This window comes from Schistocerca piceifrons, chromosome 6 (assembly GCF_021461385.2).
Source record: "Schistocerca piceifrons isolate TAMUIC-IGC-003096 chromosome 6, iqSchPice1.1, whole genome shotgun sequence".
NCBI lineage: Eukaryota > Metazoa > Arthropoda > Insecta > Orthoptera > Acrididae > Schistocerca > Schistocerca piceifrons.
In genome coordinates, this window is record NC_060143.1 from 107,591,324 (window position 1) to 107,735,502 (window position 144,179).

The window sequence follows — 144,179 nt, forward strand, 5'->3', positions numbered from 1 at the left end:
CTTTCTTATGTATGGCGGTATATCAGAAGTTTTGTTTTCTATTTTTTTTTTTTTTCATTCCAGTGGCTGTAAATCTTAGCTGCTGACAACTAGTGAAACAAGAGTTTCGTAATATGAAAATAATAATGAAATTTCTTTTCTTATGTTACCGCAAACCTACAAAATTAGGTTTCTTTGTAAGCTGTTGAGCTCTCTGGTCGCCAATGCCCTGTTTAACGAGACACTCTGTTTCAGAATTCTGTCACAATAGTTGCTGCAGAAATGAGTTTGTGCAAATTATGCTGTGTTTTGGGAAAAGAAGTACAATTAAACCTGTCTAAAAGAGAAATGTGGCCGTCACTCATAAATGGTGATGTTTCTTCGAATGAGAAAAGGTTAACAATTTACACAAAGATAAATCGCCTATTCTGTTGGAATTGTGGTTGAATGCCGGTAATCCATCTTTTTTTTTTAACACTGTGGGACTGGAATGGAAATTTACCAAATGATTTTATTCCTTTTCTTCATCTGAGCAGTATTAAAATAATGATGAGTGAACCCTTCAGGCGCAATGACACGCACGTGGCAGACGCTGGTTACACACCTACGGCTTGTCAAACTGACAATGTGTGATTCGCAAATAAAGCAGTTGTTATTGCGGAAACTAAACAAATGATACATGATACGACACAATGGTGAGTGTTTCGTCATCAGCTGAAACTAATGCGCGCGACAGGAAGGTGGAAGCTAGCCGAATGTGCTTTGTGAGACGAAGAGTTCACATCGTTCATAAAACGTTTTTATGTAAGCAGATGTGCCTCTTTCAGCAATGCATTTCAACAAATTATATGTATCAAATTACCACACCCTTCCTGGATACTCATACTTTCGGAATAATACCGACCACTACTTCATTTGTGTAGCCTGTTGTATAATTGGCTTATTAATGCTGACAGTGATTATGCAACCACTGAAATTCTTTCTCTCGTTACGACGGGACGATTAAAACATCGTTATTAATGAGGACTTCTCGACTGTTTCTAGCTTGCAGTGGAAATGTGATGTCCACATGTACTTAGTAAAATGTCTCTTATTACATGCATATCCAAATAATAATAGTGAAACTTATGCACTCCATATCTTGGACGTTTTTACTAGGAACACAAAGGGGTCATACCCGTGGAAATATGCATCGTAGAGATACGTCAGCATAACAGGCAGCAAGTACATAACCTTGTTTTATTTCCAAGCCTTGCGTCCAGATCACATAATTTTATAAAATTCCTTACTTCTTTATTCACTACTATTCGTGTGTGGCGAATCAGACCAAATATCCCATATTTTTTCGATGTGAAATTCTAGATCGTCCTCCGTACAGCCCCGATCTTGCACCCAGTGATTACCATCTGTTCCTGCACTTGAAGAAACATCTAGGCGGTCAGCGGCTTCAAGACGATGACGAAGTCAAAACAGTGGTGATGCAGTGGTTAACGAGTCGGACGGCAGACTTGTATGAGGAGGGTATTCAAAAACTGGTACAACGTTATGATAAGTGCGTCAATATTGGCGGAAATTATGAAGAGAAGTAGATAAAGGTACAGGCTTTCATGTAAAAATAAAATTATTGAGATATCTTAGCACGTCTTTTTTAAAATTCAAAACGGTACTTACTTAAAAAATACGCCTCGTATATCCAGTGGCTAATGGTTCATCAGCTATTGAGCCGCGCGGGATTAGCCGAGCGGTCTAAGGCGCTGCAGTCATGGACTGTGCGGCTGGTCCCGCGGAGGTTCGAGTTCTCCCTTGGGCATTGGTGTGTGTCTTTGTCCTTAGGATAATTTAGGTTAAGTAGTGTTTAAGCTTAGGGACTGATGACCTTAGCAGTTAAGTCCAATAAGATTCGACACACATCCTTCTCATCAGCTATTGAGCTGTGCATTCTTCTTGACAAAATAATAAACAGAACAAAAGGGTATACAGATATATGTAACTGAAAACTGTTACGCTCTAACGAAAATAGATGCAGCACTTAAACGGCGAAAAACGAAGCACTGCTCAGTCACAATGAAGTTCAATATACCGTAAGGCTGTATTTTTTGGTTGGGCAATACTTCCCCTGCCCATATGCGCCATGCCGAAGTGAGCATGTGGCAGGAGTGCCTTCAAACTGCCCCGCACAATATTCCCACAGTGCTCGCCTGAAGCATTGTAACATAAGTGAATAAATTTCATGTTTATTTTCATATTAGAAAACACTTGTTTCACTAGCTTAAGGAAATAGTCACTGGAATGAAAAAAAAGAAGAAAAGGAAGTACGGCTTCTGATATATTGCCATAGGTAAGAAAGTTCAGTGTGTTTATGAAGTGGCAAAGTGCTCTCCTCCTTCTGTGCCATCAGTCGTCAAAATCTCGCTTCGATGTCTCGAGCAGTTTAGGGAATATGAGGGATGTTGTGAATATTTCATTTCCGCGGGCGTGAGATCGGGAGTGAAAGCGCTACATAGGATCCATTTTCTCGGGACAGGAGACAGATTGAGACCTCCTCCCAGAGTCTAAACCCAAATTCAATACGTTAGCTAAATTCCATACACAGCAACATATAGTGTAATACGCACCAAACGCATTTCATTGCAAACTTTTCGAATTTTGCGTAGTGTCTTACTAAAATCTGCATATCACAATAAGTATGACCATTAGCGAGATGATGGACACTTCGCCACGAAGCTGACATATAACGCTACAAGTAAGGCCAAAAACAAATATTTTCAATGAATAGTTTCTGTAAAACTGTTTGAGAAAGATTACAGGGTGCGTGCATTTCGGTTCTGTCTGCGCAGATCGTTGCCAGTCGGCGCGTTTGTAGTATGTGGACGCGTCGCAATATGCGCAGCGCCAGTGCAAATATGTGCGGAACGTGGGTATCGTGCTGTAGTGTCTTGTCACGTCATACGTGCTGCACGCGTCTCAATTTACAATTAGCTTTACGGAATGACTGGTTCCTGGACTCCCCCTTTAATATGTCCGTCCACTGGGCCGTGCTGTTCTAGGCGCTACAGTCTGGAGCCGAGCGGCCGCTACGGTCTCAGGTTCGAATCCAGCGTCGGGCATGCATGTGTGTGATGTCCTTAGTTTAGTTAGGTTTAATTAGTTCTAAGTTCTAGGCGACTGATGACCTCCGAAGTTAAGTCGCATACTGCTCAGAGCCATTTGAACCATTTTGAACCGTCCGCTGCAAGTAAGCACGGACTTTCCACTGGACGGATACGCAATTGGAATCGTGTGTTGTACCGAGGTGTCGCAGTGGGATGGTTCCTGTGTTTTGGATCACTGGTGCTTATTTCGCGGATCACGCCTATCCCTACTTGAAGACTTTTCTGCGAGGTGACAAGACCACATGCTGCAGTTCGTTTTGGCGAGCTCTCCCTGCCTTGGTTGCCTCACTTGGCAGCCTATGTCGTCCATGATTGACTTCGGCCTCATGCAAAAAGCGTGGTGAGCTCCATATCTGGCGGGCGTTATTATGTAGCGGCTGGCGAGGCAAGCTTTTGGTGTGTGCCCATTAGGCGTCGATTCTTGTTCTTGCCTGAGCATTCTACTGACCGTGATCTGGCCGATGCATTAAAGATATGCCAGCATCCTGAATGTCATTAGCGTCTAATGTTCATTTGACTGTAATTCCTGCTTTATGCTGTTCGTGCGTGCTTGTGTAAACTTAAATTCAGTATACAAATGGCTCTGAAAGCTATGGGACTTAACATCTGAGGTCATCAGTCCCCTAGAACTTAGAACTACTTAAACCTAACTAGCCTAAGGACATCTCACACATCCATGCCAGAGGCAGGATTGAAGCCTGCGACCGTAACGGTCGCGCGGTTTCAGACTGAAGCGCCTAGAACCGCTCAGCCACAACGTAATACACTACACTATTTAAGTATACTTGTGTTCTATTTCCATGGTGTTTTGTGGGTGGCCTGTGCGGTCTTTTATTTGCTGTCTAATTTGCGTTCTGAGTGTACGTTCTAGAATACATCCTGATGCTGTGCTGTTTTCACGAAAGCAGGCAATAACACCTTTTCGTAATTTTGCAAGTTTGTAGCCTATTGTAACAGCGGGTTCTGTATATTTACAGCAAGTCAGGATTTTCTTTTATTCTCATTTGCTCTATTGGTGTGTTTATTATTTTTCTAATCTAAAAGTCAGCTTCACTAGATTGAAGTATTTCCTTTGGTAAGTATTTGTGGCCTGAAAACGACCTCAGTTGCGTGCTCACGTGGTGCTATTGTGTTTAAGGGGTCTGCGTGCGGGTTTTCTTTCGCTTACTATGTAAATCTAATTTGTAATCTGTATGTTCTATTATCTGTTCTGAATCTAGCAAACTGAACCTCGTAAATGTAAAGCTCTTGTTAATAATTGAAAAGTTTAATTTCGGTCACAGCACTCTCCTCTTTCCGCTTCACAGACCAGCGTAACATATTTTTCTTTAAAATGTTTTATTAACATCTTGATCCGTCTGCTTCACTGACCTGTACAAAAGATTCTATTCTAGCAACTTCGGATTAATGGTGGCACTGTCTGCTTCTCTGATGTGTATATTTTGTCGTTCTTTTCAAATGTTGCTCGTTAACGGTTTCATTGATGTGTTTTGATAAGTTTTGAAGGTACTGAGGGTCTGATTCATTTATGAATTATGTTGCAGTTATGGTTTCACGGTCTGCTTCACAGGCGTGTACAACTCTTTACATGCCAGCTATAAGTTAGTGTTTATTGCGGGAACTAATATCTACCATACGTTAAAATTTTATGCGTTTTTTATCTACGTTAAATTCTTGCACGTTTATCAGAATCTAAAGATATCTTTTCAGTTTGCTGAGCCTTGAAATCAAAAGTTTGCCACTTGTGGCGAATGAGTTTTACTTATTATGTAACGTATAAGACAGGCTTGTGTGGTAAATAAATAATAATTTTTTAAAATTATTTTATTTACATTCAACACCTTACTTCTCCCAGATCCTAGATTCATATCAGTTCAATAAAAAACCGCTTTCTCTCAATTAAGTGCAAGATATATACTCAAATAATTATCTGTTTGCTAAATAAACCATTAGATGTCAATTAGTCAAGGCGACAAGCTGATTTAGTCAATAGTATTTACAACAACTATGCAGAGCAGAGCTGTGAGGATGAGTAATCTGTTTGAACAGCAGTTTGTAGAAATGGCTTGTTTCAGTATCAACGACGTCAGGAATACCAGGCTAGAAAAATAATTCATCGATGATTAATATAAAAGTATACTGCAGTATATAAAACTTCCATTGGAATTCAATAGGAGGTGTGGGAAATGTAGAACTGAAACATGGGTGTGACAAGGAGATTTCATATGACTGAAACTTTTCTCAGCACTATTTAATAGACTTTTCAGATCGTTGAGAAAAGAATATATGTTCTTGGACTACAACTGAATTGTCATCGTTATGCTAAAGCTGTTGTGTTGAGCTGTCTGCCCTAGTGCGAATAAACTTCAACAAGCAATAATGTAAGAAGACAGATTTTGAAAGTAGGCCGAATGTAAAATAAAACGCAATTAAAACATTTCGTATTGTAAAGTGTTGAACACAAAACGATAGAAATCAACAATGATGTTTTAGATTAAGTTGACCAGTTTTATGCAGTTAGATTAGTCTAAGTATATGGAAACAAGGCTGGGAGTTTTTAAGAAGCAAGGGGACTCTTTCTCAACTTACGAGACTTGTACAACGTTGACACAGATGAATGGTAAGATACAAAAAAAGCGGACATCGGAAATAATATTGCTGAAATACACAAAGGAGTTAGATGAGGTTGACCCCTTCCTCCCACTGTTTTTAATATACACATCTTGGTGACGTAACGAATCTTTGACACAGACTTTTTTTTAAATTAAAAATGTGGCTATTATTACTCTGATATTGTTGGCGACCACCTAGTTGTTAGTCAGAATTTAAATACGAAACTGTTTTTAATTTAAGTCAAACTGTCAGAAAATAAAATCTGAACTTCTCCATTGCGGAGACAAAATCAGGACTTTTTTTATGACACCAGACTAATGGAGTTAAGATCGAAATTAACAACCAGTCCACAGAGCAATTTAATACACTGAGATACTTTGGATGCAGTATTGCATGTGGGGCAAATAATGAAATACAAAATAAGTTAGATATGTTTATCTACTTCTGTGGAACTGTAATTAGAACGTTGGAAAAGAAAGTCTACAAAGATAATCTGCGTAAACTGGGCCCTTACGAAGAGAGATTAATAGAGTATAAAGCGTCTGAAATGAACTTCCTTAGTTACGTGGCTAGATAAACTTCAATGCATCCCGCAGGAAATGATGAGATTCGAGATGTACTGGATATACAGAACATATCTGACACTTTACAACAATCAAATAAAATCCAAACAACAAATAAACAGTGTGACAGATGCAAGAATCACTAAAACAATAAATGGAAACCAAGAGGAAAAGATCTTTACGAGCAACAATGAAGAGATGCCCTGATCACTTTTGAAGGAGATGGAACGGACCAAAACGCCTCAACCCGTAATGTAGATAATGATGGGGATGATAACTGTAGACAACACAACAGCTATCCATAGAAAGTAATCCTTTCATAGTATTCCCAAAACCAATCTAAGACCAGGAAGACGACGTTCAAAACGTTGATTGTGTAATATCGGAAAATAAAGCAAGAGGGATAGAAGAACCTGAACATAAAAGATAGAAATGTCTAGAGACTATTGAAGGCTTTTTTCCGGATTCGTGACTCTCGTTAACACAATGAAATATTCATTTCATCCCTTTCCAGCATTTAGCTTATTAGGTAACTGCAATGCTGTTTTAACGACGATTGTAGTCAACTAGAATAGATCAGGAAGGGAGACAATGCAATACCGTTGCCATGACAAGGGCAATGTTGCTGGAATATTTGCCACGATACTCAGAAGTATGCACTGTATTACAGGCAGTGTTGAGTGTAGCAGTTCGACTGTGATTTTAAAGATCACCTCTAGATAAGAAACGATACAGGACAGAACGATAATAGTTGGAATAATGATCACTAAAAAGAAACAAACTCTCAAGCTGTACGTCACTCAACAATAATTACGCTTCATTAAACCGATAGATCGTTGTTCCTAATTCGCCTGTGCGTAGTTAATGATACGTTCTATTAATATGCAGTCCATAGTTAGCGTCTATCTAATGACACCATGTTCGGCTCGAAATTTGGACGTAATTGGGTAATTAGTGGTTTAAAAAATATTCATCGTTTATTACTAATGATGAACAGTTTCAGCGTGTGTGATTACTTAATTTGGTCGTTCTCATCGCGAATGAAATTCAGTTTTGGCGATATTATGTAGCTCTAAAATCTATTGCTAATTTTTCAGAAATTCTATGGAACTATTTATTATCCATCGTCACTAATACACATGTTGGCTGATTACTGATTTCGACTGGTACTAGAAATGATCTATTCTAACAAGAAAAATGAAAAAAAGATAGTAACACCCTCAAGGAAAATGTCATTTACACTACTGGCCATTAAAATTGCTACACCACGAAGACGAAATGCTACAGACGCGAAATTTAACCGACAGGAAGAAGATGCTGTGATATGCAAATGATTAGCTTTTCAGAGCATTCACACATGGTTGGCGCCGGTGGCGACACCTACAACGTGCTGACATGAGGAAAGTTTCCAACCGATTTCTCATGCACAAACAGCAGTTGACCGGCGTTGCCTGATGAAACGTTGTTGTGATGCCTCGTGTAAGGAGGAGAAATGCGTACCATTACGTTTCCGACTTCGATTAAGGTCGGATTGCAGTCTATCGCGATTGCGGTTTATCGTATCGCGACAATGACGTTCGCGTTGGTCAAGATCCAATAACTGTCAGCGGAATATGGTATCGGTGGGTTCAGGAGGGTAACACGGAACGCCGTGCTGGATCCCAACGGCCTCGTATCACTAGCAGTCGAGATGACAGGCATCTTATCCGCATGGCTGTAACGAATCGTACAACCACGTCTCGATCCCTGAGGCAACTGATGGGGACGTTTGTAAGACAACAACCATCTGCACAAACAGTTCGACGACGTTTCCAGCAGCGTAGACTATCAGCTCGGAGACCAGGGCTGCGGTTACCCTTGACGCTGCATCACAGACAGGAGCGCCTGCGATAGTGTACGATAGTGTACTGAACCCACCGATTCCATATTCTGTTAACAGTCATTGGATCTCGAGCAACGCGAGCAGCAATGTCGCGATACGATAACCCGCAATCGCGATAGGCTACAATCCGACCTTTATCCAAGTCGGAAACGTGATGGTACGCATTTCTCCTCCTTACACGAGGCATCACAACAACGTTTCACCAGGCAACGCCGGTCAACTGCTGTTTGTGTATGAGAAATCGGTTGGAAACTTTCCTCATGTCAGCACGTTGTAGGTGCCGCCACCGGCGCCAACGTTATGTGAATGCTCTGAAAAGCTAATCATTTGCATATCACAGCATCTTCTTCCTGTCGGTTAAATTTCGCGTCTGTAGCACGTCATCTTCGTGGTGTACCAATTTTAATGGCCAGTAGTGTACCATCTCGACGTATTAAGGGGTGAACATATTTGTTTACAGTTACAATCATTAAGAAAAATATTAAATAGTTGCAATTTCAATTCTAAATTTCCACACTAGGCTTGGGGTCTCGTCAGATAATAATAAAGTCTTTCATTTTCTTCTTTCAACTGTGAGATGGGTTTTTTGCTTTTGTCCTCGCTGTTCCTATTGTGGAAGACCAAGTCTTGGTATTAACTTCACTTTCTAAGTGCAATGTCTTTGCTGATTACATCCCACAAATGTCTCAGTATTACGACATCTAGAAATATGCAGTTCATATAATTTGTTACATTCTGAAATTCATTTCCTGAGCATTTTTTCTCATTTCAACTAAGCAGTTCTCACATCACATTAAAATACCAATCCATATATAAATCTTGACCTATTTTTCACTCCAGTGTGCACTGTAGTTCATGGACACGGTTCGTCGCAGACCAGCTGAGATATTCACATAGTCCCTGATTATTTCTCTTTCCCCTTCTTTTCAAAACAAATTCACGATAACAAGTGGAAAATACCAGTGAGCTACACAAATGTCCGTAGTTCCTCCCCCTAATTATTCCGTTTTCTCTCCCATCTACTATTATAACCTACTCCCTTTTCGGAAAGGTCCTTTACAATTTCATTTGAAAAATTCGTTTCTTAATTTTATCTTGAATTTTCAATATATTGAGCACATCAGATTGTCAGTTGGGCACATTAACCTGTGCAATAATAGTTGGTGTGTGTTTATTGTCTATCCTGAGAAGATTAATGAACCATGATTCGGCATTTTGCTGGTGTTGATCAAATGGTTGAAATGGCTCTAAGCACTATGAGACTTAATATCAGAGGTCATCAATCCCCTAGACTTAGAACTACTTTAACCTAACTAACCTAAGGACATCACACACATCCGTGCCCGAGGCAGGATTCGAACCTGCGACCGTAGTAGCTGCGCGGTTCCAGACTGAAGCGCCTAGAACTGCTCGGCCACAGCGGCCGGCGGTGTTGATCACCGGTGATTCTTCAGCTGTGCTGCGGATTTCGTCTCAACTACAACAGAGTGCTGCAAATGTCTATCCACTCCTTCATCTTATGTATTCTTACTAATCCAACTTATTCTGATTTATTTAAAAACTCCTACAATTTCGGATACCGAATTAACGAGTCAGTAACAAAAAATCAACAGTTGGGGAGACCTTGCAACCAAGAGTAGCAATGTCTGGAATGCCATAATAGGAGTTGATCTTCACTTATGTGTCACATCAAATCAAATTTACATGCTTCTGACGCTTAAAGTAGCTTACAAGGCAGACCACATCCTATATCTATAATGACGCAGCTGTTATGAACCGAAACACAAGGCATTCCTTCGGCCTATAGGGACTAGTACGAAGAACGCGTTACGGATTTCGTGGACGTTATAGATACCGAAATGCATCTTATATGAATTTTTTTCAGTCAACAATAGACGTCTTGCATGGAGAAAACGTCTACCTACTGGATTTGTTCTGAGCTAATCGACTCATATTACGTAAAAATTGTACTCTGTTATACAGTAAAGCTCATTGAAATGACTAAAACAGTTTCGGCTTTGGGTAACGGTGACAATGGTTTTGGGGAACTCTCACGATCACCATCATAATTGCCCCCTATGAAAAAAAAACCTGTCCGTTATGCATAGTAGCCATATACATAAGTTTTTAGGACGCAGTTGCGACCAATATTAGCACATAAGTAAGTGGTTTTGTAGGAAGACAATACCCCAGCGTCATCACTAAATACTGGTACTGCAAAAGTGGGCGAGAAGGTATTCAAAACAATTCCTCGCCTACGCGAAGTTTTTCTAATGGCTTCGGAGGGTGAAATAATTGTTTAACGGAGATATTATCTCTGCTTCAGTTGAGTGTCAAGCAGTGTTGAAAACAGGTTTCTATTCTATGACAATTGTACGTTGTGTTTCAGTGTCTTTGCATTATATGTCTATGATCGATAGATGAAGTAACGGGAAGCAGCTTATGTTAGAGAACAAATGATTGTTGCCTCTTCCCGGCGGTAACTCCTGCTAGAGACCAAATGTTCGTTGCCTCTTCCTGGCAGTTATGCTCCTGAGAGGTGGCAGAGTGTAGGCATTCTGCGGCGTGCATATGTCTTGGGTGTTACCTATCGTACAGTTATCTTCTCCGTATGAAATGGGGTATGCCTGGCCAATGAAAAGTTCCTGATTTGATTTTAAAACATTTTTCTCTGCTTATAGACAGATATTCTTAAGGTTTCCTTGTTGAAAATCACTGTCAACTTATTGGCGTATGGAGTATGCAGAACATCTGGTAAGTAGAACACCTCTACGTCAGCGAAATCTCGTCACCCCAGCGCCTAAAAATGCTGAAGGCTGCCTGGTGTCGCCGAAAAGTTGCATTGAAGATGGCGTCTCTACCAAAAGTTGTGGTTCATGACGTAAACTATCAGGCGCAGACGTTTGATGCAAAGACTTTGAAACAGACTTTATAACTATCTTTTAGCGATATACGGACTGAGTTCAGTGCAAATTATGAAGAGTAATAAGTATTGTGACTAAAATTGATTCACCTAACGAGGATATCTTCGGTTATGTCATAGTTTTTGTAACTATAAAAACTCTTTTGTAAATCATCATAATTAATGAAACGCATCGTAAAAAGAAATTAAATCAATACTATGCTTATGTCCGGCAAATTTCATTTGTTGCTCTTTTTTGTAGGCTCTTACAAACATAATCTAATGGATCAAATTACATTTTTTTCATTCAATAGAGAGACTCACAGTAATTAAATCGGTATCTTATTGTTCCTATGGCGTGAGTAAGTATACAAGCAGTAAGATTCTTATACTACTGTAACGTATATTGTCATTAGCAGACATTAGCAGTTTAAAATCTGGGTATGCCATACACAAAGATTGACCTATCCTTTATGGTTTCGTTGGGTCCCTTTTATGCTACATGTCATTTTCATTGATTAGTATGATTTCAACTAGGACTATCGCTTTAATGGTACTGAAATAGGAAATGAAGCTGAGTAAGTATGCTGTGTTGGAGACGCATTCGGTTAGTAACACTGTCATGAAATCGAAATAAAACTAAGGGAACTAAACTGTAGACGTAAATTTCATCTCAGTTAAGTTGAAATATCTATTGCTCCAATACTGCATTCCCATCAACCGTGCTTACTGACATAAATGCACCATTAGCAAAAGCGTGGCGTAAAATACTGCGTCGTAGAACTTTTTCCCCTTAGTCACGTGTAAAAAAAAAGAACTCTGCGAATGAGAATTGCGGCCTAAAGCTCTCTTCGCTGCCCGCGCTCCACGTTCGCTGCGTGATCACACATTATAGCAGCATAAAACCGGTTGCCCCCAATTCCGCTGCGCTGTATTTCATGCGACGGGTTAACTCGGACTAAAATTTAAGGGGAATTACCAAACAATGCTCCGGGGAAGGCGGTAGTACTTACGACAAGCGCTGCTTTCATTCTGTTCCTAATCCCGGCAGTTTCCACTGGACACAAAGAGGGCAGGAATTACAAATTGTTCTAGCCAAAACCTGCATTTTATCTCTTCCCTGACGTACTAATTATTCTGTAATGAGCACAAATCTAGGTATAATGCTTTGCCTTCCAGTAATAATTAATATCGTAGTGGCTACCTACAGGAATCACAGATTCCCTGTCTCCTGATATTCCGGCTTTTGAGCAATACATACGGTGCGTCACAATTTTCATTTCTTTCAGACTTCGATTTTGTGTTATAGAACAGGGCCAAGCTAACATCGTGCTATTTATTTACGGGTCTGTAAACTGTGTGAACTCATAATGATTTTTTTTTGCAGTTTTAAAAACGCAAAATCATACCTGTGTTAAGAACTCTTCCTGGTTTAGTCTCTGATGAAGGGATTTAATTGTATTCACGGGAAGTCATCTGATTACTGAAACACAACTCGTACGATTTCTGTCTTAGTTTTAAATATACACAATCATGTACAAGGATTGCCATAAATTGACTTCCACGAAATGCCAACAATTGTTATTAATACTGCTGTTATTACTATTATTATTCTTATTATTAATATCACTATTTACGGTACCCAAACTGCTGTAGCTCATTCTATTATCATTTTCAGAAAGGTAGCATTGAGATATTTCATGTTGTTCCGATCCAGTTTTTTTTTTCGTAGTTAGTATATTTTCTCTGTTACCAATCTACATACGCAAGAGGAAATTTCCTTGCTCACTGACTCAATAGCGCCCGGACCTAATCGCTAAGTACAGAAACTTGAAATTTGGTGACCGTGTTGATCTTACACTGTAGGTATCTTTTAAGAAGGTTTTTTTCGAAATTACACCCCTAAGCGGCTGAAATAGAGGATGATAGGTTGTTTGAAAACATGTTGCTATTAAGGCAATTTAGACGGATTGCTACTAGCATAGGTTGGTGGTCGCTACCGGTATCTCCTCCTCTTTTATTCCTCATGTCTAGGAGTGATTTTCTTAGCCAAGTCCCACTAATTGCAAAGTGTTCTCTATCTGGTTCCCCATTTTGCCTTCTGGTGAATCCCACGACACATTGTTACAATGTTAATGGGGGTTGAACACGCCGCATAAGTCTATGAGACGTTCTCCATTGTCATTTCTGGTGCCCAATACATGCTGCCCTAAAATCTGCTGCATCCTAGAGTTCTCATTCAAAATTTTTGCATTAAAATCACCCATCAGCAGGAGGAAATCTCCTTTTCGACACTTTTGCAGCGTTTTTTGGAGTTTTCTACTGTATAAAACTTGTCTTTCTCCCCATCAATCAGGCATTTCTATTGGTGCATTTCCTTGTACTATGGTCACTCTTCCATCCCCCGTAGCAAAGCAAGCGACTATGATTCTCTGTGTAATTGAGTGTCACTCTATCAAAGACTGCTTTGTTCTCCCGTCTAGTATTAATGCCACTCCTTCGCTGAGGCTGTATCGTTCCATTTCTTGTACCGCTTCCTTTTGTTTCCCTGTTTGCCACATTGTTCTCACGTTCCAAAACCATATTCGTGTCACCTTCCTCATTGACGGGATTGCCATCTTTAAATCCGTCTGAATGTTGTTATTCTCTGTCCCAGTTTCTATGAGATCGTGTTGTCATGTTCAAGGGGTTATCGGCCCTGACGCCCTAGATCGATAGGAAGGCTGCCGTCTTGACTCCAATCTATCTCATAAGAGTTTTCTGTCTGGGTTTTCTCCCGTAGCCTTTGAGGATCCTCTCTCTCTCTGCAACGCAGCAGCTACAGGTTTTGGTCCGCCCTGGGTATTTTATTTCCCCGTACTCACCGCATGTATTGAGCGTTCCTCTATCCGCCACCTGGGGAAGCGCCCGCGGGGGACCAGTAACTCCTCACGGGAACATTGCCTTAATAGCAACTATTTTTAAACAGGTGTCGTGGGTTTCACGAGACGGCAGAGTAGAAAACCAGATAGACCGCTTTGAAGTTAGCAGGACCTGGCGAAGATCATTCCTTGACGTGAGGAATAAAAGAAGAGCCGATATCGGTTGCAACCACCACCTTATCTAAAGTAGCTGCACACAAGAGACATTTAGGGCAGAAAGAGATTAGGTTTAATTTTGGAAATATGGGCAATACAAAAGTCCGACAGCAGTTCGGATCCAACTGAGAAATCGTTTTGAAATGCATATCATGGGAATCGAAGAGAACAACATTTAGTGTCAATGGGATGCAGTGAAAACTACCTAAGCACAGACTGTTGAAGAATTTCTTGGAACAAAGGTCCACAGTAGACAAGAAAGGATCTCTGACCATACTTCGGATGCAATATAGCAGAGGAGAAAGACAAAACACAGAGTAAATTTCACACAGTCAAGGGAAGTAAAAGAAGAAATCCAACAGGAACTTTGCATATTAAGTAGGATGGAGAAAAGGGGTTTCAGGAAAGATAAGAGAACATCCATCAATAGTCTCACAGCTTAGGTGGAGGCAGCAGTTAAAAGAGGCTACAGCAAGACCCTGTATATCATCACAAGCAAACTGTCAAATAATAAATTTGGGGATGGTATGTCAATCAAGGAAGACCACTCACAAATTGAGAAGACCAAGTGGAGATGTGGAAACAACATTTTGAGAACGTTGTGAATAACGAAACTGCAGACGAGACTGTAACTCAGCTGAAAGTGGTCGTGGAAGGACTTCTGTAAGATATATCATCTAACGTAGAACCACCATCCGAAGAAGAAATCGCTAAGGCAGCCCAACAAATAAAAAATGGAAAATCTCCAGGCGTGCACATCACTCCAGTCACCTACAGTAAATCCCTCTCCAACCGCAGGATTTTTGTATCCACTGCTAAGTGTCGTATGGATGAATGAAAAAGTACCGAATGATTGGAACAGAGGCTTTTCATCAAGCTCTCCAACGAAGGAGACCTATTGGTTTGTGATAATTAGACAGGCATCACCCTGCTGTCAATCCCAAGCAAGAGCCTCTCGTGAATAATCCTAAATCGGATAAAAGCATATGTAGACAATATTCAGGGAAAGTCGCCCCTACGTTGACCAGATAAACATCTTGAGAATAATAGCTGAATATTCATATGAATATCAATCGCCGCTTTACATGCTAAGGCCTTCGATAATGTAATCAGAACAAAAATATGGAGCTCATTGCAAACTTTTGGAAATCCCAAGAAAATAATTGCTCCTGACAAGTGCATGTGTTAAAACTACACGTGCCAGGTTCAGCATCAAGGTCTGCCTTCAGATCCAATATCAGTCAAAACAAAAGTTAAGAACGGCAGCATACTCTCACCGATACTATTTAACGTAGTACTGAATTATGTAATGACACAAACAATGGATAAAGTGAGAGGAATAAAATGGAGCAATGGAACACGCCTGTCAGACCTAGATTTTGGTGAAAACCTTTGCCTTCTATACCGCAGCCTCAACGATATGCAAAAGGAAGTAGAAGATCTGAAACTTGCGGTGAAAAAAGTCGGTACCTTGTAAGTAGGATTACACCATATGGTGGTGCAACAGAGGACATTAACTGCCGCGTCAACAAAGCAAAAGGGGCGTTGACAACTCTCAGCTCTATCTGGAGGTCAATGGAAATAACATTGAGGACCAAATTGCGGATATTAGAAAGTATGTAAAACCTGTGCTTCTATATGGATGTGAAACATGGAAACTGACGACGCAGTTAATCCATAAGCTGCAGACATCGGACAACAGATGTCTGACGATCATCATGGGGATATGGAGGTCTAACAAATGGCTTCTCTAACGAAACACTCTCCGGAAAGAACCGACCAGTAGCCAGTTGAGCTGAAAATAAGAAGCAGGAAGTGGCAATGGTTAGGACATACACTTAGGAGATCAAATTAACACATTGCGAAGGAAGCAATTTATAGAATCCCTGAGGGAGCCGAGGCACACAAAATGACGTGGAGGCGTGAAGCAGAAGATCAGCAGCAAGGAATAGGATGAGCAGAAGTGACAATACTTGCAGAAGACAGAAGAAAAGGGCCATCCATTGTTGCTGCCCTATGCTCCACGCAAGGAATTAATAATAAAATTAAAAATAGGACAATTCTTTAGCTAGAACTATGAAAACTGTTTCTCGGGCAGAAGTTAAAAGAATCTTGTTTCAGCAGTTTTGGAAATTCAATCCTTAAGTTCGGGTAACAGTGAGTGGAAGTTATTCTACATAAATTGTTAAAGAAGTACTGGTGCTTTTTTTAAAGCTCCATTTACCTAAATTAGTATTTGATTTTTCGGTTAGCGAAAAATACGTGTTTGCTTTTTTTTTTTTTTTTAATGAACCCCTATGGGGATAAGAAATCCTATCAAAATATTTTGGTATGGAGCATTTTTAAAGAATCATTGAAAATTTGTATCAGGCTTCTATGTTGGATATAAAAAAAATTCTGGTACATGTTTCAGTGTTTTTTGAAACTCAGTGCCTAAGCTGGTGCAGTAGGAGATGCAAATATTGATGAAAATCTTTTGTCGTATTAAACTTTTAAGTTAAACCTATGAGAATTGGTGTCTAAGTTCTTGGTTACGAATAAAGAAATAAATGTTAGTGGGTGAAAGTTTCTATGGAAATGTCGCCACAGGAACTCTAAAACCACGTAAAACGTCCGACTCTAGGTACCAGAATAGCTTTTTGATCAGAAATACATTCGGAAAAGACCATGTGTCTATGGCGTTAAGTAGCTTCTATAGTTGGGAAGGTGCTGCATCTGTGAACTGAATCAGAGAAAGCTATCCAGCAGTCACCACAACAAATTGGCTTTGTTATAATTGCTTTGGAAAAGAGATGGATCTTTAGTTTTTACAGTAGGTCTAATGTATGTTTATAATACACTTTTTGTTGTAATTACTACAGAATCTATTGATCACGATGACAAAATAGGAACCACGTTTTAATGCTACTCCGTCTACAGGAATATCTGTTTAAAATCACTGTTTATTGATTGTTGTTTTATATACGAATAATGTGCGTAAGAATATACAAATTCAATTAAATGTTTTAAAAATGTGCAAATCTCATACCAAGAACTGTTTTATTAAATCTGACGGACAGCTGAGCACTGCTGGAATTTGGCTTGTGACTTGGGGGAAATAATCAATATTCTTCATAGTTTCGTAATACGATTGCTCAGACTCTGTTTGAATAATATTCATCTGGATTGTGTTATCCACTCGAATGATCCCAATAGCAAATTTCTGATTTCTGAAATACGAGATGATGAGTAGTTTCGCTACCGACAGAGGGAGGGTTTAGACAAATTTCTGAATTCCAGGGAAAGGCTGTCGGTGTCCATTAAAACCCGGTATCTTTGGAATAAAGCATCACAATGACGTTAATAAACAACTACATCTTTCAATGGTAAATTTTTTCGCACTACGTAACGATATCCACGACATTCTTAAACGTATTTTATGCAAAAGTCCGTTTCTGGTTGCTGGTTGTTCTTTATACATATAATCCAAGTACTTTCTACTCCTTGCCAAACATGGCGTATAGATCCTCAGAAGTTAAGCGGAGTTAGAACGGAAATTTTTTTTCACATTTTCGGATTTTTATCTAATTATAGAATTTGCAATTTTCTGAATAAAATGATATATATACTCACATGGGAAGTATTTTATTTTATTTTTTAAATATAATTTACATCTGTTGAAAATGTTAAAATTTGTACGTGCATTTCATCAAGACCTAGCGAAATCAATAATTTCTTATGTAGAAAGCTGTGGATTGCTGTGTTATAAAGGTTAGGTTACGTGTTTGTATTGGCCATATCCAGAAGACGATGAGCACCAGGTCGAGGAAGTTAAAACGAAGTTTGAGAGACAAGACACTTTCTGATGTTAAAACCATAAGAGTCAGGCTGACAGACAAAATAATTGATGAACTACAACAGTGTTATGGGATGGCCATTAGAAATAATACTGAGGATCTGTTGAAAATGAAGCAGGCAGTATGGGCTACCTTCTCCCACAGACTGTCAACTGATCAAAAACCAGTACACCATCTTTGCCCTCCTGGACCTGATTCATGGTGCGATTACCGCAATGCCCAGTACTCAAACAGTTCACACAGCCATAAACATTCCACCCCAGAAGTAGTCATGGGTATCATAAAACCTATGTACAGAGACCTGGCAAATCCTGAATTACTGAAGAAATGTCTGCATGGTCAGACTCAAAATCCTAATGAGTCGTTCAATAGTCGTATATAGACTCTCTTACCAAAAAATGTTTTTGTTGGAATGAAGACACTAAAGTGGGGGGACAGTAATTCTGTTATTGCTTTCAATGTTGGCAACATTGGTAGAGTTAAAGTCCTACAGCATATGGGAATCAATCCTGGAGCAAACTGCATCAGAGAACTTGAACGGGTGGACAAGGTTCGCGTTGATAAAGCGGAGTATGCAACACAGTTAGCCACTAAGGAGTCCAGATAGAAGAAAAGAAGAAAAAACTTGTAAAAGATCAAGAGGCTGACACACAGTGTGGTGCAGGGTTCTTCTGGGTGACTAAAAAAAAAATTAAGCAAATTTTAAGTGAGTTACAGTCTTTTGAAACTTTAGAGGCCAATCCTAAAAATTTTTATTTTCTGTTGCATTTTTCTCTAAATTTCAGAAACCACTTCGAGTAGAGTATTAAAATTTTCATGGAGTAATAACATACATACGCTGAGTCTGCTGAACTAAATGAGGAACATAATGTTATGTATAATTAAAATTATTTAGCATAACGTACAAAAAAAGTAAACAAAATATTAACCGTGTAATTAAAAAATTGTATTTCCGAAAGCAGTGCCTGAAGTGCAATTATTGTAGTTCAGTAGACTCAGAACATACAGTTTAATGCCCTGTAAAAGTTTCATGTCAATTGCTACAGTGGTTCCTGAAATACAGGGAGGCCAAGTCACTAAATTTAACTTTGTTGGGATAGGGCCTTCCAACTTCCCTTAATACGAAAAAAATTACTCTGTAGTTGAAAGGCTTTAATTATGTAAAGGAAAATTGATTTCTTTTTGCGGGACATCACAGTCTACGGATATTAAAGCAAGAATATAACCGTTTCCTTGCAGAGTGCTAGGCTCAGGTAGGTACGTCATTCAACTCTGCTTCCGAATACGGACCTTCGATAGTCATAAACGCAGAAATGGGTGTTTTTCACAGTCACAGAAAAGTAAAGATGAGAAATCACAAGCCATGCAACTTTGGAAAGGCCTGATAATAAGTGTACCTAACCTCAAAACAACTAACAGGTAACAGGATAAGCACACTTCTTCATAATATAGTCACATGTGGTTTTTAGAATGCGTACTAGGAAGTGCAGAACTGTTCACGTATTTAAATATAAGCCACGGGTGCTTCGTTTCAATAGTTTTTCAGTCTCCTAAGACACAACGTTTCGTAGCCGTTCTGTGCTTCACTGAGTATATTTTCAGTTTGTTGATAAGATCCGTTCTGCTAGATTGTAGAGCACTGGTGTCCACAATACTCTATAAGTGCCATTTGAACTTAACTGTCTGATCGCTAATGTAGTCAATTTTTCTGAGTAGGGCGTTAAAGTGACTTTTCCACCCATTTTCGCAAAATTGTTTGAATGCATATTGGCAATTTGCTTCACTAAATGTTATTTCCGCGCCATGTCGTTTCGTTTTATTATTATGTGTAAATATTTCAGAGATGTGACTAAGTTTATAACAATATCGTTAACGATCTCGTATTTATTTATTTGTTCGTCCATGGATCACCTAAAACTGGCGAAGAATTTTTCAAATTGTTAAATAAAAACATCTAGCTCAAACATACATACATCTTCTACATACTAATAGTACATGTAAAAACTTTGACTGTCTGTTTGAACACGCTTTTTTCCAAAACCACAAGACGAAAATTCAGGCGTTTCCACAGCTAACTTGAGCGTGGATTGAGGAAATATGTAGGCTCCACCACATCAGAATCAGATCATGGATAAAAAAGTTCGTAATTTAAAGTTTTGTCTAAACCGGTCGGGTCTGTCTGTTTGAGCATGCTAATCTTCGAAACTACTAGACGAATTTTCAGAGGATTTTCATAGCTAACTTCAGCGTATCATGGGGCAGCATACGAGGCGTGATCAAAATGTATCGGGAATTTTTGTTTTTCTTATTTGTTCATCAACATCAACTTGGTCCCCTACAAAGTAATCCTATTCAGATATAATACACTATGCCAGAGCTTTTTCCAATCTTGGAAGCACTTCTGGAACAATCTTTCCATTATGGTGTTCAGCTCCTTGAGCGATTCTGTTTTTATCTCATCAGTGGTGACAAAATGACGTCCTTTCATGGTTGTCATCAGCCTCAGTCACAGAAAAAAATTGGAGAGGGCCATGTCCAGCGAATACGGTGGCACAGGTAACATAACGGTTTTGTTTTCGCCATAAAATCACGAACATGCATTGAGGTGGGATCGGGAGCATTGTCGTCATGCAGTTTCCACAAGTGGTTTTGTTACAGTTCGGTCATTTTCTTTGGATTGTTTCACGAAAATGATGCATAGCGTCTAGGTAGTTCTCCTTACAAACCGTACGACCATAAAGCAGGAAAACATGATGCACTGTAATCGAAGTATGATCGAACGTGTCGAGTTTTTTGCGGTCTTGGCTTTTCAGGCAGTTTCCATTGGGATAATGTGGCCTTGGGTTCAACGTCATACCCGTATACCCGGTTATCATTATTTTTTTCAACCTTCTTTATAAATACTGGACTGCTGTCGACTTCATTCAGCGATTCCGGGGAGGTATTTATGCGACGTCGTTTACGGTGGAGGTCCAACAATTTCGGAACAAACTTTGCTGCTACGCATTTCATGTCAAAAACATCCGACAAATTGCTTGACATGAGCGAAAGGATATGCTGACATCATCACCAACCTCTCTGATGGCGATCCAATGATTTTCCAGAACGCCGGCCCATGTGGCCGAGCGGTTCTAGGCGCTTTAGCCTGGAACCGCGTGGCTGCTACGGTCGCAGGTTCGAATCCTGCCTCGGGCATGGATGTGTGTGATGTCCTTAGGTTAGTTAGGTTTAAGTTGTTCTAAGTTCTAGGGGACAGATGACCACAGATGTTAAGTCCCATAGTGCTCAGAGCCATTCTAACCATTTGATGAAGGCAGCACGATGCTATCAGAGTTGTTTATTGGTCCTCTTACACAAACGTAGTGCCTGCAGGTACTGTCATCTGACAGAGGATAAGTGTTAAATTCTCGATCTAGGCACGACAGTGTAGACTCGCTGCTCTTCCTCAGAGAAGTGACCACGGGTGGTTAGAATTAGGTGGGCCAGTGGCCACCCTAGTGGCAGATAATATGTAATGAGGGTGGCGAACCGTGAATTGGTGCTACTCACATGTGGCTGGCAGGATTTTAGTTTGTACCTCAGCCCATGAGGCAAAAGTAGAATCTCGAGCAGGCAGCCTCGTGGAGACAGCAGCAGAGTGAAGGCTACCTGAGGGTCAGGTCAACGTTTAGCGGTCATTGGTTCGCAGCCTGGCTGTGGTGATGGTAGCTGTATCAGAGGAGCATCCGTGACCCCATAGTATGGACTGTCACACAGCGGTCCTTGATGCTTAGCGTGCTCGGCTAGCCTGTGAATATATATGTACAAGGTCAATGTGCTTCCAGATGCAGAAAACAAGCACTACTGCATACTTGACTGGCGTCAGAATTTCCTTAAGGATAGCCACTGCCTGGAGAAGTGAATCGCTATTGAGGACACTGCCGTTATGCCGAAAAGGTATTTTGGCTGCCTGTGACTATCACTCTTGTTTCTTGTTGTTACCTTAATATCATGCTGTACTCCAGTTCTACGATTTTATCTCTACTACTGGTGTTTACTGACATGTATTTATACACGTTTAAGAGACACTGCTATTGATTACACCATGTGAATATTCGGCCAATTTTACTGTCAGAGTATCGTTACTTAAAGATAAAACTATGCTTTACACGGCTGTGTCGTCAACGAACGATATGTCCTTGTTGCTCGCACTCCAGCTTAGGATCACCACATCGAAAATAATCGCGATCCTGTTCCTTAGGATTGTTTCGACATTAGCTTCGTATTTTGTCATCTAGGTTAATATGCTGTTCATAGGTGCCACTCAAGTATTCATGAAGATATTCCATATGCTTGAATTTTATTACCATTCACCCTTCCATTATGACATTGAACACCTTCCACTACAACAACAATTGGTAATTTTTTGACATTTGATTGCCATCATAGCTCCCGAGAGATAATATTTATGATACTATGAGCTGAATTTCATGGAAGTAATGCTTCCAAAACACATTTTTATTGCTAATTAAAAGTTCATTATTCACAGTGCACCTCTAAATTAAATATTTCCACCTGTAAATTGTCAGTATTGCTTATTAAAATTGCCACAACTCACTTATTGGCAACGATGAAGTATATTATAAGCTAGTACTCATAGATTAACTTAGTTCGGTCTTTGTACTATGTATTAATACCACTAATTCGAATGTCAGCTACTGAAGGTAGCAGCTATTGGTGTTGCTCTCCATGTTACAGAAAAACTAAAATGTTGTCCGTTGTCATAGCAAAATTATAAAATGTTGTCCGCTATGCTACAGAAGAACTACTCGTATACTAGTTGGCCCATGTTATAGCAAAACCATAACATATAGCTGCCATATTATGGCAAAGGAATAACAAGTCGCCCTTCATGACGCAGCCTAACTGTAAGAAAGTTGCCACATGTTACAGCATTTTGCAGTGCAACCCTTTTTCAATGTTACCATTTTAGATGTTTTTGGGTGGTCAGTTAACATGGTAACTTCTGTTACCCAGCACCCGCAATATGGTGGCCGAAATAGGGTCTCAGGTACTTTTGAATGGGATAATGATGGTAAGTTGAAATGGTGACTCTCATTACTACACACGTGCATTTATCTCAACTCAATTCAAGCATGACAAGCAAGGAGACTGTGTCATTATGAATGTGCATATATCGGTGAGTCTAATGATGACACCAACCAGGCAAGCGGAGACTTTTTCTGGCAGACACCTCATTGTAACAATTTTCCACGTTGCAGGAAAACTGTGACAAGTTGCCCCATGTTACAGAAAAGTTGTCACAAGTTGCTCTCCGTGTTACAGCAAAACGGTGACAAGTTGCCTCTCAGTTTACAGCGGAACTTTGACATGCTTCACTCAAAGTTACAGCAAAACTAAAACAATCTGTCACTATCCTTCCCCCTCCATATTACATGTGGATGATGGATATCATTGGGTGTAATGATGATCAACTGACACACTGACGCCGGCCGTGGTGCCGAGCGGTTCTAGGCGCTACAGTCTTGAACTGCGCGACCGCAATGGTCGCAGGTTCAAATCCTGCCTTGGACATGGATGTCTGTGATGTCCTTAGGTTAGTTAGGTTTAAGTAGTTCTAAGTTCTAGGGGACTGATGACCTTAGAAGTTAAGTCCCATGGTGCTCAGAGCCATTTTACACAACGACTGCTGTTACTCCAGTCATGGTGACTATCATTATTCTGAACATATGGGTAGGACCAAAACTGAGGAACAAACATCCTAGGTCATGTTATGTGTCGGTATATGAAATTACAAAATAAAAATAATAACAGAAAATATACAATGTTTATGGACCCGAAAAATGTCAGTCCATAAGTTTAAGTAAACAAGAATCAGTTAAATTTTTCAATGAAACCCTCGATAGAATACTAGGAGTGACCCATGAGGAAACTCTTCAGTTTCAATTTGAAAGCGCGTGGATTATTGCTAAGGATTTTAAATTTGAGTGGTAGCTTATTAAAAATGGATGCAGCAGTATACTGCACACCTTTCTGCACAAGAGTTATGGAAGTCCGATACAAACACAGGTTTTATTTCCGCCAAGTATTAAATGAGTGAAAGCTGCTTATTCTTCGGAATAAGCTAATATTGTTATCAAGAAATGATAGTAAGGAGTATATATATATATATATATATATATATATATATATATATATATATATATATATATATACAGGCCAATGTCAAAACACCGAGACTCACGATCAGGGTTCGACACGAGGTTCGTGAACTCACACCACTTATTGCCCTAACAGTCCAACCGTCCGTTTGTGAGCCAAAAATATCCTTTTAGAATGTGAAGCGTTAACCCAAACTATAATACCATACGATATAAGCGTATGAAAATAAGCAAAGTAGACTAATTCTCGTGTCGAACGATCACTTACTTCAGATACCGTTCGAATAGCAAAAATGACAGCATTACGTCTTTGAACAAGATCGTGAACGTGGCTTTACAAGACAGTTTATGATCTCTTCGAATGCCTAGAAATTTCAACAGTTCAGTTTCACTAATCATATACCCATTCTGTGAAGTTAAAACGTAAGGTTTTGTTGATTGTTGAACTGTGTGTTAGAAGCTATAAAAAGTAAGTCTTACTGTGATTTAGTGTTAGTTTATTTTCTGCAAGCTGTGAACTTGTCATGAACTGCACTATTTAAATCCGAGCCAATGTTGCACACAACATCATTTACTACCAAGCTAGTGTCATCAGTAAACAGAAATATTTGAGAGTTATCTGTAATACTAGAGGGCATATCATTTGTGTAATTAAGGACCAGAAGTGGCCCCAACACTGATCCCTGCAGAACTCCCCACTTAACTGTACCCCATTCAGACTCCACATCACAGCCATTCTTAACACTGTGAATAATGATGTTCTGCTGTCTGTTGCTAAAGCAAGAGGTCAACCAATTGTGAGCTACTCCTCATATTCTGTAATGGTCCTACTTCTGGAGCAATATTTTGTGATCAACACAATCAAACACCTTAGTTAAATCAAACAATGTTACTAGTGTTCGAAACTTTTTGTTTAACCCATCCAGTACCTCACAGAGAAAAGAGAATATAGCATTTCCAGTTCTTAAACGACTGCTCAAGCTGCACTGTACAATTGATAGTAAATTGTGTGATATTAAGTGTTCAATTATCCTTACATACACAGCCTTTTCAATAACTTTAGCAAACACTGTTGGCAAAGAAATAGGTATAAAATTTTCTACATTATCCTTGTCTCCCTTTTCACAAGGTGGCTTTTCTACTGAGTACTTTAATCATTAAGGAAACTGACCATTCCTAAAGGAAAAATTACAAATACGGCTAAATACAGGGTTAACATATGCAGCACAGTACTTTAATATTCTGCTAGCCACGCCATCATATCCATGAGAGCCCTTAGTCTTCAGTGATATTATTATTGACTCAATCTCCCTTGTCTGTATCACAGAGGAGTATTTCAGACATCAATCTTGGAAACGCATTTGCCAAGAAAGTTTTATGATTTACGGTAGAAACTAAATTTTTATTTAACTCACCAGCAATGCTCAGGAAATGATTGTTAAATACTGTACATATATCTGATTTATCAGTAACAGAAATATTTTTACTGCAAACTGACTTTATATCGTCGACATGGTGCTGCTGACCAGACACTTCCTTCACAAATGACCATATGTTTTTAATTTTATCCTGTGAATTAGCTATTCTATTTGCATACCACATACTCTTTGCCTTCCTAATAACATTTTTAAGCACCTAACAATACTGTTTGCAATGGGCTACTGTAGCTTGATTGTGACTACTTCTAACATTTTGATATAATTCCCAGTTTGTTGTACAGGATATCCTTATCCCACTAGTCAGCCACCTGGGCTACCTATTACTGTTAGTACCCCGTTTAGAACATTCTAATGGCAAGCAACTCTCAAAGAGCATGAGAAATGTGTTATGCTTATCATCTATGTTATCGGCACTATAAACATCCTGCCACTCTTATTCCTTGACAGGTTTCAAAACCTCTCTATTGCTGTTGGATTAACTTTATTAAATGTGACATTTGTCTGAGTACAAAAGCCTTTTAGTGGTAAAATTTGTGCTTCATGGTCTGAAAGGCCATTCACCCTTTTACTCACAGAATGCCGATCTAGTAATGATGAATGAACAAAAATATTGTCTATGGCTGTGCCACTGTTCCCCTGCACCATATTTAGAAAAAAAAACAGTCTGCATAGATTATACGAGTTTAGGGGATTGTTAACATCGTTTTTCTTGCACCATCATATACCAAATTTGTATTAAAGTCGCCACATATAACTAATTTCTGGTACTTCCTGTAAAATGAATCAGTAACACTCTCTAGCTTGAGCAGAATTGCTGTGAGGTCAGAGTTAGGGGACCTATAAACAACAACAATTTCAAGTTTAGTTTCACTAAATTCAACTTCCCCTGCATAACATTCATGTTGACAGTGTGCGTGCCATAATCGACAGTAACTGTGAGCCACCACATCTCATACAGTATTATAACACTAGAAAGTGACAGTGTATATACCATAATCTATAGTATCTTAAAACTGTATTGTAACACCAATGAATGGCAGTGGGTATATACTGTGGGCGTCGGCAACTGAGGGTGTCAGCTAATGGGTCGTCAGCTACTCGTAGTGTCAGCTACTACGAAGTAAACTGCTGAGGGGAGGGGGGAGGTATCTGTCAGATACTAGGGTCGTTCTTTATGCTTTATGCTACAAAAAAAAAAAAAAGTCTAACAAGTTGCCAGATGTAAAAGTGAAACTGTAACAACTTGCACTCCGTATTAAGCAAAACGAAACAGCTTGAGACGAAACTGTAATGAGTTGTTCCAAAACTGTAGCCAAATGCTCAAAAACTGTGATGAATTAGATTCAAACTGTAACAAGTATTTTTTATGCTGTGCGTCTCACATATTTTGAGAATAGATACAATTTTATTTTCATGCAAAGTTTGAATTTTCATTACGGATTTTCTTTGCTCATGTTGCGTAGTATGTAGACATTTTCATATTAAGAAATCCTGCTTGTGTAGTACTAAAACGTGCAGTTTAATTCCTACATCACAAAAAAGATTTCATCAAAACACCATCTTCCTTCTATCCTTAAAGGCCCTCCGTTCTGTTCGTTTGTTTGTAACTGTGTTGTATACTTTTACATTCTGTATTTTTATTATATTTTTGTATTATTGAACAGTTGGTCTGTAAAGGTTTTAGAGAAGCAAGGTACCGTAGTTCCACAAGGGGAATATCTCAGCATTCATAAATAGTGCTTTTTGTACATAAACTTGAGTAGGACTGAAACATTTGTAATGAAATTGCCTATCGGAATCATTGATCATATTTGTTTGGTGTAAAGCATGATGCTTTTAACTTCTTTTTCCACAAACTGATGGTTGGTAAAATGAAATAGTACGAAAAAAGCTCTCTAAAGCATCAGGTGACAAAACCCTCTAAGCATTTCAGACCTGGGCATACCATTGTAACATTCGAAAATCATCATAGAATAATTTAAGAAATAGAAATATTTAATTTGAGAGTTAACTGTAGCTTACAGCAAGTGTAAGCTTGAAAACGGAATCCACTGTACTCTTCAAGTAGCTGACAGTAAGGCTGTCCATTCGTTTGTGTGCTTGCCTAAGTAGCTTAATATGTTAACTTGGCCAGGTAACATCGTCTCATTTAAACCTAATATGAAATGTTTTTAGCAATAGGTGTTTTGTAACTATCCAGACATGAAAAAAACATTGCTGCACTCAGTTTTAGAGATCACAGTCTTCTTTTATGCACCAGTTTGATGGATGTGTGTGTGTGTCTGTGTGTGTGTGTGTGTGTGTGTGTGTGTGTGGAAAAATAGAGACACCTGATGTAGACAGTATATTCTTTTGTGCTGCTGACGTTGTATCCATGCATATCCGAATGAGCTCTGCGTCGTAAAGTAGAATAACACAGAAACTGCAGTATCGTATTTATCCATCGACAATGGGCGAGCGACTTATAAGTAAATGTTGCCCTTGTACAGGAATATAAATAATGGACGTACGAGTGCAGGTTGTAGACACATGGTAGACAACATGGAAGTTCGGGTCTGGCCTTGAGTCGTGCTCGGACAACCAAATGGTAAGGCGACCTCTCGCTATAAGTGGGAAATCCAGGTTCGAGTCCCAGTCAGGCACAGATTTCCACTATCGTCATTCCTTTATACAACTGATATTTGCCCGTACTCACAACTGCTGCTACTAGCAGCTGTGGTCGCCATATTGGCTCTTTCTTCTGAAACTCATGCATCATAATTCGGAATAACACATGATTGTACTTTGAGTGGTCAAACAGTGCAGTTTATCTGTTAAGCAACGTTTCTGAGTGGGTGGGGTCCACTGTTACCGAGCACACAAACCGTGTGAAAACACAGCATTTCAGGCCTTTCGTTCTGAACTTGTTTAAGGTTCCACAATAAATTTCCGAATTCCTAGTAGTGCTTCTCTGTTTAAAATGAAATAGGAGTGTTCCTTTTGCATCCCAAAAAACAGTTGTCATCAACACTGTGAGTCTTCAGATGCGAATATTACATGTTGACAAAGATCATGAATAAGGAGGCTTGACCCCTTCGCATGAGTTAAATACAGTTCCTAATTATATGTTCATTCTTTGTTATGCTTGTCGTTATTTATTTTATTCCATTGCTGCTTCCAGTGTCAGAACATTTCCACTGCACAAGTTTAAGATGTTGAATTAAATACCGGTAATTATAAATATAACAATTTAACAGAAGATATACTTCATTTGATAGATGAAAGGAGGAAGTACAAAAATGTTCCGAGAAACTCACGAATAAGGAAATACAAATCGCTGAGGAATGAAATAAATAGGAAGTTCAGGGAAGGTAAGACGAAACGGCTGAGTGATAGGTGCGAAGCAATCGAAAAAGTAATGATTGTCGGAAGAATGGAGTCACCATGCAGGAAAGTCAAAGCAACCTTCGGTGACATTAAAAGCAAGGGTGGTAACATTAAGAGTGCAACGGGGATTCCACCGCTAAATGCAGAGAAGAGAGAGGATAGGTGGAAAGTATACACTGAAAGCCTCTATTATGAGGAAAATTTGCATGAGGTGATAGAAGAGGAAACAGGAGTCGATTTAGAAGAGTTGGGGGATACAGTATTACAATGAGGATTTAAAAGAACTTTGGAGGACTTAATATGAAATAAGGCAGAAGGGATGGATAATATTCCTTCAGAATTTCTAAAATCATTGGGGGAGGTGGCAACAGAATGACTATTCACGTTGGTGTGTAGATTGTATGACTCTGGCGACATACCATCCGACTTTCGGAAAAATATCACCCACACAATTCCGAAGATTGCAAGGGCTGACAAGTGCGAGAATTATTTCGCAATCAGCTTAACAGCTCATGGATCCAAGTTGCTGACAAGAATAACACCGAGACGAACGGAAAAAAATGAGGATGTGCTAGATGACGATCAGTTTGGCTTTATAAAAGGCAAAGGCACGAGAGAGGCAATTCTGACGTTCCGGTTGATAATTGAAGCAAGACTAAAGAAAAATCAAGACACGTTCATAGGATTTATCGACATGGAAAAAGCCTTCGACAGTAGTGCAAGATGTTCGAAATTCTGAGAAAAATGGGGGTAAGCTATAGAGAGAGACGGATTGTATAAAATGTGTACAAGAGCGAAGATGGAATAATAAGAGTGGACGACTAAGATCGAAGTACTCGGATTAAAAAGGGTGTTACAGAGGGATGCAGTCTTTCCGCTCTAAAAATGGTTCAAATGGCTCTGAGCACTATGGGACTTAACAGCTGTGGTCATCAGTCCCCTAGAACTTAGAACTACTTAAACCTAACTAACCTAAGGACATCACACACATCCATGCCCGAGGCAGGATTCGAACCTGCGACCGTAGCAGTCGCGCGGTTCCGGACTGCGCGCCTAGAACCGCGAGACCACCGCGGCCGGCTTTTCCGCTCTACTGTCCACTCTGTACGTAGAAGAAGCAATGATGGAAATAAAAGAAAGGTTCAGGAGTGGAATTAAAATTCAGTGTGAAAGGATATCAGTGATATGATTCGCTGATGACATTGCTATCCTGAGTAAAAGTGAAGAAGAATTACATGATCTGCTGAAGGGAATGAACAATCTAATGAGTACAGAATATGGACTGAGAGTAAATCGAAGAAAGACGAAAGTAACGAGAAGTAGCAGAAATGAGAACAGCGTGCTACTTAGCATGAAGTTAAAAAATTCAGCTATCTAAGTGGTAAAATAACCAGTGACGGATGGTGCAAGGAGGACATCAAAAGCAGACTAGCATTGCCAAAAAGGATATTCCTGGCCAAGAGAAGTTTACTAGTATCATATATAGGCTTTAATTTGAGGAAGAAATTTCTTAGAACTTACGTCTGGATTACAGCGTTGTATGGTAGTGAAACATGGACTGTGGGAGAACCGGAACAGAAGAGAATGGAAGCATTTGAGATGTGGTGCTGCATACGAATGTTGAAAATTAGGTGGACTGATAAGGTAAGGAATGAGGAGGTTTTGTAAATAATCGGTTAGGAAAGAAACATGTGGAAAACACTGGTGAGGAGAAGGGACAGGATGATAGGACATCTGTTAAGTCGTGAGGGAATGTCATCCATGGGACTAGAGGGAACTGCAGAGGGCAAAATCTGTAGAGGAAGATCGGGATTGGAATACATCCGGCAAATAATTTAGGACGTAGGTTGCAATTTCTACTCTGAGTTGAAGAGGTTGGCACAGGAGATTAATTCGTGGCGGGCCGCATCAAACTAGTCAAAGACTGACCAAAAATAAAATAAAAATATAAAAATGGCAGCATCGGAATATACATTGTTACGATCATGACTACCATACATCTGTCAACTGTCGTTTTGAAACTCTTGAGGATCGGGCTCATATATACACTGACGGAAAAAACTCGCAACAGCAAAGAACAATTAACGTAGTGTAATGAAATTTGGTGAATACATTTGTCTAGGTGACATATTTGAGTGATAAACATTACATATTCACAGCTTAATATAAATGCGAGTTAAACCATTGCAAATGTGAAATGCTGGTACATTAATAACCGGTGTAACCGACAGAATGTTGAACGCAAGCATGCAAACGTACATGTGTTGTGTTGCACAGGTGTCGGATGTCAGTCTATGAGATGTCTGTTCCAGTTCACCGGTCAATAGAAGGACGGTTAATGCTGATTGTGGATGTCTCCGGAGTCTACGTCTGATACTGTCCCATATCGGCAAGACTGAAGCTAGATCTGGTGATCTAGCAGGCCAAGACAACATGTCGACACACTGTAGAGCATATTAGGTTATAACAGCAGTATGTCGACGAACGTTAACATGTTGGAAAACACCCACTGGAATGTTGTTGATGAGTGATGGCATGTACGTGGAACCACCAGATTGACGTACAGTCACTATGCGTTAGATAACGACGAGAGAGCTCCTGCTGTCATACGAAATCATGCACCAGACCCAAACTTCAGGTGTAGGTCCAGTGTGTCCAGTATGAGGACAGACTGGATGAAGCCCTCAACTCGCCTCCTTCTAACCAACACACGGTCATCACTGGCACCGAGGCAGAACCAGCTTTTATCAGAAAACACAGCAGACCTCCACTCTGCCCTGCAATGAGCTCTCGCTTGACATTACTGAAGTCGTAAATGGCAGTGGTTTGGGGCAATGGGAAAGCACGCTGCTGGGCGTCTGGCTTGGAGCTGACGTTGAAGGAACCGATTTTTAACAGTTCGTTGTGTCACTGCGGTGCAAGCTGCTACGCTGATTGATGCTGCAGATGCAGTGCGATGCGTCAGAGCCATACGCCGAGCACGATGGTCTTCCGTTTCGGTAGTGCCAGGTGGCCGTCCACAGTCAGGTCTTCTTGTGATCGTACATTCTCGTGACCACCGCTTCCAGCAGTCATGTACAGTCTGTACATTTCTGTCTAGTCTTTCTGCAGTATCACAGGAGAACCATCCAGCTACTCCTAACCCTATTACGTGACCTTGTTCAAACTCAGTGAGATGTTGCTAATGGCGTCTTTGTTGCCTTTAGCGCATTCTTTTATAACGTCAGCTCACCTCGTCCAATCTTGAAGGTAACTAACACTGACGATCGATACAGCGTAAAGTTAAAGCAAATCTGATTTGCATGCTCATAGTGGCGCTACTAGCGCCACTCTTATGCGACTGGCGCATATTTTGAATGTAGAAGCACCCCTCCCAACTTTCGTTTCATGTTGCACAACTCCTTCTCAATGTTGCGACATCTTTCCGTCAGTGTACATTCAGTGTACGTCAGTGGACGCTATTTTTGAAGAACGTATTGGAATTTATGAAGATGAAACTTTACGTACCAAAAATTTTATTTCATCCATAGCTCTCTCTGGCAGACGTGAAGAATAAGGAATACCGTATTCAGTTACATATTTTATTGTTTTTGGATTAGAAATGTATAGGCCACGGAATAAATAGTGCAGAGCTCATCGTCCAGAGTACTTCAAACGATTGTTTAAGGCTTGGTTTGGTTTTGTGATCGGTGAAACTAACAAAAAGAACGTCTTATGTTTGCCACTGTATGGCTCATCAATCTTTCATGACCTCTTATGCCTGTCCCCCCCCCCCCCCCCGCCTCACGCAATTAAGTTGAAAGCAACAATACGGATTTATGCATATCATGTAGTGTCCCTCTTGAGTTAACCCACCCCTGTTGTGTGGACGAAACTTCTCGTGTCTTCCAGGGGTTTCTATTTTTTTTAAAGCTATTTCACTCTGCGGCGTATGCTCACTTACAGAGAGCCACGTTAATCGTGAAACTGTTGGCTGTGTCTAGGACCTACTTCATTATATCGTTGTCCCCATAGCTACTTGGTGAAACTGGAGCTGCGTAGCCTGTCTTCAGTCGTATCCGAATTATTGAGGTGAGAATTGTCTAGGAAAAGCATGGGCCTGGGTTCGAATACTGGTCTGCTTCTCGGTTTTCATATACCAGTTAGAACGATTTACTCTTACACTCCATCGCTATTTACATGTCGCTCACCCACTGAAGTAAATATCAGTTCGCAGCCCGTACGTCGATTCGACTTGTTGTATGTATCCAGCAACTCTGACGTGTCACTTACATCAGATGATGTGGCTAGAGGTCTCGAAAAGGTCATGGTGCGATAAAATGAAAACCATTTAATTGTAGCCTGATGCAGCTTTTCTCCGTAATTAAGCATACGACTGTAAAAAAATGTTCAAATGTGTGTGAAATCTTATGGGACTTAACTGCTATGGTCATCAGTCCCTAAACTTACACACTACTTAACCTAAATTATCGTAAGGACGAACACACACACCCATGCCTGAGGTGGGACTGGAACCTCCGCAGGGACGAGCCGCAGAGTTCTTGACTGCAGCGCCTTAGACCGCTCGGCTAATCCAGCGCGGCTCATACGACTGCATTTCCTGTAGCATCATCAACGGTGGAAAGGCTTAATATGGATGGAGCTCAATAAGTAGCGCGACACGTTTTTTTTTTTTTTCCTTAAAGCAGGCTCGTTTTATTCAGGATTCCTATACGCCATATTTTTCCCACTCTTTGGGCTACAAAACCCTATTTTTCCACATTCTCTCCGTTCAAAGAGACGGCCTTAAGCTATTTTCCTGGGAGGGCCTGTACACCCCCAAGGTACCACTCTACTGGTCGACGTCACAGCCAACGTCTTGTTGCATCACCAACCTCCCCTTCGTCCACGCACTGCCTCCTGTGGAGAGCATCATTGATTGGAGCAAACAAATGGAATTCGGATGGTGCGAGATCCAGGCTGTAGGGTAGATGAGGAAGAACAGTACATTGAAATTCCGTGAGCTCCTCTCGAGTGCCTTGAGTTGTCACGGAGAAGCAGAAGTTCGTTTGTATTTTTGTGGCGACGAACCGGCTGGAGTCGTCCCAGCATTACGGGAGTCACAGCTGCGTGCGGCCGGCCGTCATGCGGGAGATCGAACAGGTTTGGGCGGCCTTGTCGCGGTGATGACGGACGCCTCGCCCATCGACTCACCGTGCATTGGTTTATTGCCAGGTCTGCGTAGAAATTCTGCAAGCGCTTATGAATATTTACGACGAGCTTTTCTTCGACCAAAATAAGCTCAATGATATCTCTCTGATTTGTATGAACTTCCTTTGCAGACTGCATTCAGAAGGCTACGTATAGCGCTTCTACCTGTCGGAACTTCATGAAACTATAGGAGTTGAGGCGGGAATATTCCACTATGCACCACAACAAATTCTGCGGTTTTCTACCGAAATTGGCTGATAAGACGATGTGCTGCGTTACTTATCGAACACTTCTAGCACAAGCGTAATCTTTTCCCTGTGGCAATATTTTGAAAATAGCAAGTTTATATTAACGTACTTCCCGAAATCTGAACTGCTACTAAGCACGGACGGTTCTTAAATTAAAATAGCACTGAGAAAAGTTAAGAGTGAATGAAACAAAAACAGACATGCACGCACTAGATACCAGTGGAACAACTATTGGAGTAACAGCTTCGAGTCAGTATATGGGGAGTGTCGTCAGCTCTCCTGCTACGATAAAACTACGGTGTGCTTGAAGTCAGCTCTACAAAGCCATTACTCACATCCCACAAGAACTCCGCCTCGCCTGCATTATACTCCAGCCACAAGAAGTGGTGCAATAAATTACCGTTAAGATGTATTAGACACTGTAACCGTCAGCCATACATCACCTTTACACTGCGTAGCGACATAAGAAAAGGCGATACAGGCGCTATTCGTCAGACTTACCAGCCACCAGCCTTAGATCTTTACAGAAGCATGACGTAACATTCGTGAATTCATTTCTTAATGTCCATATACGAGCATATATAAATGGACGGACACGCGGCTAGAAACGTATGCCACTTTAAAAAGAAACGCAAAATCTCCGACATTGGCAACGGCTTTTCAAACGCTCCAGTCTTAGCTCGGATTCCAGTGCGAGGTAATTTCAATAGTTTCCACAAAGTGACTCTGTCGCGAAACGTGGCAGTGAATCCGAAGAGATTCTGGTCTATGTAAAGTGTACCAGTGATGAGACACACAATCAGTACGTGATGTGCCAGGGCTATGGTAACGTTAACGAGGACAGCTTCCCCTAGAGCGGAGATATCAAATGCGGTTTTCCGAAATTCATTTACGAAAACAGGTGCACTAAATATTTCACAATTCAAATGAAGAGTAGCCGCCAACATGAGTAATTTGGGAATAGGTATCCTCGGTGTAGTGTACCAAGCTGAGTAAATTAACTAACGCGTCCTTCGGTCCAGACTTTATACCAACTATGTTCATATCGGAATACGCTCATGGAATAATTTCAAGTTTAGCAGTCAAGCGCTGTCTGATCATCCCTATCCGGACAGCCATGTGTAACGTGTAAATCAGCGCCATATTTAACGAGAGAGTAAGGTATTTTCTCAATAAAACCTATACGGTATCGGGGATATTAGGTGTAGTTTTTTCGGATGCAGACGCTGAACTCTGTTTTACAAATTATAAGTTTGTATAAGATGATGGTAATACTCGGAACAACATTATACACTGAAGAGACAAATAATCTGGTACACCTGCCTAATATTGTGTAGTACCCCAACGAGCACGCAGAGGTACCGCAACACAACGTGGCGTGGACTCGCATAATGTTTGAAGTAGTGATGGAGGGAATTAACACCATGAGTCCTGCCGGGCTGTCCATAAATCCGTAAGTGTACGAAGTTGTGGAGATCTCTGTAAATAACACGTTGCAAGTCATCCCGGATACGCTCAACAATTTTAATGTCTTGGCAGTTTGATGGTCAGTGGAAGTTCTTAAACTCATAAGAGTGTTCCTGGAGCCACTCTGTAGCAATTCTGGATGTGTGGGATGTCGCATTGTCCTGCTAGAATTGCCCAAATCCGTCGGAACTCTCAATGCACATGAATGGATGCAGATGACCAGACAGGATGCACACGCACGTGTCACTTGTCAGAGTCGTATCTAGATGTAACAGGTGTCCCATATCGCTTCTACTGCAGACGCTCCACATCATTATAGAGCCACCACCAGCTTGAACAGCCCCTGCTGACACGTACACGTCCATCCGCTCGATACAATTTGAAACGAGACTGTCGGCCGGTGTGGCCGAGGGGTTCTAGGAACGTTAGTCTGGAACCGCGCGACCGCTACAGTCGCAGGTTCGAACCCTACCTCGGGCATGGATGTGTGTGATATCGTAAGGTTAGTTAGGTTTAAATAGTTCTAAGTTCTACGTAGGGGACTGATGACCTCAGATGTTAAATCCCATTGTGCTAAGAGCCATTTGAACCATTTTTTGGAACGAGACTATCCGTCCAGGCAACATTTTCCCAGGCAACAACAGTCCAATGCCGGCGTTGATGGGCTCAGGCGAGGCGTAAAGCTTTTTGTCGTACACTCATCAAGGGTACACGAGTGGGCCTTTGGCTCCGAAATCCCACATGGATGTCGTTTATTTGAATGGTTCGCACAGTGACACTTGTTGATGGCTCAGCATTGAAATCTGCAGCAATTTGCGGAAGGCTTGCACTTCTGTCAGAGTGAACGATTCTCTTCAGGATATTTTCCCGTCCGTAGCGATGTCGAAGACTTGATGTTTTACCGGATTACTGATACTCACGGTACACTCGTGAAATCGTCGTACGGGAAAATCTCCACTTCATTGCTACCTCGGAGAAGCTGTGACTCATCGTTCGTGCGCCGACTATAAAACCACGTTCAACTCACTTAAATCTTGATAATCTGCCACTGTAACAGCAGTAACCGATCGAACAACAGCGCCGGACACTTGTCTCATAGAGGTATTGCCGAACTCACTGCCGTATTCTGCATGTTTACATACCTGCGTATTTGAATACGCATGCCTGTATCAGTTTCTTTGGCGCTTCAGAGTATAAGGAAAAACATTAAGCAGTGTAGATGTTTAGTCTTGTCCACTACTGTCCTCTAGCAGATGAAAATTAGAACTACGAACCCGACTGAACCCGCTTCAGACTATCTGTCAGTGTGTACGCACGAGTCATTCTTCCGATACACAGGCTCTAGACAGGAGAGGGTCACTAATTTTAAGGAAATTATATTTATTTTAGCTCAAATAAGAACATTAACAGGTTCGATTAAAAGACGATGAGCTAAGCAGACTCAATTTTTCTCTAGAGAAAGTTATAGGAATAATTTGTTGATAACGATAATCCTATTGTTGCTCTGGGAGATACATTTAAATCTGCACTGATCGTAATTCCAGATAATTTCGAGAAATGTAACTGTGGTTTGATGAATTTACAGTGCAGATTTTCAAATACAAATCATTTCGCGTCTGAGATGGCTTTAAGAAATACAACGGCATTCACATTGTGTTGTCATGAGGGGAAATGTTAATTTTCCGTCATTAACACAAAACTTATTTTTCAACGCAATGTATCAAAGAGTCCATTCAAATTATCGAACAATTAAAGGTAAATCAAAGCATTATTTGAAGAATACATGCAACTGTCACGGATCTGTTCAGCGGCTAAAACATAAGAGACTTCAAGATACGTGACATTTGCCTTTATAGATCAGGTTCACTGACGCAACTCGTCGAGTCAGGCTATACTGGTATAAATAAAAGTGTCAACGTCCTTTTTTTTCAGGATCGTTAATCTTCTTTGAAAGATCTTGACCGATTGCTTTGAACTTTTGACATAGCGTTGCATTTTAATACAGGCGTGTTTCTATGTACCTAATTCTATAATACTTAATGTGTAATACAGGTACATTTAACTTCTTGAGATTTTTATAACAATGTTTCTTATCATTAAATTTAATTGAATTTATGTATTACATATATTTAAAAATAGGTAAATAAAACACGTACTATACCAATCTATCTTTGTGTCAAAATTTCAGAGCAATCAACCACAGACTTTGAAGATTTGTGATTAGGAACATATTCATTCTCTACGTAAGAACAAGAGTAGATGTTAGTTTCCACAAAACTTCAAAATTCGGAAAGTTCTTTGCTGATGGCTTTCAAATTTTGACACATTACATTCGAATACTCACGTCTTTGTATATACCTGCTGCAACGTCATCTAGTACATATGTAATAAAGGGGAAAGTGTTATAAAAATGTAAATGTTGGTTTGTTCAAAATCGTTAATCTCCAAAAGTTCTTGACCTATTGCTTAGAAATTTTGACACAACGTTGTATTCTAATATGGGTGCATTTATAGGTATCTAATTTTTTTGTATATAAGAAAATTTTGTTATCAAAAATCTCAAAATTTGCCTTCCCTATTTACTTCTGATTTTTGCACGTTACGGTAATAAATGTTTAGACGTATATAAACTATATATATTTTATATATAAATAAAATATCCACCAGTGAAACGTTGTTAAGCAACACTATAGTTTCCTTTATAGCTTTTTGGTTTATGTTTAGAATGCTACTACAGAATCTGAATTTACAATAACAGTAAGCATGGCTCAAGGTTAGGGGGAGGAGGAAGGGAAAATGAACAGAGAGGTGAGAGGAAACGGACATAGAAAACGAGAAGCAGGAGGTGGAGAGAGAGAGAGAGAGAGTGAGAGAGAGGGGTGAGAAAAAATGGCAGAGAAAGGGGTAGAAGGTAATGGGATGGGAGAGAGGGAGTGAGAGGGGCAGCAGGAGATAAGAGAGCTGGAGGAGAAGATGGATAGTGAGATGGGGAGGGGGAGATGGACAGAGGAAGGGGGAGAAGGAGATAATGGCGTTATCCAATTCCCATACATATTACAAACGAGTGCTTTCTCATTCCTATCTTTTTCATTTAGACAGACTGAGCCACTGAAAAGTATCGCCAGTTGGTTTATAAACAGCTGAACTTTCTTATAACAACATCGGTTACAAGGGCAACTCCGTTATAATGTCGCGATTTCCGTGGTACAGCCATATTCCTTGTATGATACTTCTCGTCCTTACGTAATACGACAAATATTTATGCATGCACCTTGAATGTAATTTCATTTTCAGCCTCAGTTAGCAACAAGATTTCCTAGGAGTCAATGTACTTTGGAAGGAGTACTGTTGTTGTAATATGGCAACCTTGCACATTCTTCTCTCTGCCCTTCCGTCAACAACCGGAGTAATATAGCCTCCTCACCTCATTGTTACCGTTGCTCATTGATACTACAATATCGGTGATAGTCACAGAATTCATCAAGAGTACACCCGATGTCAGTTCTACAAAAATTTGTTATGAAGTGCACACATTTTAGAACAGCATTTTCAGTAAAACAAAAGTTTTAACTGGGTACGAAAAAGTGAAAGTGATATATGAAATCGAGAATGGAACTAAATAATTTGACGTGTGACATCAATTCCGCCTCATAAATTCCTCTGCCCAAATTATTAGGAAAAATAAGGATAAAATTGTTACTTTATGTGAACAAAATGATCTAAAGTCAAGCAGTTACGAAAAGCTAAACGGAGCGACGTAGATGAATTGCCGCTTAAATGGTTTAGCAACAAGAATAATCGATGTCCCTATTAGTGGACCTCTTGTTATGGTGAAAGTAGAAGAATTTGCCAAGAAATTAATATATGAGGAATTAGTGTGAGTGGCTGGATTGACAGATTCAGGGAATGTCACAGCATCACTTTTGGAAAAGTGAGCGGTGAAGCCAAGAATATGAATACTAAAACAATACAACAGTGCCTCATTACCACGTGGCCTACAATTTGTGAAGGATATGCAGACCGTGACATCTTTAACGCAGACGAGACTGCCACTTTTTGGAAAATATTACCTGCTAAAACTCTGAAACTCAAGGACGAAAAATGTGATGGTGGTACGTTATGTAAAGAACGAATAATAGTTATGGTTTGTGCTAAGGCAGATGGAACTGAGAAGAAAAAATTACTCGTGACAGGTAACTCAACAAATACTGGGTGTTTTAAGCGTGTAAGAAATCTGCCAGTGTACTAAAATGCAAATAAAAGTCCTGGATGACCTCCGAACTCTTTTGAACCTGAAATAAAACGTTGGGCTCATGAGCTTAGAAATCAGAAAAAGAAGATACTGGTTCTTGTTGTCAAGTGTCCAGCACAACCTGCACTCTCTGGTCTGGAGAATATTAAGCTTGTTTTTCTTCCTACAAATACGACAAACTTGTTGTAGCCAATGGACCAAGGAGTAATTAGGAGTCTGAAATGTCACTATCGTAAGCTCATATTACTGGAAAGCATATAATTCATTGAGAAAAGAGCAGGATTATTTTATTACACTGATGAATGTGATCGGATGCATTACCAAAGTTTTGAGCTAGGTCACAGCCCAAACCATCAAAAACTGTTTCCCTCATGTGGCAATCACAATTGAAGGAGCTAATGCCGCCGAAACTGTGGACACCTTCGGTGACACTGATGATCTGCCGCTATCTGCATTGCTGGCATGAATTAACCACGATATTCTCAGTCAGCACGACGATGAAATGTATGCAACAATAGATGATCACCTTGTTGCAACCAAAGCACAAACTGAAGACGAAGTTGCGAATGAAGCGAAGAATCAAGAACACAGTGACCATGAAGTCAGCGTGGGAGATGAAGGAGAGGAGGGTAAGAAAGACATTAAGTGCGTAGCCCTGCTTTGAGTGACGCTCTAGAAGTCATTAGAATCATGAACATGTTCTATGAAGCTAGAGGAAGTAGTGAAATTGAAACTGAAATTATGAACATAGAACATGTTGTTGGGAGTTTGCGTTGGGAAAATAGTAAAATGTCTGATTACCTCACTCCTAAGTAAAAAAAATTTGGTGAGTACACAAAATACTGTTGTACATACAGTATTCATGTAAGCGTAAGAGTGAGTACTGTATGTAAAACGCAAGGCTAAGTAAATTTGCCACGGAAATAAACTGAAATACGAATCTAGGTTACAACGACACTCCTTTTTAAAAGCGCAATTTTACTGGTCCTTTGAATGTTGTTATAGCCAGGTTCCGCTGTATTTGTTTGGGCTACAGTTACAGTCATTAAAAATCCAGTCGCCTGTTAGTAGGAACGAGTTCTGCGACATTTTATACTAAAACTCTAAGACACTTCGTCGTTGTAAGCCATTCAGCCAACATACGGCACGCCAAAGGGGAAGGGACGAAACTAAAACGGGATGCCTAAAATGTAACGTTTACTCTTATCTCCCTTTAGCTGCTGACGTCAAACTATAAATAAATATTAAGAAAGTTTTAATTTAGTGTGCAGCGAGATATGAAGGTAGAGTTGACAGCTGCTAAACAGAATTTTCCACTTAATTACACACTCACACCGAAATGAAATTGAAAAGCCCGTACGCAGCACACTGAATGTCGCCACTCGGAGCAGTGGCTTTCGATCACCTAACAGCGCCCGCGAACAAAGCCACTTCAGAAAGCCATTCGGATTACGGCAATATAAGCCACGTAGTCCCGCTTACATTAAAGCAAACACTGCTTTTCAGCCCAAAAGCTTCTTTTGCGTTGGCGTCAACTATTTTGCCAGACTTGAAAAAAGAAAACTCGTATGCTGGAAATTAAAAACTTTTCATATCGGGAGCTCTTTGTGCAGGCCGAGCAGTAACAAGTGAAGCCTCTGTCATTCCGGACGTGGGGGCGGCCGACGCCGTACAAAGAGGTGATTTGGGCCGCTCCCGGGAGACGGCGGCCCCAGTGGTATGCGGCAACAAAACTAGGTCACCGACTCTGCACTGTCCTAGAACACAGGAACAAGACCCAGACGTCACATCGGAAATAAAATGAAGACTATTAAACGGATCAGGATATAAGCACCATTTTTCCATACAAAGCTTTTTCAGGGCTGTTTTTTGTGTTCTCGGTATTCTGTTGCACGTCCCTATTGCGCAACTTTCATATGCCATGCTTCCAGGACATCTTTATTTAGTCTGGATGCTTTGAAGAGGTGTCACACAAGTCTTTGCTGAGTGGACACAGCTTTCTGAACTGCGACAGAAATTTTGCAGTTCAGGCACTGACAACCATAAGGGCCGAAAACACAGACACGAAGTTTCGAGAAAAATAGATGTTTGCCGTGGCGGCACGCAAGTATTCATTCTGGTTGTTCACAAACTTTTAAATTCAGATAAATACAGACGATAGGCAAAACAATGCGAACACTGCGAGTAAAGGGATGGTTTTGTATGACGGTCAACAACAGAGGTAAGGCACGTGTCGCGCTGGACTGTTCTGTAGGGACTAGGCATCAGTGCAGGTTGTTTACGAGTTGGGTGCTCGTAGTATTTGCATTCAGAGGCTGAGGTCGACCTGCAATGGAAGACCTAACAGAGTTCCAAAGAGGGCAGATTCGGGGGGGGGGGGGGGGGGGGCAATTAGCTGGTGCTTCAGCAACCAAGACAGCCAACTCATTGAAGGTTTCAACAGCAACTGATTCTACAGACATGACAGCCTACACATAATATTGAAGGAGATCATCGTGTAAACGTAGTTGTGGGCGCAAGTCAAAACTAAATGACAGAGCTCGTCGTACGCTAGCAGGAATTGTGTCAAAACAACACAAAACTACGGCGGGTAAAGTGATTGCAGAGCTCAATAGCCATCTTCGAAACCCCGTATCTATCGACACTGTCCACCGAGAACTCCATAAAGCGAATATTCATGGACGAATTGCTATACCGAAACCTTTAGTGACGACAACCAACACAAAGGAGCGTAAAACATGGTGTAAATACTGGACGGCTGATCAGTGGAAACACGTCATATGGCCCGACGAGTCAATGTTTTCATTATTTGCAACATCGGGCCGGGAATACGTATGGAGAACGGTAAAAGAAGCCTACAATCCGGATTGCTTGATTCCAACGGTTAAGCATGGATTTGGAAGTTTGATGGTGTGGCCAGCCATATCATGGTATCCTGCTGGTCCGATCATCACTCTCAAAGGCCGTGTTACAGCCAACGATTATGTGAATATCTTAGGTGATCAAGTGCACCCCAGGATTCAAATGCTGTTCAACAACAATGACGCCATATTTCAGGACGATAATGCAACCATTCACACAGCCAGGGCAGTACAATCGTGGTGCGAGGACCATGCAACTGAACTGTAGCCTCTTCGGTGGCCGGTACAGTCCCGGACTTGAACGTCATCGAACCCTTGTGGGCAGAATTGGAGCGGACACCAGAGCAGAATTCCGCCTCCGTCGTCACTATAAGAGTTAGAAGAGGTTCTGATCGAATAGCGGCATAACATTCCATTGGAGACCAAGCAATCATTAAATGTGAGTTTTCCAAGAAGAATTGCAGCTGTATTACAGGCAAATGGGGGTGCAACCGCTTATTAATAAATCGTTCCCAAGTAAGTATAGATGTTCACATTATTTTGCCCATCCCTCTATGAGAGAACAAATTTAACAGCATCTGCAGTAGAACAGTTATGCTTACCAACATTTTTACACGGATTCAGCCGCTGTCAATAATAATAATAATGGTCAACCCGTGGAGGCCCGGGAAAAAAATAGGCCTCCGGTATGTTCTGCCAGTCGTAAAAGGCGACGAGAAGAACAAACCACTAATAGGGCTAACACCCCTTTTAGTAAGATTAGTTGGTTCAGAACAGAACTAATGAAGCCTCGGACAAGTCGGGTCGGGGACGACGCTTGAACCCTATGCCCGTCCACGATGGTAACGACAATGCTAGCCACACAGAAAATGATTTAAATCCAAATAGAGGTCTTTTGCAGGACATGCTTCCTGCAACCACCCTAGAAGGAAAACAAAGACAGAGGATGAGATGGTCTGATGAAGTTAACTGACACCTCATGTTCTGTTATTACCAAGCAACAAACTTAGGAACCAACACAACTGGATACAGATCACAAGTATAAACAACATTTATTATAAGATACCCAGAATTAAAATTTTTAACACAACAACGACTAGCTGATCAGATCCGTTTAATAATCAAAAATAACAGGATACCCCAGTCAGAATTAGAAAACATCAAACAACTAGTACAACAAATACTGGAACAAAATAATGTACCGTCAGAAGAAGAAGAAGAAAATACAGTAATGGACTCAAACATCCCAGAACAAACAAACCGAGAACAACACGCATCAATTAAGCAATCAGAGGAAAACGCTATCTTAAGACAGCCACTAGAACAAGCACAAATAGAACACGAAGTGACACACACGTTAGATATTGAAGAAAAATTTCAGCTGACATATATAGAACACAAAGACACAAATACAGACATTAGACCATTGTTGCATAGACCGCCAAATAAACCAAAAGTCGAAACAACAATAACAGCTATCAACACAATCATACACAACAAAATAAATGAAAATACAACTATGGAAGAGTTACAACTACTGGTTTATATAGCAGCACTCACTACACTAAATATACACACAAGGTAGAGATCAGAACCAACCAACACACAGAAGAAACCCACAAAACCAGCATGGCAACACAGGCTACAGATCAGAATAGAAAAACTTAGAAAAGACATCGGACAGCTATCACAATTTATAAGAAATGAAATATCACACAAAAAACGAATAAGGTTAGGTAAAATCGCATAACAAGAAGCGATAGAGCAATTAGATGAAAAGAAGCAAAAATTACAAGCATTTGCCAAACGACTTAGAAGATACAAAAAAATTGAAAATAGAAGGAAACAAAACCAAACATTCAACACAAACCAAAAGAGATTTTACCAGACAACAGATAACACACACATTAAAATAGACAATCCACCAAACACAACAGACATGGAACACTTCTGAAGCAACATATGGTCAAACCCGGTACAACATAACAGACATGCATGGTGAATACAAGCAGAAACAGACACATACAAGATGATACCACAAATGCCTGGAGTGGTAATTTTGCAGCATGAAGTCACCCAGCAATTAATTCTACACACAATTGGAAAGCCCCTGGAAAAGATAAAATAGCAAATTTCTGGCTAAAGAAGTTCGCCTCAACACATTCACATCTAACTAAATTATTTAACAGTTACATTGCAGACCCATACACATTCCCTGATACACTTACACATGGAATAACCTATCTGAAACCTAAAGATCAAGGAGACACAGCAAACCCAGCTAAATATCGCCCCATAACATGCCTACCACCAATCTACAAAATATTTACTTCGATCATTACACAGAAGTTAATGACACATACAACACAGAACAAAATTATAAAGGAGCACGAGGATGTAAAGAGCAACTGATAATAGATGCAGAAGTGACATATCAAGCTAAAACTAAACAAAGGTCGCTACACTACGCATACATTGTTTACCAAAATGCTTTTGACAGTGTACCCCATTCATAGTTACTACAAATATTTGAAATATACGAAATAGATCCTAAATTGATACAGTTCCTAAACATAGTAATGAAAAATTGGAAAACCACACTTAATATCCAAACAAATTCAAATAATATCACATCACAGCCAATACAGATTAAGCGTGGAATATACCAAGGAGACTCATTAAGTCCTTTCTGGTTCTGCCTTGCTCTGAACCCACTATCCAACGTGCTAAACAACACAAATTATGGATACAATATTACTGGAACATACGAACACAAAATCACACATTTGCTATACATGGATGATCTAAAACTACTGGCAGCAACAAATCAACAACTCAACCAATTACGAAAGATAACAGTAGTATTCAGCAATGACATAAATATGGCTTTTGGAACAGACAAATGTGAGAAAAATAGCATAGTTAAGGGAAAACACACTAAACAGGAAGATTACATATTGGATAACCACAGCGACTGCATAGAAGCGATGAAAAAAATGCCTGTAAATATCTAGGATACAGACAATAAATAGGAATAGATAATACAAATATTAAAGAAGAACTAAAAGAAAAATATAGACAAAGACTAACAAAAATACTGAAAACAGAATTGACAGCAAGAAACAAGACAAAAGCTATAAATACTTATGCTACACCAATATTGACGTACTCATTTGGAATAGTGAAATGGAATAACACAGACCTAGAAGCTCTCAATACACTTACACGATCACAATGCCACAAATATAGAATACATCACATACATTCAGCAACAGAAAGATTCACATTAAGCAGAAAGGAATGAGGAAGGGGATTTATCGACATAAAAACCCTACATTATGGACAGGTAGACAATTTAAGAAAATTCTTTCTAGAACGAGCAGAAACCAGCAAAATACGCAAAGCAATCACTCATATAAATACATCGGCTACACCACTGCGATTTCATAACCACTCCTACAACCCTTTAGATCACATAACATCAACAGATACGAAGAAAGTAAATTGGAAAAAGAAAACACTACATGGCAAGCACCCGTATTATCTAACACAGCCACACATCGATCAAGACGCTTCCGACATATGGCTAACAAAAGGCAATATATACAGTGAGATGGAAGGATTAATGATTGCAATACAGGATCAAACAATAAACACCAGATATTACAGCAAGATCCCAACACCACAACAATTAAAGGCAGACTTTGCAAACAACAAATAGAGACAGTAGATCACATCACAAGTGGATGTACAATACTAGCAAATACAGAATACACTAGAAGACATGACAATGTAGCAAAAATAATACATCAACAACTTGCCATACAACATAAACTAATAAAACAACATGTTCCCACATACAAGTATGCACCACAAAATCTACTGGAGAATGATGAATACAAATTATACTGGAACAGAACCATTATAACAGATAAAACAACACCACATAACAAACCTGACATCATACTCACCAATAAAAAGAAGAAATCAACACAACTAATCGAAATATCCATACCCAATACAACAAATACACAGAAGAAAACAGGAGAAAAATTTGAAAAATACATCCAACTGGCTGAGGAAGTCAAGGACATGTGGCATCAGGATAAAGTTGACATTATACCAATTATACTATCAACTACAGGAGTCATACCACACAATATCCACCAGAACATCAACGCAATACAGCTACATCCAAACTTATATATACAACTACAGAAATCTGTAATTATTGATACATGTTCAATTACACGAAAGTTCCTAAATGCAATGTAACATATACTGTACAGTTAAAAGGAAGTGACGCTTGATCAAGGTCCGTGTCACTTTCCATTTTTGACCAGACATAACGTCTGAGAAAAGAAAGAATAGTAATAATAATGATACGCATAACTTGCCTGAAAAAGAAGGACTGGTTTTCGTGGAATTTTGTTGTGTTGTAGATAATTAAATGCAGTTTATGGCAAGAACGAAATAATGTTTAAACTTTCACTGTTCTCTGTTTCGCATTTTGGTGTAAGTGAGACTTTCCGTGCTTTTTTATTTTTTCGGGCAAATGTACTGGATACCTGATTCATGTATTGGTTAACCGTACTACGGTTGTTAAAAGTTCTCATGTAGTCACGCTTGTTTGATTTCGTCACTTTCTCAGATAACGGATCTGGTCTGGGTTGCCCTGCTTCCCTTGTGGCTAACTTTTCCTGGTAATTTTCTTTTCTGTTAGCTCTTAACTCAGGTTCAACAGAGTTAATATTGACACTACACAGGAAAACCCATTCCCGCACAGAAAAAACCAACATCAAACACAAACTACCGTTTGCGGAAATTATTAAATGCAACTAGTTCTATGTACCAATAAGGTCACTTGAGTAGAAGACAAATGAGGCGCTGACAGCCATATGGGCCAGAAGCACTACTACACTCCTGGAAATTAAAATAAGAACACCGTGAATTCATTGTCCCAGGAAGGGGAAACTTTATTGACACATTCCTGGGGTCAGATACATCACATGATCACACTGACAGAACCACAGGCACATAGACACAGGCAACAGAGCATGCACAATGTCGGCACTAGTACAGTGTATATACACCTTTCGCAGCAATGCAGGCTGCTATTCTCCCATGGAGACGATCGTAGAGATGCTGGATGTAGTCCTGTGGAACGGCTTGCCATGCCATTTCCACCTGGCGCCTCAGTTGGACCAGCGTTCGTGCTGGACGTGCAGACCGCGTGAGACGACGCTTCATCCAGTCCCAAACATGCTCAATAGGGGACAGATCCGGAGATCTTGCTGGCCAGGGTAGTTGACTTACACCTTCTAGAGCACGTTGGGTGGCACGGGATACATGCGGATGTGCATTGTCCTGTTGGAACAGTAAGTTCCCTTGCCGGTCTAGGAATGATAGAACGATGGGTTCGATGACGGTTTGGATGTACCGTGCACTATTCAGTGTCCCCTCGACGATCACCAGTGGTGGTGTACGGCCAGTGTAGGAGATCGCTCCCCACACCATGATGCCGGGTGTTGGCCCTGTGTGCCTCGGTCGTATGCAGTCCTGATTGTGGCGCTCACCTGCACGGCGCCAAACACGCATACGACCATCATTGGCACCAAGGCAGAAGCGACTCTCATCGCTGAAGACGACACGTCTCCATTCGTCCCTCCATTCACGCCTGTCGCGACACCACTGGAGGCGGGCTGCACGATGTTGGGGCGTGAGCGGAAGACGGCCTAACGGTGTGCGGGACCGTAGCCCAGCTTCATGGAGACGGTTGCGAATGGTCCTCGCCGATACCCGAGGAGCAACAGTGTCCCTAATTTGCTGGGAAGTGGCGGTGCGGTCCCCTACGGCACTGCATAGGATCCTACGGTCTTGGCGTGCATCCGTGCGTCGCTGCGGTCCGGTCTCAGGTCGACGGGCACGTGCACCTTCCGCCGACCACTGGCGACAACATCGATGTACTGTGGAGACCTCACGTCCCACGTGTTGAGCAATTCGGCGGTACGTCCACCCGGCCTCCCGCATGCCCACTATACGCCCTCGCTCAAAGTCCGTCAACTGCACATACGGTTCACGTCCACGCTGTCGCGGCATGCTACCAGTGTTAAAGACTGCGATGGAGCTCCGTATGCCTCGGAAAACTGGCTGACACTGACGGCGGCGGTGCACAAATGCTGCGCAGCTAGCGCCATTCGACGGCCAACACCGCGGTTCCTGGTGTGTCCGCTGTGCCGTGCGTGTGATCATTGCTTGTACAGCCCTCTCGCAGTGTCCGGAGCAAGTATGGTGGGTCTGACACACCGGTGTCAATGTGTTCTTTTTTCCATTTCCAGGAGTGTATCTTCGACCTACCCCTCCCCCCCTCTATTTAAGAGATCAGAGAAACCAGTGAGACAGCCGGCGGAGGTGACCGAGCGGTTCTAGGCGCTACAGTTGGGAACCGCTCGACCGCTGCGGTCGCGGGTTCGAATCCTGCCTCGGGAGTGTGTATTTCTGATGTCCTTAGGTTAGTTAGGTTTAAGTAGTTCTAAGTTCTAGGGGACTGATGGCCTCAGAAGTTAAGTCCCATAGTGCTCTGAGCCATTTGATCCAGTGAGGCAGCATTACGTGAATGTTCAGATATACGTACAGTGTGAGCCTACAGTACAGATAAACGTGACTCATCATAAGATCAACAGATGTCACAAGCATAAATGCTACAGTTTCATAATCGACGATGATGTGCTTTATGGTTCTCAGCGCCTAAAATGAATTGCTGTATGATAAAATCCAAAACTTAATGTACTGTATCTTATTCATAACCACAAAAATAGGTTTTCCTATCAGTATACTTATAACATATGCTGATGTCCGATCTAATTGTACTGTATAGTGATTGGATTGGCATAGCTGTTGAGTACACTGTCGTCTAGAAATAGTTATGCCAAGCGAAGGTGGATAAAAGTCTGCTACAGTGTGCTAACACCTGCTGCCACTGACGTAAACCTGCAGTTGAGTGGTATGGACTAATAGTACATGCTGTGAACCGTATCTGTTGTTTATCAAATCCAAGTGAAGCTGTGCTCGGGACCCTGAAACCAAGTTTCATTGAGTCTAGAGGAGCAATGTGTCCTAGCGCATTAGATTTAGTGCCGTGTGTTTGAGATTACTGCATCTACATTACGTTTGACAGCATTCGAAGAAAAAGAAACAATAAATTCGCAATCTACCGAAAATTAGGGTGTTCAAGCGCTCGTGTGGTCTTACACAGCCGCCGCCATTGAATGTTCGTGAAAATCAGACTTGCAGACAAACCAATAGCCTCATAGGGTTGACTCGGTTTTTAAGTCTCAATGTCCTATATTTCCTATGAAAAATAATGTATTCACTTCAAGCAATGAAATATTAATTAACATTTAGAATTATACAATGGAAAATCCACAACGGAATGTAACAATATTATGAAAAGGTAAGTTGCCATTCACGATTTAGCGGAGATGCTGATTCGTACACACACGACTATGTGTGTGTGTGTGTGTGTGTGTGTGTGTGTGTGTGTGTGTGTGGTCTATTCTTGACGAAGGCCTTACGGGCCGAATGGTTTATTTATTCGCGACAGTCTTTTTGTTGTTCCTATCTGCGACTCAGCATCTCCGCCATATGGTGAGTGGCAACTTTCCTTATTATAGTATTGTTACATTTACAATTATATTTATTTTTGACTTGAATTTACTAGATTTATTTAAATAATCTAGTGACATAGTGTTTTTTTACCATTGTAAACTTGTAATGAACGTGTAACTAGTGTCAGAAGATAAACAGTAGATATTAAATACGCAACACACACTGTTATCACATATTCCAATACTTCATCATCCTCGGTATCGCCATATTCATTAAGCACACTCTATGGCTTTAGATTCAGATAAAACAGCCAATATGCTTCCCATTACGAAGTACTACTACTACGTTCATGATGCTGATGCTAAATTATGCTCCCAACGGTATATAACAAATGAGCAGTGCAAAGCAACAAAATTATGGTTTTTCGGTTTTGGAGCAAAAAAAATGAAGATCCGAGAAATCGGTGAGACTGCTTTACATCAATGTTCATATTACAGTGTGCGTCTACAGATATAGATAAAGCTGGTTCACCGTAACATCAACAGATGTCAGAAGCCTACACATCTGCTAGAATCTCAAAATCCATGATGTGCGATTTAGCCGCTTCCGATTCTCATCATCTAAATTATAGGAAACCGCAGGAAGGTAAGCGAGAACAGAGTTCCTCAAGATTTACTCAAACCTCTTTGGTCAGCTACAGCTGTGGACACGTCCCGTATAATTTCAGTGCAAACAAACGACCCCTTTGACTTTAAAGATGACGCTGGAACGATATTGTCGACACAGGCGTGTAGGATTTACAAATGCAGTATGATCAAATTGTCTCGTACTTGTCCATACCAATTAGCTCTTAAAAATTTTCACTTTGAAACAAAAGAACGGAAAAATGTCAGTGTATTAAAAAGAGGAAAAGTCATAGCAAATGGAAGCCATGCCGTACTTCATCTGGAAGGCCAGTCACGTTTATCAATTGCAACACAAAAAGTCCTATTGCCGAGGTTGCCATTTCTTCCTCAATAGCAGCGGGAACTGACAATAAGGTTTGCAACATCTGATCACAGTAATCGTTTAAGTAACAGAAGTCAAAGCTGAGACAGTTTTCTTTTTTAAATTAATTTAATTATACTCTTAAAAAACGTGAAAAAATGAGAAAGAATTTGCTTTATTCAGTTCTACAATACAAAATATTGCTGCTGTATTTCTGTGCTTGTATTGTCACAAATAAACCCATCGCCTCTCTATTAAAGACACTTGGAATAATTACGTTCTTATTGGCACGTATAACTAGTCAGTTTCCTGGAGCGGCACTTTGAACTCTCTAAAACGTTCTTCACTAATTATCAGTTTTTCCATTATTTGTCTTTGACGTGACGAGGTAAACAGCATAATCCCCTGGTACCAAAACAACTTATCATTCCGTTGAAAATAAGTTAAGTAAAAAAATACAAATATTGTTTCTGGATTCTCCGGACAAATGTAAAGTTTAGCACTTAAAATCTTTTCCATTTCCACTCTTAAGTATGGGGAGTATCTTTAAGATGTGACATTATCGGGGCTCCACCTGGCTCACGTCGGTAAGTTCTCCACGATATTTCAGCAATCGCGATATTTCGGCAAGCAGTCATGGCACGTTCAGGTTGTCCGCGATGATTAGACAGTTAAGGCCACTGCTACGCTCAGGTCATTGTTCTATACGTTGGCCTTTACCCTTTCCATCTTTCTCTCCTTTCGCAGCGCTTGATTACATTACATGCAGTACTAATAAGTATATTTTTCAATGATATCGATGTCAGATCATTTACAAACAGAGTGATAATTATTGAACTATATGATATAAAACTGCAATAACTTCTTAACGGTTTGCGTTAGGACGTTCAAACTGCATGGTTGGCCGCCGGGCATAATGGGAATTAGTATGCGCATGCGGTTTGGTTTATCGACGAAGCCCACTTTCATTCGGATGGGATCGTCAGTACAGAAATTTGGTGCATTTGGATGACTGAGAATCCGCATTTCGCGGTCGTGATCTCTTTTCACCCTTAACGGGTGACTATGGGGTGTGCAATGACCAGTTACGATATCATCGGTGCGACAATCCTTGATGGCCCGGTGATTACCTAACGGTACGTGAAGGATTTGGGAGATGATTTCATCCCCATTATCCAAAGTGACCCTGATTTCGACACGATGTGGTTCATGCGAGACGGAGCTAGACGCCATCGGAGCAGGAGGGTGTTTGATGCCCTGGAGGAGTACTTTCGTGACCGAAATCTTGCTGTGGGTTACCCATAGACCACCGGCAAGAGTCTCGATTGGCCACCGTATTTTCCTGATCTGAACACATGCGTCTCCTTTTTGTGCGTCTATATTAAAGACAACATGTATAGCAGTAACCGCAAAAACATTGCTGAGCTGAAAACAGTCTCTCAGAAATCGTCGACATGATCGATGTTCTGACAATTTATCTGGTCATGCAGAATTTCGCTGTTCATCTGCACCACATCAATGCCAATGACGGCAGGAATATCAAACAAGTCATAACCTAAATCAGAATACCTGTGGCGACGTTTAAGTGTTGAATTAAGTGTGTGCACGCCGTAATTTTTAAGTAATTTACAGATTTTTCCCATATAGTTCAATAATTGTCACCCTGCACGACAATGAACATCGACCTCTGTGAATCACCTTTAGTTATTACCCTTCACCACAAACACGCTGTTGTGTTGTGCATACTCCATGTGTTTCTTTACGTAACACTCTGCATTCCTACATTTCGACAGAATTAAACTAATTAAGAGTGAGTGAGCCTGAGTTTGTTTGCTGTTTTCATTTGTGCATTGTTTCACCCCTCTCTTATTTGACGACGTCAGTGAAATTCTTAGTATGTAAATACTTCACTAAGGGCTCAAATTCTCGACGAGCAGAGTTAATGCTTGATCTTCTGTTGAGAAGCATAAGTCAAGGTACAAGGTGTTCAGCTTGAAAGAGGCCCGCCACTTAGTCTATTCTATAAGTAATTTTTATTTTTATTTTTGCCAAGCGTACATCATGAGTTATTATAAAATACAACTGGTGTTGCAGATGTTGTCCATCCCTTGTTTGTTTTTTGTCATTGTCGACACATATGACCACGTTCTTCGCTACTCCTGTTAGCCTTACATTATCTGTTTCGTTGATGGTGAGACCCAGGTAACAGGTTCACGATAGGAAAGGATCAGACATCAACAAGTGGAAAGGAGACCCGTCAGATAGTTCGTCGTTTTGACAAAATTAACATTTATTTAAGAAAAACATACTGCTGAATTACATTCCAGATTGATAACATGAAAACCATCAGAATTCCACTACTGACCATTAAAATTGCTACACCAAGAAGAAATGCAGATGATAAACGGGTATTTATTGGACAAATATATTATACTAGAAATGACATGTGATTACATTTTCACGCAATTTTGGTGCATAGATCCTGAGGAATCAGTACCCAGAACAACCACCTCTCGCCGTAATAACGGCATTGATACGCCTGGGCATTGTGTCAAACAGAGCTTGGATGGCGTGTACATTACAGCTACCCATACAGCTTCAACACGATACCACAGTTCATTAAGAGTAGTGACCGGCGTAATGTGACGAGCCAGTTGCTCGGCCACCAATGACCAGACGTTTTCAATTGGTGAGAGATCTGGAGAATGTGCTGGCCAGGGCAGCAGTCGAACATTTTCTGTATCCAGAAAGGCCCGTACAGGACCTCCAACATGCGTTAGTGCATTATCCTGCTAAAATGTACGGTTTCTCAGGGATCGAATGAAGGATAGAGCCACGGGTCGTAACACATCTGAACTGTAACGTCCACTGTTCAAAGTGCCGTCAATACAAACAAGAGGTGACCGAGACGTGTAACCAATGGCACACCATACTATCACGCCAGGTGATACGCCAGTATGGCGATGACGAATACACGCTTCCAATGTGCGTTCACCGCGATGGCGCCAAATACGGATGCGACCATCATGATGCTGTAAACAGAACCTGGATTAATCCAAAAAAATGACATTTTGCCATTCGTGCACCCAGGTACGTCGTTCAGTACACCATTGCACGCGCTCCTGTCTGTGATGCAACGTCAAGGGTAAGCGCAGCCATGGTCTCCGAGCTCATAGTCCATGTTGCTGCAAACGTCGTCGAACTGGTCGTGCAGGTGGTTGTTGTCTTGCAAACGTCCGCATCTGTTGACTCAGGGATCGAGACGTGGCTGCACGATCCGTTACAGCCATGCGGATAAGATGACTGTCATCTCGACTGCTAATGATACGAGGCCGTTGGGATTCAGCACTGCGTTCCGTATTACACTCCTTGAACCACCGATTACATTTTCTGCTAACAGTCATTGGATCTCGACCAACGCGAGCAGCAATGTCGCGATACGATAAACCGCAATCGCGATAGGCTACAATCCGTCCTTTATCAAAGTCGGAAACGTGATGGTACGCATTTCTCCTCCTCACACGCGGCATCACAACAACGGCTTACCAGGCAACTCCGGTCAACTTCTGTATGTGTATGAGAAATCGGTTGGAAACTTTCCTCATGTCAGCACGTTGTAGGTGTCGCCACCGGCGCCAACCCTGTGTGAATGCTCTGAAAGGCTAATCGTTTGCATATCACAGCATCATCTTCCTGTCGGTCAAATTTCGCGTCTGTAGCACGTCATCTTCGTGGTGTAGCAATTTTAATGGCCAGTAGTGTAACTGGAATGGATTTTGACGTACACAGTAGATACATACACCACTGTCTAGGTAAGATTATAAGCGAGCACATGTAACTGACAAGGTGCCGGGTCAAACACAGCAGTTGGAGTTAATCCCTTAAGCAAGGGAGAAAACTTCATTCAGTAGTAGCCCCACGTAATTCAGTTATCACTAAAACACACCAGCGTATGTTAGAATAAATACACGTTATTGAATCATAATTATATTTCAAATTCATACCCAGTAGCATGACATTACTACCGGGTACAGTGCCACTAACCTGTGTTACCACTCTAATTCAAAACATGGCACTCCAAGCGGTTTTCCAAGTAACAGAATCACGTGGCTTCAAATAACACACACTAACGATCATTGGCGACTATCAAGCCATGGCAGACTCAGGGACAAACAAATATACGTTACTCACTGAACAAGACACTATTGCGCCAATTTTTCTTCAAGCAATTCAACCACAGGGCCAGAAGGTCCTTAGAGAGTATACTTTTAACTCCTTTTCAAATAACACGAGGCCATCGTCACCAGAGCTCCAAAGTAAGACCTTCGTCACCTTCTTTAGCGGCTGCCCAACATTCGACAAGTAGCTCGGCGATCAGGTAGGGTACATGCGTTGCCCATCCCTAACCTGCCCAACCAAACCCCGCACTGCTGCTCCAGCCCTCCTGTAAGTAGGCTGTTTAGGTTCTTATATTGGTAACGCCACCGCCACCTAGCGCCCTGTATGAAAATCACTGACTGTGCTGTGTGCAGTCTGTGGCTGAGTGGCATTGTTGGAATTTGCTATTGTAGTGTTGGGCAGTTGGCTGTTAACAGCGCGTAGCGTTGCGCAGTTGGAGGTGAGCCGCCAGCAGTGGTGGATGTGGGGAGAGAGATGGCGGAGTTTTGAGAGCGGATGATCTGGACGTGTGTCCATCAGAGACAGTAAATTTGTGACTGAATGTCATGAACTGCTATATATTACGACCTTTGAACACTATTAAGGTAAATACACTGTTTGTTCTCTATCAAAATCTTTCATTTGCTAACTATGCCTATCAATAGTTAGTGCCTTCAGTAGTTAGAATCCCTTATTTAGCCGGCAGTATTGGCGCTCGCTGTATTGCGGTAGTTCGAGTAACGAAGGTTTTTGAGAGGTAAGTGATTTGTGAAAGGTATAGGTTAATGTTAGTCAGGGCCATTCTTTTGTAGGGATTATTGGAAGTCAGATTGCGTTGCGCTAAAAATATTGTGTGTCAGTTTAATGTTGATCAGAATAAGTAAAGAGCGAAATGTCTGAGCACGTTCAAATTACGTAAGGGGTTAACTAGCATAGTAAATCATAAATTTTTCTAAAGGGACGTTTCACTCCTCCTTCCGTCACGTGCCGTTCACCACTCACCCCGCCGCGCCGAGCCTCTACACCTCAACCAGGAAAACCAAAGATAAGTCACAAAGGAGGTGACTATCGATACCAGTGACAGATGTAGTTATTCCAGCAATGCGAGCCACAACGGATCAAATGGCTTTCGTAATGTTTATCTTCAGTTCTGGCAGGATATGTGGAATGCTCCTGCAAAAAGTGTCTTCTAAGTAGCCACATAGATGGAAATCTGGACCAATAAGATCATGGGATCGTTGTGGCCACGATCCTGTCGAAATGATTCTTCCACGAAAAAAATCCTGTGGCATCTCCGTAATAGAGCGCACTGTAGGGAATGCGACACCATCGTGCTGAAACCAGCAGGTGCTCTCGTCCTCTTGCCGTAAGGCTGTGGACTGTCAGCATCCACGGGAGACGCAGTAAAAGTGTGCGGGTTGTCAATACCCCGAAAGCGTTAGTTCTGGCTGTTAGGAAACCCACCACGATAAAGCCGAGCTTTATGTGTGAAAACACTTGATCTAAAATGCCAGTGCTGCCTCCAATGAGCGTCTTGAACCACTGACAATAGTCAACTCTTCTGACGTAATCAGCATTATTCAGCTCATGGGAAACCTGCGTGCAGTACGGATAACATTTCAATATTCCTCGCACTGTAGTGTGGGCTGAATCAGGTGAAATCCACGCAAAGACTTACAGGGGAAGGGGGATGTCGAAATTGCTGTTTTAATATCCTGAGTGACCTATTTCATTAAAACTCACCTTCGTATGGTACATTTGCTGTGTAACACTGAACGTGTTTCACAGCATTTCTTTACTGTCTACGTTTTTCTATGCACATAAGCCTCCTACTTCTTTGAGATTTACAAAATGGAAAACCCCAGTGTTACAATATGCACAATACTCAGATTAATCTATCCTGTATTTTGGGCAAATTCTTGGAAGTAGAAGCTGAGAGAAAGTAAACTTCATTCTTAATAAAATACAACTCGCGGGAAACAGTCACAAAAATTTTCGATGCATTCCAGCTCCAAAAGATGCGTTGTCTGTATCCTCTTCCGTCTCATCTCGCAATGTCGTTTTTCTTCCTCTCCTCTGTTGTTTTTCCCTTGTTACAAGGTCTCTAATAGCTCGCTCTGATGCCCTAATTCTTTCTTTATCTGTGTGTAACAGTTGTTTCACTGTGAGACGATGAGACGACTAACAGTTTGCAGCAGTTTTTCCAGGACTACACACCTTGTAACATTTCTCTCGATGAACGTTACTATTGCATCAAAGACACCAAAATTCAGTGTGCTAATTGACACAAACAATTTCTTAGGAATGCTGGCCCAGATTACCGTGTCGACGGACTAGTTTGGGTTCTGAATGCGCCCATGGAAACATTTCTTCAGTAGTCTTACATCTGACATATCTCTGAAAGTCTCTTTGAAGATCTCCACTATGACCAATGCTAAAGCTCATTCTTGAATAATTTTTTCACCATTTTGCTGTTCTCTGTTATATTTGTACCATCAATCACTGTAGGTAATGTGTACTAGATGGTGGGTACGAATTGCTAACTCAATCTGTATACCTTGTTTTCATTTCGGGGGATAGTAATAATAATAATAATAATAATAATAATAATAACATCATGATGTTTAGATTAAAAATAGATGTACAAATTAATTTCCACTATGAATGTAAAATGACTCATTCCACATCTTGATGATTTATCGTGCAGAATGATCCATGGAACATGAGAGTAACTAACTAACTAACTAACTTCCTGGAGGGGATAGCCCATGAATGGATATATCGTCTGTTGAAAAGAGGTGAAACAAAATTGCCCATACAGCTTTTCTCATGTCTTCTACAGTACTAATATTTGGCTTGATGATAATAATTTTGGATTTTATCTATTATAGATTCTTTGAGTCTATTCTTACCATCTAATCCTCTACCATCTTCCGATTTTTCCCCGTTGTATACAGTTTTCAGACGTCGCAGCCTCCTATTCATTCGCTATTGTATACGACCTAAACACTCCAGTTTAGTGATAGATTTTCTCCATATGGTATTTCTATCTCAACTGCTTTGAAAGCTTTTGAATTCCCATCTCTCAAATAACTGACGAATCTTATCTTCTTTAACTGGGAAAATGGTCACGCCAACACAGTGTTTTGTTTAAATGAATGAATAAACCAGAAATAAAGCAATAATATATATGTGCTATATACAGGGTGACCCATCTGAAATTTCGGATGAGATTATCTCGAAAACTATACATCGGGTAAAAATAGTGAGTAAGACAAGTTCGTAAGCTCAAAGAGGGACATCAAATGATACTACACGTGACCTCCAGACCCCGCCCCCTTGGACGGGCGGGAGGCAGTCTTTAAATCTTAAATGGAAACACCCATTTTTATTGCGGATTCGGATTCTCTATAAAAAAGTAATCAAGTTTTAGCTGAAATATTTTTTAAACCATTGATAGATGGTGCTGAAATCGAGAAAAAAGTAAAACTGGGGAAGAACTCTGATTTATTTAGAATGATCCGAGGAAGACGCATCAAATCGATACAAAATGTGCACCAATTCTTTCGTTACGCCGAATTAAGCTATTTTTGTACAAAATGTACTATATCCAATTTTTAGCGTTACCCAGGAACAACAACATGGACGTGGTAGAATTATGCTCCCATGGGGTGCTTCATTAGTGTGAGTCCCCTTGCCTCTCACATGTTGGTGTGCTTCATTAGTGTGAGTCCCCTTGCCTCTCACACTTTGGGGTGCTTCATTCGTGTGAGTCCCCTTGCCTCTCACACTTTGGGGTGCTTAATTAATGAAATTATCCACGAAGAAATTGTTCAAAATTATCCCCATGTTCTTCAATGCGTAAAGTCAATCATCTGCGAAAGGTGTCCACAGTTTTGAGCAGCACATCCCATGGTATGGCTACACACGCTCTTCAAATGCTTTGCTCCGATCGTTTCGGGTTGTAGTCTGACTGTCGTACACAATATTTTTAAATAAACCCACAAGACAAAATCAGATGTTAGGTCTGGTGAACGTGGAGGCCACTGAATTGGTCCACTGCGTCCTATCCACTGACCAGGGTACCGTAAATTTAAAACGTTCAGCACATTTTTTGCATAATGAGGATGTGCTCCATCCTGTTGGAACCACGTTCGTTGTCAAGTTTCTAAATCAACGCCTTCCGTTAGCTCCTACAATTCATGGCAGAAAAGTTGTAAAAAAGATTCCCCAGTTACGTTTCGGTCAAAAAAATGTGGTCCCATGAAGTAACCGTTTAAAATTCCGCACCAGACCCTTAACCACCATTTGTGTTGATTGTCAACGGGTCTGTGCCAGTGTGGATTGACAGGAGATCAATAATGACAATCATGACGATTTAATTCGCCATTGGTTTTGAATGTGGCTTCATCGGTGAACATAACGTATCTAAAAAATATCATTGTCACCTCTTATCATTTCCAAGGCCCATTGGCAGAAATGCACCCTTATTTGCATAACTTTCGGCGTTAATGCCTGTGGCAGTGTGATACGCATGGTATTTATGTGCCTTCAGAATCCTCTACACAGTTGATCTCGGTATTCCAGTTTGTCTCTGAATCGCACAACTACTCATTTCGGGATACAGTAGAACACAGGCGACAACGGTAAGAGTAGCTACGAGCGTCATTTTCACTGTATTCGAGATGACGAGGTGGACGGTGCATGTATCCATTTCGGGCTCGTTGAGAGCAATTTCGAATAATGTTTTCGCTTGGATGTCGTCTGTTTAGGATACGATCCGTATACAATTGGGCAGCTGCAGCGTAAATTGTTATGGCATTTGTAGGGGTTCCTATTGCGATAGCGGCCGTTATTAAAGAAGAATCAAATATATTAATGTGTCAGTGACGGCTAACTACCACTGATTACTGAATCAAAAGCGATATTGCTAAATAACTTGTATTTATTGTAAATTATCTCACGATAGAAATTAGATGATATTGAACAAATCATAAATGAAAAAAAATTAAACAAATAGTACACTGTTCTTAGATATACTACACTGGTAAGATTGGCTCTCAGCTCTTAATGTAAAGTTGATGCGAAGTTAGATTTAATCATGCCCCTGGACAAGCAAATGGTAAATGTGATCTGACTGCATTCCTATAATCTCAATGTGTCTGAAATAATACGCACTTCGGACACCACCACCAAGAAACAAACCAAACAACATGCAAAAGACAAATAACCAATAACGAATCGTAAGCAAAACTGCACGGATGCTCAGTGGATGGCAAGAACACGATCAAACAACTATTTCTGAACTTTACTGCCGCCGCTGCAAGTTTTACAATACCGTCTACCAGCGTGCTGGCTCCGTCGATACAGCTGGGGCGACGACTGCAGCTGCGTAGTCGCTGAATTAAGTTAAGTCTCTCAAATATCTTGAGCCGAATAAACTACTCAGAAACTACTAATACCACAACGCTTTCAAGACTGGCTCAACAACCTTTAAGGTGCAGCCCAGTGTGTCTTGTACTAACGTTCAATACCAGTATGATAGCTCTGTGCACTGGTTGACTACGTTCAATGGTGACTGCCAGCCTATAAGGTGGAATCAACTGCAATTATACTAGTAGTCAATGCAATGCCTATCGTGGACGCTGATGTCCTACTGTGGCTGCAGACTCTAGATCACACACAGCACAGTCTTCAGAATCTAAGTCCCTATCTCAGAGCTACCGAACGTTGCGACTGTCCGCTTTCACGGCACTAGACGCTCTGCAACCTGTCCCTCTCTGCACGATGCCCTTGCGACAATCTTGCCGCCAAACTCTAATCAGCCAATCCCGACGCTGCAAAGGCCTCCCACATCTACCTTGTAGGTTCGTTTGAGCAGTTACCAGAAAGCGCCAGACAACAGGCTGTACTGCGCATGCGCAGCTACGATGACGTAGGCAGCCCGTGCTTGGTGCTTGCTCTGCTCATACGCTTTTCGCCGCATTTCTGGTGGAGCATCACGTGACCATGTGTAGCCGTGCCGGCCGTGCGGCATGTTGTTGAGGGGACAACTGAGTTGTACTTAAAGCAATTGTTTAATCATATCCCACACAGATAAAGGATGCAAATAAGGAAGCAGTTCTTGGCAAAATATCATTTCAAAATTAGACTCCACAGCTTGAAGTACCATAAAATTTTGCTAAGGGTGACTTTGACAGATTATTTTTTTTTTATTTCGTACTCTGCAATATTGTTATGTAGCATTTCCAACAGGTTTACATCTACACAGCACTGCAAAAAGCTACTAGGATGGAAATGGAATACAAATTACTTGCAACAAAAAAAGAGAGTTTCTGGTGTAGCTTACACCGGAATAAAGGACAATAAATTTCATGACTATTTCAAAATGTGAAAAAATTAACTTAGTTGTCTGTGAGGCAAAGAAACTGTACAACTGACAGTTTATATTCTATTCTAGGAATAAATATGAAGCCATGTGGGGAGTTAAAACGATAAAACATGGCATGCTGCCAGTCTAAAATTTAGCATACAATGGCATTCTATAAATTTAAGACGTAAACACAAATTAAGAAATAACTTCAGGCCCAGAGGAAGTACTAGACAAGTGCCTTGTGATCGAAAAACACTTTCACAGAAGGCAGATCTAAAAATTCTGCTACAGCTGTCATTATATTTGAAACAAAATATTTAGTTCAAAACTACTGATCAAATTTGCCTACTTAGCTTCAAGTCAATGTTTACATATGTTTGGGTCCCGGTTCGGCATAAATGTTCATGTGCCGCGAACAGATGACGCCAATGCTTAGTCACAGAACGCTATTCTGTTTCGTAATATTCTTGGTGTAATAGAGTTCTTACACTGTCATAAAAGGAACAGGACATCAGAGACTACTCCAGCAGCATCGAATTTCATAAACCATACTAAAATACTTCATTCCGCTCTAATTGCACATTTCTATGTCCAGATGGACTCTGAAGTACCTGATATTCAGCTTTTCATGTGGTTCTCGTGATAAGTTTTCTTGGAGGTCCAGTACTGTATTCTCATGTTTGGTTGTTTATTATGGTATAACGTCATTCGTCCCAGAAAATGAAAATTTGCACTTTAAACTGAACGAGGTTGAAAGTAGCCAATAGCGCGGAATGAAACACTTCGTTTCAAATAAACAAACTGCCTCAGCGGAAAAAAATTAACTGAAGCAAATTTCTCTATAAAACAGACAGAAATAGCTTCATTACGACATTAACGGTTGATTGCTAATAACGTGGAAATAATATAAAATTAGAAAATTGAATCTACTAACTTATTTTGGTCTTTCGTGGTTATGAGAATGTATATTAATTCATTTCATGGCTCCCGGCCACAGAAATCTGTTTTGTTTTCATTTGACGTGGGAGTTGTAAGCGAAGACACGAAACACACACGGCCACGGGTCACGTGGGGAAGGACCCCCCACTATAACTCAGCTTGCTCTGCGCATGCGCGAATCTGGCAGCTTGGGCGCGCCAGGAAAATTTTTCCGGGTAGCTTCTGGCTACTTGCTGCTACTGCTCATACACCAAACAGCCACGCTCCAAGTAGCCAGAAGCGGGAGGAAGGCGCTGCTCATACGCGAATTCCGCTCTGCGCATGCGCACGAGCCCGCTGGCAACTGCTCATACGAACCTACAATTTCTCCACCTATCCAAAAATTTCTCTGTTCAAACAGAGGGCGTTGACCCCAGCGTTTCCCGCACTTTCTTATGAACTGCCCAATCAGAGCTCAGCCCATTTGCCGCTAAAACAACGCGCGACCGGGCGGCGCCAGCGCTTACGTTGGACGCTCTCTGTCTGCTCGACATTTCCCCTCTCTCTCTCACCTGGGACTCGGCGGCGTTCCTTTTTGATGCTTGCCGGTCACTGGCCCCATCCCGTGGGACCCCCGGCCCCTGCACAATGCCACAGAGTAACATATCTTTGTCTGTGACAGTGCTCTTCCGGCGCTCGCCGGCCTTCGCCTCCCCGGCTTTGCCTGACCACTCCTTGCCTCCACTGGCAAATTTACTTTGCTTACACCTACAGCGTGCAACTAAATATTATCATTACCAAAGCCCGTATTATTTCAGACATGTGTTTAATCATCACGTACCTCTCTTTCTAATCCGCCTAATAAGACTAATCAACCATTATATGGGTTTATTTACTCAAAATATGCAGAATAATCTGCGAAATGAATGTCACAAATGAAAGCCACCTTTCACATTCACCTAAAATTAACATCATATCAACAATCTCTGTAGGAGGATAGTGAGCCATGTTTCGCTAAATAATAATCTAGTTTCGTCAGTTGACGTTTACGGTTCACAATCTGAACGTGAAGTGACGTCAGATCGCATTGCACCGACCTTTGTACTGCGCCATAGTTCGAAGTTTGGCCACGGTAGCGCCACAGTCGGGTGAGTAATGCAATTGTGAAGGGTTCCCTAACGAGATTTTAATATCACTCCGTCTCCCTCCATTAAAAACTATGGCGGTAGGATATATTTTGTAAAAATATAGCTCAATTTGGCGTAATGAAAGAATTGGTGCACATTTTGCATCGATTTGATGAGTCCTCTCGGATCATTCTAAATAAATCGGACTTCTTCCCTAATTTTAATTTTTCTCGATCTCAGCGCCATCTGACAATGGTTTAAATAAATGTTTCATGCAAAACTTAATTACTTTTCTATGGAGAATCCGAATCTGCAATAAAAAATGGGGTTTCCCATTTAAGATTTAAAAGTTGCCCCTCGCCCCACCGTATGGGGTGGGGGCTGGGGGTCACGTGTAGTATCATCTGATGTCCCCCTTTGAGCTTACGAATTTGTCTTGCCCACTATTTTTACGCGATGTATAGTTTTCGATACATTCCCATGCGAAACTTCAGATGGACCATCCTGTATATTGGAGAGGGGAAATTCCGTAGATTAAGATCGATGAATAACCAAATTTCAAAAATTTCAAGATTTCAATTATGTCCGACTTGACATTTGTCCTTATAGCTCTCTTCCCCCTTCATAAACATTTGATAAGAATGAGAGCGCATAGTTACAGATCCAGCGTCTAACAACGCTTTGTGCCGAGCCCTCCTTGGCAGCAGTTACACACGCCTTTAAGCGCTGATTACAGTCGGACTGTAGCCAGTATTGTACGAAAGAGACGCCGTCCCGTTCTGTGCAAACAGCGCACAGGCCGCCGGGGTTAGCAGAGAGAGCTATCGGGCCATAAAGCGCGACTTAAATCCGCGGGAGCCGGCCCGCACTCGCCAGCCGCCGCCCCCTCCCGCGGTTCGCTCTTTTATGGGCTTCGCGATGCAAGTTTATGCACTCGTGGGCTGCTACGCGGTCGTACTATGCTTTCAACAAGTTCCTCTCGCGCAGCGCTGCGTATCGAGTTATGGCCAGCTCTACATCAATTCACAAATGTACCATCCCTACCTGTGTATGCTTTCTAGATGTGCTGGTGGAATACAGTTTTTCTTTTTTTCAGAAGAAGTGGCTAATGTTTCGACCGTTATGTATGCATTACTTTATTCTGTATCTTGAATTTTTTAGTTACTATGCATACTTTGTGTGCAGCCAACGCAGACATCGCCTCCCACGAAACTGCGGCCGTAGTAATTACTAGGGACATTTAATACTTGTTGTCTTACCTGTTTTTCGGTCTCTTTTTCCCGCATTTCTAGATATACAAGTCATATGCACTACTGGCCATTAAAATTGCTACACCACGAAGATGACGTGCTACAGACGTGACATTTAACGGACAGGAAGAAGATGCTGTGATATGCAAAAGATTAGCTTTGCAGAGTATTCACACAAGGTTGGCGCCGGTGGCGGCACCTACAACGTGCTGACATGGGGGAAGTTTCCAACCGATTTCTCATACACAAACAGCAGTTGACCGGCGTTGCCTGTTGAAACGTTGTTGAGATGCCTCGTGTAAGAAGGAGAAATGCGTACCATCATCTTTCCGACTTTGATAAAGGTCGGATTGTAGCCTATGGCGACTGCGGTTTATCGTATCGCGACATTGCTGCTCGCCTTGGTCGAGTTTCAATGACTGTTAGCAGAATATGTGATCGGTGGGTTCAGGAGGGTAATACGGAACGCCGTGCTGGATCCCAACGGCCTCGTAACACTAGCAGTCGAGATGACAGGCATCTTATCCGCATGGCTGTAACGGATCGTACAGCCACGTCTCAATCCCTGAGTCAACAGATGCGGACGTTTGCAAGACAACAACCATCTGCACGAACAGTTCGACGACGTTTTCAGCAGCATGGAATATGTGCTCGGAGACCATGGCTGCGCTTACCCTTGACGTTGCATCACAGACAGGAGCGTGTGCGATGGTGTACTCAACGACGAACCTGGGTGCACGAATGGCAAAACGTCATTTTTTTTTGATTAATGCAGGTTCTGTTTACAGCATCATGATGGTCGCATCCGTGTTTGGCGCCATCGCGGTGAACGCACATTGGAAGCGTGTATTCGTCATCGCCATACTGGCGTATCGCCTGGCGTGATAGCGTGGGGTGCCATTGGTTACACGCCTCGGTCACCTCTTGTTTGTATTGACGGCACTTTGAACAGTGGACGTTACAGTTCAGATGTGTTACGACCCGTGGTTCTACCCTTCATTCGATCCCTGAGAAACTGTACATTTTAGCAGGATAATGCACTAACGCATGTTGGAGGTCCTGTACGGGCCTTTCTGGATACAGAAAATGTTCGACTGCTGCCCTGGCCAGCACATTCTCGAGATCTCTCACCAATTGAAAACGTCTGGTCAATGGTGGCCTTGCAACTGGCTCGTCACAATACGCCAGTCACTAGTCTTGGTATCGTGTGGAAGCTGCATGGGCAGCTGTACCTGTACACGCCATCCAAGCTCTGTTTGACACAATGCCCAGGCGTATCAACGCCGTTATTACGGCCAGAGGTGGTTGTTCTGGGTACTGATTTCTCAGGATCTATGCACCAAAATTGCGTGAAAATGTAATCACATGTCAGTTCTGGTATAATATATTTGTGTAGTGAATATCCGTTTATCATCTGCATTTCCTCTTGGTGTAGCAATTTTAATGCCCAGAGTTGTATGTTAAATATTGTCTTTTGCAATTGAAATTGCTGTCTTAACAATACGGAACATGTTTCGCTTTATTTTAAAGCATCTTCAGTGATCACTGTAACAATATCGATTTTTCTCCAACACTTTAGTTAGCTAGGGTCACGAACAGTTTCCATGTTTTGCTTACTACTATAACCGTTTTTAATTCTTATTGTTACTAACGTTTTGATGTTGTCTGCGTCATTCTCCCTATTCTTGCAGACGCATGTGTTAGATTGCAGCACACAATACTGCCAATGTACTAAATACGGGGTGTCTCTAAAGTCACTACACATTTCAGTTAAGGAAGACAGTGACTGAAAAACCAATCTTATTGTGAAGTTTTACAAATATTCTACTGTCCTTCTACATTACCGCAAATGGTTCAAATGGTTCTGAGCACTATGGGACTTAACATCTGTGGTCATCAGTCCCCTAGAACTTAGAACTACTTAAACCTAAGTAACTTAAGGACATCACACACATCCATGTCCGAGGCAGGATTCGAACCTGCGACCGTAGCAGTCGCGCGGTTCCGGACTGTGCGCCTAGAACCGCTAGACCACTGCTACAGGACCGCCATCTGAGTCAAAACACGAACTCCATCTTTCACTAGCGAAACGAAATGTTGCCCTTAACGTTTCAACCATAAAATGGCCTGCTGCTTCCGTGATACGATTGCGTATATCAGACAGACCATTCAGTTTGATAGAATGTCTTAAGGATTAAGGTCTGGTGGATGGGATGCCCGCAGCCGAGGTGACCCTCTGACTATTCACCTCCTTGGATAGGTTCTGTTCAGGTAATCACAGACTATGTGTGCAAAATGTGGAGACGTACCATCTTGCTGAAACACAGCTGTATTCCGTGTGCCGTCATCCTGAAGATGCGGTTCAGGGAACAGTTCTAACACGTCTAGGTAGCTTTATCTGTTACTGCTGTTTCGGCAAAGAAAAATGGGCCATACAGTTTTGTGTCATACTAAACCAAATATCGACCTTCGGTGTGTCACGTACGCACTGCGACGCCTCATGTGGTTCTTCACAGGCCCATAATTGGCTGTTGTGCCCCTGCATTTTCCACAAAAGTGGAATGTGGCTTCATAGGTGAATAAAATCTTGTCAATTACATTCTCTTTCTCTGCATGTTCCTGGAGGTCATAACGCTTTGCCTGACGAAAGACGAAATCTTCATTCCCAAGATGGTGCAAAAACTGATTGTGATAAGGTCGTGCCGGCTGCTGTGGCCGAGCGGTTCTAGGCGCTTCGCTCCGGAACCTCGCTGCTGCTACGGTTGCAGGTTCGAATCCTGCCTCGGTCATGGATGTGTGTGATGCCCTTAGGTTAGTTAGGTTTAAGTAGTTTTAAGTCTAGGGGACTGATGACTTCAGATGTTAAGTCCCGTAGTGCTTAGAGCCATTTGAACCGTTTTTTCATAAGGTCGTTTTCGTAGAGTGAAACGTAGGATTTTGCGCACTGTGTTGCGAGGAATATTCAGTTCCCTACTGAAGCGTCGAGTTGATGCCTTCGGGCTCCTATCACTTGAACCTGCTGCACTGTTTCTGCCGATACAATTGGCCGTCTATGAAGTACCTCATCAGACATACTGCAGGTACTCTTAAATTTGTTCACAAGCAAATGAATGTGTGCCCTTAATTAGGCTGGTTTGTGGAATTTACGGGTAAATTCCGCTCTGCCGTTTTCATATGACATTGTGATTACCCCTGCACAAACATTGGCAACCCGTTCGTCTGTGCAGAAGATCTTGCACGAAGCTAGTGGTACCTGTTGGGAAAAGAAAACCAAATTAGTGTTTTCATGGAAATGGATAATAACTCTAAAGACACACACAAAGGTACCATTATCTGAAGAGACAAGAAAAAAAACAATTAGCACTTTCATGGGAATGTTTAGCAACTTTAGAGAAAAACTGTAGATTCACGTTTCTGTATTGTGAAGTACCCATGTCATCATGCCATTTCATTTGTTTTGTTTTGCGACTATAGGACAAAAAAATCTTTTTATTGCATACAGCCTCACCCACACAAGCACACGCAGGCTTAGTAGTTGAAAATGATAACACACACACACACAAAAGGAGAGAGAGAGAGAGAGAGAGAGAGAGAGAGAGAGAGAGAGAGAGAGGGGGGGGGCGAGGAGGGAGGGAGGGAGGGAGAGAGAGACTAGACGCTCCCGACACTAACAAAAGACGAATCTGTCCTACAATAGCAAAACAAAACATACACGAATTGGTAAGATGACAGTGGTTCCTCACAACACAGAAACGTGAAAATTTTTCGTGCAGTGAAAGTGCTGTATCCTAAAATCCAACACGTACATCTGGAAAGATTGGGATTATCGATATGAAATGACATTGTTTACAGCAGCAAGTAAAGCACACGAAATGTTGATAATCATAGCAAACAAAATTGTAATTGGAGAAAGCCGTATTGTTACAGCGACCACTGAAGATGCTTCAGAATAAAGCCAAACGCGTTTGGTTCGAATGAAACGTCCCTTACGACTGCAAAAGACGGTATTTACCTATACAACTCGGACGTTTAATAATTAAAGAGACAGACTGAATAGAAATGAAACAGTTTGTAGGAGGAGTTTCACACTTTCATGAATCAGGTTGGCATCACCGAGATGAACTGAGAACAGCTAACTGATAAAGTTTGTTTTGCTAATAACCTCAATATTTCATTTAATGATCGTGCGTCCGCTTCTAGTTTCCATATTACTTGAACAGCGTTAACTGACTCGTGAAGGTGAACAACCAGCTAGAATCTTTTCTCCAGTGATTTTTACAGTACGGTGAAAGTTATATAAACCACCGAAATTTGTATTTGTGGGTAGAAAATTTTAAAAATGGTCGAACCTCAATGTTTGACGATCAACGTTTTGACCGGCATGATAAAGTGTCAGATCCATCGCTTGAAACACGCTTTGACGACACTACTCGTGAATCCCGACGTGCTGCAGCTGAACATATTGCAAAACTGTTGCTGTGGTTGTTACCACAATTAATAATGATATCAGTAACAAACTCAAGAACAGAGAAGGTGGGTTCCGAAAGACTTACCGCAACACAAGGAATCAAGGTGGATGTGTACAGACTTGCGAGAACCCTATTAAATCGAAGGAGACTCCTTTCTGAACAAGATTTTAACGCGTGATGAAACTTGGGTTCACCATTTTAAACCAGAGCCGATAAGGCAAGGCGTGGAATGGAAGCACATCAGTTCACTTGTCCGAAAGGAGTTCAGAACGTAAGCATCTGTGGGAACAGTCATGTCGACTGTCTTTTGGGAAGCGCAAAGTATCGTCTCTTTGTGATTATTTGCAAGATCAACGTGCAATAAACAGTACCTGCTATTCAGACATGTTGATGAACAAAGTGAAGCCAACAATGATTGAAAAACTTCGCGGATCTCAAATAAAAGTTGTAGTACTGCTAGACGGCAGTGTTCGCCCTCTCACCAAGCAGCTGACCCAAGGAGCTACTGAGAATATGAGTTGGGAGATACTACCGCATTCTCCAGACAGTCCAAATTCGGCTAGGTAGAATTTTCATTCATTTGGCCCATTCAAGGAGTTATCCGTGGAAGAAAGTTCATAAACAATGAGGAGATCAAATAATCTATGGGAAAGTGGCTCAAACAGCAAGACAATAACTTCTTTGCATCAGGTATAAAAGAAAGTGGTTCATCGTTGGAGCAAGTATATTAATATTGGTGGGGTTTATGTTACTATGTAGTAAAAGTCCCTCTGTAAGGGCAACACCGTCAGTCTGCTCAAAATTTTGTTCGTTAAATATTGTTTATGGGCTGCCTAAGATCTATAAGGAAGGGGTTCCTCTTCGTCCCATCTTTAGCAATATGGGAGCCCCAACATACAACCTGGCATAACATCTGGCTTCTCGTCAGAGCCCACTAGTAGGAAAATGTGAACATCACGTTCGAAACTCAGAAGATTTTATACAACGACTGAAGACTCTCGTCACCAGCCAGCTGACATTTTAGTGAGTTTCAATATGGTCTCTTTGTACGCACGAGTACCCCTGGTGGATTCATTACAGCTTGTAGGAACTAAGTTGGATGAGGATATCTTACATCTATTCAAACATGTGCTTACCTCGATGTACTTTTTATTTAAGAAACAATATTTTGAACAGATTAATGGTGTTTCTATGGGTAGCATTTTGTCTCCCATAGTAGCTAACCTTTTTTATGGAAGACTTCGAGGAAGAAGCACTTCAGTCAGCGGTGTTGAAATCTAAATATTTCTGGAGATATGTGCACGACACTTTTATGGTTTGGCCACACGGAGCAACGCTTCCAGCATTTCTGGAACACCGTAACTCCCTCCATCTCAGCATATGCTTCACCATGGAAATGGAGAAAAATGGAGAGCTCCCTTTGCTTGACGTCTTGGTTCACAGAAAAGAATATGGTTCTTTGGGTCACAGTGTGTTTCGCAAACCGATTCACACTGTCCTATATCTATGAGCTACGAGCTGCCATCACCCACCTCAACGCTGTTGCGTGTTGCGGACTCTCGTTCATAGGGCTAGAAATATCTCTCATGCAGGGAGCTTATCGGCAGAGCTTAGCCACCTGCGCTCGGTAACTTTACAAAACGGGTACTCTGACAAACAGAGCCATAGTGCATTTAAACCTTCACACATTAAAGCAAAAGAACAGCCAGAAGCTACAGAGAACTCCAAGAGGATAATTTTTCTACCGCGTGTCTGCGGCGTGGCCTTTAAGATTGGGAGGCTGTTCAAAAATCATCAAATAAAATGTGTCTTCCGCCCTCCAGCGCGTATGCAAACTGTGCTGGATTCTGTTGAAGACGGCCTAGGTCTAAGGAAACCAGGGATACATAAAATCAAGTGACAGTGTGGGAAATCATACATTGGCCAGACGCGTCGCACTGTTACGGATAGATGTGCTGAACGTACCACACTGGGTCAGCCTGAAAAGTCTGCTGTGGCTGAACACCGTCTTGACACGGGACTCACCATGAACTACGGAGAGACATAGATCCTTTCGTCAGCTTCCACGTACTGGGACTCCATCATTAAAGAAGCAGTCGATATTCGTATAAGTAATGACCTGATCAATAGAGACACGGGAGTTCAACTCAGCAAGGCATGGGAACCAGCACAGGTGGTACTAAGGCATCGTCGGCCGCAGTCGAACGAAACCGATTCAACACGGACGGAGAATTAGTGTCCGCACATTTAAACTGGGCACCAACACCCTGCCCGCACGCGCGCTGGGCACCTATTTGCGGCCACGCTTTCCCCTCGTCGCGAATGAGAAGCCCGTGGTCCGTGATCCAGGGGGCACTGGATATCGCCGTACTGTATGGTCGCATTCGGGAGGACGACGGTTCAATCCCGCGTCCGGCCATCCTGATTTAGGTTTTCCGTGATTTCCCTAAATCGCTCCAGGCAAATGCCGGGATGGTTCCTTTGAAAGGGCACGGCCGACTTCCTTCCCCGTCCTTCCCTAAACCGATGAGACCGATGACCTAACAGTTTGGTCTCTTCCCTCAAAACAACCCAACTCTATGGTTCGTGCACGATGACGTAATACAGTGGCCTTAACCTTGGCGCCTGCGCTCTTCTAGCGAATCAAGGTATATATTGGCGAGCCATTGCAGCAACACGCCAGTCGGCACCTGAAGATGAAGAGCAGCTGTCTCGTCGAAATATTGTGCAGCTCCCACAGCATTATCCGACGCGACGCCAGTGAACCATTGAAGCGGTCTCTGGTCAGCCAGCGCGTGACCAAGTCCCGAATAGCAGCTCGTGACACTGTACCCCTCACTTCATTGTTCTGGGTGACCATGCACGACCGCATCCAACAACGAACGTAGAGGAGCTCTTGAAACGAGAGGGTATTCGACTGGCCTGCGCGTTCCTCCTATATAAATCACATCGAACACGTGCAGGGTGTGTTGGGGAGATGTGCTGTAGGACGTCCACGTGCACAAATGACCATCAAGCACTTGTCAGTTACACTGGTGGAGGAATGGACGGCCTACCACAACAACTCCGTAACAATCTTCTGGCCAGCATGGGAACAAGTTGCAGAACATGCGTTTTTATCCGTGGTGATCACACACGTCCTATCCTTTGTAATGCCCAACCGATCATCACGAAACGGCTTGACAGCATTGTAATTATTGTCTTTGAATAAAACTGTCATTTCTGTTCTTGTCATTGCGTATTTGTTTGAGTGAGCTCGAATTCTATACTTCAGCAACTCTTTCTATCTGTGGTCCAAGTTCCATCGAGCTATGTTAGTTGGAAGTGTCACATCGTTCGATAGCTACTTTCATCCTAATGTTTTGGAAGGCAGTGTATTTTACAAGTAGCTCATGGTGTTAACAAGATGTCTTTTAACAAATAATACAATGTATAACAATGCATGTTTGACCAGCAGCTTATTTAAAACGCACATATCGACCGGTTTCAGCAATAGACAAGCTTCACGGATTCTGTCTGAATATTCAAAAACGTACATGTAGTACACAGGAAACGTTACGAAATCTTTTCTAAGGAAGTACAAAATACACATGAATGCTTGCACGGTTAAAACAGTTTAAGCTACATCACATATGTCAGTACAGAGAGCCGGCCGCGGTGGCCTTGCGGTTCAAGGCGCTGCAGTCCGGAACCGCATGACCGCTACGGTCGCAGGTTTGAATCCTGGCCCGGGCATGGATGTGTGTGATGTCCTTAGGTTAGTTAGGTTTAAGTAGTTCTAAGTTCTAGGGGACTGATGACCTTAGATGTTAAGTCCCATAGTGCTCAGAGCCATTTGTCATTACAGAAATAATTGCATATGTAGAGCATGTCATGAATCACAGTATAACACACAGTACTTTGGAAGGCAACCGTAGTAACAATATGTGTAAACAGAGAAATACTGAAACGAACGTCAGAGGCTTAACTGTTACAACTGTACAAAATATCGAGGAGCTGGTCAAAGATCTTTACAAAGTATTTTCGTCATATGGTAGAAAAATATTTCGATGATAAGTTTCTTGCTAAATGGAGGGGACGGGACTACCTTTGGCGAACGTCTCTGGTATACTTTCACATGTAAAACAGAAAAATGATTGCTATCTCCAAACATAGAATAACATCGACCTTATAATAGAGGTAGAAATCATACTCTCTAATGTTAAACGAAGCTTAATCATTGCATGTACTCCATGAAATGTATACAAACAGCATCAAATATATCATAAACGTAATGAAAATAGTATCCTAACATAAAACAAGGTAAAATAAAGTGTTGAAATTTCACCCAGCGTCCATATGCATATAAGTTACAGTAAGGAACCACTACTGTAAAATGTCGACAACTGTTAGGAGAAAACATCATATGTAAATAAAATTTGGTTAAGGTGCTTAATTAAAAGCCTAGTAATTAGTAATATTAATGCCATAAAGAAGAGGAGCGGGGAAATAACCACAGCGTAACCAACCATGCATCTAAATTTGGCTTTAAAGAATGTAGTAACACATGTATATAAAAGTGGTACTGATGAATAACTTTCTTTGTCGAGGTCAAACCTCAGCTAAAAGGCATTAGAGGTTTAATCATTAAGGATATAATTTGAGTCGCAAATAGAATCTGTAACAGAATTACAGACAGACACACACACACACACACACACACACACACACACACACACACACAAAATTCGAAACACATTCCCGTTGAGAATAACTACAGCGCGGTCTGCCTTCGATAAGGAACAACGTTTGGCGTGTCTTCAGTTAAACTGATTTCCATATCGTCGCAAAAACACGAAACCGCTGCAGTAGACATATTACACAAAGCCATTGATAATCCTGAAAAAGAAAGTATTTCCCAGTTTTCACATACATAATACGAGAACGGTTAACTCCCCGTGCCACGCCGTTTCACGCAATAAAAACGCAGTATAACAGACGGAACAATTGTATTCGCGTCGTTCTCATTCTGTCCCACGAACGATTCTAGACTGACAACTGTGTCAGGCGGTGGCTGGCCATGGTTTTTCTTGTTTATTTTTTTGTGGCAACGTCCAACAAAATTTCAACAACACTCTGCAGCTACCGTGAAAATGAGTGTACCTCGACGCGTCAGGTTAAAGCAAAATGGAGTTCCCTAAATCAGAGGAAATTATGTAGCTTCGCGCGCAGGAACTGTATCGTAAAGTTATTTGGTGTGTTACAAATTTGCAGACCATGAAACATTGTTTTAGCAAACGAGGAAATCGCGTATCACATCGCAGTTACGGAAATGACTCATTGTTTGAAGCACGCTGCACGGAAAGAATAATTACGGTGTACCTTCGTATAACACACGGTTTTATTGTGTCAGTTTATCAGTTACTTGCATCGCAATTAGAATCCAAAATACAGCACGCCACCTAAAACCGTGTCAAAATAACAATCCTGATAGTACCACGAGAGGTAAATTTATCGCAATAGTTGCAACGGACAGTAGGTATGATTAAGCAAGTGTACACTATGTTGTCACCGTTGTTCTTGTTGTTGTCTGCAATATTAAATCTGATATAATGCAGCTCTCCACCCTACTCAGTTCTGTGTAACCTGTTCAGCTCTGAGTAGCTACTGCCACTTAAAACCATCTCTGTCCATCCCATGGAATTGTTCTGTAACTAACTTTTACCATCCACACTTTCCTCCATCATCAAAGTTTGTCTCCTTGTTGGCTGAGGTTGTGTACTTGAAAGAGAATTCTTTTTTTTTTTTCAGTCAACTCTGCCATGAAATTCGATTTAGTATTTCCTCATTAATTATTCGATCTAAACATCTAAGCGCCGGCATTCTTCTGGAGCGTCAGATTTATATAGCTTCTATTCAGTGATAAAGACAATGACATACACTGTACACCACATTAAATGGAAAGACATGAACTGGTGTTGCATGACCGCCAGTGCTTCTACTATCTGCCACACAATATTTAGCTAAACTGGAACCACAGATTTACAAAGCTGACCTTGAGGTACTTCTTTCTCTAATCCCGCCTCTGGAGGTTAGTGTACCTGATGACATTTTTGTTGTATGAAACTGAGCATGAGTCTACGTTAGTTAAAGTTATCATTTATAACTAATACAGTTACATCTACATTTACATTCAAGAAAAGAAATATAAGTTATATGTACCAGCTGCAGGGATGTAAATGAGCTAGGTAATTACTTGTATTTCCACATAACTTACCTATTTTATGTAAGTGCTTAAGTGGTTGTCATTCAAAAATAACAAATGACATCAGCAACGTATTCTGCAGAAATTAACACATTTCCATTACATAGCAAGACTAGAAATTGTAATACGCATATTCCATGAATGTTAGTCTCACGGTCAGTTTCCTCAGCGATACATTTTACTTTGAGACAAATGGAACACTATCAGGCTAAAATACGTGTCACCAAAGTAACCTGTAGGCGGCATTTCTGAGCGGCATCCTGTGTATGTTCACAACTGTGGTGGCTGTATCTACGTCAGCAAGGCACCTACCACCAGTTACTCTGATAGTTACTCATCCCTAGGTCGAAACTCACTTCTGTATCAGTGTTTCCTTACTAATAAATTTATTTTAGGCTATGCTTGGCCTTGAGGAGAAACTAGCCGGCCAGAGTGGCCGAGCGGTTCTAGGCGCTACAGTCTGGAACCGTGCGACCGCTACGGTCGCAGTTTCGAATCCTGCCTCGGGCATGGATGTGTGTTATGTCCTTAGATTAGTTAGATTTAAGTAGTTATAAGTTGTAGGGGACTGATGACCTCAGAAGTTAAGTCCCATTGTACTCAGAGCCATTTGAACTATTTTTTTTTTTTGACGAAAAACGATTTTTTCCTTCCTTTATCCAGACATGTTTCTCCGAAGGTACACCATCATCCCTGTTTTTATTTTCGTTGTATTAAATAAAGGGAAAATTGGTCTTAACTATCTATACATACATAATTTCAGTTTTTAAGGAACTGTTCACACATCTGAAAACAGACAAAATATTTTGTATATCCCTTGCTAGATCAAGCTATAGTTTTGTTGGTTTATATATTTTCCATTATAACAAAATTTTTTTGCAGTTTGTCATCTGCACCCACAGAGAACTTATTGAAGGAAAGTTATTGACGCCGAAAAATTACTACTGGGGATGTTAGGTCATTTTTTAGCATTATTTTGTTCTGAGTGGTAGACTGTGTATCCATTGGCGTGTGTGTGTTTCTTTGCCAGAGTAGCCAATATGTTTTCACTTAAAGTGTAAGTTTCCACATTATCTTCACTGTGAAACTGCACGTTTTGGACCTGAAATGTACCAAGAGCCACCCACAAGAATTAATAACTGAACGGCTCAACCAGGCACACAAGACCATAGTCAAAATAGCACAAATAATAAACGACGAACACACAGCTTCTTGGATTGGAACTCTTGCCCTCAAAGAAATGTCACAAGACGGAAATCTATAAACACACACACACACACACACACACACACACACACAGTGATACACAATCAACCATGTAGAATAAAGTCATGTTAACCAAAACGCTCTAACGTTCCCATTCGTAATTTTTCGATGTGAGTTACTTTTCTATAGTAAGCTCTCTGTGGCTACGGATGGCAAACTTTGAAAGAAAAACAGTTATAATGCCAAACAGAGAAAGTAACGAAAACCATTGAATGAGCTAACAAGTTATAGATAATCTTATTTTTTCTGTTTTCATATTTGAAAGAACTCCGTGAAAAAGTGAAATTATTTGTTTACATATAACTAGGATCAATTTTTCTGTTATTTAATAGAAAGAAAAACTTCAGCGAAACATGTCTCGGTAAAAAAAGTTAGTTCATGGCAGAACCTATGCAAAAAAAAATAAAAAAATTACCTGGTAGTTAGTGGTTATGAGGAAAAGAACAAATTAATATTACAGTACAGAATACTGAATGTCAGGGCAAGTTGAAATGTTTATAAAGTGTAATAATGTAGAACGCGATCTTGGAGGCCGAAATTAGCAAAAAGGTACAACAGAGCAAGGTATTTTAGTAGTGTTAGAGGAGCTTAATGTGGGAAGGAAGAGGCCAATTTATGGAAGAAAGTGCTGTATAAGACTTACTTTACTCTGATGCTGACATATCCGCTGGCGACCTGAACAATGACAAGAAGAGAGAAGCGCAGAATCCAAGCCAGTGAAATTAAATTCCTAAAATGTATGCTAGGGGAACCGAAGAGAGACAGCATGACAAATGAACAAGTTGAGATCAAAACTGGAGTAGATAAGTTGAGGGATAGAACTGATAAAAGTACTTGTAAAGGGAATGGAAGATGGAAGAACACCAAAACAAATGACGCCCAAGATCGAAAACAAGAGGCGGATCCGGAACAAGATGGCCTGACTCGATCAATGCGAGCTTAAGAAGAAGGAACAGAACTAAAGTCTTGAGCGAATTTCCTGCAGCCGTCAAACTGTACCAGAAACATTTCACACTGCAGAAGTGTCGTTGCATATCCTCTCTTCTCGGGCATTCAGAAAAAATCACCATTCTCATGTACTTTAACCAGTACTAAACACTTAATCTTGTTAACTGAATTTATCGTCAGCAATCGAGTCTTTCCTTGCCCAGCGCCCTCTTTTTCCACACTGTAAACCTGAACAGGTGGTAAAAAGTATACCTACTAAACAGATTCCAGAGTATTCCAATTCCTTGGACTGGCTCGTCCATTGAACAGTGTGCTTCAAAAGGTCTTCTGATTTCACAAAATTACATCTTCCCCATGAATGAAGATAGAAACTTCGGATTCTTCCACACCGATATAAAATACTTATCTTGGTGCCACGTGTAAGCTATTGGTTCATGAGGAGTTTCTCGGTGTACCTCGCTCTCTCGATTACAGAAATGGTGTCCTCCCTGATACCTGAGTGGTCAGCGTAACGGATTGCCGTCTTACGGGCCCGACTTCGATTCCCGGCTGGGTCGGAGACTTTCTCCGCTCATGTACTGGGTGTTGTGTTGTCTTCATCATCATTTCATCCCCATCCGGCGCGCAGGTCGCCCAATGTGGCGTCGAATGTAATGAGACCTGCACCAAGGCGGCCGGACCTGCCCCGTCAGGCGCCTCCCGGCCAATGACGCCAAACGGTCGTTTCCGTTTCCATTACAGAAATCTATTACCGCAAATCGATTTTAGTCGCTGTGGGATCATCTTCAGTGCAAGTATCGAAACCTTGAGGACGCACGTAGTTACTCACAGATTACAACTTCAACATAGAGTTAGTACACAATTCAGAAGAAGAACATAGCAGCTAACGAACTTTTTTTTTTCTTAAGCTGCTATTTTCTTCTGTTTGACACTTTGTTGTAGTTGTAATATTTGATATTTGTTTTTATTATACGGATTTTCAGTACTTTAATATGTCCACTGAAGCTGATCATGCAGTGACTGCAATCCATTTGCCATAATAAATTATTTCAAACTCTTAAGGGCGGTGTTGCCAATTTCCCTGTTACAGTACTAATACTGCGGTAGTTGACGACGTTTTCCCATTGAAATCCAACGTCCATGAAAATGTTGTTACTTACATCTGCGTGGTTGATAGTGAAATTATCATAAGCCAACACACAGCAAAGTTATAATCCTAGGGGAAATCAACACAACTCTTCCTAGTGTAGAAACAAACGCAGCCATACAAGTCTAGCAAGTCCAGTACTGGTCACCTTCACTGAATAATAAGTAAGTGGTCGTAGAAATTGGCCACTACGCCAAACGATAACATTGTCACAGCGAGAATAATAAACTTAGATGTAGAAAAGTTTGTATTATTTCTTAGAAGGCTTCCTGTAACAGAATTTTATTTGTTCGAACTGATGGTCGCTATTCACAACAAGTTGACAGAGATTAACGTTGTCTCAAATATAGTTTGAATGTGCTCAAAATAACGCTAACACTATGGGGAGATACTAAATTATATGGAAGACAGTTAGGAGAAAACACAAGCAGAAATCTTTATCTGGGCAGTTCACAATTGCAGAGTTAATGAGACAAAATCACAAACTGAATGTCAAATTGGGAACTGAAATTGCACACGAGAAATAGTAACCAGCGGGCTGCTTAGACCAAGGCTGGCGCTACCGCAGAAAGTCAGCAAAGCCTGCTCCAATCAGTGCCAGATGGTGGACGGGAGGATTTCCATTTTCCGTCCTCAGCTCTTTACTCTTCCAAAACTCTATATGCAGGCGAGGACTCAACGCTGTTGACATTGTGGAGGACGAGAATACCACATACTTGACAAAAGAAAAAAAGAAAAGCAGGGGAACGCAGCGGAAACTTCTCACTCGTGTCATGTAAAATGCGCATTGGTACCGGCCTGGGGTAATGTCTCCTTGATTGGCCAACTTCTTCGGACCAAGCACGGTGGTGGGGCAACACATTCCGTTGGATTCACCACAATTTTTGGAGCAAGAGCAACTGATTCTATCATTTTGGTCAGGCGCTGCCACAGCATTTCCTCCTTTAGTGCTTAGCCAGAAAAGGCAAAATGTCGTGCTCAATTATTCTCTGAAGACTGGTGTGCAGCATAGCTCCCTTTGTCCTCAGATCCACCCACAAAAGCAAGGAGCAGGCTGCAGCCCCTCTTCCGCGAAAACTACCCATCTGGCGTGAGAGACTCGCCTCTCCTAATGAAATTCACTGACAGCGCCCTGTTTGTCAGCAAAACGCGGAGGCGACTCCGGGAGCACACCTTCCCGCCAATAAAGACTCAGTGCTTTCCTCCCTATCAAACACATCCAGTACTCACAATAAAATAGCCACAAAGTAGTGGAAGAATAATGGAACCATATTGCTCAACAGTATGTAGCAGTATTCTCATAAATGTATGGGACAAGTATGACCGTTTGCTGGATCTTTGTTGAACAATGAAAAAATTTTTAAAGGTGAATGAAAGCATTGATCCTACACGTCTTTGAGACACGTACCCAGGCTTTTATGGGCATATATATATATAAATTGGATATTTTATAGAAAGTAGAAACACTGTGGCTCTATGTGCATGTTAAAATTTACTTGAAGATTCTTGAACCGTGGCGCCATTGAGTTAGTAGACGGTTCTGTCTGGCGCCACTGGCTCAAGGGTAGTATCGACTATCACTCTTGCGGCCACACTGCCAATATCTATGAGGTAGAGTTGGTGTCTGTGGGTTGTGTCCTTAGAAGGTCTTTGCTTTCCGATATATATATGAGGTACGCTGGCCTGGAAGAGGAGAGGCACGAAGTTTGGTGATGGTCGGTAGCGTCGCGACAAGAGGTGGACACGAGGTCCGAGCGGCCGAATCCACGAGCTGCGCAAGGAGGGCCTGCGCATAGCAAAGATACCGGAGCACTTCACCGGGGTCAGCGTCGACTACAAGCATGATGCCGACATGCCGTCGATCGGTTGGCAACATTCGTGTCGGACGACCGCTCTTGGCCTGGCTGCCATCTTCTACCTGGCTTTCATCGTCACCAACCAGTAACCGCTGCGACTCACCGTGGATCCATACAACTGCTTGCTGATAAAGGGTAGTAACATTCTGTAATCCTCGTGGTGATTTGTGCCATAGTCTACCTGCCCTCCTTCTTATTTTCTGGTTTGTGCCCGACCCTCAGAGTCTTACTCGGTCGGCTCTTTGGTCGTAAATATTGGCCGTAGTATCGTACTAAGACACTAGTTGTCGTTCAATAATTTGTCCCGCTATTATATTGCCCTTCCTCTCTGGTATATGACCGATTATTATTGTTCTAATGAATCAGCTCCTGGTCGTAAATACAGCTGGAACATTTGTACTAAGGCACAGGTTGCCGTTAAACAAAACAGGGGCCTTCTGGTTACAATTAGGTGTTCAGTCCTTTGATTGTAACAGTCAGTCGTTAGTTAGAATGTGCACAACCTGTTGTACTAAGATGTGCGTTGCTGTGTTTGAAAGACCGGGTCATTATTGGTGTATCTTAGCTGCATTTTGTGGTTCCGCCTAGTGACTTCTCTTGTAATAAGTGTTCACACGTAACGTTTTAAGACGTTCCTTCAGAGCGGTCTTAATAACTGACCACCAGTCTAACTTTGAAAATATTAACAACCAACTGTCACCAGGGCGTTAGTCAAAATAAAATTGTCAGAAGGGACGGGTTGGGATCCAGTCGCACCTTTGTTGCCGATTGAAATTAAGAGGTTGGTGGCTATGAAGTAAGCCTTATCATTGTCTTATTGTTTCCTAGTCTGTTTAACCTCTAAGCACAGGTGCACATCTTAACCCTGAACCTTTAAACATACAGATTTTAAATTAATAGTTACGCCATTGTCATATTGTCTACTGTTTTGATTTCTTTTGTAAAACCTTATTCATCGTAAGATTTAAGGTCAGAAGAATTTAGCAAATTGGTTCATTTTCTAAAAAAAATAATTGTTATACATTGTTAAATAAACAGATTGTGGGAAAAGAAAGTTATTTTGGTGGTTCCTCACTTCCACGTTATCCTTAATTACAGAAGTACCAATGTTTCAATTCTGTCTTCATTCCTGTAGAAGTAACTGTCTTGCGAAAATGAATGGGTTATTCCCCATTCGTCTCTGCTCGACTTACGCACACTAGTGCAAACGGTCCTGCTGGAGAAACATCCGCAAATGAACATTATAACACAGGTTAAAAATACCGCTACAAGCTCTGCGCTCGCTCGTGGTTCACTGCTTCAAATACTCGTCCATCGCGCCGCTCGAAGTCACAACTCAAAGTTATCATACCTGATGATGAGTATGTAAGTGCCCGAAACAAGTAGTGGTTTCAGCATTTAAAAACAAAACGAATGTTACAATTGAAGCAGTATTTTCAGCCTCCGTTAGTCTGTGGCGTCGACAGTTCCGATGCCACAACGTTAAGTGCACGCTTTCGTAAGTTGGCACTACGAGAGAAGACTAACTACGCCGACCGCAGCGCCCTCTAGGCCGACGCTGTGGAGCTCAGTGAAGGCCTTCTAGATTTCAGTCCATTTCATCAAGAGCAGGCGGCCTGGAAATATCGCTTCTACTACCGAGTGGGCTAGCTTGCTGTTTAGACTTTGTATTAGTTACGTTCAGTTAAAGTTTGGACAACAACGAGTATTTGTTAGCTTTGAGTTTATACCGAGCAGTCATCCTAACTTCACAGGATTAGACATTGACAACGGCTTCACACCTACGTGTTCAAAAAAAAAAAAAAAAAAAAAAAAAAAAAAAAAAAAAAAAAAAAAGCTAAAATATGTGTGAAATCTTATGGGACTTAACTGCTAAGGTCATCACCCCCTAAGCTTACACGCTACTTAACCTAAATTATCCTAAGGACAAACACACACACACCCATGCCCGAGGGAGGACTCGAACCTCCACTGGGATCAGCCACACAGTACACCTACGTGCTCATCCTAGCCAAAGTTTTGTATGCATTTGATATTTACTTGTGTTTTTTACTCTTAAACGGTTAAAGTTACATGCAGTACCGAGGTGCTTCACCTCTCGTGCTCTTATTCGCTTCTTCCCTCTCGGCCTATGTTACAGAAGCAGTTCACAGGAGCAGACCCACGCGCCACCTATCCCGGCGGGATTCTAAACTTTCACAAACAGTCTTCCAGCCTCGCGGTGGAGAGTGGTCTTAATGTCTTAGCTCATTAACATGTATGACAATAAATATCATGAAATGGGTACGTGCGTATCGAGTAGCGTACTATGTAAGTGATTCATGACTTTTTAAAAGCCTTAAGTCCACCAACTCTACTTCTGAGAAAACTAAAAAACACTGTTTGCCATCTGGTCCAATTGTGCTACTTCCATTAGCAGTACTGTAACTGTTGCTATTCTATGTAGTCTATTCTCTGTCATTCTTGCTACACAGCCAGCCTAGTTCAATATCCGCTTCTTTAGCTCTTTGACGATGTTACGGTGTTTGTACAGCTCTCTTAACTCGTCATTTTGTCTTATCCTCCATTCCGTTATTTTCATCTTACACACCCCCAACAAATTTCCTTGTTGTTTCTCTTTCGAATATTAACAGTTTCTCTTCGTATTTCTTTCTAAATATTAACGCTTCACATCCGTGTAATGTCATAGGTATACTAGTTCATTCATACAGGCGGATTTTGAAGCTGGTTCTAACTGATGCTTTCTTTAGAATTTTGATTAAAGTGAGTAGTCTTTTGTTCGCTGTTACTAGTCGTGTATCTATTTCTGTATCAGCTCTATTGTTGTTACTGAAACGACTCCCTCACTACCTGAAGTGGTCAACAGTCTCGAAAGGAAATCCATCTACAGCCATAGATGCATCTCTTCTTATTTATGGCCAGGCATTCCGTCTTTTCTTCATTGACACACAATTCTGTTTTCGCTGCAATATTGGAATAATTTTGCACCATTCCGATTAATTCTGCTTTGGAGCTAGTTATTAATACTACAGCATCTGCTTAGGCAAGTCCAGTAATTATTAAAACAAATTTCTTTTTAAAATTCAGTCTTGATCTCACCACGTATGCTACAAGAACATAGGTGGCCGGTTTCGGTCAAATCACATGACTATAAACAGTCCCATGGCATCCTTCGAAGATGGTAGGTAGAGCACTCTTCTCAGCTGCTGTGATGTCAACTGAGAAGAGTGCTATACCTACCATCTCCGAAGGATGCCATGGGTTTGATGATGGCCATGTGATATGACTGAACCGGTCACCTATGGTTTTGTAGCATACGTTGTGCGATCAAGACAGAATTAAAAATAAAAAAAAGTAAAGAAATTATTTTTAATTTTTTTGATCACTGTTCCAAAAATGTTTATGAAAATTGTTCAGAGTCCAGTAATGTCTACCTCCTCAACGCAGAGCATAATAATAGCCCGTGCGCGCTGGAAAAAGGAGCGGAGTAAAAATCTACTGCTAAATGGAACACAGAATGAGGTCCACAGACTCTGCTGCAAGACGATAGTTCCAGAATGATAGGCGCAATTTTCCGGAGTCAAAGGAAAGCTGCGGAAGATATTTCACTTTCTTTCTCGGTAACCGCCGTAGCGTGGCTGCACGACAGGAAATGGATACGGTGATTTCGGTTCAGGGCTTCGCTCAATCTCGGTGAAGAGCAGTTTCGGCTTCGGCAAACGACAAGTTGTGCCTCGGGCTGCAGGGATATCCGCGACGCTAGGGAGGCGGCAGCGGCGGCGGCGGGCGTTGCTCAAGAGCACTCAGCGCTATTGGAAACGCTTTATCGCTGATTTCCTTGTCAGTTATTTGACGTCTCTATCTCTCTCTCTCTGTCTCTCTCTCTCTCTCTCACACACACACACACACACACACACAGTAATATGAGAATACACCTGACTATGTTGATCGCTGCGTACTGCCTCGTTCACGTGAGGAGCAGATATCACACGGGGGTTTCTGTTCCGTCGTGGCGAGCTACGCTCTTCTCGTCAGCGCGGCGAATTTACGGTACCGCCTCCTTCCGCAGTCCTCTCCTCCTTGGCAGGGCACTCTCCTTAAGGGAATATATATACGCGCGCACGCGCGGCCTATACGTTTGTTTGCCGCCGGCAACAGGCTGACTTCTGGGTCCGGGAAGAGCTATGGGCGCGGCGTCTAGTCGGCCCAGAGGCAGTCGCGAACTCCGCAGGAAACAAAACTGTTTTCCTGCTGCCACCACGAACGTCTCCGCTGAAGGTAGGCCAATGGAGATTCACGAGTCGCATATTGCTCAACTCGGTAAAAACGGCGCTCATTTCTTCTCGGTGTAACACTCTTTCCCGTGTTGTTTGCTGGTGCATTTCAGCGAAAGAAATGTATCTCAGTTTCTGTATTTTCGAGTAAATGGATACTCTCAGTTTTAGTGAAGCTCAAGGACTAGTTGCTACGAAACTGAATCTTATCATTGAATAAGCATACAGACGAACAAATGGTTCAAATCGCTCTGAGCACTATGGGACTTAACTTCTAAGGTCATCAGTCCCCTAGAACTTATAACTACTTAAACTTAACTAACCTGAAGACATCACACATATCCATGCCCGAGGCAGGATTCGAACCTGCGACCGTAGCGGTCGCGCGGCTCCAGACAGTAGCGCCTAGAACCGCTCGGCCACCGTGGCTGGCGTACAGACGATCATTATCGCAAGTTACACTGAGGTGATAAAAGTCATTGAATAGCTGGCGGCAGTGTCGCGTGCATAAGATATAAAAGAGCAGTACATTCGCGGAGCTGTCATTTGTACTCAGGTGACTGAAAAGATTTCCGACGTGATTAAGGTCGCACGATGCGAATTAACACATTTTAAGCGTGGAATGGTAGTTTGAGCAAGACGCATGGTTGGGAAACGGTTAACAAATTCTATATTTCGAGATCGACAGTGTCGAGAGTTTGCCAAGAATACCAAATTTCAGGAATTACCTCTAACGACAGACAACACAATGGCCGATGACTTTCACTTAATGATCGAGCCCAGCTGCTTTTGCGTAGAATTGTCAGTGCTAACAGACATGCAATACTGTGTTAAATAACCGCATAAATCAATGTGAGACGCACTACGAACATATCCATTACAACACTGTGAAGCTAATTTGCCTTTAATGGGCTGCAGCGGGAGACGATCGAAGCGAGTGTCTTTGCTAACAGCACGACATCGCCTGCAGCGCCTCTAGTGAGCTCGTGACCATATCGATTGGACCGTAGACGACTGCAGAACTGTGGCATGGTTGGATGAGTTCCTGTTTTAGTTAGTAAGAGCTGCTGGTAGGGTTCGACTGTGGCGCAGACCGCACGAATCCATGGGCCCAAGTTGCCAACAGGGCATTGTGCAACCTGGCAGTGGCTCCATAACGGTGTGGACTCTCTTTACATGGAATTGACTGGGTACTCTGGCCCAACGGAAGAGATCATTGACAGGAAATGTCTATGTTCGACTACTGGGAGATCATTTGCATCCATTCATGGACTGTATGTTCCCAAACAAAAGTGGAAATTTTAATGTACTGAAAAATCTGCCTCAGTTGCGAACATTTTCTGGTCTTTACCCAGGTTTCGGCTAGAATAATCTAGCCTTCATCAGAAGCATGAAATTACTATAACGTGCCATAGTAAGGCACAGTCAACATTAAAAATTAAAAACTATAATACTGTGGTACCAAGTCGAATTAAAACTACTTAACTGAAGTCCAGCCCCGGCATCACTTCACCACGCGGTTAAGTAGTTTTAATTCGATATGGCACGACGGTACTGTAGGTTTTAATTTTTAATGCTGACTGTGCCTTACTCTGGCATGTTATAGTAATTTTATGCTTCTCGAGAAGGCTAGATTATTCTAGCCGAAACCTAGGCAAGGGCCAGAAAATTTTCGTGACTGAGGCGGATTTTTCAATATATTAGGCTATCACAGATGTTGACGGGGCTGCAATATGCTAAAAATTCTTATAATGAAATTTTTATAGATGAAAATGCGCCACGTCACCGAGCCACAGTTGTTCGCGAGTGGTTTGAACAACGCTCTGGACAATCCGAGCTAATGATTTGGGCATACTGATCGCCCGACGTGAATCCCAACGAAAATTTATGAGACAGAACCCGGAGGTCAGTTCGTGCACAAAATCCTCTAATGGCAACACTTTCACATTTATGGAAGGCGACAGACGCAGCATGTCTCAATATTCTGGCCACGTCGAGTTGCAGCACTGCACGAGGCAAAGGGCGATCCAACACTATATTAGGAGGTATCCTATGAGTTTTGTACCTCACTGTAATATTAACTTGTTAGGTGATTAATTTCATAAGACAGTGATAACAAGAGCTGTTGTAATGGTAGACAGACGTTGAGATAAGTTATTACGGACTAGAGATGCCGCTGAAACTGCTCAACAGAGAAAAGACAACTGGTCCTCGTGAGACAGCAGCACACTTGCGTATACAGTGTTACCGATTGTAGTGACCAAGAATCGTAGAAGATGACTTGACGTATCAATTTCGTAACAAGATACTGGCGATGATGATGAGTCAGTACAGTCTAAACCCGTTAACTGTCACAAGCTCCAGCTTGATATTTTCTGATTTAAATTTTTCATCTAAATCTTTTGAGCCAAATACCGAGATAATTCCTTTGCCACGCTTGTTCTGTCCGAGGCCTTGCTTATTCTCTAATGACCTAATCTTCATTCCCACTGCCGACTGTCGTACATATCAAATTGTATACTGTCCCGTTGTTTTCATTTGCGATGAAAAGTCATGAGCTTGATGACTTGCAATATTCTATTTTCACATAGAAAGAAAGCTACACTTGTCGTCCTATGCTAAGACCATTGCGCAACAACAGCGATGCATTATAAGAAGAGAGTGCACGTTCCAGGTTTGCTGCACAGAGAGTTCTATTGCGGTAGCCTGACAGGTTCATCACAGTGCGTGAGCGATATGCTGCACCAATCGGGAACGTATTCCAAAGCTGAAATACGCAGGGTGGTACAATACCTGTGGACAAAATATATAAACTGCACACACACACATCAAATTGACAGTGAAATTCCGGCCGTATGTGGACCAAGTGCCATGTCGTATCCAGTCGTAGTGAAAGAGGGCCAAATATTCGACCAAAGACGCACAGGCGGGCGTAATGCGGATCGGTAAGTCCAATACTTGTATCATGCGATTTTTATCTTTTCGGTAGGCTCAAAGGAATGACTAGAGGGAAAGACACTTTACAACAATAAGGATGTTCAGACAGCGTTACTGTTACCATTCATTTCTATTGTCGAGGAACTGAACTACTGGTAGATCATTACGACCGTTATTTGTGGAGACTTGACGACTATGTTCAAATTAGTGTTATGTATCTGTGTCACTTTAACGCTGAATTCAATATGAAATATTTGGCCCGCTTTTTGAAGTATCCGCGTGTTACCTGTTTCGATTCGTAATATTGGTGTTCTTCAGGTTCGCGTAACTAATAAAGGAAGAAAAATGTTGCGACAGTTCAAATGAAATGGGCCTGAGCACTATGTGACTTAACATCTGAGGTCATCAGTGCCCTAGAACTTAGAACTACTTAAACCTAAGGTCGCCCGGTTCCACACCGAAATGCCTAGAGCCACTCGGACACACCTGCCGGTTGTTGCGACAGCATAAAGCTGACAGTTATGTCTAATGTTTTAAAGATACAAACACTGAGAATATAAAAATATAATATCATAAAGTAAGTAATTCACACCTATTCCAGTTAAACTCATCTCGTCAGCAGGGCGTAGATTCATAGAAAATTGAGGTCCTTTTCCAAGGTGACAATGACCTGCACTACAGGTCGAAACCAGCAATACACGTCAAACGTAAAAGTGACCCTGTCTGTGTATTTCCTCAATATACGGTTTACATGGAAGTCATGTTTTCAGCTACGTTTGCCATTTTGGGACGTTATTCACTTGAGTTATCTTCAAGACAAGCAACCATTTCTTAATCTTTGAATATTAAGCAGTAACTTCCTTATTAACTTCTATCATCTTTGAATAGCAATAACTCCGTGTGACTCAACGGCCAATTGCCAGTCTTTCAATTCGACGCCTCTTCGACGACTTGCATGTCCGTAACTTACCCTTTTAATCCTACAGGAGAAAGGGGACCTGCAGTTTGATGCGATAAATCTTCACATTATCGAAAGGTGAGTGCTAAGATAACGGCATATTAAAAATTTCGTGACTCATCCAGAATTCGATGCCGCAAACGAACTGTGTCCAGCCTCGCTCTCAAGAATAGATGACCACTCCACGGACTTGGTTGTCTCGCGAGCCAACAAAGAAAATTCGATTGTGATTCTGAACACTGAAGACTACCAACTGAAGGTGTTACAGCTATTAAAAGGTGGCGCGTGTCGGAAACTTAGTCGCGATCCGACAAGCGCCATAGTCAAGAAGACAGGCAAGTTATTAAAGAACCCTGGTTCACCAGACGAAGTGCTGAAGAAATTAGTGTGTCGCGCCGCCAGACCTTCCCAGTTTTATGGACTGCTGAAGATATATGAGGAACATGTCCCTCCTAGACCCATTGTTACTGCAGTCAGCTAGCCCACCTACAGACTGGGAAAACATCTCGCAGCATTATTATTAGCGACACAACTGGGCCATTGTGAACACCGTGTTGTAAACTCGCCTAATTTGTTTAAACACTCAAGAAAATGAAAGTAGGCGGAAACGACGTAATGGTTTTCAGGACGTAGTGTCACTTCTTACGAGGGTGCCAATAAAAGACACGCTGGATTTTTTGGCCGAACAGCTTCCACTTAGAGTCGTCAATTTGTTCCATCCTGTTCTAACGACAACGTACTTCTTGTATCGCTACGAACATTATGAAATGACGGATGGTACAGCAATGGGCTCACCACTACCTCCTGCAGTCGCGAATTTCTTCATGGAGCACTAGGAGGAGCATGCTCTGAATTCAGCAGTGTTGCGTCCGTCTTGCTTCCTAAGTTACGTCGATGACAAAATGGTTCAAATGGCTCCGAGCACTATGGGACTTAACTGCTCAGGTCATCAGTCCCCTAGAACTTAGAACTACTTAAACCTAACTAACCTAAGCAAATCACAGACATCCATGACCGAGGCAGGATTTGAACCTGCGACCGTAGCGATCGCGCGGTTCCAGACTGTAGCGCCTAGAACCGCTCGGCCACTCCTGCCGGCCCGTCGATGACACCTTCCTGATATGGCCTCACGGTGAAAATACATTGTCGAGATGAAGAAGGATGACAAGCAACCGTTCTTGGATGTTTCAGTTGAGCGGAAGGTAGGAGCGCGTGTTGGTCATTCAATGTACAGAAAACCGACGTCCATTAATGGACATTTGAACGCCGTTAGTTTTGAGCACCCTGTACACACGAAAGCGATCCTGAACACGATAGTACATAGAGCAAAAGCTATTCCTGAGGACGACCTCCTAGAGTCTGAATGGAAAACTTCTGATACATGTTCAGGGAGAATGGTTATAGCAAGAGAGACATTGCTTTCAGGTGCCACCGGATGAGGACGCCTGCGGCTTTCCAGCCATACTGTGGGGCATCGAGAAGCAAATCAGGATGTGTACTGCAGAGACATGGATTGACCAGTGTTCCGGCTCGTACCCAAGATACGAGATGTGCTGCGCTCTGTTAAAGCCGACATAGCTCTTCATGCGCCTGGTGTATACGGTGCCCCTTGCGAGTGCGGCAGCATCGATAGACGTCAGACTATTCCAATAGTTGCACAGCGCTGTACCGAACACAAAACATATATTAAAGGAAGGGTCCAAGACAAGTCGGCCATAGCTGAGCATTGCCTGGAAAACGGACACAAAGTACAGTTTGACAACACGAGAGACTTCGCTCGTACGTCAACATACTGGGAATCCGTTATAAAAGAGGCGGCCGAGATTAGAATGAACAGCAACAGTTCTAACAGAGACCAGGGCTACACAATGATAAGAGCGTGGGAGCTGGCTTTGGTTGCCGAAAGGAAGTAACGGCGGATGCACGGCCCTTGTGGGGAGGCGGGAGCGTCAGTTTCAAACGTGGTGCCGGCCCTCGCGCCGCCTGACGTCAATCGGTCCCGCAGCAGGCCGGAGATGCTATGAGCTGCCCAACTCGCTTTCCGCAGAGGCGTTGTTTCGGCCCTCGTTGATTGGCGCCAGCGGCAGTAATAGTGGCTATATAAGTGGAAAACAGCGCGAGGCCCGGCAGTCAGTAACTTTATTCCTGACAACGACAGCCGAGGTAACGATTGAAAGCTCGAGAATTTTATTTGAACTCGCGCGGCTTGAAAACCGAGAAAATTTTATGAAAACTTTCACTGAATCAAGTGAACTACTCTGCTGATAAATTTTACACTTAGATTATTGGTTAATAAGCACCAACACAACAGAAACACCCTGCCCGAAGGAAACGAAACGAAACGTCACGGTTTGATAGGGTATATGATGTTACTTGATTACAAAATAGACTAAAATTTACAATGAAATAGCCACTATGAGCCCACCTAACAGCAGCGCCTTTCGACTGGATGCCTTCACTGATTAGGTTCGAAAGGGCGTTATTAAACCGCTGTTACCGCTCCTGAGGCAAGCTCGCTCACAGCGGTTCTAACTTACATCTCATAGCCTGGATAGTGACCCCGGTGCGGAGTTGACGTCACAGCTGGCCACACACATGTGGACAGAAGTGGGTATGTTGCAGGCCGAAGGAGTAATCAACATGACGCAGACAGTTCCTAGAAAGAAGCGCATATGTGGACGAGCATTGTCGTCTTGGAAAACGGCGCCAGGATAATTTCGCATGAGATGCCAGGTAACAAATGAAGGCTCAGCGTATCCGTGACGTACCACTGTTTCTTGAAAGCTCCCCGAATGAAAACCAGCCGTGACATTGATAGTTTCTTATACATGGCCGACCATTGGTAGTGACCAGGCCACATATCTCACGAAATAAGCATCAAACGAAAAAACTACAAAGAACGAAACTCGTCTAGCTTGAAGGGGGAAACCAGATGGCGCTATGGTTGGTCCGCAAGATAGCGCTGCCATATGTCAAACGGATATCAACTGCGTTTTTTTAAATTGGAACCCCCATTTTTTATTACATATTCGTGTAGTAAATAAAAAATATGTTAATGTTTTAGATGGACCACATTTTTCGCTTTGTAATAGATGGCGCTGTAATAGTCACAAACGTATAAGTACGTGGTATCACGTAACATTCCGCCAGTGCGGACGGTATTTGCTTCGTGATACATTATCCGTGTTAAAATGGACCGTTTACCAACTGCGGGAAAGGTCGATATCGTGTTGATGTATGGCTATTGTGATCGAAATGCCCAACGGGCGTGTGCTATGTATGCTGCTCGGTATCCTGGACGACATCGTCCAAGTGTCCGGACCGTTCGCCATTAAGATACGTTATTTAAGGAAACAGGAAGTGTTTAGCCACAGGTGAACCTGCAACAAATGATGATGCCCAAGTAGGTGTTTTAGCTGCTATCGCGGCTAATCCGCACATCAGAAGCAGACAAACTGCACGACAATCGGGAATCTCAAAAACGTCGGTGTTGAGAATGCCACATCCACATCGATTGCACCCCTACCACATTTCTATGCACCAGTAATTGCATGGCGACGACTTTGAACATTGTGTACAGCTCTGCCACTGAGCACAAGAGAAATTACGGGACGATGACAGATTTTTGGCACGCGTTCTATTTAGCGACGAAGCGTCATTCACCAACAGCGGTAAGGTAAACCGGCATAATATGCACTATTGGGCAACGGAAAATCCACGATGGCTGCGACAAGTGGAACATCAGCGACCTCGGCGGGTTAAGGTATGGTGCGGCATTATGGGAGGAAGGATAATTGGCCCCCATTTTATCGATGGCAATCTTAATGGTGCAACGTATGCTGATTTCCAATGTAATGTTCTACCGATGTTTCTGAAAGTTGTTTCACTGCATGACAGAATGGCGATGTACTTCCAACATGATGGATGTCCGGCACGTAGCTTGCGTGTCCTTGAAGCGGTATTGAATAAACATATTTCATGACAGGTGGACTGGTCGTCGGAGCACCATACCATGGCCCGTACATTCACCGGATCTGACGTCCCACGATTTTTTTGTGTGGGAAAGTTGAAGGATATTTGCTATCGTGATCCACCGACAACGCCTGACAACATGCATCAGCGCATTGTCAATGCATGTGCGAACTTTACCGAAGGGGAACTACTCGCTGTTGTTACACGTATTACCATATGCATTGAGGTTGACGGACATCATTCTGAGCATTTGTTGCATTAATGTGGTATTTACAGGTAATCACGCTGTAACAGCATGCGTTCTCAGAAATGATAAGTTCACAAAGGTACATGTATCACATTGGAACAACCGAAATAAAATGTTCAAACGTACCTACATTCTGTATTTTAATTTAAAGAACCTACCTGTTACTAATTGTTCGTCTAAAATTGTGAGCCGTATGTTTGTGACTATTACAGCGCCATCCATCATAAAGCGAAAAAAGTGGTCCAACTAAGACATTCGCATTTCTTTACGTACTACAAGAATATGTAATAAAAAAGGGGGGTTTATATTTAAAAAAAAACGCAGTTGATATCCGTTTGACCTATGGCAGCGCCATGTAGCGGACCAACCATAGCGCCGTCTGCCCTTCAAGCCAGACAAGTTTCGTTCTTTGTAGTTTTTTCGTTTAACGCTTATTTCGTGAGATATTTGGCCCGGTCACTATCAATAGACCACCTTGTATATTTAAACTCGTGCTAGTAAGTGTCCAGTTGATATCTGAGAAATATGTAAAACTTACATTTGATATCGAAATACGTAAATCTCAGTGCAGGGCTAGAGAACTATGTGAAATTTTATTTTTGAATGAAAACGTGTAGAGCTCACACTGTTGTTGTGTGGTCTTTAGTCCGAAGAGTGGTGTGATGCAGCTCTCCATACCACTCTACCTTGTGCGAGCCTCTTCATCTCCGTATAACGACTGCCACCGACATCCTTCTGAATCTAGTTACTGTATTGACGTCTTCGTTTCCCTATACGATTTTTACCACGTTACATCCCTCAAATACTAAGCTGGTGATCTCTTAATGTCTCAAAATGTTTCCTACCTGCTTTTGATCACGTTTTTTCACACATTCCTTGTCTCCTCAAATCTGTTCAGTATCTCCTCAGCCGGCCGAAGTGGCCGAGCGGTTCTAGGCGCGTCAGTCCGGAACCGCGCGACTGCTACGGTCGCAGGTTCGATTCCTGCCTCGGGCATGGATGTGTGTGATGTCCTTAGGTTAATTAGGTTTAAGTAGTTCTAAGTTCTAGGGGACTCATGACCTCAGGTGTTAAGTCCCATAGTACTCAGAGGCATTTGAACCAAGTGTCTTCTCATTAGTTACGTGATCGACCCATCTAATCTTCAGCATTCTTCTTTAGCACCGCATTTCGAAAACTACTATTCTCTTCTTATCTAAACTGCTTATTGCCAATATTTCACTTACATACATGGCTGAATTTCAGACAAACACCTTCAAGAAAAACTTCCTAACACTTAAAGCTATATTAGATGTTAACAAATTTCCCTTTTTCAGCAATGCTTTCTTGCCATTGCCAGTCTACATTTTATACTCTCTGTATTTCGGCTTTCCTTAGTTATTCTGATGCCCAAATAGCAAAACTCATCTATTACTTCAAGCGTCTCACTTCCTAATCTAATTCCCACGGCACCACCTGATTCACTTCGACTACATTCTGCTATCCTTCTTTTGCTTTAGTTGATGTTCATCTTATATGCTCCTTTCAAGACACTGTCCATTGCGTTCAACTGCTCTTCCAAGTTCTTTGCCACCTCTGACAAAATTACAATGTCATCGGCAAACCTCAAAGCTGTATCAAATTTTTCTTTGGTTTTCTTTACTGCTTTTACAATATACATATTGAATAACATCTGGGGTAAGCTATAACCCTGTCTCAACCAATGCTTCCCTTTCATGGCCCTCGACTCATAACTGCCGTCTGGTTTCTTTACAAGTTATAAATAGCGTTTCGCTACCGGTATTTTACCCCTGCTGCCTTCAGGATTTCAAAGAGTGTAATCCAGTCAATATTGTCGAAAGCCTTTTGTAGGTCCACAAATGCTGTAAATGTAGCTTTACCTTTCCTTAATCTGTCTTCTTAAATAAGTCGTAGGGCCGAGCGTAGTGGCCGCCCGGTTTGAGGCGCTGTGTCACAGATTGCGCGGCTCCTCCCACCGGAAGTCCTCCCTCGGGCATGGGTGTGTGTGTTGTTCTTAGCGTAAGTTAGCTTAAGTAGTGTGTAAGCCTAGGGACCGATGACCTTAGCAGTTTGGTCCCTTAGGAATTCACACACGTTGGAACGATTTTGAACCATTTGAAAGCAATCCATTTTAAACGACACTTACATAAGCCTCTGACTGCAAAACAAAATGATTCGGTTTAAATTGTTGGCGTTGAATGTTGCTAATCTTTATCATTATTCTTGCAAATATTCACTGTACAAAACTGTTGTTGTGATTACACACCAACTGAACATAAAAATTAATACACCTGACTTTCTCACGAAAGTGCTTGAAAATTCACAAGGTAACAATTTACTGAAATCTTTCACTGTATTAAACGTCTGAACTGATACTGATATTATTTTGTTAAATACACTCTGCCAATAGCTGTGCCTTCCAGCACACATGAACTTTGATAACAATTAAATTTATTGGTCTACCTACGCGCACGGAACGCTCGCGTTCTCTGCACTTGGTGTTATTACGAGTAATAATGTGACTGCCAAAAATCAAATTTATATTGCCACAGTTGCGATGTGCAGTGCAAAGTATCTTACCATTTTTCATAAATGCTTCTCAATACGCAATTCGCGATGTGAAATGCGAGTGTTTAGAGTCATGAAAGTAAATGAAAATGTGGAACTAATCTTGACGACTGATAAATGAAAGGAAAGACACCTGGTTTAACTTTGCTTCTTTAAGCCATAACAACAATACACCTTTCCATAAAGTTATCATGTCTAGACAAGCTAGCAAAATATTTCTGCATATAACTGCTTTCCTTGACTTTTTTTCAACTATAAGAAGGAACTATACGCTTCATTACAAAATTTCTGCAGAAAACTTCAATCATATGTAGTGTTCTGACAGTGAGAAGCTACACAGTTGCAAATATAAAAAACTGGATACCTTAAAAGTTGACTTTAATCATTCATCCATTAATATAATCTCATTTACCCAATATCTTTCCTCAAAACATATTATTAGAAAATCATTTTTAAATAATGTAGCCTCCATTACACAGCAGGCCAGCTTCCACACAAGTACACTGCCAGACTGTCCAACACACTCCGCTAGTGCTACTCTCTGACTTACTCTGACAAAGCAAAATTTGTCCTCGCTGACCAACATCTCTGGTCTGAAACACAGCGTTACAAAGAATATGCTTATATCAATATAACGGAGATTGAGTACATTTATCAAATGCGCGACTTCATTGACATTTATGGCCAAAACTTCCTGAGAATCGTCATGGGAAATAGGACAGCACCTCTTGCAACCTGAAGTCATGTCCGATGGCTCCCGACACCTTGATGCCGAGAGTATCACCGTTGTGCCTTTTCAAAACAGTTGCAGAACGAGAATTATCGCCTATTAGCCACCGTGTTCGTCGACGATGGTCAACCAGCGTAGTGCAGAATCATGATACTTTACTAAACACAGAGTGACGAATCCCACAGTGGTCCATGCTTGTTGGTCACGGACAACCTTGAATGCAGCAGTTCGTATTGTGGTGTTAACGGCAGCCGGCCGATGTGGCCGAGCGGTTCTAGGCGCTTCAGTCCGAAACCACGCGACCGCTACGGTCGCAGGTTCGAATCCTGCCTCGGGCATGGATGTGTGTGATGTCCTTAGGTTAGTTAGGTTTAAGCAGTTCTAAGTTCTAGGGGTCTGATGACCTCAGATGTTGAGTCCCATAGTGCTCAGAGCCATTTGAACCATTCGTTAACAGCAGTCTACGCACCGTACAGTAATCCCTTGATCATCTAAGTTGGTCTCCGACCAATGGAGCAGGATGACAGAATATTGTAGGGAGTTATTTTCGGATGTCAGGCGGAGATATGATGGGGTTGCGATGTACTCAGTGCACCATACGGGGATCCTTTATTTGGTACTCAGACGCCGTTTCACAAGAACGTTGACTAGTGTGCCTACCCGCACGTTCGCATGCAGTCGAACACAGGGCCAATGAGACATCCGAGCGACCATGCATTTGGATATTATTCGATTCAACCAGTCGACCAAATGAAGACCAACAATGAGGCCCTTTCCAAGCTCTTTCAGGTGCTGGTAACGCTGTGTCACATGAGTGCGAGACATCTTCGTGTCCTTTATTGTGATTACTAAACATGTGACGCTGTACACTCCCCTTATTTCACCTTCCAACTTTGATGACAACCCTAAACACTAACTCACTTCGGTGGCCGTTCTTCCTGTCTCAGAGAACATCAACTCTGATCATTTACAGAGCTGCCAATGAGGAGAACTTGTACAAAGTCACCAGCGCATGCGATCACGACCTCTAGGTGCTTAACTTTTTCTCTCAGGCATTGTAATAAGTTCAGTGAAACTGATGCCAGCTCTGTTATCAGGTGAGAAATCATCCCTTTTTCTTGCAGACGTAGATATACGATGGCTATTCGGGAAGTAAGGTACGGAATGGAAACCGCAGTGAAAATCCGATGAAGCTTTGCACGAATGTGTTGAGCAGTGGCTTTAGTACGCCTGTCGATTGAGTCACGTCGTTCTTTTCAGTTCCTAGCGCACAGAGAGCACGTAAAGATGCTGAGAATAATAGTGTCTCCACTGAAATATGAGGGCCTGGTGTGAGATTGCGCTTGATGTCATGCAGCCCACATAACATAACAGTCACACGGTTTCCTTCTGCCGCCCTCTGAAGGGGCAATGAAGATGCTCCTGCAGCGTTTTCGATGGGGATAGTTTGATCAACCACAATACAGCCCGTAATTGACGCTCCCTGAGTTGAATGTCTGCTCACATCAACCTCTAGCTATGAAGACAATGTTCTGGCACAGACAACGAGCTGTAGACCAGCGTAGAGAATTGACAGGAAGTGCGGGCGGCTTGCTTCTATGACGCGGTGGCCGTGCGGTTCTAGCCACTTCAGTCCGGAACTGTGTGACTGCTACGGTCGCAGGTTCGAATCCTGCCTCGGGCATGGATGTGTGTGATGTCATTAGGTTAGTTAGGGTTAAGTAGTTCTAAGTTCTAGGGGACTGATGACCTCAGATGTTGAGTCCCATAGTGCTCAGAGCCATTTGAACCATATTTATGACGAGGTTACTGGGTAGTTGATACAATGCTATGACAAATGTCTGAATCAGACAACTATGTAGAGAAGTAGCTGCAATGAGTAGCTAACTATTACAAATTAAAAATTTCTGATTTTCTCAGTGGTTTCCATTTAGCAACCGATCTCAGCTTACTTTCCATATAGGATTCGCTGATTTTCATATAGATACGGATTTAATATAGCTCTTCCTGAACTCGGCTAACGTTGGTGTTAATAGCCGAATTACAACAGGTGTAACAGTTCGTCCGAATTACGTGAAAAGTTTTCGATACCTCGGTTTCATTCGGGTAATAAAGACTAGACAGTATGTCCGAGGAGGGATACCAGTGAGTCTGCGACAGCTGAGAAGCCGTCTGACAGCGATGTAGACGACAGCAATTTGCTGCGCCCGCCACGTGTCGCCGGGAGCCCCTGGGCTGTGTGGCGCTCTGCTTACGCGTCATCGACCTGCGTGCGCTCGCGTTAAATATTCATGGCGGCGGGCTCCTCGCGATAAGGAGGCGTCCCTCTCTGCGTGATTGACTCGTTAGCGGTCTTAAATAACGCACCGACAGCCTAATCGCCACCTGTAGGAACTCTCTGACATCGTGCAATTTACTACTTAACCGCCTTAAGATAAGAAGGGTGCACCATTTACCCTCATAAGACGGAGTTATAGGGGATGTTTATTGATATTTTTATCTTTAATTCAAGTTATCTAGGTTAGCTGAAATATGTCAGTTTGTTTGTATGTTAAGCGTAGCACAATTTCTGTTACATCAGGGCTATGCTCAGAGACAACTGTCTGTGTCCAATCATAGGAACAGACAGTTGAAGTACAGTGAGTAGAGAGAGAGAGAGAGAGAGAGAGAGAGAGAGAGACAGACAGAGAGAGAGATAGAGTGCAATGGCGCGAGATTTTTCTGGACACAGAAAGTAAGAAAATGAGGATTTGAACAACTCAACGACTAAAAGTTAGTGGTGGTGGTGGTGGTAAGTTCCTGGCTTACACACTACTTAATATAACTTAAACTAACTTACGCTAAGGACAACACACACACCCACGCCCGAGGGAGGAGTCGAATCTCCGACAGGGAAAGCCGCGCGAACCGCGGCAAGGCTCCCCAGACCATGCGGCTACCCCGCGCGGCCTAAAAGTTGGTGTAAAAGTGTATAAATGTGTAGTAAAGAACGTGTGGTTTCATGTAATTAAGGTTGTTGAGATTCTCAAACTGTTTATGAGCCTCGAGATTCTCGCCGTGAGTTACGAATGACGGAGTAATGCGGATTTTTACTGAATTATGGTTAGAGGCCAACTGTCTCTGTGTGTTTATCTTTCGTCTTTTGTGTTGTGTGTGTGGTTTGATATTTTTCATTTGTTTTGAGTATGTGCGCGCGTGCTTGCATGCGTGTGTATTTTGTTATGTGTAAATGTGTTGTTTTTCTTCAGAGCGTGTTTTTGTTCATTTTATGTTGTTTTTTATTTTTTAATGGATACTTTTGTTTGTGTGAGTGTGTGTGTGTGTGTGTGTGTGTGTGTGTGTGTGCGTGTGTGTGTGAGAGAGAGAGAGAGAGAGAGAGAGAGAGAGAGAGAGAGACAGAGAGAGATGAGAGAGAGAGAGTGAATGAGAGAGAGAAGTAAGGGGCAGACAGAGAGAGAGAGAAAGAGAGGAAGATTCATTAACGATTTATTCTGGTTATGTTTCAGGTTTCTTTTAGTTATTGTTTTAGTGCCTAACTTTATCAGAGAGTTGTTGCTGGTGTGGATTTGGTCACCACAATACATACGGGCTAATTAACTCTAGACATCGTTAACACCGAACTGTAATTTCACATCACAATATCTGTACTACAGAAGTTGATTCTAATCTGAAAATGAGAGAAAAACATGACCAAACGTAAGATAGTAACATACTGTGACTACCACATAACACATTTATTATATCTACAAAAAGTAACTCGTATTACAGTTCACTTAAGATACTTCACAAATAAAAGAAGCGAAACGCGTATGGCAATAAACAAACTGCATTTCATTTATTTGCATAGACGGAACATAACTTCATGAATTTTGAAGCAACTAAGGAACGACGGAAAACAGAAAAGAATGTCGAAGATCTAAGTGCTTTATGTGTCTTATCTGTTAGATAACAGAACCCTACAATTATAGTGTACTTGGGCGTCTGCAATCACTCGCATGATTGATAATCGGCGATTGTGTTGGAATGAAACTGTCAATCGTAACAGGACAGTCCTTCATATACTGCGCCGAATTTATTTGTAATTTTATGAAAAATGTGTTTCATTTAGCTAGATTGTAAGCCAAGAGCTTCTGAAATCATTTCAGCGTATATTCCCGTAAAATCAAGAAAGGCAGAATAGTATCTTCATACGTCACGACGTGTGAGAGACGTCTTTGCACATACCTTTTGGTATCGACAAACATTGACAACAAATGTGACCAAAGTAAACATAATCACGTGTATCCAACGAGAACCAACATATTGTTTAAAATCCTCTTACACTGAGGTGACTTTGACAATGAACTTTCAACAAATAATCCCAAGAAAGGATTTGTGTAAGAGACAAAAATCATTACTGTGGCAGTTTCTTTGATGCATTCAATTTTGTTGTTCTCTTTTCAAGAACTAAATAAGAAAACAATTTTTCTTGACCTCTCCTCTAGTGGCATTACTCTAAAAGTGTGCAGAACGAACACAGGAAAGTAGACTTCGCAACAATCGGTATTGTAGGTGTAAACTGTCGTAGCTGTGTAGCAACAGACCCAGAGCTCCAAGTGCTAATAGAAAGTACTGAATCTCAAATCGTTATAGCTGGCTAAAGCCTGAAAAATATTCAGCAGAAATTTTTACATAGTGTCTAATCGGGTTCAGAAAGGATAGCTTAAATACAATCGGTGATGGAGTATTTATTGCTGTCAGGTTAGTTTACCTTGTAGTAAAACTGAAGCAGATAGCTCATGAGACTTCGCATGGGAATAAGTAGACCACCGGAATAATTTAATAATAGGTTCCTTTTATCGACCCCCGACTCAGCTGGTAAGGCTGCCGAATACTTCAACGAAAATTTGAGTCTTCTTTGAAATAGGTCCGGGACTCATACGATTATATGACGTCAATCTACGCCGGATATGTTGGAAACAATACATGCGTAAAGCCCGAGGTAGGCATAAACAATGGTTCAAATGGCTCTGAGCACTATGGGACTTAACATCTAAGGCCATCAGCTTAGAACTACTTAAACCTAACTAACCTAAGGACATCACACACATCCATGCCCGAGGCAGGAGTCGAACCTGCAACCGTAGCAGCCGCGCGCTTCCGAACTGAAGCGCCTAGAGCCGATCGGCCACCGCGGCCGACCAGTAGGCATAAAACGTCGTCAGAAATCGTACTGAATGCGTTCCCAGAAAATGAGTTTCAACAGACAGTTCAGGAGTCCGCCCCCTTCCCCGCAGTGTAAATGGTTGTGAAAACATACTTGACCTTTTAGGAACAAATAATACTAAGCAGACAGGGATCATCTTCACGGATACAGGGAATAGTGAGATGAATACCTTAACATCCAAAACAATCAAAGATAAAGTTAAAATATATCTCTTTAAAACAGCCAGATAAAAATTCGTTTCATCCCTTCCTAAGAGACAGTCTCCGCTTCTTCCAGTCTGACTGTGTAGGTGCAGAACACATGTGGCTTGAATATAGTAAATAGTATCGAAGGCAATGGAGAGACATATCCCAAGTAAATTAATGAGAGATGGTACTGATCCCTCATGGGATCAGAACATTGTTTCGGAAGCGACGAAAAAACATGCCAAATTTAAAAGAAAACAAAATCTCCAAGTTTGGCAAAGTTTTAGCGAAGCTCGCAATTTAGCGTGAACTTCGATACGAGATGCTTTTAATAGTTTCCAAACTCTGTCCCAAACTCGGGCAGAACATCCAATGGGGATATTATTGTACTTAAAGTCCACCAGAGGAAAGACACGATCAAAACTTTCACTGCGCGGCAACAATGGTGTTGTTGCTGGTGACAGTATCACTAAAGTTGGGCTACTAATTTCGGTATTTCGAAATTCAGTCACCAAAGAAGACAAGGTAAACGTTCCAGAACTGGAATCAAGGACAACTGCCAAGGTGACTAACTTACAGGTAGGTATCCTTGGTCCGACAAAGCATTTTAAATCACTTAATATAACCAAGGCCTCTGGTCCAGATTGTATAACAGCCAGGTTTCTTTCAGAATATGCTGATACACCCACCGGCGGGTCCAGGGGTTAGAACAGGACCTAGGTATTCCTGCCTGTCATAAGAGGCGACTAAAAGGTTTCGCACACGTTTCGGCCATTATGTGATGGTCCTCTGTAGGGTTTGACCTCCAATCTTCCAAATTTTACCGAAGAGAGAGCCAATTGGGGGAGGGCGCCTTACATGGTGCATTGTGTCCATCGTGCACGGAGATCTTTGGCTACTTTATCGTCGTGGATTGCAGTTCCGCTCATTCTCCATCTGCTGGGAGAGGACATCTTCCTGGGTGCGTTTACCGCTATCCACTGCACCGTGTCGTTATCTGCGCCAACGAAAATCATGAACTTCTCTGCACCTCATATCCACCACAGTAGCCAGTCCGATGTGGTGGGGCCGCCATGCACCCCCTGACTACACGGGGATTTTCTCTGCTGATGACTACGGTTTTAACTCACGACGATGCCAAGGAGAAGATGCCCACCAGCCTGGGGCATCGGGACTTCTGGCAATGGCCATCCTGCCCGGTGGCATTTGCTGAGGCTGGGTGGTGCCCATGGGGATGGCCCCTGGTCGGAGTGGGTGGTATTAGGGCATAATATATGCCACGAAGCGTACTACGTCATCACTTGCTGGTGGTACAGTACCAGTATGAGACGCCCTGCTAAACCCGCAGAACTGGACAAGCAGTAGGAATTGTGGAAGGGGGCCAGAATGAGCGGCTGTCAGTTACACTCCAAACATAATACCTTATTTAGTTGTCCAAACATTACAGCGCCACTTCTAAGCTTGACTATCGACAGAAAACGTCTTTAATTGTAAAACGGCTTAAGGCCCATGAACTAAATACAACTGCTATATATATATATTTTTTATTTTTTTTTGAGACAGAAGCCCTAGGCCTTAACCTTAAATAGTATTTAAGGCCAAGCAATATAAGACTTGACTAGTCAGATAGACTAAGATTTCAAAAGCGGTTGAAGGCCCATAAATTTAAAACATAACTACAATAACCTTTCAATAGGCAGAAGGCCCAAGCTTTATGACCAATAAGACACCTTACTTCAAACGGCTGAAAGCTTTTGTTAAAAAACCCGTAACCAGTTTTCCAAGGCAGAAGGCCCAAAGCTTTTAACCTTAAATAGTACTTAAGGTTAAGAGAGGTAAGAATTGATAAGTAAGAATCAAAAATTTTAAAGCGGCTTAAGGCACATCATTTTAAGAACAGCGCAACTACAGCAAATTTTCAACAGGCGGAAGGACCACAGCTTTATCTTGAAAGAATGTAATACTTGATAAATAAGAACCAAGAACCTTAAAACTTAAGGCGGCTGAAGGCCCGTGCCTTTTAAAAACAATACTACGACAATAAATTTTCAACAGGCAGGAAACCCACAGCTTTATGCTCAAATGTGTAATACTTGATAAGAAAGATCCTTAAAACTTAAAGCGGCTGAAGGCCGATGCTTTTAAAAACAATACACTACAATAAATATTCAACAGGAAGAAAGCCCACAGCTTTATCTTCCAAAAGGTAATACTTCATACGTAAGATACTAGAAACTTAAAGTGGCCGAAGGCAGATACTTTTAAAAACAATACAATAATTTTTCAACAGGGAGAAGGCTCAAGCTTTATCTTCAGGCAACGTAAGACTTGCCAGTTTAGAAAAACTTACTTTTAAAATGGCTGAAGGCCTTTGTTTTTAAAAACACAATTACAAGCATGCAAATTCCAACCATCGGCCATGAGACATTAAAAATACACAATTAAACGCTAATGAGAAGGCAGTATAGGCAACGGCGCTCACAAGTTTCCAGGGGCTCGGTCTGCCCTTGAAATCTTAACGTTCGTTTAGAAGCGACAAGAAGTTGGCCCAACTGTACTCGATCCGCCGGCAACACAACCAAGAGACAGTCAGGGACCCACCGATAAGTCGACTTGCTAACCACCGACCAGTATACGAGGATTCCAAAGCCAAAACCTTACAGACGCAGCCGCCCACTAACAAATGTACATTAAGCTGTCAAAAACTACACACCATGTTGGACATTGACAACAGATGAGGAAAGAACACTGCCTGAATTTACGTCAGCGACCAGGGCAGGTAACCGGAATACTAACGGCCACAAGGCAGAAAATTCCGCTGGTGCACTTGAATTACAAATCGACAAATATAGTTAATTCCACCACAAGGCGGCTAAATCTTCAACTCGAACACTCGCTGTTGCTCCCAGGAATACCACCAACAGCGAACTACCAACCAACGGGACAACGCGAACAGACGTGGCTTCGGCAATTAAATCATCACTCAACATTCATGTCCTAGGTCAGTGAGCCGCGAACCTCGCTGCACTCATAACAGCCCCCACACACTCCGACACTGCGTAGAGATCGCCTGTGGGCCCGGCCGACTGCGCCGCGCGGAGACTTGCTTGCTGATCCACTCTAACCGACCGACAGGCTGCACACTGCAAAGCCGGAACTATAAACACCAGATCAAAGATGGTATACGGTACACCGCTGCTGCCACACTTAGAAAGAGAAGAAACCATGGCATAACCGCAATAACCGCGGGAAACCAAACGCAGAATAACAGCCAAGTTTTGGGGCTACGCATAAGTCCGGGTCTGCACGGCTCATAGCAGTCTCTAAGCGGTCGAAGTCTAACTTTAATGTGAAGAAGTACGACTCCAAATCGTTTCCCTCCCTGGCCACACCTTGGAAGGAACACCAGGCCAAGGATAGCTGTGAACCTTATTCGCCCCGATACCTCGTATGTACGAGAGCTGATGGGGAATTTTTCATGTCAATTAAGCCTCAGTTTTTTGTGGACCATTTAGAGGACAAGCTTGGGGAGGTGGAGGGATTGTCGAAAATGCGATCTGGGTCAATCTTGAACAAAACAGCATCCTCTGCCCGGTCACGGGCATTTTTCGGCTGTGACGAGCTAGAGGATTTTCCTGTTACCATCACACCTCATGAGAGCTTAAATTATTACACAGGGACTTTCTTTTGCAGTGTGACGACGAGCTGCGCTCCAGTTTAGAGTGGCGAGGTGTTCATTTTGTGCCAGCCAGAGTGGCCAAGCGGTTCTAGGCGCTACAGTCTGGAACCGCGGGTTCGCTATGGTCGCAGGTTCGAATCCTGCCTCGGGCATGGATGTGTGTGATGTCCTTAGTTTAGTTAGGTGTAAGTAGTTGTAAGTTCTAGGGGACTGATGACCTCAGAAGTTGAGTCCCATAGTGCTCAGAGCCATCATAACCATTTTTGTTCATTTTGTCCAGCGCATCCATCAGGGTCTGACGGATAATCATGTTACCACTGGTGCTTTTATCTTGGCCTTTGAAGGTGACACATTACCCGAGAAGGTCAATGTGATGATATATCGCTGTGATGTCAAGCCATATACCGCTCCCCCGATGCGGTGCTTTAAGTGCTGGAAGTTTGGGCATATGTTTCGCAGCTGTACATCTAGCGTCACATGTAGAGATTGTACAAGTCCTTCACATCTCAATGCCCCCAGCAGGGTGGGGGGTGGGGGGGTGGGGGGGGGGGGAGCACCATTCCACTTACTCGCCAGACTGCAGGATTTTACACAAAGAAGCAGAATCATGGAACATAAGACACTGGGCCGACTGACCTACACTGAACCTAAGAGGAAATTTGAAAGTCTACATCCTGTGCGTATGATATCCACTCACGCCCCCGCTACGACAACAGTTGTAGCACCTTCAATTTCGCTGACTACAGTTGGCTGTCAGAGCCGTCAGACTCCACCTGCCCCCTTGATGGTAGTGGGCATCTCTATCCCAGTTGCTCCTGCAGCACCTGCTTCGTGAGCAACGCCCCCCTCCCCCCCCCCCCCTCCAACCATCAGAGACTTCAGTCACCACTTCGCAGCTGGCTAAAAGTAAGTCTTCTTCGGCTCCTCTCTCTAGGAAGGGCTCGCTTCGATCACTCCCTTCCCTGGTTCCTACAAGTGGTAAAACAGACTCCTACCAGTGTCTGAAGCACCCACAGGTAGCTGGTCATAGAGTTTCAAGTTCTTCCTCAGCCCTTGAGAGTGAATCAGTGAAGCCCTCCCAGACGGAAAAACCAAAGAAGCAGTGAGTGGAACCAAGAAAGAAAAAGAGCGCCAAGAACTAAGACATTGCGGTGGCACCCACACCACTACCACCTACAAGCTATGCGTATTAAGTGGAGATTCTGGCGCCTGCTGAGGACCTAGATCTAGCTGGGATCTGACACACAATGTTTATTGATCGCACAGGTGCTCAGTTGTTGGCAGCAGGTGATCCTGCGGCGTAAACTGCCTCCTTTCTCGCTTCATACCTTCCTAGCCCCATGACGATGTCATCCTACTGTGGAATTGAGGCGATTTTTTCCACCACCTGGCTGAGCTATGGCCACTGTTAAACTTTACACCTGTTTTCTGCATTCGCCTCCAGGAAACCTGGATCCTGGCAGTGCGGACCCCCGCCCTCCATGGCTATAGGGGATATAACAGAGTGTCAGGTGGAGTTTGTGTCTATGTCCTGAACTCGGTATGTAGTGAACCTGTGCCGCTTCAAACTCCTCTTGAAGGTGTGGCTGTCAGGAAAAGGATGAGGCAGGAAATAACTGCCTGCAATGTATTCCTCCAGATGGTGCAGTACCCCTGATGGTATTGGCTGCACTGATTCAACAACTCCCTAACCCTTTCCTACTTTTGGGAGATCTTAACGCCCATAACCACTTACGGGGTGCCACCATGCTTACTGGCCGAGGTAGAGATGAAAATGTACTGTCTCAGCTCGACTTCTACCTCCTAAATACTGGGGCTGTCAAACATTTCAATGTGGCTTATGGTACGTACTCAGCCATTGACTTATCACTCTGCAGCTGAGGACTTGTCCCATCTGTCAATTGGAGAGCCCATTATGTGGTAGTGATCCATTCTTCATTTTTCTGTCACTCTCCCAGCGTCATGCCAATAGACGCCTACCCAGATGGGCTTTAAGCAAAGAAGACTGGGAAGCTTTCACCTCTGCCGTCACCATTGAATCTCCCTTACACGGTAAGATTGATATGATGGTTGAGCGAGGCACCAGGACGATTGTTCCTGCGGCGGAATACGCGATCCATTGTTCCTTAGGGTACCCCCTACGAAAGAAAGTACTCTGGTGGTCGCCAGAAATTGCTAAGGCGTAGGTGGACTCTACAGGGACATCAGCAGCACCCTTCTTTGTAGCACCTAATAGCTCTTAAATGGCTCCATGCCCGTGTTCGCCAGTTTATAAAAAGATGGAAACAGGAGTGTTGGGAGAGATGCGTCTCGACCATTGCGTGCCATAGGTAACCTTCCCAAGTCAGGACGAAAATCAGACATGTTTTTGGTTACCAGAACCCAACAGATGTCCCTGGCGTTAGCACCAGTGGCGTGTTATCTACCGACACAAACGCGATTGCTGAGCACTTTGCAGAGCACTATGCTCGAGCCTCTACGTCGGAGATTTACCCCCAGCCTTTCACACCCTCAACGGCCATTGTAAGGGAAAGTCCTCTCGTTCGCTACATGACACACTGAATCCTATAATGCCCCATTCACAGAGTGGGAGCTTCTCAGTGCCCTTGCACATTGCCCTAACACAGCTCCTGGGCCAGATCGGATCCACAGCCAGATGATTAATCATCTCTCGTCCGATTACAAGCGTCTCCTCCTCGTCATTGTCAACTGGATTTGTTGCGATGATGTCTTTCTCTCGCAATGGCTGGAGAGCACCATCATTCCAATGCTCAAACCCAGTAAACACCAGCTTGATTTGGATAGCTATGGACCCATTAGTAGAGGGACAAGGTTCGTGTCAGCGCATGTTGCACTGTTACCAAATTTATGCAAGATGGCGGTGATGACGTCATCCAAGATGGCGGCATGTAGACTTGGCAACATCCCATTATGTCATCCAAGATGGCGGATTTTGGTGGGAGAATAGTCCAATTGTGCATTGTCCACTAACCTAACCTCAAGAAAAAATGGCGGGAAGTTTGAATTTTGGGGGGAAAATAGTCCAATTGTGCTACGTCCACTAACCTAACATTCAGAAAAAATGGCGGGAAGTTTGAATTCCAACAGGATAATGCATGCAAAGACTGTACTTGTCTTTATTATTATTATTGTTTATCATTCATTAACATTCATTATCGATCATTAATATTCATTATCATTCATTACCATTCATTGTCATTTATTATCATTCATTATCATTTATTATTATAGTCCTACCTCCACTAGAAAATAGCGCCAAATTCAAATTCCAACACGATATTCTCTCGAAAACTGTACTTCTATATATTATTAACATTTATTATTTATTCAAGATGTCCGATTTTCTCGGTGAGAAAGCCATTATCCTTACATCCATAACAAAAATCTATCACAAGTTCAAATTCCCAACACCATAATTGATCGCATGTACGAGCTTTCTTCCTCACTTATCTTTTTTTTCACTGGTAACCTATCATAATCGCGTCAAATAATAAACAGCACTTATAGTAACGTAGTTCACGACCTTCGATTTTTCAAGGGGGCGGGGACTGAAGACTTTACTTCAAGCAGTACGGTCATCACTTGTTCTCCAACACAGTCAGCACACACACACCTTTGATATCGCAGTGCAGTCACCACGTCGTCCGCGCTCCAACTGAATTAGTTCAAATACTCGCCAACCCCTCGCCAGCACGCGGAGACACTGCCTACTCCTGTCACGTGAGGCGACCGGCCACTAGCGCGTGGGGAGAGCCCAGTGATCGCTCCCACATCATAAACATGTTTTCGTTGGACACGCTGGAACTTGTCGAGTTTGACGTCACAGCGGCCCCTTGTCCTCTCACCATGTGTATTCGTCGCCTCCAAATGTTTCCCGACAAAATTGACTCCCTCGAAGCTGAATCACACAAATGTCGGACGTTTCCCTGCAACACTTCCGGCACCACGTTCAAACCTGTCGATGCCGACCTCACACAGCCGTTCGCCACGTGTCCTCCTGCGATCGAGAACGCAGTGCTACACTTTTGGCGACAAAGTATGCTCGACAGTGGAATCCGCCATGACTATACAACAGCACGTTTGGACCGCACTAGAATGCCCGCTAATTGACTCGCACTCGCGCACGCATAATAACTGTACAATCGCTGCGCCGCCACCCCAATTACGTCACACACTCTCCATAAACGCGACGGACTTAGCCTTCTGTAAATACCTGGAAAAAGACTCTTTATATCAGACATTACGGTCATGCAGGTGTGCCCCAACTGACTTCTCCATGCTCACACAGCGAAACTCCAGAGCGCAGCTGACGTACGCGCTGCCGGCTGAGCCCGCTCCCTGGCCAGCAGACGTCAAGCGATTTACAGTGCCCGTCCAGCCCTCACGGCCACTGCGCCAGATAGCGGCGGCGAGCAGCGCCACAAACGGTCGGTCGCGAGCCCTTAATACCGAACACGATGTTTCCTGTCGACCGCGTGCCATGCGCGTTTGCTCGTCGCGAGAACGCTCGCTAATTCACTCTCACCACCCCGCTATATTAAATAATTCCATGTGGCGGCGAGCGGCGACTGAGGGTCCCGCCACAAAGGGTTGGCCGCGCCCACGAGCACTTAACACCGGACACGATGTTTCCTGTCGACCGTGTGCCGTACAAAGGATACGTTTGGCGCCAGAGTTTGACTGACAGTGGAATCCACCATTACCATATAACAGCGCGTTTGGTCGTCGCAAAAGCGCTTCCTAATTCACTCTCACCACCCCGCTATTTTAAATAATTCCATTTACAATTTCATATACATATTCAAACGTGTTCAACTCCCTAATATCAACTACTTTTCAAGGACCAGAACGCCACCACCTCCTCCTAGGAACCAGCGTCAAGTTTGAATTCTGCCAGTAAACAAAGCTCACTTGCGCTTCAGCCACCAACCTAAGAAAATTGTTTCAAACAAAGCCACCAGCACCCAACCTTTTCCTACATGTTTCTGGTAAACGGAATGTTTTTGTACCGAGTTGGAAACTCCCTTGACATCACAACGCCCGATCGACCACGTGGCTCTGTCAGACAAAGAACGCTCTCACTAAGTTACCTGATCACCTGATTTTCATTATTCATCCCACATGCTTCGATTATCTAATCCAGGATCTTGGCGAAAACACACGTCCGTACACATGAGCCGCCGCGCGCACCTAGCTTAGTACCTCCGCAAGTGAATGTAACAAAGTCCACATGACTACTTAATTAATCTGATCAATTAATTAACCTCTCTGATGCGGAAAACTGCCACGTCCACCTAGACTTGGAATCAATTTTCGCCACTGCCACACCCACCTGGACTTGAAATGAAAAGTCCCTACCGACCACCACGTCCTTTTACCGACCCATGTTCGTTGGCTAACATGTACTAATGCTTGCTTCCGTTTACTAACGTGCACTAACGCGTACTAATCCACATTAACTTATATCACATTCTGTCTATACAAATAAGCGAAGCTTCAATTCTGGTGGTCAGTTCGTGTTTCGCTACCAAAGACAAGAAAATTGTGTCAAACGAAGCCACTAACCAAAGTCACCTGTGATGACTCAAAATCGTCTGCTTTGCCTCTCTCACACACCACGAGCTCGAGATTGCCCACATCAGAGTCTGGACCTTTATACTACCGTCGGACATACTCATGTATAAATATTCTAGCTAAACTATGACGCTAATACTGTTGTTCAATCCACAAGGTCTAGCATATGGCCAGTAGCACACCCCCAGTACCTAAGCTGAGGACATAGCTCGCCCCGTCTTTAGTTCAAAGAATGGTTCAAATGGCTCGGAGCACTATGGGACTTAACATCTGTGGTCATCAGTCCCATAGAACTTAGAACTACTTAAACCAAACTAACCTAAGGACATCACACACATCCATGCCCGAGGCAGGATTCGAACCTGCGACCGTAGCAGCCGCGCGGCTCCGGACTGAGCGCCTAGAACCGCTAGACCACCGAGGCCGGCCATCTTTAGTTAACCCCTGAGAGATGGAGATATGCTGCAATCACATCCCTCGCGCTCTAGTAGCTTCTCACCTCAGCAATTCGATCTAACAAACCCTCCAAGTAGAAAAAATAACAACCAACTGAAACTGTCTCATATCCTATATCGTCCCACAAACACTTAACGTACATTTTATTTACGCATCAAGTATACCTATCACTCTCATACAAAAAACACTCGTCCTGATATACCAGGTGTCATGTTGCACAGTCGGCAGACACGCAAACAGCTCCTAATTTCAGTGCACAATATCAAACTGCTCCTAAATAATGCAGTACACATAACTGTAAACACCACCAGTACTCGTAATCTGTCCAAATAACGCACAGCGAAGTAACTCAACAGACGCGCGCAATCAACCCACATTAAGTCACACGTCCGACAGCTCTCAATTCACCCAAAGGCCTCTGTTCGACCCTTCAAACATGACTTGATGGCAGCCGCATTCACACCAAACACCTGAGAAATTCATATCACCTACACGCCGAACATTACTATCCAAGCCAGCCTACGCGAATCGTCTGTCACCGTCTTAACTCAGTGCGGTCCAACACACATGTTAAGGCCGCATTCCATTGCTCGCCGGCCTATATGCGACACATTTCCACCTTCACGTCTGTTGTCAGAATAGCCCAGAGCGAGTTCACACACACACCGTCCGCACGCATCCCAGCGCTTCTCTCCCAGCTCAATCTAAATCGATCATTTGAGAATCTTTTTTAAAAAAAGATAATAGCCCAGTCAACTTCTCCGAAATTGTATAGTGCCCCCCAAAATAGTTAGCGCTCGCTTTCGTGTTTTCTAAGCTTATTTGTAAATTCAAATTCTTACCCTAAGAGAACTTGTTCACCAAAATAATATTGAGTGCGCCCCCCCACCTGCTACCTTTCCAGCTCTCAACATACGCAAATGTTCTGAACCATCACATATCCCAGCACAACCGATTAATCATTCTTATAGCTTCTTATCGAATTTACTGGTCTAATTTCCTAAGGACCAGTTATCGAAGTACCATCCTGCTTTTCTTTCTGATGCTTCCTGTGCTTGCTTTTACAGAGATCGCTAAATTACCTCCACAGCCCCCCTCAATCTACACACGCACACAAACACACACACACACACACACACACACACACACATACATACATATATATACACACACAAACGGACACACACACATACGGTCATCCTCTCTACTTATCCCATAACATAAGCATTAGTAACTTTACAATCCATTACATACAAACCCTACACAATGTAAACCTTATTAACTTTACAAAACCCACTACATGCCCCAATTCTCTCAATTCCTAAGGAAGCACTGTGAACCTGCTCTTTCTTTCTACACTTGCCACACTCAGCGGCAATCAGCCCTTCTGCATCAACGGACGGATGTCCCTCTCAGAACTGTTCCACAAATTCGGCGATCGCTTCCCCTCAACACAAATGCGTTACTCTCTCTCCTTCTTCCTTGCCTGCTCGCTTTTTTTCTACAAACTTACCCAGACTCATGGACTACAAGAGCACACCATTTTTTTTTCTAAGTACAGCATCCATTAAACCACTCAATAACTAGAAACAAACAGACCAAAAAATTATATTCGCACCTCGAATACCGAAGTCGTTGATCTCATTATGCCGGCCGCGGTGGTCTCGCGGTTCCAGGCGCGCAGTCAACCGTGCGAATGCTACGGTCGCAGGTTCGAATCCTGCCTCGGGCATGGATGTGTGTGATGTCCTTAGGTTGGTTAGGTTTAAGTAGTTCTAAGTTCTAGGGGATTGATGACCACAGATGTTAAGTCCCATAGTGCTCAGAGCCATTTGAACCATTTTTTTTATCTGATTATACTTATACAGTTAAATCTTACGATCACGGTCTCATTTGATTGGCATTCCACAATGAGCTAAGTATCGGAAATACACTCTCTTGACCGCTGTTACTCTGGAAATATCTCTACCGTCCTTATGACTTCCTCTCTATTCGTCACATAACATAATCAATATTAACTTTACCGTGAAGTATATACAAACGATACACAATGTAAACCACATTAACTTCACAATACAGTATATACACATTTGACAAAAAACAGTGCGTTTATCCAGTATATCTCTACAGCATGCGAAAAAATATCCTATCCCCCCTTTTTTTTTTTTTTTTTTTTGTCTTCAGTGTACTGACTGGTTTGATGCGGCCCGCCACAAATTCCTTTCCTGTGCTAACCTCTTCATCTCAGAGTAGCACTTGCGACCTACGTACTCAATTATTTGCTTGACGTATTCCAATCTCTGTCTTCCTCTACAGTTTTTGCCCTCTACAGCTCACTCTAGCACCATGGAAGTCATTCCCTCATGTCTTAGCAGATGTCCTATCATCCTGTCCCTTCTCATTATCAGTGTTTTCCACATATTTCTTTCCTCTCCGATTCTGCGTAGAGCCTCCTCATTCCTTACCTTTTCAGTCCACCTAATTTTCAACATTCGTCTATAGCACCACATCTCAAATGCTTCGATTCTCTTCTGTTCCGGTTTTCCCACAGTCCATGTTTCACTACCATACAATGTTGTACTCCAGACGTACATCCTAAGAAATTTCTTCCTCAAATTAAGGCCGGTATTTGATATTAGTAGACTTCTCTTGGCCAGAAATGCCTTTTTTGCCATAGCGAGTCTGCTTTTAATGTCCTCCTTGCTCCGTCCGTCATCGGTTATTTTACTGCCTAGGAAACAGAATTCCTTAACTTAATTGACTTCGTGACCATCAATCCTTAGGTTAAGTTTCTCGCTGTTCTCATTTCTACTACTTATCATTACCTTCGTCTTTCTCCGATTTACTCTCAAACCATACTGTGTACTCATTAGACTGTTCATTTCGTTCAGCAGATCATTTAATTCTTCTTCACTTTCACTCAGGACAGCAATGTCATCAGCGAATCGTATCATAGATATCCTTTAACCTTGTATTTTAATTCCACTTCTGAACCTTTCTCTTATTTCCATCATTGCTTCCTCGATGTACGGATTGAAGAGTGGGAGGCTAGAGCCTTGTCTTACACCCTTCTTAATACGAGCACTTCGTTCTTGATCGTCCACTCTTATTATTCCCTCTTGGTTGTTGTACATATTGTATGTGATCCGTGTCTCCCTATAGCTTACCCCTACTTTTTTCAGAATCTCGAACAGCTTGCACCATTTTATATTGTCGAACGCTTTTTCCAGGTCGACAAATCCTATGTAAGGGTCTAGATTTTTCTTTAGCTTTGCTTCCATTATTAGCCGTAACGTCAGAATTGCCTCTCTCGTCCCTTTACTTTTCCTAAAGACAAACTGATCGTCACCTAGCGCATTCTAAATTTTCTTTTCCATTCTTCTGTATATTATTCTTGTAAGCAGCTTCGATGCATGAGCTGTTAAGCTGATTGTGCGATAATTCTCGCACATGTCAGCTCTTGCCGTCTTCGGAATTGTGTGGGTGATGCTTTTCCGAAAGTCAGATGGTATGTCGCCAGACTCATATATTCCACACACCAACGTGAATAGTCGTTTTGTTGCCACTTCCCCCAATGAATTTAGAATTTCTGATGGAATGTTATCTATCCCTTCTGCCTTATTTGACCGTTAGTTCTCCAAAGCTCTTTTAAATTCCGATTCTAATACTGGATCCCCTATCTCTTCTAAATCGACTCCTGTTTCTTCTTCTATCACATTAGACAAATCTTCACCCTCATAGAGGCTATCAATGTATTCTTTCCACCTATCTGCTCTCTCCTCTGCATTTAACAGTGGAATTCCCGTTGCACTCTTAATGTTAGCACCGTTGCTTTTATTGTCACCAAAGGTTGTTTTGACTTTCCTGTATGCTGAGTCTGTCCTTCCGACAATCATATCTTTTTCGATGTCTTCACATTTTTCCTGCAGCCATTTCGTCTTAGCTTCCCTGCACTTCCTATTTATTTCATTCCTCAGCGACTTGTATTTCCGTATTCCTGATTTTCCCGAAACATGTTTGTACTTCCTCCTGTCATCAATCAACTGAAGTATTTCTTATGTTACCCATGGTTTCTTCGCAGCTACCTTCTTTGTACCTATGTTTTCCTTCCCAACTTCTGTGATGGCCCTTTTTAGTGATGTCAATTCCTCTTCAACTGTACTGCCTACTGCGCTATTCCTTATTGCTGTATCTATAGCGTTAGAGAACTTCAAACGTATCTCGTCATTCCTTAGTACCTCCGTATCCCACTTCTTTGCGTATTGATTCTTCCTGACTAATATCTTGAACTTCAGCCTACTCTTCATCACTACTATATTGTGATCTGAGTCTATATCTGCTCCTGGATACGCCTTACAATCCAGTATCTGATTTCGGAATCTCTGTCTGACCATGATGTAATCCAATTGAAATCTTCACGTACCTCCCGGCCTTTTCCAAGTACTCCTCCTCGTCTTGTGATTCTTGAACAGGGTATTCGCTATTACTAGCTGAAACTTGTTACCGATCTCAATTAGTCTTTATCCTCTTTCATTCCTTGTCCCAAGCCCATATTCTCCTGTAACCTTTTCGTCTACTCCTTCCCCTACAACTGCATTCCAGTCGCCCATGACTATTAGATTTTCGTCCCCCTTTACATACTGCATTACCCTTTCGATCTCCTCATACACTTTCTCTATCTGTTCATCTTCAGCTTGCGACGTCGGCGTGTATACCTGAACTATCGTTGTCGGTGTTGGTCTGCTGTCGATTCTGATTAGAACAACCCGGTCACTGAACTGTTCACAGTAACACAACCTCTGCCCTACCTTACTATTCATAACGAATCCTACACCTGTTATACCATTTTCTGCTGCTGTTGATATTATCCGATACTCATCTGACCAGAAATCCTTGTCTTCCTTCCACTTCACTTCACTGACCCCTACTATATCTAGATTAAGCTTTTGCATTTCCCTTTTCAGATTTTCTAGTTTCCCTACCACGTTCAAGCTTCTGACATTCCACGCCCCGACTCGTAGAACGTTATCCTTTCGTAGATTATTCAATCTTTTTCTCATGGTAACCTCCCCCTTTGCAGTCCTCTCCCGGAGATCCGAATGGGGGACTATTCCGGAATCTTTTGCCAATGGAGAGATAATCATTTCTTCAATTATAGGCCACATGTCCTGTGGATACACGTTACGTGTCTTTAATGCAGTGGTTTCCATTGCCTTACGCATCCTCATGTCGTTGATCACTGCTGATTTTTCCGCCTTTACGGGCAATTTCCCACCCCTAGGACAAGAGAGTGCCCTGAACCTCTATCCGCTCCTCCGCCCTCTTTGACAAGGCCGTTGGCAGAATGAGGCTGACTTCTTATGCCGGAAGTCTTCGGCCGCCAATGCTGATTATTTATCAAAATTTAGGCATTGGCGGGGATCGAACCAGGGAGCGAAGACATTTTGATTATGAATCAAAGACGCTACCCCTAGATCACGGGGTACAGCGTCTATATACAGCAATGCTCCCCAATCCTAGGAGAGCACCGTCAACCTGTTCTCTCTACAGACCCGACACTCAGAGCTAATCTTCCCTCTTACATCAGCGGACCTATGTCACCCTCGGAATTCTTTTTTACAAATTCGGTATCGTCTCCTCCACAGCACCAACGGCTTACTGTCTCTCCTTCCTTATCTGTTCACTTTTCTTCAAACATCCTAAGACTCATAGACTGCAAGAACACATGTACTTTCTCCATAATATTACACCATTTTAGCTGTACTTCTCAATATCATGCACTAGGATACACCCTACCGATCACTAGTTCATCATAATTTCCAAGATATAGACTTCAAATTAACTCTCTACAAACGCCGAACTTTATCAATGTGCAGCATGCTGTATACCACTGACTAACTAGAAACAAACATACGCAAAATGATATTTCCACTCTCGAATACCGGTCTTAGTCATGTAACATTTTCGAGATCTTGGCTATAATTTACACATCAACTAAGGTCTGTCCCAGGTCTAGAGAACAGACAAGCATGTATCCAACATACCACAATCGATCTTCACTCAGCTAAATAAAGGAAGCAAATGTGCAGAAGTAGTCAACGGAAAAATCTACATCCCATCTAAAAACACTCCAACCCAAATCAATCATCTTCTCAAAATCTGACTTGATCATCAAAGCCGCCCAACACCTAATATTACTTCGCTATTCGGTCGTCTAAAGGACATCAAAGTTCTCTCTTACAGATCCATACGCCCCAACAGGTCTTTGTATTCGGACTGCTGCTTCAGTTAATTATTATCATTTATGATCATTTATTATTATTTATTATAATTTATTATTTATTATTATTTATATCATGTTACCTAACAAAAATTGCTCAAAGTTCAACTGTGTTTAGCTCCTATGACAACCACCAGAGCGCTCTGTCATCACGTCAGTTGATTACACAATTGCCATTATTCAAGATGGCTGCATCCAGTGGGAAACGTGTCACATTTCCCGAACCTGCATGCTACATTAAAATTCCAACTTGGCTTTAGTCACACCCTACACATCGTTCAACTGATCCCATTTACAGATCTTTGCGCATTTGATATATGCAATTTAAGTCGTAGAAAGGCATATCAGTTACCTTCTGCAGCCTGTCTACAAGTAGAATGACCTCAGTTACTGCAAGAGGACCTTCTCTTGACCATTCGCCTGAAATTCGAGCGCCGCCTGTGGCATGTCAAAGCCACATATCTGTCCATCTAAACAGCTGTCCACTAAGCCCCAGGACCAACATGCCGTAGTGGGCTCTCTCTCTATACCTGCTCTCCAGCTATTGTCTAACAACATACACTGCACAGACGGATTCCTGAATAGCGCAGACCTCTATCCTCCCCTGCATCTCCAACTCGACATGCAAACAGTGTCTCCCCAGCCAGCGAACCCGTCGTCATTCACGTTGCGCCGACAATTCTGTCAAAACTCACTTTCTAAGCAAAGATGAGTATTCATTTAGAACATATAGACAAACGTAACTCCAAGCAGAAGTCATATACATGATGAAAAAGAAAAAAAAAATTACCTCAATTTAGATTATCCGACATTTATTTACATGTCCTAATGCTACAGTCGTAGATGAGTAGTGTCATCCACTCGCTCACTCCTTCTACACACGCTTTCACAGAACTTGTTCTACTTACATGCCACCCACCCTGTTATAATAATTTTGAACAAGCATTTACGCCCCACATACAACCCAGCTCAATAGAACATAATAATTCCTTTTTCCACAGACAGCCATATTCAGTGAACACTTAAATGTACTAAATTACGCATACATGTAATCAAATAAGCAAATACTTTTACCGACATACACACCCCTCTCACTGAGGATAGGGCATTTAATATTATATACTTAAACACTAACCAATGATAACCATTTTCCGACGCGCACCCTGCCCTCGTAATAAAGCACACTGGCCAATAATGTGACAGCATGTTTTCCTAATTTCAGTGTCATAGCTAAACCATGCCTCCTCTACGTTGCAAGTATCATTGCGAGCATTGATAGATGACTTCTCAGTACGTCCATTCACACATAATTTTCGAACACATAAAAGCGGCCAAAGTATACCAGACTACGATATACTTATGTATAAGACCTCGCGCATATTACTCGATCAATCTCTCTGCCTATGGCGGTCACAGAGCAATCTCGCCCTCTTACGTTGAAAGACTATCTTCACTTCTGCATTGACCACTCTACCCTCCAACGTCGCTACCCAATTAATCCTCAACCGAGCAGAGGAATATAGCAACACTTCACCTCTCTTGTCTGAATGGAACTTCCTAGGTCTAACCCCTTCAGGTGCACCACATTTCTCGAGATGTACCCAAGTATTGGAGCTTAGCACACCATATCGATCTATAGTAACAGATCTCAAAGTGCCTTAATTTAATAGCATGCAGTTAAGTAGAACAAGAACGGAGTGATATTTATACACAACGTAGTTCGACACATATTTACGTAAATCATCCAATCTAACATGTGTAACGCACTGTAGCTGCATATAGCTAGAACGCAGGCTATATCACGTGACTAAAGCAACCAGATAGAACACTGGAAAAAAAATCGACCTTCAGCAACTTGTCTTTCTCCAGAATAAATGAGTAAACGTCTAAATCCTACCTATTTGCAGCTCTGTCTCAATCGATCATCCCGTACACTCTCTCTTATCCTTTAACACTGAGGTGAGTAAGTTTACATGTGAATGATTCTCCGTCCTCCTCAAAAACATCAAATACAGTATTCAACTAGCGTGTACCACTGCTACCTCAGTGGACATACCCTATAATACGAACTCAACGAGAAAAAATTGACTACCTTCCATAGTCCGCTCCCTTCGATGTCGTCGTTTTCCTGCATTCCTCTTGTTGCAGCATACTTGACTCCATGTACAAATTACCCCCCTGTGAACCAGAAGACAAGCAAGTAAGTTCTCATTTTCACCGCATTTCGGTGTATATTAGGTTAGTTTATATCTAAGCGCTAATCAGTTTTCGCATTTCTTTCATTTTATGTCAGATCCATCCATGCGACAGCGACATAAGTTATCGTTCTGTGTTCTAAAATTGTCTCTAAATGTAACCAAGGCGTATCCAGTCATCTCCACATTCGGAGAGCGGTTGCTCTGTTTTCTGTATCTCTTTGTACATGCACGCCTCGCGGAGCGCTCCCAGGACCGTCAGTAGAGTAGAGTTAACGGTCGAATGTGGATCCGCCGCGAATTATGGAGAGCGGTGTTCAGATGCGGATCCACAATAGGACGCGCACGGGGTAGTGATTGAAGGTGGATCCGCCTCGCGCAAGGTAGGAAGCTGTATTAGAATGCAGATCCACAGTATTCAATACCCGAGTTAGCGCTCGAGTGTGGATCTGCTGCGTACTACATATCCGGAGCAGTGTCCGAGAGGCAGATCCACCATACGCAGCATCCGTGATAAGGTACGCGGGTGGACCATGCACGCGTTACGTCCGGAGAAGTATTCTATGCTCGAAGTTTGGTCCACCAGCCGATGGGACCGGGTCCTGGGACCCGTCCGCGAGGCGTGCATATACAAAGAGATACAGAAAACAGAGCAACCGCTCTCCGAATGTGGAGGTGACTGGATACGCCTTGGTTACATGTAGAGACAATTTTAGAACACAGAACGATAACTTATGTCGCGGTCGCATGGATGGATCTGACATAAAATGAAAGAAATGCGAAAACTGATTAGCGCATAGATATAAACTAAACTAATATACACCGAAATGCGGTGAAAATGAGAATGTACTTGCTTATCTTGTGGTTCGCAGGGGGGAATTTGTACATGGAGTCAAGTATGCTGCAACAAGAGGAATGCAGGAAAACGACGACATCGAAGGGAGCGGACTATGGAAGGTAGTCAATTTTTTCTCGTTGAGTTCGTATTATAGGGTATGTCTACCGAGGTAGCAGTAATACACGCTAGTTGAATACTGTATTTGATGCTTTTGAGGAGGACAGAGAATCATTCACATCTAAACTTACTCAACTCTGCGTTAAAGGATAACAGAGAGTGTACGGGACGATCGATTGAGACAGGGCTGTAACTAGGTAGGTTTTAAACGTTTACTCATTTATTCTGGAGAAAGACAAGTTGCTGAAGGTCGATTTTTTTTCCAGTGTTCTATCTGGTTGCTTTAGTCACGTGATATAGCCTGCGTTCTAGCTATATGCAGCTACCGTGCTTTACACATGGTAGATTGGATGATTTACGTAAATATGCGTCGAACTACGTTGTGTATAAATATCACTCCGTTCTTGTTCATCTTAACTGTATGCTATTAAATTAAGGAACTTTGAGATCTGTTACTATAGGTCGATTTGGTGTGCTAAGCTCGAATACTTGGGTACATCTAGAGAAATGTGGGGCACTTGGAGAGGTTAGGCCTAAGAAAGCTCCATTCAGAAAAGAGAGGTGAAGTGTAGCTATATTCCTCTGCTCGGTTGAGGATTAATTGTGTAGCGACGTTGCAGGGTAGAGTGGTCAATGCGGAAGTGAGGATGGTCTTTCAACGTAAGAGGGCGAGATTGTTCTGTGACCGCCATAGGCAGAGAGATTGATCGAGTAATATGCGCGAGGTCTTATACATAAGTATATCGTTGTCTGGTATACTTTGGCCTTTTTTCGAGAATTAAGTGTGAATGGACGTACTGAGCAGTCATCTATCAATGCTCGCAATGATACTTGCAACGTAGAGGAGGCATGGTTTAGCTATGACATTGAAATTCGGAAAACATGCTGTCACATTATTGGCCAGTGTGCTTTATTACGAGGACAGGGTGCGCGTCGGAATATGGTTATCAGTGGTTTGTGTTTAAGTGTATAATATTAAATACCCTATCCTCAGTGAGAGGGGTGTGTATGTCGGTAAAAGTATTTGCTTATTTGATTACATGTATGCGTAATTTAGTACATTTAAGTATTCACCGAATATGGCTGTCTGTGGAAAAAGGAATTATTATGTTCTATTGAGCTGGGTTGTATGTGGGGGCGTAAATGCTTGTTCAAAATTGTTATAACAGGGTGGGTGGCATGTAAGTAGAACAAGTTCTGTGAAAGCGCGTGTAGAAGGAGTGAGCGAGTGGATGACACGACTCATCTACGACTGTAGCATTAGGACATGTGAATAAATGTCGGATAATCTAAATTGAGGTCTTTTTTTCTTTTTCATCATATGTATGATTTCTGCTTGGTGTTATGTTTGTCTATTTGTTCTAAATGAATACTCATCTTTGCTTAGAAAGTGTGTTTTGACAGAATTGTCGGCGCAACGTGAATGACGACGGATTCGCTGGCTGGGGGAGACACTGTTTACATGCCGAGTTGGAGATGCATGGGAGGATAGAGATCTGCGCTATTCAGGAATCCGTCTGTGCGGTGTATGTTGTTAGACAATAGCTGGAGAGCAGGTATAGAGAGAGAGCCCACTACGGCATGCTGGTCCTGGGGTTTAGTGGACGGCTGTTTAGATGGACAGATATGTGGCTTTGACATGCCATAGGCAGCGCTTGAGTTTCAGGCGAATGGTCAAGACAAGGTCCTGTTGCAGTAACTGAGGACATTCTGCTTGTAGACAGGCTGCAGAAGGTAACTGATATGTCTTTCTCCGACTTAAACTGCATATATCAGATGCGCAAAGATCTGGAAATGGGATCAGTTGAACGATGTGTAGGGTGTGACTAAAGCCAAGTTGGAATTTTAATGTAGCATGCGGGTTCGGGAAAGATGACACATTTCGCGCTGGGTGCAGCCGTCTTGAATTATGGTAATTTAGTGGTCAATTGACGAGATGACAGAGCGCTCTGGTGGTTGTCATAGGAGCTAAACGCAGTTGAACTTGGAGCCATATTGTTAGGTAACATGATATACATTATAATAAGTAATAAATCATAATAAATAATAATAAATGATCATAAATGATAACAAATAACTGGAGCAGCTGTCCGAATGCAAAGACCTGTTGGGGCGTATGGATCTGTAAGAGAGAACTTTGATGTCCTCTAGACGACCGAATAGCAAAGTAATATTATGTGTTGGGCGGCTTTGGTGATCAAGTCAGAATTTGAGAAGATGATTGATTTGGGTTGGAGTGTTATTAGATGGGATGTAGATTGTTCCCTTGACTACCTCTGCACATTTGCTTCCTTCATTTAGCTAAGTGAAGATCGATTGTGGTATGTTGGATACATGCTTCTCTGTTGTCTAGACCTGGGACAGACCTTAGTTGATGTGTAAATTATAGCCAAGATCTCGAAAATATTACATGACTGAGACCAGTATTCGAGAGCGGAAATATCATTCGCATATGTTTGTTTCTAGTTAGTAGTTTACAGCATGCTGCACATACATAAAGTTCGGCGTTTGTAGAGAACTGATTTGAAGTCTATATCTTGGGAATTACGATGAAGTAGTGATCGGTAGGATGTACCTTAGTGCATAATATTGAGAAGTACAGCTAAAATGGTGTAATATTATGGAGAAAGTACATGTGTTCTTGCAGTCTATGAGTCGGAAGATGATTGACGAAAAGCGAACAGATAAGGAAGGAGAGACAGTAAGGCGTTGGTGCTGAGGAAGGACGATAGCGAATTTGTAAAAAGGAGTTCTGAGGGTGACTTAGGTTTGCTGATGTAAGAGGGAAGATTAGCTCTGAGTGTCGGGTCAGTAGAGAGAACAGGTTGACGGTGCTTTCCAAGGACTGGGGAGCATTGCTGTACATAGACGCAGTAGGGATAGGATATTTTTTGTCATGCTGTAGAGTTATACTGGATAGGTGCATTGTTTTGTGTCAAATGTGTATATACTGTATTGTGTAGTTAATGTGGTTTACATTGAGTATCGTTTGTATATAATGCACTGTAAAGTTAATATTGATTATGTTATGTGACGAGTGGAGAGGAAGTCGTAAGGACGGTAGAGATATTTCCAGAGTAACAGCGGTCAAGAGTGTGTACTTCCGATACTTAGCTCATTGTGGAATGCCAATCAAATGAGACCGCGATCGTAAGATTTAACTGTATAAGTATAATGAGATCAACGACTTCGTTATTCGAGAGTGCGAACATAATTTTTTGGTCTGTTCGTTTCTAGTTATTGAGTGGTTAAAAGGATGCTGTACTTAGAAAAAAAATGGTGTGTTCTTGTAGTCTATGAGTCTGGATAAGTTTGTAGAAAAAAAGCGAGCAGGCAAGGAAGAAGAAGAGAGAGTAACACATTTGTGTTGAGGGGAAGCGATCGCCGAATTTGTGGAACAGTTCTGAGAGGAACTTTCGTCCGTTGATGCAGAAGGGCTGATTACCGCTGTGTGTGGCGTGTGCAGAATGAAAGAGAATGTTCACAGTGCTTCCTTAGGAATTGAGAGAATTGGGGCATGTAGTCGGTTTTGTAAAGTTAATGTGGTTTACATTGTGTAGGGTTTGTATATAATGGATTGTAAAGTTACTAATGCTTATGTTATGTGATGAGTAGAGAGGATGACCGTATGTGTGTGTGTGTGTGTGTGTGTGTGTGTGTGTGTGTGTGTGTGTGTGTGCGTGTGTAGATTGACGGGGGGCTGTGGAGGTAATTTAGCGATCTCTGTGAGAGTAAGCACAGGAAGCATCAGAAAGAAAAGCAGGATGGTACTTCGATAACGGGTCCTTAGGAAATTAGACCTGTAAATTCGATAAGAAGGAATAAGAATGATTAATCGGTTGTGCTGGGATATGGGAGGGTTCAGAACATCTGCGTATATTGAGAGCTGGAAAGGTAGCAGGTGGGGGGCGCATTCAGTATTATTTTGGTGAACAAGTTCTCTTAGGGTAAGAATTTGAATTTACAAATAAGCTTAGAAAACACGAAAGCGAGCGTTAACTATTTATGGGGGCACTACACAATTTCGGAGAAGTTGACTGGGCTCTTATCTTTTTTTTTTTTTAATTTTCAAATGATCGTTTTAGATTGAGAGGGGAGAGAAGGGCTGGGATGTGTGCGGACGGTGTGTGTGTGTGAACTCGCTCTCGGCTATTCTGACAACAGACGTAAAGGTGGAAATGTGTCGCAAATAGGCCGGCGAGCAATGGAATGCGGCCTTAACATGTGTGTTGGACCGCACTGAGTTAGGCCAGTGACAGACGACTCGCGTGGGCTGGCTTGGATAGTCATGTTCGGCGTGTAGGTGATATGAATTTCTCAGGTGTTTGGTGTGAACGCGGCTGTCATCAAGTCATGTTTGAAGGGTCGAACAGAGGCCTTTGAGTGAATTGAGAGCTGTCGGACGTGTGATTTAATGTGGGTTGATTGCGCGCTCTGTTGAGTTACTTTGCTGTGCGTTATTTGGACAGATTACAAGTACAGGTGGTGTTTACAGTTATGTGTACTGCATTATTTAGGAGCAGTTTGATATTGTGCACTGAAATTAGGAGCTGTTTGCGTGTCTGCCGACTGTGCAACATGACACCAGATATATCAGGACGAGTGTTTTTAGTATCAGAGTGATAGGTATACTTGATGCGTAAATAAAATGTACGTTAAGTGTTTGTGGGACGATATAGAACATGAGAGAGTTTCAGTTGGTTGTTATTTTTTCTACTTGGAGGGTTTGTTAGATCGAATTGCTGAGGTGAGTAGCTACGAGAGCGCGAGGCATGTGATTGCGGCATATCTCCGTCTCTCAGCGGTTAACTAAAGATGGGGCGAGCAATGCTCTCAGCTTAGGTACTGGGTGTGTGTTCTGGCCATGTGCTAGACCGTGTTGATTGAACAACAGTATTAGGGTCATAGTTTAGCTAGAATATTTATACAGGAGTATGTCCGACGCCTGTATAAAGGTCCAGACTGTGATGTGCTTGGTCTCGCGCTCGTGGTGTGTGAGAGAGGCAAAGCAGACGATTTTGAGTCATCACAGGTGACTTAAGTTAGTGGCTTCGTTTGCCACAGTTTTCTTGTGTTTGGTAGCGAAACACGAACTGACCATCAGAATTGAGGCGTTTCTCATTTGTATATACAGAATGTGCTATAAGTTAATGTGGGTTAGTACATGTTAGTGCACGTTAGTAAACGGAAGCAAGCTTTAGTACATGTTAGCCAACGAACATGGGTCAGTAAAAGGACGTGGTGGTCGGTAGGGACTTTTAACTATTTCATTTCAAGTCCAGGTGGGTGTGGCAGTGGCGAAAATGGATTCCAAGTCTAGGTGGATGTGGCAGTTTTCCGCATCAGAGAGGTTAATTAATTGATCAGATTAATTAAGTAGTCATGTGGACTTTGTTATATTCACTTGCGGAGGTACTAAGCTAGGTGCGCGCGATGGCCTATGTGTACGGACGTGTGTTTACGCCAAGATCTTGGATTAGATAATCGAAGCATGTGGGATGAATAATGAAAATAAGGTGATCAGGTAACTTAGTGAGAGCGTTCTTTGTCTGACAGAGCCACGTGGTCGATCGGGCGTTGTGATGTCAAGGAAGTTTCCAACTCGGTAGAAAAAACATTCCGTTTACCAGAAACGTGTAGGAAGAGGTTGAGTGCTGGTGGCTTAGCTTAAAGCAGTTTTCTTAGGTTGGTGGCTGAAGCGCAAGTGAGCTTTGTTTACTAGCAGAATTCAAACTTGGCGCTGGTTCCTCGGAGGAGGAGGTGGCGTCCTGGTCCTCGAAAAGTAGTTGATACTAGGGAGTTGAACACGTTTGAATATGTACATGAAATTGTAAATGGAATTATTTAATATAGCGGGGTGGTGAGAGTGAATTAGCGAGCGTTCTCGCGACGAGCAACACACATGTCACGCGGTCGACAGGAAACATCGTGTTCGGTATTAAGGGCTCACGACCGACCGTTTGTGGCGCTGCTCGCCGCCGCTACCTGGCGCAGTGGCCGTGGGGGCTAGGCGGGCACCGTAAACCGCTTGACGTGTGACGGCCAGGGAGCGGGCTCAGCCGGCCGAGCGTACGTCAGCTGCGCTCTGGAGTTTCGCTGTGTGAGCAGGGAGAAGTCAGTTGGGACACACCTGCATGACCGTAATGTCTGAAATAAAGAGTCATTTTCCAGGTATTTACAGAAGGCTATGTCCGTCGCGTGTATGGAGGGTGTGTGATGTAAGCGGGGCGGTGGTGCAGCGATTGTACAGTTACTACGGGCACGCGAGAGCGAGTCAAGTAGCGGGCGTTCGGTCCCAAGGTGCTGTTATATAGTCATGGCGGATTCCACTGTCGAGCAAACTTTGCAGCCAAAAGTGTAGCACTGCGTTCTCGATCACAGGAGGACACGTGGCGAACGGATGTGTGAGGTCGGCATCGACATGTTTGTTCATGGTGCCGGATGTGTTGCTGGGAAACCGCCGACAGTTGTGTGATTCAGCTCCTAGGGAGTTGATTTTGGTGGGAAACGTGTGGAAGTGACGAATGCACGTGGTGAGTGGACAAGGGGCCGCTGTGAAGTCAAACTCGACAAGTTCCTGTGTGTCCAGCGAAAACATGTTTACGACGCGGGAGCGATCGCTGGGCTCGCTCCCCGCGCTTGGTGCCGGGCACCTCACGTGACGGCTACATCTACATCCGCACTCCTCAAGCCACCTGAAGGTGTGTGGCGGAGGGTACCCTGAATACCTCTATCCGTTCTCCCTTCTATTCCAGTCTCGTATTGTTAGTGGAAAGAAGGATTGTCGGTATGCTTCTGTGTGGGCTCTAATCTCTCTGATTTTATCCTCATGGTCTCTTCGCGAGATATACGTAGGAGTGAGCAATATACTGCTTGACTCTTCGGTGAAGGTATGTTCTCGAAACTTTGTCAAAAGCCCGTACCGAGCTACTGAGCTTCTCTCCTGCAGAGTCTGCCACTGGAGTTTATCTATCATCTCCGTAACACTTTCGCGATTACTAAATGATCCTGTAACGAAGCGCGCTGCTCTCCGTTGGATCTTCTCTATCTCTTCTATCAACCCTATCTGGTACGGATCCCACACTGCTGAGCAGTATTCAAGCAGTGTGCGAACAAGCGTACTGTAACCTACTTCCTTTGTTTTCGGTTTGCATTTCCTTAGGATTCTTCCAATGAATCTCAGTTTGGCATCTGCTTTACCGACGATCAACTTCATTCCATTTTAAATCAGTCCTAATGCGTACTCCCAGATAATTTATGGAATTAACTGCTTCCAGTTGCTGACCTGCTATTTTGTAGCTAAATGATAAGGGATCTATCTTTCTATGTATTCGCAACACGTGTCTACATTGAGATTGAATTGCCAATTCCTGCACCATGCGTCAATTCGCTGCAGATCCTCCTGCATTTCAATACAATTTTCCATTGTTACAACCTCTCGATACAACACAGCATCACCTGAAAAAAGCCTCAGTGAACTTCCGATGTCATCCACAAGCTCATTTATGTATATTGTGAATAGCAACGGTCCTACGACAGTCCCCTGCGGCACACCTGAAATCACTCAAACTTCGGATGACTTCTCTCCATTGAGAATGACATGCAGCGTTCTGTTATCTACGAACTCTTCAATCCAATCACACAATTGGTCTGATAGTCCAATGCTCTTACTTTGTTCATTAAACGACTATGGGGAACTGTATCGAACGCCTTGCGGAAGTCAAGAAACACGGCATCTACCTGTGAACCCGTGTCTATGGCCCTCTGAGTCTCGTGGACGAAAAGCGCGAGCTGGGTTTCACACGACCGTCTTTTTCGAAACCCATGCTGATTCCTACAGAGTAGATTTCTAGTCTCCAGATAGGTCATTATATTCGAACATAACACGTGTTCCAAAATTCTACAACTGATCGACGTTAGAGATATAGGTCTATAGTTCTGCACATCTGTTCGACGTCCCTTCTTGAAAACGGGGATGACTTGTGCCCTTTTCCAATCCTTTGGAACGCTATGCTCTTCTAGAGACCTACGGCACACCGCTGCAAGAAGGGGGGCAAGTTCCTTCGCGTACTCTGTATAAAATCGATCTGGTATCCCATCAGGTCCAGCGGCCTCTGCTCTTTTGAGCGATTTTAATTGTATCTCTATCCCTCTATCGTCTATTCCGATATCTACCAATTTGTCATCTGTACGACAATCTAGAGAAGGAACTACAGTGCAGACTTTCTCTGTGAAACAGCTTTGGAAAAAGACATTTAGTAATTCGGCCTTTAGTCTGTCATCCTCTGTTTCAATACCATTTTGGTGACAGAGTGTCTGGACATTTTGTTTTGTTCCACCTGCCGCTTTGAGATAAGACCAAAATTTCTTAGGATTTTCTGCCAAGTCAGTATATAGAACTTTACTTTCGAGTTCATTGAACGCCTCTCGCATAGCCCTCCTAAAATTTCATTTCGCTTCGCGTAGTTTTTATTTGTCTGCAAGGCTTTGGCTATGTTTATGTTTGCTGTGAAGTTCCCTTTGCTTCCGCAGCAGTTTTCTAACTCGGTTGCTGTACCACGGTGACGCTTTTCCATCTCTTACGATCTTGCTTGGCACATACTCATCTAACGCATATTGTATGATGGTTTTGAACTTTGTCCACTGATCCTCAACACTATCTGTACTTGAGACAAAACGCTTGTGTTGAGCCGTCAGGTACTCTGTAATCTGCTTTTTGTCACTTTTGCTAAACAGAAAAATCTTCCTACCTTTTTTAATATTTCTATTTACTGCTGAAATCATCGATGCCGTAACCGCTTTATGATCGCTGATTCCCTGCTCTGCGTTAACTGTTTCAAATAGTTCGGATCTGTTTGTCACCAGAAGGTCTAATTTGTTAGCGCCACGAGTCGGTTCTCTGTTTAACTGCTCAAGGTACTTTTCAGATAAAGCACTTAAAAAAATTTCACTGGATTCTTTGTCCCTGCCACCCGTTATGAACGTTTGAGTCTCCCAGTCTACATCCGGTATATTAAAATCTCCACCCAGAACTATAAGATGGTGGGGAAACCTACTCGAAATATTTTCTAAATTATCCTTCAGGTGCTCAGCCACAACAGCTGCTGAGCCAGGGGGCCTATAGAGACATCCAATTACCATGTCTGGCGTACGTAGAGTCTCTGCATGCTGGCCAGCGGGTGGCGAGGATTTGAACTAATTCAGTTGGAGCGTGGACGTCGTGGTGACTGCACTGCGATATCAAAGATGTGTGTGCTGACTGTGTTGGAGAACAAGTGATGACCGTACTGCTTGAAACGAAGTCTTCAGTCCCTCCACCCGTGCAAAATCAAAGGACGTGAATTACGTTACTATAAGTGCAGTTTATTATTTGACGCGATTATGATAGGTTACCAGTCAAAAAAAAGATAAGTGATGGAGAAAGCTCGTACATGTGATCAATTATGGTGTTGGGGATTTGAACTTGCGATAGATTTTTGTTATGGATGTAAGGATAATGGCTTTCTCACCGACAAAATCGGACATCTTGAATAAATAATGGATGATAATAATACATAGAAGTACAGTTTTCGAGAGAATATCGTGTTGGAGTTAGAATTTGGCGCCATTTTCTGGAGGAGATAGGCCTATAATAATAAATGATAATGAATGATAATAAATGATAATGAATGATAATGAATGTTAATTAATGACAATGAATGATTATGAATGATAATAAATGAGAATGAATGACAATGAATGATAATGAATGTTAATAAACGATAATGAATGATAATGAATAATAAACAAAAATAAGTTTTACAGCCATTATCAAGTTGGAATTTGAATTCGGAGTGAATTTTCTTGTGGAGGTAGGTCAATAATAATAAATAATAATAAATGATAATGAATGATAATAAATGACAATGAATGACAATGAATGATAATGAATGATAATGAATGTTAATGAAAGATAATGAATGTTAGTGAATGATAATCAATAATAATAATAAAGACAAGTATGGTCTTTGCATGCATTATCCTCTTGGAATTCAAACTTCCCAACATTTTTTCTGAGGGTTAGGTTAGTGGACGTAGCACAATTGGACTATTTTCGCGCCAAAATTCAAACTTCCTGCCATTTTTTCCTGAGGTTTGGTTAGTGGACATAGCACAACTGGACTATACTCCCGCCAAAATCCACCATCTTAGATGACGTCGTGCGATGTTGCCAAGTCTACATGCCACGTCATCGCCGCCATCTTGAATATATTTGACAACAATGCAACGTGTGCTGACACGAACCTTGTCCCCCTACTCCCATCAGCCTCACCAATGTTCTTTGTAAGGTTTTAGAATGTATGGTAAGTTGGCAGTTGTGTTGGCTCCTGGAGTGATGGGGCCTACTGGCTTCATGCCAGGGCAGTTTCCGCCAGGGTCCCTAGGGACTGCCATTCGAATAGTCTTTTCCAGGGACCAACACCTAGTTGCTGTCTTTCTTGATTTACAGAAAATGTATGACACAACGTGGCGACACCATATCCTTGCCACTTTATATGAGTAGGGTTTCCAAGCCCCACTCCCGATTTTTGTCCAGAACTTCATGTCGCTCCGTTTTTTCTCAGTCCAAGTTGGTGCCTCCCATAGTTCCCCCCACTTCGAGGAGAATGGAGTCCTGCAGGACTTTGTGTTGAGTGTCTCTCTATTCTTAGTGGCCATTAACGATCTAGCAGCAGCTGTAGGGCTGTCGGTCCCACCTTCTCTGTATGCAGACGACTCCTGCATTTTGTGCTGCTCCTCCAGTACTATTGTTGCTGAATGGCGCGTACAGGGAACCCTGCACAAGGCTCAGTCATGGGCTCTAGCCCACATCTTCCAGTTTTCAGCGGCAAAGTCGTGTGTCATGCGCTTCTGTTGGCGTCGTACCATTCATCCGGAACCAGAACTTTATCTTAATGACGATCCATTGACTGCAGTGGAGACATTTACATTCTTAGGACTGATTGTTGACGCTCGATTGACTTGGCTTCTTCATCTTCATGAGCTTAAGCGCAAGTGTTGGGAGTCCCTCAGTGCCCTCAGCTGCCTTAGCAACACCAACTGGGGTGCAGATCGCTCTACGCTACTGTAGCTCTACAGAGCCATTATTCAATTCCACATTGACTATGGGAGTATGGGTTATGGTTCCGCGGCACCCCCGGTATTGCATTTACTCGACCCAGTGCAACATTGTGGCGTTCGACTGGCTACAGGAACTTATAGGACGAGTCCGGTGATCAGAGTGTTGGTGGGGAGTCCCCCCATTGAAGGTCAGGCGTGCAAAACTGCTCGCCAGTTACGTTGCACACATTTACAGATCTCCTGAGCATCCGAACTACCATCTGCTTTTCCCACCCACGGAAGTTCATCTGCCGCATTGACGGCCCAGGTCAGGGCTTACAATTGCAGTTCGCGTCCGATCCCTTCTGTCTGAACTGGTGTCCTTGCCCTTACCACCTACACTTGACGTCCACTTGAGCCGTGCGTGGCTCATGTTCCCGCCATCATGTATTTTACACCCTGTTTTTAACGTACATCGTCCTTACTACGTTAATTTAAATTACTACCGTCACTGAGTTACTGCTTTGCCTGACCGTGACCGGCGCTAGCAGCGCGTATCGATATATCCACTCTCGTAGTATCTTTGCTTCACCGCTATTTCTTCCCTGTCGTTGTCTGTCGTAAGAGAGTTCCGGTTGCCAGTTCGGGTCTGCCAGTCAGTTGGAACGCGTCTGGTGCGCAGTCCGGACCTGCCAGTCGGGGAGTTGCAATGCGGCACTAGTGCAGTTGGGTTGGAGCAGCACTGAGGTATGCGTCGACATTGCTCGCCCGACCATCGCCGCCATGCATCGCTTGAGACGGGCCACGGTCTGGGTGGTTCGTCGGTCTGTCGTTCTACCGGACGACGCGTTTTGACTCGCCGATCGTTCATAAGTCGGCTGTGTGTGTGTGTGTGTGTGTGTGTGTGCGTGCATCGACTCCTGATGTGTCTTCCTGTGTACTTAGTTACTGTTGCGTGTCGTTCAGATCTTTTTGCAGTGTTTGTCAGGTTGTGTGTGCAGGTGGCATTATGTCCACTGACGCATATTTTAGAGGTTGTCGGCATTCTGAGGGAGTCGGTCAATTGTTGCGGACGAGGAAAGTTATCTCCGAGCGGTGCAGTCGGTTGGGTCCGCTGGCAGCCCCTATGCAGTGTCGGACCATGTGTGGAGCTGTTTGATCGCTAAGAGCTTCGTGGTTCACCGACCCATGACGTTAGAGTTGAGTAAAGGTTTCAACTATCCAAGTCACGTCCATTCATGTTGTGGTGGTTCGTTTCGGCGGTTTGCTGTTGATGAGGTTTTCCTGTGAGCAACGCCGAGTGTTTCTACTGCTGAAGCTTAGCCGCCATGCGGTGCAATTAACTATTTTGGTTTACTACAATTCGATTGTACCAGTGGAATGTTCTGCCTTTTGGCCGTTAGTGTTCTGGTTACCTGCCCTGGCCACTAACGTAATTTCAGGCAGCGTCCTTTCCTCATCTGTCGGTGCTGTCCAACATGGTGCGTAATTCTGACAGCTAATACATACTCCATTGTGAATTATCAGGTTTGTAACCTTTTCTGTTTGAGTTCTAGGAAACAAGTGTCAGTCAGTCTGTGGCTGTCCCCTGGTTGGGTTCCGACGGATCAAGTGTAGTTGGGCTCACCACCTGTCTCGCCAAAGTGAACGAGGGCAGACCGACCTTCCTGGAGGCTTCTGAGCGCCACCTGTTTTCAGCTACTTAAAATTTAAGGCTTATGGTTATTTTTCTTTTTCTTAAAAATTTTGCAAAATTTATTCTTAAATTTATCTTTCAAGCTTAAACATTGCGGCCTTCTGCCTTTAAATAATTATGGTAATATATTTTAAAATTTTGAAACTTAATTGTGGCCTTCAGTCATTGGTATTGCACCTTGCATATGTTTGTCTATCTGCTTTGCCTTGAGGCTTTCCACTTATCCGTGATTTGTTTTTTTTTTACCTATTTTATTCCCTTTTAATTGCATTTTTATCTTGTTGATTTTAAAGATTTCTTGTTCTTAAGCATTCTGGCCTTCTGCCTTTAAAAGTCTATGGTACTATATTCTAAAATTCTGAAATTTAATTGTGGCCTTCAGCATTTGGTATTACACCTTGCATGTGTTTGTTTTATCTACTTTGCTGTGATGCTTTTTTAATTATTTTATTGCTATCTTAATTGGATTTTTATCTTGTCGATTTGTTAAGATTTCTTGTTTGGAGGCCTTCAACCATGAAAAGAGTTGCATTCGGTAAAGGTCCGGCTATGTGCCGCTTTGGTTGTAAAAGTGTTATTAAATTACAATAAATTACAATTAGAAGGTGAAACGACACCAACCTTATTTGGCCCTTTCCGCAATCCTAATTACCTGTTCTGCCCAGCTGGTTTAGCGGACGTATTACCATTCACGTACACCTCCATTGTGTACACCTAGGCCGAAGGTTTGTGTGGACCGTTCACATGGCCCTGAGGACTTAGTTAACCCCGCGGCTCTCCACTTTCACTTCCACTCGATTCTTGACATGTATCAGGGCCTTGAAGTGGCTTACACCGACGGCTCGATGGCTGATGGTCACGTTGGTTTTGCGTGCGTTCATGGAGGGTGTAATGAAAAGCACTCCGTGGGGCCGGCCGCGGTGGCCGTGCGGTTCTAGGCGCTGCAGTCCGGAACCGTGGGACTGCTACGGTAGCAGGTTCGAATCCTGCCTCGGGCATGGATGTGTGTGATGTCCTTAGGTTAGTTAGGTTTAAGTAGTTCTAAGTTCTAGGGGACTGATGACCTAAGATGTTAAGTCCCATAGTGCTCAGAGCCATTTGAACCATTTTTGAGCCACTCCGTGGGAAATGGCTGCAGTGTTTTCACTGCAGATCTGGTGGCCATTTCTCATGCTCTTGAGCACATCCGCCCGTACCCTGGCGAGTCTTTTCTTCTCTGTACTGACTCCTTGAGCAGCTAACAAGCAATCGACCATTGCTACCCTTACCACTCTTCGTTAGCGACCATCCAGTAGTTCATCTATGTCCTGGAACGGACCAGTCGTTCAGTGGTGTTGTTTGTACCCCTGGCCACGTCAATATCCCAGGAAATGAATTTGCCGACAGGATGGCCAAATAGACTACACGGAAACTGCTTCTGGAGATTGGCATCCCTGTAACTGACCTGCGATCATTATTACGCCCAAGGTTTTTCAGCTTTGGAAGATGGAATGGCATCATGTCAGTAGGCACAACAAACTGCGTGCCATAAAGGAGTCTACCAAAGTGTGGAAATCCTCCGTGAGTGCCTCTCGCTGGGACTCTGTGGTTCTCTGCCGGCTTCGCATTGGCCACGCTTGGGCGACCCACGGACACCTCCTGCGTCATGAAGGTCCACCTCATTGTCGGTGTGTCGTCCGGTTGACATTGGCCCATATTCTTTTCCACTGACCTACTATGGCTGCCCTGAGACATCATCTTCGGTTACTGGACTCATTATCATTAATTTTAGCATACAATGCCTCATTGGCTGATTTCGTTTTGCGTTTCATACGTGAGGGTGGGTTTTATCATCCGGTCTCAGTTTTAGTGCATGTCGTTTGGCCCTCTGTATCCTCCACCCTCGAGCTTTTGGGCTGGAGATTTTCATGTGCTGCAGAGTGGCTGGCTCATCCTTTTATTTTCGTGGTCAGCCAGCCATGGTAATCTGCTTTCTTGTTTTAATCTCTTCTACCTGTTTCTAGGGTCTCTCTGTGGTTGTCTTGTACTCTTTTGTTCCTCCTAATGTTTGTTGCCTTTCTATTGTTCTTGTGGTTTTGCCTTCCTTTCTGTATTGTGCTGTACGTCTCGTTGGTTTTACTCTTCCCCTTGTGGAATTACTTTCATAGGAACAAGGGATAGATGACCCAGCAGTTTGTTCCCCTCGCCCCCATCCCACCCCCTTTGTAAACCAAACAACCACTCTACTATGCTGATACAATGGTTCCATATATTGTAATTATATAGATCCGCTCGCTCGCAGAGAGATCCGCATCTTAAGAGCAAAAAGCTGCAAATCTCACACGAATACCCATGACAGGGAATAGCTAACACGGACTGAGAAAATGCCTTTCTTGTGAAACACACCTAGCTCTTTATTCTCACGTAATAATGAGCCCTATCGACAGGGGATGTCAAATTGATTCCATATTTCTAGATTTCCAGATACACTCCTGGAAATGTAAAAAAGAACACATTGACACCGGTGTGTCAGACCCACCATACTTGCTCCGGACACTGCGAGAGGGCTGTACAAGCAATGATCACACGCACGGCACAGCGGACACACCAGGAACCGCGGTGTTGGCCGTCGAATGGCGCTAGCTGCGCAGCATTTGTGCACCGCCGCCGTCAGTGTCAGCCAGTTTGCCGTGGCATACGGAGCTCCATCGCAGTCTTTAACACTGGTAGCATGCCGCGACAGCGTGGACGTGAACCGTATGTGCAGTTGACGGACTTTGGGCGAGGGCGTATAGTGGGCATGCGGGAGGCCGGGTGGACGTACCGCCGAATTGCTCAACACGTGGGGCGTGAGGTCTCCACAGTACATCGATGTTGTCGCCAGTGGTCGGCGGAAGGTGCACGTGCCCGTCGACCTGGGACCGGACCGCAGCGACGCACGGATGCACGCCAAGACCGTAGGATCCTACGCAGTGTCGTAAGGGACCGCACCGCCACTTCCCAGCAAATTAGGGACACTGTTGCTCCTGGGGTATCGGCGAGGACCATTCGCAACCGTCTCCATGAAGCTGGGCTACGGTCCCGCACACCGTTAGGCCGTCTTCCGCTCACGCCCCAACATCGTGCAAGCCCGCCTCCAGTGGTGTCGCGACAGGCGTGAATGGAGGGAAGAATGGAGACGTGTCGTCTTCAGCGATGAGAGTCGCTTCTGCCTTGGTGCCAATGATGGTCGTATGCGTGTTTGGCGCCGTGCAGGTGAGCGCCACAATCAGGACTGCATACGACCGAGGCACACAGGGCCAACACCCGGCATCATGGTGTGGGGAGCGATCTCCTACACTGGCCGTACACCACTGGTGATCGTCGAGGGGACACTGAATAGTGCACGGTACATCCAAACCGTCATCGAACCCATCGTTCTACCATTCCTAGACCGGCAAGGGAACTTGCTGTTCCAACAGGACAATGCACGTCCGCATGTATCCCGTGCCACCCAACGTGCTCTAGAAGGTGTAAGTCAGCTACCCTGGCCAGCAAGATCTCCGGATCTGTCCCCCATTGAGCATGTTTGGGACTGGATGAAGCGTCGTCTCACGCGGTCTGCACGTCCAGCACGAACGCTGGTCCAACTGAGGCGCCAGGTGGAAATGGCATGGCAAGCCGTTCCACAGGACTACATCCAGCATCTCTACGATCGTCTCCATGGGAGAATAGCAACCTGCATTGCTGCGAAAGGTGGATATACACTGTACTAGTGCCGACATTGTGCATGCTCTGTTGCCTGTGTCTATGTGCCTGTGGTTCTGTCAGTGTGATCATGTGATGTATCTGACCCCAGGAATGTGTCAATAAAGTTTCCCCTTCCTGGGACAATGAATTCACGGTGTTCTTATTTCAATTTCCAGGAGGGTATGCTTTGACACTGTTCCTCAAAAGCTATTTCTAATGAAAAAATGGTTCAAATGGCTCTGAGCACTATGGGACTCAACTGCTGAGGTCATTAGTCCCCTAGAACTTAGAAGTAGTTAAACCGAACTAACCTAAGGACATCACAAACATCCATGCCCGAGGCAGGATTCGAACCTGCGACCGTAGCGGTCTTGTGGTTCCAGACTGCAGCGCCTTTAACCGCACGGCCACTTCGGCCGGCAATTTCTAAAGAAATTGGGTGCCTATAGAGTATAGTCTCAGTTCTGCAACTGGATTCGTGATTTCCTGTCAGAGTGTGATTGCCGGAAAGTCGTCAAATAAAACAGAAGGAATGTCTGGTGTTCCCTACGGAAGTGTTGCAAGCACTCTGCCCTACATGATCTTCATAAACGATTTAGAAGACAAACTGAGTTGGTCCCTTAGATAGTCTCTAGGTTTACACGATAAGTCACACAAATGAAAAGTGTGTAAATTAAGCTATATACTTAGGAATTAAATTTAAGAGTAGCTTCAGTTGGAACGATCACATACTTGTTGAGGATTCAGGCAAACCGAAGATTGCAACTTATTTACAGGAGACTTAGAAAATGCAGCAGGAGTACCACAGAGACCACTTACATTACACTTGTCCGCCCTCTTCTGGAGTATTGTTGCGCATTGTGGGATTCGCATCAGATACGGTCGATGGAGGACATCGAAAACTTTCGAAGACCGGTAGCTCATTTTTTACTGTCGTGAGACAGGGGAGAGAGTGCCACGGGTATGATACGTGAATTGAGGTGACAATCATTAAAATAAAGGTGCTTTTGGTTGCGGCGGAATCTTCTCATGTAATTTCAGTCAACAACTTTCTCCTCAGAGTGTCAAAATATTCTGTTGGCGCCCACTTTCATAGGAAGGCATGATCATCACAATAAAATAAGAGAAATCAGAGTCGCACTGAAATATTTGTACGTTCGTTTTTCCAGTGCGCTTTTCGGGGTTGGAACGGTAGAGAAATAGCTTGAAGGTTGTTCGATGAAACCTCTGCCAGGCACTTAATTGTGAAATGCAGAGCAATCGTGTAATTGTAGATGTAGAATATATTGTCGGTGTACGTCTGTACGTCTACTATCGCAAGTAAAGTGTAGCACCACCGTAATAATGGCACTTATAATAAAAACATTCTTACTGGCACTTCAAATCATTCAGTTTCCTGGTATGGCACGATGTTCGTAATTACTGTTTTCTGATTTGTCTCATTATTTTTTGTAGTTATGAGGTGCGGAGGTTAATTCTGTGGAATCAGAGCTCTTTAGTTTTTTTGAATACAAATACGTTATGTATGAAAAGAGATATATCTTGTTTTGAATCTCCTTAGAAATGTAGTATTGGAACTAAGAACATTCTCCAATTCCATTCTTCAGTTGTCCATTGCATGCAGTCGGAGACTGTCGAGTTTGGGACAGAGTGTCATTGACAGTCAGTGCTACTCATCTCCGGTTACTGTCTGTTGCGCTCTTTCTACGACCATTGTTCTTATTCCATGTAAAATGGCTGCGAAGGTAAACCATACCTGGTGGACTCACTGGACGCCACCAAACGGGGCAGTTTCATTGACGGCGTCCTTCCGTTACGTTCCCACGGCGACCCATCCACGTTGATTCAGTAGAAACGACGGTCGCGCGCACTGTTTTGCTGTCATGACGTACATCAATGGTAGAGAGAGACATGGAGACCTAGCACCTGTTTCACACAATCTACAAACCTTGTACAGTGACCAGTGTCATCCTTTAAATCCTATCTGCGTGGATTTTGTTTCCTTTACTGTTAAAATCTGTGTATTGGCTTTTGAGGATACTATTGACAAATAACATTGAAAAAAGTGTGGCATTTTCCAAAATATAAGAAGAAAATTGTTTGGCACCTATCTGACATACCAGGTATGATCGTGGCAATATCTAGCTGTTCAGTACCTCACTATGCCACATAACAGCTCAGGCTGTCCAATAGCACATGATGTTCATCAATACTCCTTTAATCATGCCTTTTGGAATGCTTTGAAATACTTTCTATCCTTATTCACACAGAAAATACCAATGGTGGACATTTACCTATGTAGGGAGATCAACAGCAATGCAAATTTCCCCAGTGCAAAGATTGCTAGATCCTTTGTCTCTTGTGTAAAGTGTGAAGAAAGGCTGGATGTGAATAAGAGCAGATACCGTTTCCAGATGTTCCATACTGCATAAGTAAAGGAGTATCGATGTAGATGGTGTGCCATTGGACACCATGATTAAAGTAGTAGTTATGTCGTGCTGTATAGAAGTAGTAAAAACTTTGGACTCCTAGATGTTGTACTACGCATGTGTGGTGTGCCAGAAATGTGCCAAACCATTATATTTTACTTTTGTGATGGAAAATAAAACTTTTTTTTTCAAAATTGGTTGTCAGTATGGTCCACAAGCCTCAAAAGCCAATATCTAATTTTTTTCCACTAAAGAAAAAAAGCATGCTGAAAGTACAAAGCGGTTTTCCATGTTTTCACATGTGGACCATTAGGCAGTAACGGGTAAAGGTGGTGAATAATTTTTTTGTCCGATGGACTTACAAGCGTTATTATAAACGGGGTAAGTAAACCCAGTTGTACGCAAACTTCGAAATGAAAGTTAGGGGAGAGATTTGAGACAGATTTCGGTTTAGCACGGTCGAGTCACGGAGATGAACTTTGGTTGGTTGGTTGGTTTGGGGATGGAGACCAGACAGCGTGGTCATCGGTCGCATCGGATTAGGGAAGGATTGGGAAGGAAGTCGGCCGTGCCCTTTCAAAGGAACCATCCTGGCATTTGCCTGGAGCGATTTAGGGAAATCACGGAAAACCTAAATCAGGATGGCCGGACGCGGGATTGAACCGTCGTCCTCCCGAATGCGAGTCCAGTGTCTAACCACTGCGCCACCCCGCTCGGTAGAGATGAGCTTTGGCCTTTAACCTTGCATAGCACTGATCCGCATCAGTTACTTTCCATTGACGTTCATTTAAAGTCGTAAATTACAAAATGAAAAGTGGTTCAATGATGGAACCTTCCCTCTGGTAGAAGTATTTCTCACAGACGACAGAATAAATTTGTAAAGATTATTATCGTTCTGATTTTCAATATTGTCTACGTCACAACTACATAGAGCTCAATGTCGACCTGCCAGGTGGTATGAAAATATACCTAGTACTACTTATGAGCGTACAAAAAATATCTTGGAGAGAGCTATAGTTGATCAGTTACAACGATATCTTTATTACAGCGTTATGTAAGTGTATCATTTTTCATTTGTGACTGAAATCCACACATATTCTTCCGTGTTCCACATCTCCTCCTAAACCAATGGACCGATTTCAACAACTTTACTGTCAGGCAACATTCGCTGTGGGGCTAGAAACCACCTATTCATCATAGTTCAAGAGATAAGGCGCCTTAAACACTGAGATTCGTGAAAAAAATGCCACATCATGCATTTAGTCTTAATGCGTTTATTCTTTATGACTAAGACACTCCTAGAGTCGAGTCGGCTTAAGGAAATCGCGATGTTGATAGCTTACAACTGCGAAGCGGAAACGGCTGCAGGGCGAAAACAACAGCCGTCTATAAGACTATGGAAAGGCGTTCCCAAAGATACATTAACAAAATCGCGTTGTAGAAATTCGAAGCAGCTGGACTGAGCGTACGAAAAGTGTTTGGGATCCTTGTACGACCGTTTCATAGTTTTAAGGATGTTTCCATGAATAGACTGAAAAGAAATTTTTTTAGATGTTACTCTAGAAAAGCACTTTTTTTTGTTTCTAATAAAAAATTGGCGAAATTATTGCGTGGAAAAGCCTGTATTTTCTGGTGGTAAATAATAAGGTTTGCGGTGGTTATTGCGTTTTGAAACGTTGTTAGGTTGATTCGTTTTGAAACGTTCTTAGGTTGAATTTAATGTTGAATCAACCCTTTTTTGACGAAGAGCTATATTAACAACTGTACTCATTTCTGAAATTTTTTGTCGTCAGTCTTCTCACTGTTTGGATGCGGCCCACAACGAATTCTGTGCCAGCCTCTTCATCTCAGAGCAGCACTTGGCGCCTACATCATTAATTATTTGTTGGATACTTTCCTCTACGCCTCAACTAAGTACCACGATAGTTAATGTGCCCACTTCTTGTCAATGATTTCCACATGTTCCTCTTCTGTACGTTACTGCGGACAATATTTGTTTCTTATCAGCGCACCTAATTTTCAACGTCCGTCTGTAGCACCTCATCCCAAACGCTTCGACTGACTTCTGTTCCGCTTTTGCCACAGACCGTGATTCACTTACATACAATGCCGTGCAAAAAAAAAAAAAAAAAAAAAAAAAAAAAAAAAAAAAAAAAAAATTGTGCATTGTCTGAATATCCTTCCTCATATTAAATGGTGAAATGATATTTAACTAATAAAGGCTAAATTTACATCCACGGAAACCTCTAGGTCCACCGCTGACCTGTTTCAACGGACAGGCAAATTTACTAAGCTACCCAATTGTCGTATTGTACTGTTACCACAAATCAACAAACATTATGACAAATGGAATCCCAGGTAAACTCAATCTCGAACTTTTCCGGACACTTAAATTCTGACCCTCTAGTGCAATGCAACGTAAATGCATTTTAGGTCAGTGGGAGGATAATTCTAAAATCACAACTGGGTTATGTTACATTTTTACCACGGATTTTGCGTGGTCTACAACATTATTTTAGTTGTATTGCTTAAATGACAGTTCTTGTGCTGTAAAAAGTCGTGAGCTAGTTTTCTTACCGAAATGGGGAAGGTTGCTATATTTTTCATGGCCATCAACGTCATTTAGAAGAATGTGTGGCTGAGAATGGGGCTGCGACCCCGAAAATAGTCACAAAGAATATAATATAAATAAATGAATTAAAAACAAAATTGTGGAAATTCTGTTTTAACAAACGATATATCTTGGAAGCTGTATTGGTTTTAGTAATCGAGTATGTGGTAAAGTACCGAACGCCTTTCAGAAATCTAGCAAACGGGAATCAAATTGTCTATCTGCATCAACTATTTACATACAAGATACCGTGTATGTCATACAGTCGAGTTTGGTAAGTGAAAGGAAGCTCATTTCTGTGAGTAAACTACTTAAAAGTCTGTGGACGACATCGCAGGTATCCGACTTGAGGTTATTGTGTTTTCCGGAAAACGAAATCAAAGTTCCCGACTGCTGCGAGTGCTCACTCTTTGAGAGGTTCTGGTTTCGCTGCAGGAAGGACGTAAAGTTTGAGCTTATTGCATGCTCCTGAATCCTGCAATTAAGAGATGGTGGCGATATTTGTCTGTAATGCTGCGAATCCTTTTTCGAAACGAGTATGACCTGCGCTCTTTTCCCTTCAAGGAGTATTATTCGGTGCGCAAGAGATTCTAGAAAGCATGAGCTAGAAAAGGTGACAACTCCGCGGTACATTCAACGAAAAATCCCCTTGAATTTTCTTTGGGGCCCAGTGTTTTGTTCGCTCTAAGAGATCTTAATTTTTCCAACAGGAAGTATATGCATTAACACATTTCGCTTGTGTCTGCATGTAGGTCAAACATAGGCAGCACCCTCGTGCATTATTGCATTTTTTTCGGTATTTTATATTCAACAACAGAATGATTCATGAGAAGCGGTGTGCCAGTTTTGTGTCTGTCTACTGAACTCGGTAGGACGCGTCGGCCGAGAGAGTATTCCTCGCTTAAAGACGTCTAATAGTATCGAACATAGACTTTAAATTAAGAGAGAATCATGTGAGATGGTACGTCTGGAACACAGCATTGTGTGGAAGCGGATAACAGATTGAGGAAAAACCGGAAAAGAAGAGAATCGAAGCTTTCGAGACGTAGTTTTACAGTAGAGCACTGAGAATTGCCTGGA

General features: G+C 42.6%; 1 non-coding gene across 1 annotated transcript; it reads left to right on the forward strand.

Moving 5' to 3' along the window:
- The first annotated feature begins 21,115 nt into the window (after positions 1 to 21,115).
- Positions 21,116 to 21,199, forward strand: Trnas-gga. Its single transcript is given in 2 exon segments — positions 21,116 to 21,155; positions 21,165 to 21,199. It is a non-coding gene; the product is annotated as a tRNA-Ser (tRNA).
- Positions 21,200 to 144,179: the final 122,980 nt, after the last annotated feature.